This window comes from Gordionus sp. m RMFG-2023, chromosome 1, assembly GCF_954871325.1.
Source record: "Gordionus sp. m RMFG-2023 chromosome 1, tfGorSpeb1-WG-v2, whole genome shotgun sequence".
Classification (NCBI taxonomy): domain Eukaryota; kingdom Metazoa; phylum Nematomorpha; class Gordioida; order Chordodea; family Parachordodidae; genus Gordionus; species Gordionus sp. m RMFG-2023.
This window is the reverse complement of record NC_088775.1, coordinates 20,204,968-20,314,567: the sequence shown is the minus strand read 5'-3', so window position 1 is coordinate 20,314,567 and position 109,600 is coordinate 20,204,968. Positions and strand designations below refer to the sequence as shown.

General features: G+C 26.7%; 2 protein-coding genes across 7 annotated transcripts; both read left to right on the top strand.

The window, feature by feature from the left end:
* Positions 1-10,045: 10,045 nt before the first annotated feature.
* Positions 10,046-40,542, top strand: LOC135931453 (uncharacterized). 3 transcript variants are annotated; one of them, XM_065468578.1, is made up of 12 exons: positions 10,046-10,092; positions 10,202-10,398; positions 10,442-10,556; positions 10,836-10,915; positions 12,219-12,330; positions 23,443-23,499; positions 23,542-24,091; positions 24,181-24,246; positions 24,337-24,482; positions 36,937-37,031; positions 39,015-39,589; positions 39,806-40,542. In XM_065468578.1, the coding sequence occupies exons 2-12, from the start codon at positions 10,237-10,239 to the stop codon at positions 40,185-40,187; spliced, it is 2,340 nt and encodes a 779-aa protein (XP_065324650.1). In that variant the 5' UTR covers positions 10,046-10,092; positions 10,202-10,236; the 3' UTR covers positions 40,188-40,542. The 3 variants fall into 3 exon arrangements, with proteins under 3 accessions (XP_065324650.1, XP_065324648.1, XP_065324649.1); XM_065468576.1 differs by having other exon boundaries at positions 10,647-10,915; XM_065468577.1 differs by lacking the exon at positions 23,443-23,499 and having other exon boundaries at positions 10,647-10,915.
* A 7,545-nt stretch (positions 40,543-48,087) lies between these two features.
* On the top strand, positions 48,088-68,262 carry LOC135931425 (small ribosomal subunit protein uS7m-like). Of its 4 annotated transcripts, XM_065468516.1 has the most exons (7): positions 48,088-48,145; positions 55,278-55,466; positions 55,514-55,577; positions 55,620-55,805; positions 61,301-61,438; positions 61,958-61,992; positions 67,779-68,262. In XM_065468516.1, the coding sequence occupies exons 1-7, from the start codon at positions 48,123-48,125 to the stop codon at positions 67,789-67,791; spliced, it is 648 nt and encodes a 215-aa protein (XP_065324588.1). In that variant the 5' UTR covers positions 48,088-48,122; the 3' UTR covers positions 67,792-68,262. The 4 variants fall into 4 exon arrangements, with proteins under 4 accessions (XP_065324588.1, XP_065324587.1, XP_065324585.1 ...); XM_065468515.1 differs by lacking the exon at positions 61,958-61,992; XM_065468513.1 differs by lacking the exon at positions 67,779-68,262 and having other exon boundaries at positions 61,958-62,178.
* The last annotated feature ends 41,338 nt before the right edge of the window (positions 68,263-109,600 follow it).

The following is a 109,600-nucleotide window of genomic DNA, read 5'->3' as shown; positions in this document are numbered from 1 at the left end:
ATTATATATACATATATATAGAACAAATTTTTATATTAAAAACACTTTTGAATAAATTGTAGTTTTACAATATCTAAATAATAATTAATAAATCTCATTCGTTTATTGATTCTAAAAATGGGTTTTATACATTATAATAAAATGATACTAAAGAAACGAGCTAATGAATCTAATACAGTGGCGTAGCTACGGGGGTGTTTTCGGGTTTAGACCCCTCCCTGAGAAATTTTTAGATTATACGTTCAAAAGACTTAAAAGTGATTTTATATGAATTATATTTTTCTGGTTTTGATGTTTGTGGAAGGATATTATATTACTATTGAAATTATTCTGAATAGTATTATTATAAAGTCATTGAGAATAATCTAATAAATTATAATAACATATTATTGATGCATTTAAAAATATATTTATTATATATTATCGAAGATATGGTTATGATTTGTAAGATAAACCCGGCCGAAGTCCCGTTAAAGGGGGTCTGGGGGGCGAAGCTCCCCAGATTTTATATGTATGGACCCCCTCTAAGGAAAATTCCTAGCTACGCCACTAATCTAATTATTTTTTATATAGCCCCAATTTAGAAAGTCATATCAAATTGGAAAAGTGTGAAATAAATTCTATCATTCTTTTTTAAAGGTGAATAAAAAAATTTATTCTTATCTTATTTTGATCATCGACGGAAACTTGACCATTTTACATTTATGAATATTAAAAAAATATGCGAGAAAACATATAAAAATTGACAAAGTGTTTTTAACCTCGTCTAGACTCTTATCGACTTATAAGCTCATGAGAGCCTTTGATGGAATTTGTTAATAAACTTATTTCACTGAATGCAATTATGACAATAAAAGAAATAAAAGAAAGGACTTAAATCAACTATTACTATTTAAATTTAAATCAAATTTATTACTATATATTTTTTATCTAAAAACATTATATATATAAATATAAAAAGTTAATTGAACATATTAAATAATCAACTTAAATAGTTAATATATAAAATAAATAATATTCAAATTTAAATCAATCAACATTCCCCCTCTTCTACAAATAACGAAGCTTCTTCTCAGCAGTCATCGAGAGCTTGTTGTCCTAGAAGTTTTTCCTGTTTCGATTGTACTCGGTTTTATCTTGGTTAGCGCATAAGTCTCAAATGTTTTCGTAGGCTTGATTCTATCACGTAGGTTTGATAAAATCGTTTATTAGAGTTGCGTGAGTTTGTACGTTTATTGTAGGCTTGAATCAATCGCGTAGGTTTGATAAAATCGTTGAACGTTATCGTTGGTTTGATATCCTTATCGTATGTTGTTCACATTTCTCAAAATTGTTATTATCATTAATCCAGTTGAATATTGGAATTTGGAATAAATCGGAATATGTAATTTGGAATAGTTGATCAAATATATGAATAATATGCACAAATAAAATTTTGAATTTCGGAACAATATGTAATAAGGAATGATAATTTATGGAATAAGGAAAAAAATTTTAATCCAGAATAAGGAATGATAAATTATTATATTATTTTTAGGTGTTAAGTTAATCATAGCGTTTTATACTTTTAGCGTTTTATGCGTTTTATATTTTTAGCGTTTTATATTTTTTGCGTTTTACATTTTTTAGCGTTTCCATATTTAATTAGTAGCGTTTTAATACTTAATTTATTTTTATTTATTTTCAATCTCCGAGGTTAAAATATGCAAATATTATGCACATTTCCCTCTCTTAAAAAAAATTTAAATTTCACACAATATTTTTCTAAAATAATGATGTTTAATTTTTACATAACCTTTTGTCTTCAAAAGCTTTATTTCAAAAACATTTTTATCATATTAAGTATTACTTATAAGGGTTATTTAAATCAATCCCTTTTAATTCATATGTTTTAATTACACTTTAATATCATTGGTCTCACAAAATAGAATTCATAACCTATCGTTCAACTTCCATATCAGTTCTTCCTAGGTTGTCACATTAGGTTAGGTGCTGGTTATCATATTCCAGTCCAACATCCAGAGCCGGGACACCATGAAGAAAGAAGCTTTTTGCATGAAAGAACGTGCTAACATCTCCATAGATTAGGCATTGGTCATATCAATAAATTAGGCAGTCACAATAAATAAGGTAGTCATAATAGATAGTCATCTCAGGTTACGCAGTCTCCATAGGTTAGATAGTCATCTCAGTAGATTAGGTAGTCACAATAGATAAGGTAGTCACAATAGATAAGGTAGTCATAATAGGTAGTCATCTCCATAGGTTAAGCAGTCTCCATAGGTTAGATAGTTATCACAATAGGTAGTCATATAAATAGAGTCATCTCAATGGATTAAGCAATCGTCACAATAGGTAGTCATATAAATAGAGTCATCTCAATGGATTAAGCAATCGTCACAATAGGTAGTCATATCAATAAATAAGGTAGTCATCAATTTCAAATTTAATTTAATTTATACTTTTTTATTTTAATTTTAGGCAAATTTTCTATATTTTATTCTTTTTTTTTTTTACAAAAACATAACAGGGCGCCATAAAAGAAACAAGAAGTTAACAAGTTATATTTATTCTAAATAAAATTTTTTTACCTTTTATAATTTTGTAAATTTGGATAAAATTTTGACTATCGAAAAGAAAAGTCAAAAAAATTTTATTTGTCCTTATATCATCTCCAATATCGAACGACGAATTTGATAAGTAATTCGTTTACTTTTTATTTTTACTAAAGAATTCAAGGTAAGGATATTTTTTAATTTTTTTTTAAAACTTTTATCATTTAACTTTAATTTAAAACGAAAAACGTACCACCGTAACCGGGGCACCATAAAAGAAATAAAAGAAAGGACTTAAATCAACTATTACTATTTAAATTTAAATCAAATTTATTACTATATATTTTTTATCTAAAAACATTATATATATAAATATAAAAAGTTAATTGAACATATTAAATAATCAACTTAAATAGTTAATATATAAAATAAATAATATTCAAATTTAAATCAATCAACAGACAAGAATATAGATGTTGTTGATACGAGATTTTGCTAATAAACTTATTTCACTGGAGGCCCAATTCAATTATGGCAAGAATATAGATGTTGTTGATATGAGATTGTGGGAACAATTTATGTGACATGGATTTATCTAATCGCGAAATGGATATTAGGTCACAATATCCGGAGGGTTTAGATAACGTCATTTATTTAGAATTTATACTCAATCTTGCACTTGTAACAGATAAAGAAATGATAGGAAATTTAGACTCAAACGTTGCTAAAATATCGAAACAATATTCTGGTTGTGATAAAGGGCATAATAAAAGTAATAATAATGATTCTAGCAAGAAATATAATAATAATGACAATTTAACACCTAGGCATTACAAATAAGTTTTGAGCAAAGGAAAAATATATAATAAAAAGGGGGGGGGGAGTTTACATTATGATTGAATACATTATTGGAATGTTAGCTATCCTGCTTCTAAGAAGGTTTTAAGTGCAACAAGCTAGATCATTATACTATATGTTATAAAATCAGATCTTTTAACAATTCGTTAGTTACCTTGAGAATAAACAACCAGGCTAAACTGGTAGCGAAAGTCAATGGTGTAAATGTTGATTTAGATATAGGTGCTCAGGTATCGTTAATTAGGAAAGATATTTGAAGGAAAATAGAACAAATAGATATAAAACCGACCTATCCATCTACAGCTTATGGAAATCATCCACAGGATATAAAAAAAGACTAAGGTTCATGTAATCGGAGCAAGGTCAATATTACCAATGATAAAAGTCTTCTTTATTTGGATTACCTTAGATATTAGCTTTCAGGCCGCTCCAAGTTTCGATTATATTTGCAGAAAATAACATCGAATGAGTATTAAGAGGTATTTATTAGTTGTTAAACGGCTCGATTTGAGCCGATTCTTAAAAACGGCTAACTCAACATTATAGCCAGGAAAATATTGCCTAAGCGTCAAGATTTCGCCAATAGATGTTCAATCCTATGTGCCATCTATGAGCAAAATTTTTAAGTTGCATATTTTTTTTCTGGATAAAATATTGAGTTAGCCATATTTCACAAATTGAGCCGTTTAACAATACTAGTATTTATGATAAACCTGAATGTATTCGAGATTCTGTAAGGAAGTTTCATTTGGAGTATTATAATTTATTTATAAAAATATATGTCAATTCAATAGTACTTATTTTTCCAGGTGATGATTATATAACTCTGCACTGGACACAGTATGAAACAGTTTTTATCAAATAAAAAAAATTAAGGATACTAAGTCTACAATTTTTACCTTTATTAAGATAAATAAATTAAAATTACTCACATAAAAAATTATATTTGATATATTATATTATTTAGTAATTTTATGGATCTATTATTAATAATTATAATACATTTCACTTTTGTCTTAAGAATTATCTTTGGCTTATATTCCATTTCTTAAAAAACATTTTTAGTTCACTTTATATATATATAAATGCTTTTTTCAAAAATGTATAAATTATGATGAATACTTTTATAAAAAAATATCAACTTTTACATTCTTTATTTTAAATTATTGTTTAAGATATATGCATCCATTTTTGAGGGTCAGGGAGTGGGGGGGGGACTAAGGGGGATATTTTTTATTAGCTTAAAATGATATTCACAAAAAATGATAAATTTCTGAAGGGAGGGGGGGAATTTCCCCTTGCCCCCCCCCTCTCCCCGCCCTAGCTACGCTTATGAATTTAGTTAGTTATATTTTTAAATTAATAAAATCAAAATAAATATCATTTTGTTTTCCTATTTTTATTTAACTTTACAACTTCATCACTATTATTTATATTTTATTGATAATATATTTATATTTAAATTTATATGAATATAATATTTATTTAAACATTTCCATTTAGACCTCGATCTCACATGATAGTTATACCTGACAATGGATTTAAATTTCCAAACAGTATATATTAATCTACTGCACTCTATATGATCTCTAAAGGTAATACTAGCACCTAAATCACTATAGAAAAGCACTCTACAGGTTTATTTTAATAAAAATAATAATAATTTCTTTATCCTTTCCTTTTCACTTCCTTTTTTCTTTTTTTATCTACCTTTTACTGTTCCTTTTCTCCCCTTTTCTTTACCTTTCATATAGGGTTATTAAGATGCTGAACAAAAATGACCCCATTAAGATTTTAGGCAAAATAATATTGATGATAAAATAAGGTAAACACAAGAATTATATTTATTTTTTTGACTAATAATTCAAGATATGTATACTATAATAATAAAGAATATTTTATACAAAATAAATAATGAATATATTGTAGCAAAATATATAATTATTTTCCATTCTTTTCTTTCTTCAGTAAAAAAAGGAATATTTTATAGATAATATACAAATCAATTTTAAATAAGCATTTATTTATGTTACTATTATTTGTATTTTATTGATAATATATTTAAAAAAGGAATATTTTATAGATAATATACAAATCAATTTTAAATAAGCATTTATTTATGTTACTATTATTTATATTTTATTGATAATAATTTAATTTTATATGAACATAATGTTTATTTAAACATATCCATCATTAAGACCTCGATCTTACACGTTTGTTATATTAGCCAATAGGTTTAAATTTCCAAACAGTGGATATTAACCCACACCATTGGATATGCTTTCTAAAGGGGATCAATAGCACTCTCTTATTATAGAAAATCACTTATTTACTCCTCTACAGGTTTTATTTCAATAATAATAAGTTATATTTATTTTTTTTCTTTTACCTTCCATTATTCCTTTTCTCCTTCTTTTCTTTACCTTTCAATTTTTATAGGGTAATTAAAATGCTGATATGGGTTGATTTTTAAAAATGACCCTATTATTATTTTAGACAAATTATATTATATGTCTCGAGATTTGTCAGAATAGAGGTCCAAACATTTCTGCCACCTACGAGCAAAATCATCAGTCTTATATATTATTTTGGCTAAAATCTTAATTGGGTAGTTTTTAAAAATCGACCCAAATGATACTTTTTAACAATCCCCCCCCCCTTCCCCCTACCGTTTCTTTTCATTATTGCCCCTTTCTTTTCCTTAACCTTTTGCTATCCCCTTTTCTTTCTTTCTCCTTTTTTCTTTCCTTTTCCCTTTCCTCTTCCTGCTACTACTTTACAGATTTTTTTTTTCTTTTCTATTTTCTTTTTCTTCTCATTTTCCTTACCCTTACTTTTTTTCCATTAGCTTTTACTTTCCCTTTACATTTTTATTCCTCCTTTCCCCTATTCTTTTCCTTTCTATCCTTTCCCCCTTTTCTTTTCTTTTCATTTTCCTTTCACTTTTCTTTTTTTAAATATTATTACTTTCACTTTAACCTTTTCACTATTTTTTATTTCACTTTCCATTATCTCGTTTCCTTTTATTTTTTTCACCCAAATTTCCTTTTTTCCCCTCTCCCCTCTTTTTCTTTCCCTTTTTCATTTCATATTTTTCCTTTCCTTAACTTTTAGCTTTCCCCTTAACTTTTTTGTCCCCTTTTCATTCCTTTTCCCCTTTTCCTCTCCCTGCTCCTTTCCAGATTTTCTTTTCTTTCTCCTTTCCCATTTTCCTTTCCCTTTCTTTTTTCCTTTATCATTATCTTTCCCTTTACATTTTTTTCCCTCCTTTACTTTTCCTTGCTCTTTCTTTTTCTTACCCTTTTTCTTTTCTTTCATTTCCCCCTTTTCTTTTAATTTTTCTTACACTTTTCCTTTTTTATCTATTTTTTCTTTCATTATATCCTTTTTTCTATTTTTTATTTTACTCTATATTATCCCGCTCCTTTTTTTCTCGCCCCATTTACTATTCCCCTTCCCCCCCCTCCCTTTAGCTTTTCTTTTTCCTTTTTCTTTCTTTCCTCATTTTTTTCCTTTCCCCTTTTTCTCTCCCTGCTCCTTTCCAGATTTTCTTTCCTTTCTCCTTTCCCATTTTTTTTCCTTCTCATTTACCTTTACCTTTCCCTTTCTTTTTTCCTTTATCATTTTCTTTCCTTTTACATTTTTTACCCTCCTTTCCCTTTTTCTTATCCTTTCTCTTTCTTTTTCTTACCATTTTCTTTCCTTTCCCCCTTTTCTTTTCATTTTTCTTTCACTTTTCCTTTTTTATCTATTTTTCTTTCACTTTCATTATCCCGTTTCCTTTCCTTTTTTTCTCACCTTATTTACTTCCCCCCCCCCGTTTTTCTTTTCCTTTTCCTTAACATTTAGCTTTTCTCCTTTCTTTCTTTCTTTCTTTCTCCCATTTTCTTTCCTTTCCCACTTTTCTCTCCCTGCTCCTTTCCAGATTTTTTTTTTCCTTTCCCATTTTTTTTTCCTTTCCCATTTTATTTTCCTTTCCTTCTCATTTCCTTTTCTTATATTCCTTTATCTTTTTTTCCCTTTGCATTTTTTTTCCACTTTTCCCTTTTCTTTTCCTTGCTCTTTCTTTTCGTATCTCCTTTCCCCTTTCTTTTCCCCCTTTTTCTTTTCTTTTCTTTTCTTTTCTTTACTTTTTTTATTTTTCTTTTCCTTATCATTTCACTTTCCTCTTTTCTTTTCTTTCCTTTCCCCCTTTTCTTTTTTATTTTTCTATCCCCTTTTTTAACCTTTTTCTTTTCCTTACCCTTTTTATTTCCCTCTCCCCACTTCCATTTTTTTTTATTCCGTATTTCTTTTTCTTTCTCCTTTCCTTTCTTTCCCATTTAATTTATCTTCTTATCTTCCCCTTTCTCTTTATTTTATTTCATATCATATCATATCATATCATATCATATCATATCATATCATATCATATCATATCATATCATATCATATCATATCATATCATATCATATCATATCATATCATATCATATCATATCATATCATATCATTTCATATCATATCATTTCATTTCATTTCATTTTATTTTCATTTCATTTCATTTCATTTCATTTCATTTCATTTCATTTCATTTCATTTCATTTCATTTCATTTCATTTCATATCATTTCACTTCATTTCATTTTCTTTTCATTTTCTTTTCCTTTCATTTTCATTTCATTTTCTTTCCATTTCATTTTCATTTCATTTTCATTTCATTTTCATTTCATTTCATTTTCATTTCATTTCATTTTCATTTCATTTTCATTTCATTTTCATTTCATTTTCATTTCATTTCATTTCATTTCATTTCATTTCATTTTCATTTCATTTCATTTTCATTTCATTTCATTTTCATTTCATTTCATTTTCATTTCATTTTCATTTCATTTTCATTTCATTTTCATTTCATTCCCCTCTTCCCTTTTAAATTTCCTTTTTCTTTTTTCTCTTTACTTTCCTTTTAATTTCCTTCTTTTCTTTTTATTTTCCCTTTATTAATCTTTTACCCCCCCCCCCCTTTATTTCCCTTTCTTTACTCTTTTCCCTTTGCCTTCCTTTCTTTTTTTTCCTTTCTTTTGTTTACCTTTTTATTTCTTTTCCCTTGTCTTTCACCCCCTTTTTCTCTTTCCCCTTTCATACCCTTTTCGCATACTCATTCTCCCCATTTTCCAATCCCTTTTCTTAATTTTTTCCCTTTCCCTTTCCTATTTCCTTCATCTTTATTTTTTTTCTTTCCCTTTTACAATTTTTCACTTCTTCTTCTTTCTTTTTTTATTTTCCCTTTCTTCCTTCCATCTCGGCATTAGATTTTTCATTTTTAGAAAAAGTTTAGGCGATCTTGAAAATTAGAAGCCTGTAGCAGTTTAGATTTTTTTATAAGGGCTAAGGGGTCAGTGAGTTTGGCTTCCGTACAAATTGCTTGAATGTTGACGTATTATTCTTCAGCCCGGGTAAGAATACATCTGTATTTCTTCGTCGAAAATGTTGCAATTAATAAAAAAATAAATACTCGTCAAATATATGCGTTTTAGTTGCTACGGAATTTGGGAAATTCTAGTTTGAACATTCCAGAATTTTATTTTCTTTTATTGCCATGATCATCTTTTAGGTATGTTAAGAATAAGATAATTTGAAATAGAAATTTTTTGAATTTTGTTTTTGTTATAAATGAGATTTATATTATATATTATCAATGTTATAAATGTCATACATAGAAATCAATCATATTAATATATATATCAGGTGATTGCCAGTCAATAAAGCCATCCATATTTGTGTATGCTTATTTAAGACTAATTAGTATAGTTTTATACCTATATTACTGATTCCACAAATAAAATAGAAGGAATATATAGTGACCGTCGTAGGCGCCAAATAAATTTTGTTTGATATTAATAACAATGATTCTATTAATAAAATTATTAACAGGAATATATTAGCCATGCTGAAATTAGGGGTAATTTGGAAAAATAAATGTACTCGTCTATTTATATAAAATTCTATTTTTAAAATCAATAAACGAAGCTTATTTATTACTTATTATTTAGATATTGTAAAACTACATTTCATTTAAAAAGTGCTTTTCATTATAAAAATTTGTTCCATATATATAGAAAATTTTTCATAATATTAAGTTACAATATTAACATTTGAATTAATTTAACACAAAGAGTTAATGTAGATTAATAAAAATAACAGTAAAATTTTTTAAGTAAAATGAAATATAAATATAACCTTAGGGTATAAAATATTTGAAACAAAGTATTTAAATTGCTAAAATATATGAATGTAGTAACAAAAAAATTAAGTTTTAGTCTACAAAATAAAAAATGAAAATCAATATACACTATTATCATAAAAAATATTGTCCATAATGTTGCTAATATAAGGTACCGAGTTAGACTTTATATATCACATCTAATTTATAAAAACTACATTAAAATTGTGAATTAGAAATCATGGTTCTGCTTTTATAATATTCTTATCAAAATATATATAGCTATATTATGAGAATTAGTTATTTCCCTTTCTTGTTTAGAAAATATATATATTAAAAATCTAATTTTTAAATTTAAATTAAATTTTGGTATTGCGCAATATATTTTTTAAAATAATCCCTACCAATAATTTTAAATTTCAACTACGACCTAAATATTATAAGAAATGACAAAATTTAAAATTGCTTTTTTAGAGGTATATTGCATTTTCAATATAATCATTTTTAAAATTGACAATAAAGTAATGCGATATTTTGTATTCCAAAGCTATAGTCTTGCATTATCTGTTAAATATTATTAAACAGTTTATAGATATATAAAACGAGAAAATTCTATAAAAATGAATGAAAATAGGACAAATATAACAATTAATTTTAATAACAATGATCTGATGAATATGAAAAGAATTGAAGTCAATAATCATATGATCCCCAAATTGAATTCCAATTATAAACCCACCACATCACCATTTACAGAACAAAAATCTTTATCAAAAACTATGGTATTTTATTTAAGTATTGACTTTTTATTAATAAATTTAAAAGACACCCAGAATATGTGATTATACAAATATATGCAGTTTACAACAGATTTCTCCCAATCCTTTAACAATTGTTGCACGAGTTTTAAGTTTCCCTTCAAATAAATCACTGCAAAATAGTAAATTTAGATGCACCTGAATTGTATGAATTATGTTTTTATTACTAAGAAATATATATTATAAGTAATATTTTAATTATAAAATATTAGATATTATTGTCAATAAGATGGCATCTATAACTACCAAGGAAGATAAAAATCTAACCACTTACATTGCACTTCCTAAAAACTTAATAACAAATCCATTAAGTCTTTCTTTACCTGCTATCACATTAAATAGTTATCAAAATAATATAACACACCAAGAAATATTTAAAAAAAAAACAACCTTTTCAAAAGTAACTCCAATTTTGCCCAAAACAATTGTATCTCAAAAAATGACATCATCTATACACCAAATGCCAATATCCTCTACAACAGTAAACATTGCTAAATACATTAATAAAAAAATAGTGAATTGAATTTATAAGTTTACATTACTAAATTATATTTATGTTAAGATGAACACTAATTTTAAAATTTTCTTTGACTTACTCAATGCATAATTAAATACTTTACTAAGTAGCTTGTAGTCTGTCAATAAGTTTTATAAGCTCCCTAACATAAACAAAAGCATGAGGATTCTCTTCTACTGAAACATGGTCCCAAAACATATTAATTGGAACCCTTCATGGGCCAATCCAACTAAACTCAGCTATGACTGGGACAAATATTTTCTTGGATATTAGATTTAGATGTATTTTAAAATTTATTTGAATTGAATTCAGACTTTAAAATTTTTTTAAAATTTATTTGAATTGAATTCAGACTTTAAAATTTTTTTAAAATTATTTTGTTTTTCTAATTTATCATAGATGTGAACCCTTTGATAAAAAAGTGTTTGGGTTCAGGAATAAAATTTAAAGAGGGGGTTTGAGACTGGGTTTAGGGTTTAGATAACACAAAAAAAATATTGACTCAAAATAAAACAATTTTTTTCCATTTATTTACTTTTTATACTCTAAATAAATATATATACAAAATTTACAAGTAAAAAATATTTTTTATAAATATTTTATTCGCATATCATGTCATCTTCTAAAATATCATGATTTCAAGGCAAATCTGACAATATATCTAAGAAGAAAGTCTACCTTTTACACTGATCTAAAATAAAATCTTTATAATACATCATAAATTATTGTACTTGTGTTGCTGGTATTAGTGTTACAGCTTATTTTGAGAGAATTTTTAAAAACGGCTGACTCAATACTTTATTAGGAAATATATTATGCAAGCCTTAAGATTTTGCTTATGGGTGGCATAACAGTTTGAACATCTATTAACGAAATCTCGAGGTATAGACAATATTTTTCTGGCTACAATATTGAGTTATCCGTTTTTAAAAATCGGCTTAAATCCAGCCATTTAACAACACTAGTCACACCCAATCAAGCCCGATAAAAATTTTGAGAAGGCTTGACACCTATAATTTAAAATTTATTTATACTCACGCCATGCCCCATTCTATCACGCTTAATTTCTAGGCCTTTAGTTAACTGTTTTTCTCAATACTCAAGCCTGTCAATAAATACATAAGCTAAATGAATCTAGCTTATTCATCTAAACATGTTGTTTAGAATCTATAAAGCAGAAATGGATTTAAAGCTATCTGGGGCTCCCATGAAGATTTTTTTAAAATGTTTTTACAATTTAATAATGTGTTATATTGATATATTTTAGATGAGTGCATATAATAAAAATATTCACAATGCAAATTTTCTCCTACGACTGAACACAGACACCAATATGGTTAATGCAATAAAGATGCCACCAAATATCTCACACATGAAAGGTCCATATATTTTATTTAAATATAATAAAGATTTTAATAAAATGGTTGTAATAATAAAATTTCATTTCATTAAATTTTTTGTATATATTTCAATTATAAATATTGATTTGCAAATGACAAAATTATTTTAAAATCGTTAAAGGTCAAATATTTTTTAGCTGGGTTCCCAAGAAGGTATTATTATATTTTGGTGTTTTTAATATGCATTGTTTGGCTGTGGAATGAAAATTATTAATCTATAAAGATTTTATTTAATTTTATAGTTTAATAATTTTAAAAGTTTCTGATGGAAATAAAAATACCTTTGCCATACTAGCCTTTTTCTTCTGACCTGGGATATCACCCCCACCCCAAAGCCCCAAGAAGGTAGTTCTCCTTGAACTATATTCAAATCCAATCTACTTAGCATGGAATCCTCTTATGCTCTCTCTTTTATCACCTTATTTTAATACCCCTATTTTTTCTATTTATTGTTGTGCTTTTTCATAACATAATTTCTTTGATTCATATGATCAATATAACTGGATCCATTTGAGCTAGAGCTTTAAGACATTAATAATGACTAAGTTGGACTCTTTATAACCATCATATAAAGTTCATTCGTTTTCAAGTATGGTGGTTAAAAGTTTACCTGGGAAAAAATCTTCAGGAAAAAAATTTCCCTAAAAATAACTCCCCCCCCCCCACTCAGGAAAATAAATCCCTTGAATTAAAATTTTCACAGAAAATTCCCCATTTTTTTTATATCTTAAAAAAATATATTTTTTTTAGAAAATTGATAAAAAAAAATTCCCATAAATATATCCACGAAAAAAATTATTCAAATAATTTAATTGAAAAATTTTAAGAATCCCATAAATATATCCCCGAAAAAAATTATTCAAATAATTTAATTGAAAAATTTTAAGAAAATTAACAATATAAAAAAAAATTCTGGAAAATATATCCTTGAAAAAGATTTCTCAAATAAAATTGGTAACCAAAATTACAAACAATTAAATGTAATTAATAGTAAACTTGCTAATTTTTAAAATAAAATATTATCAATTATCCCTAAACCATATAGTGTGTAACATTATACATTATCCAGAACCTAGTTTTGGTAAAAATAAACAAAGATCGAGATTTCAAGTTATTAAAATAAAATAAATAATTTTGGTTTGCCTTTAAACATTTTCCCCAACTTAGATATTTATGGGAAAGAATTTTTAAAGGATTATCATGACTGTAAGAAATTTTATAAAAAATTACCTTCATATCATTTTTTTTCCTTTTTAAAAAAATATTTATTTACAATTTTTAGAACTCAGTTTTTTTAAAAAAAATTATGTTAATAATAATTTTCAAGTAGTTTTAAGAAATATATTAGAAAATATAATATCAAAAAATAGTTGGCAACACGAACATTTTTCAATCAGCTGAAAAATAATAAAGATTCGTTTTACATGAATTTTCTCCTCATATTATTGATTCCCGTTTATAAATAGTTATCCTTATAATTTTTCATCTGAGTATTGTAAAAATAACCTATTATTTCATTTTCATCATTATCACCAGAGATGTGAACTCGACAAAAAAAAGGGTACAGGAATAAAATTTAGGATCCAGGGTTTGGGTCCAGGTTCAAGGAACATAAAAAATGACTCAAAATAAGACTTTTTTTCATTCATTTATTATTATACTTCATAATATACATTAAAAATTTAAAAATGAAATAATTTATATTTTAAATGTTTTATTCAATCGCATAATCATAATATCTTCTAAAATATCATCCTTAAGATTTCCACGTAAATTAGACAATATATATTTCAAAGATGAAAATCCACATTTCACATTTACCTAAAATAGATAGCTATCTTTATAATATATAAATTATTGTACTTGTGTCACCGGTACAGCCATGATGATTAGACAAGATATATGATTCGATATATTGAAGAATTTTCTTCCATTTATATCCTTATTTATTTTCTTAAATTCTGAGAGTTTTTTTTAAAGATGTAATAGGCATTTTTTGTTCTTCCTTATCTGATGATAATTTGATTTTTTTCCCTATCTAAAAGTAAAATTTCAATTATCAATGTGCTATCATTATCATTTTTATCACTATAACCAGTAGGTATAGTCGTAGCCTCCAATATGTTGTAAATAATGGAGTTTTGCATATGTCATAAATCCTAAAGATCGTCTTTAGCTATTTGTTTTGCTCATTACTCAATAAAGCTTCATATCGAGGGTCTAGATATTTAGAAGCATATAAAACACTATTTTGCAAATCTCAAATTTTCATGTTTTCTAATATTTTTTATGAAAAGGACTAGTAAATCTTAAATCCAATTGGCATCTAATCCATATCCATAAAAATCAGATAAACATTATTGTGATCTTAATATTGTTATTTTTAAAGGAATTAATACACTAATAAGGTACTTTATTTGGCACCAATCATCTTTCGACAAAACGAATTTACATGCTACTATAATAAAATCAGTAAAGAAATCTTTCAAACTTAATAATCGTTCTGGCATGATACAAACTGAGGACCAACGTGTTGTACAATCTAATATTGCCATTGACCCTTTCATTGATTTTAATATTCTTGTAATTGTGGGAGTTCTTAAATATTTTGCAACATCCCTTGCTTTATCAATGATAGTTTTAAAGTGAATATTTTTAAGGCAATCAATAATAGCCAATTCTGGAGTATGGGCTGCACATCTGATGCAATATATATTTGTGGATAAATCTTTTATTATTTCTTGTAAATTATTTTCATTTATGTCTTCATAATTATCATCATCATCGTCTATATCATCCATCTCTTCCAGTGAGCTTTCATTTAATAATTTAATTGATTTTATAAGATTAGCACCATTATCCTTAGTAATAGGAATATTAAATTTATTTAATGTTTCTAATATTATTTTTTTTATATATTCAGAAGTTGCACTCTCTTTAATCTCCTTCATAGCTAAATTTCTTAATTATTATTCCCTTTTATATACTGTATATTTATTCCTAGAATATTTCTCCCAAATCTTTTGGCAGAATCAATTCTTAATAAAATTAATTTATTGTTTCTTTTATTATTTTTGCTTTTATTTTTTACGATTCATTAACCACTACGTCTTTAATTTTCAAACGGTTAATTGATATTCCAATTGCCTTATTAATAGGATCAATAATTTTTTTAACCACAATCCTCAATAATATTGAAAGGTCTTCCATTTATAACTAACTCAACCAAAGCATTCATTAAATTCTCCTCAGACATTACAATATGAATGCTTTTTTAAAGCATTTTCAATATTATTTTCATCCTTCTTTACTATACTGACAGTAGACCTTGTAACTGTCTTCTTCCAAAAATTTGGTTTTTCCTCAAAAATTATAGAATGATGTCTTCTTAAATGTTTTTCGAGGTTAGTATTGTGTAAACCTTTTGTAGCTATGTGGCAGGTTTTGCACTCAGAATCCCCTTTAGTTGCATTATAATACTCTAACAAAATATCTTTTATTATCATACTAAAAAATAAATAAACAAAATTATTAAAAGTAGTTCAAACTGTATAAACATTTATTTATAGAAAATTATTTTATAAATTTAATTTTTGTAATTTAAAATTTTGTGTAGGCTATGTCCTAAATTAAAAAAAAATTACTCAAAAGTTTTGTGAGATGCACAACTTTCGTGAGTTTTGAGAGATACGAAATATGTCCCGAATCATACATTTATTTTCAATTTAAAATATATAAAATGTTTGATGTGAATGATTTACTAATTCTTATTTTATATTTGAAGATACGACTAAATGTAGAAAATGCATAGATTTTTAAAAGGCTGGTATATATCATATTTATATTATATATATTACAAATTTCGTCAGATGTACATTCTTATAAATTTGGAGTCTATAGACACCACTATAGTTAAACATAAAACTATCAGTATGAAGCATCGCCTCTATATAACACTCATGATGAATATTTTTTTATATAAATAATCAGAATATATTTAAAGATATTTGACAGCTGGTATGAGCTTTAGAAAAATAGCATTATATGCAAAGATTGGCAAAACATCAGTAAACATTATTGTCACATCAACATGTAGGTTAATGGGTAGGTCTTCAATCCAAGCATCTCTGTTTACCAACAGTTGAACAGATGCTTGAAATATCAGCAGATTACTTCAGGAAATCAAGTTTTCCTATAATGGATGCTATATTGTTCGAAAACATGTAAAAATAAAACAACCTACAAATAGTGGATCCACATTTTTTAATTATAAAAAATTTAATTCCATTGTGATTCAAGGTGTTTCAAAAGACAAATCTAGGTAATTATATATTTACTAAATTTTAATTTTTTTCTAGATTCATGTTAATTGAGGTTGGTTTTCCTGGATTTATCTCAGGTAAAAGCATCTTTACAAAGAGCTTATTTTATGAAGGAATGATCAATAAAATCATCAAGATACCCAATCCAAGTTTTTTTACCTTCAACAGGTAAATTATCACCATAAGTAATTGTGGGAGGTGATGCATATCCTTTAATGAATTTTATAGTGAAACCATCCATATAAAACAAATTTAAATGATCAAATTTTAATAAAAAATTTTCTACAGCAAGAGTATCAGTAGAGAGATGTCTTGGCATTATGAGTGCCAAATTTAGACACTTATATAAATTCTTAGAAACTGATATTACTAATACTATACAAATAGTTAAGGCTGACTGCCCATTACACAATCTTATTATTGATATTAAAGGCAATCATTGAACATCAATAAATTATGAAGAATAGCCAACTCCAAATACCCAATCTCAGTTCCAGCGATAAGAAACATTTAACTTATATTAATTTTGTATTATTAAGCCATATATGTAAAATTTTTATATACATCTATTTTTTAATTACCACTACCACCTTATTAACTAATTCCCATCTTAATTTTATTTTAATTTTTTATAATGTCATTTCATTTATTATTTCCTATGAATGTTTTATTATTTATGATAAATTTATCAAAGTTATAACATTTATTTATAAATATTCAATAAAAAATGCAAAAAAAGTGTTGTTTTGATTATATAGTATAAGTGAGTGATTTGTTAATTTAAGGAAGAAGACTGCTAAAATGACTTAATTCAAATAAAATTACAAACTTATAAAAATTAAAATTTTTATTATAAATTTATTATGAAAATATACAAAATATGTATAAAAAATTATGTATATGGTGTATGGAGCTATAATTTCAGAAAATTTCATCTTGAAATCAAATGCTTGTTTGCTTGTCTTGGAATTGTATTTGCTCTGGAGGGATTTGAAAAATCCCATGAGATGATGCTTATCATCATCATGAGAAATTTTTGAAACTAAATCTATTTCAAAAATAAATAATTATTTTATATAAAAGATATACCTCCATCTTTTCAGCTTAATATATTTTAGATTTAGATGTTTCTTAATTTTTTCTTTTTGAGGTAGAAGGTATTAAATTAATAATATATATATAATAAATATTTAACTTCTAAAATTTCATTCTCAGAAATATCTATTTCTATAGATTAACAGGATTTACAATATCATTTAACAGATTCTCTGTGTTTGGCTCAGTATCCTAAAATATAGATTTATATGGTTCTAATCTCATGTTATAATACTTGTGGTGATATTTGTATATTAATAGCATCCTTAGATTGTTTCAAAATGAAACTTGCTTCAGAATGCTTACATATATCTCTCACATTTTCTTTTAGCCAGTAATAGTCTTCAACAAATTTCAGGTGTTTACTGTTTATCATAGCAGCACCTGAACCTAAAATATAAAATAATATTTATATATACTATTAATATAAAACCTGATTTCTAAGAAATTGCATAGTATTTGTTGAATTTGGAAATGCAACAAACTTTTCTTTATTTGTTTATAATTCTAACCAATCTCTTCTTATTTGACTTTACTAGCTGCTGTATCTCTATATTTTTTTGTGATCTAATATTTTCCATGAGTTGATATTCATTTGCCATTTTTATTCATGCAAATTACAAAAGTTTAATGATAAAAAGATTAAAGTTTTACGAATCTTAAAAGTTTTAAGAATCACGTAATTGGGGCTGTTAATCGAGATTGACTTTTTAAATTTTGTTTAACTTATATTGTTTTTATTTTAAACATGTTAGCCTTTAACTATGTATTTACTTAGACGAAATACATAGTTAAAGCTAACATAAAATAAAAACAATTTAAGTTAAACAAAATTTAAAAAGTCAATTCTAAAACTAAAAATAAATATAAAATAAGGATATATGTATTATAAAAAAACAATTTAAACGAAATACATAGTTAAAGGCTAACATGTTTAAAATAAAAACAATTTAAGTTAAACAAAATTTAAAAAGTCAATCTCGATTAACAGGGGCGAAATAGAAGCCAATATATTAATTTTCCATTAAAAATGGCTTCAATTTGATTCGCGCAAATTGCGCGATTTAATTTTTTGATATTTAGGACATAGCCTTAAAAGTATAGATGATTAATTTTTTGATTTGTTGATTAGAATATAATTAATAACTTATAATAAAAAGATATACAGTGTTGTGATGATTTAATGAAACATATTGACGATTAAATTCAAACCCATTCATATAAAATTATAATATTTGCAATTAAAATAAGAATAGGAATAATAAAAGAAATTTCAATAATGCTTTGTCTATATTTAACAATAGGAATAATAAAAGAAATTTCAATAATGCTTTGTCTATATTTTAATTATTTTTGCAAATATTATAATTTTATATGAATGGGTTTGAATTTAATCGTCAATATGTTTCATTAAATCATCACAACACTTTAATTGCTAAACACTTCCAATTTTGATTAATTTAAATTTACTGCTCAAAAAATCTTAGCCTTGATATTGTTTATAAAATAATATTGTTTAATTTATACTACAAAATAATCCCTTAATAAAATTATTATAAAACAAGTAAACAAAGTATTTCTATTATATAGCATATTAATAAATTAGCCTTTAATATTAAAATATTATTACTTGCACACAAAATAATTCCCAATATTTCACTTTCAAATCAAAATAATCAAAGTATTTCAATTATTAGAGCACATTAATAAATTATCATTTAAATTAATATATTATAAATTGCACTACAAAATAATTCACTTTCAAAATATTCAACGTATTTCTATACCATAGCCTATTAATGAATTTACACAATAAAATATTATTACCTACGCTAGAAAATAATTTACGATATCAATCTCTAAATAAAATGGAAGTCCAGGAAGAAAGTGAAAGAAAAACGCGAAGATAAAATAAATGATTTCAAGAAAAAAAGTTAATAAAATAGAAATTTTTTTTATATTTATTAAAAAAATTTTTTTATGACACCTAGAATCCTTGAACCCTTCACTTTTAAAAAGGGTCCGGGTTCGGGTACACCCAAGATACTAGGGTTCTGGAAGGTTTCGGGTCTGGGTTCACATCCCAGGTTATCACTCCATCTTATTTTGTTGTAATATTTTTTTTTCAAAATGTCAAAAATCTATTTGAATACTTTATATGCTATAGCTGCTAAATTATATAAAGGTTGCCACCAGATTTATCGAGTTTCTTATTTTAAAATTTATTTAATCGCTCAGAATTAAAACTTAAATACTAAAAATGAGCCTCAGCCATTGAGAATAAATACTCGGCTGTGTCCTAGGTAGACTAAATACTGAATAGCCAAAAAAAACAAAAGTGTAAAAAAACGAGAATAAAATACGAAAAATAACAATTAAGTTTCCAAATTAAGCCACCCAGGACACAGTCTCAACTCTCAGAAAATTATTCAATGCTCGAAATTATTTTTCAATGCTCAGATATAAAATTGAATTGCTAAAAAATCGGATTCAGTTTAAATGATAAATCACTCAAAAAATATATGAAACAATAAATATTTTTTTCTTAGTACTATTGATTTTAAGAAAATAGTCACTATTTGCAATTATTGATTCCGCGCTTTCTCCCTGATATTCACATCCCTTTAATAAATTCGCGATATATGATTCGCAAAATAGTTTTCGCGATTTGTGTTTCTTCTTTGCTATAAAAATGTCCGCTATTATTATTCACGATAAAAGTTCGCTGTTATATATTCGCTCTAAAGGGTCTTGGTAACGGGTTTGCTTTGAAAAATTATCGATATGGTCTTCGCTGAATAGCATTTGCAAATATGGATTCGTGACAAAAGTTTCTTTATAAAATCAATTCGCTTTAATAAACTTTTGCGAAAATATGTTTTATGATAAAAGTCGTTGTCTTAATGGTTTGTTAAATTTAAAACTATTGAAGTTTGAAAAAAATCTTGAGAAATTTTTTGAGCAAAAAAATTTTTTTTTTTTAAAAAAAGTGATATTTTTATGCATATGCAAAATATTTAATTATTTATAATATAACTTTTATAAAATATATTTGGAATTTTTAGGTAAAATTTGATAATCAAAGGATCATAAAATACAAAAACGATGTTTATATATTTACTTATTTTCTTAAAATTAAAAATAATATTTATAACAATTATCATTTTTTAACTTTCATTTTCACTGAAATCATAATATAACATTTATATTTATAATATTTATTCGTACTAATTTGCTAAATTTGAAAAAAAATAATAGTACATCTTCTTTGAAGATAATTTTTGAGAAAGTCAAAAAAAATACATATTATAAAATAATTAACCTTTTATTTCGCTAAGCCTTTTTTAAAAAATTAGTTTTATATTTTATCTATAGTTTTACTTTCCATGAATTTTACTAAATAACGTATAATAATCACAATTTGTATATTAAATATCGGCCCCGATTTGGGCTCTTAAAAAATATTAGATCGCCCGATAATTTTTTAAAATTTAACCGACCTATATATTTTTATTTTTATACACATTTTTTTTTATTTTTGATATTCATTTTCTCGAAATAAATCTTCATAACTCCCATAAAAAGTCTCTTATAAAATAAAAATGTTAAATGTTTTATACATTTTTTAACGATAAAAGTAGTTAAAGTATATTAATAAACTAATATTAAAAAAATTGCCCAAAATTTTATGTATATTTATTTTTCATATATTCCATTGTTTTTATTAAGAAAGAACTTATTATATTAAAATTTAAATTTGATTAATTACGTGATATGTGATTTCAGTGTTAAGCCCTCTAGTGTTGACAAGCAGAGCTATGCTAAGTTTTCCTCATAATCCATTAAACTGGATATTTAATTTATGGGGAAGAAAAAATAGGGAGCCCTCCAAACGGGCTAGTCACATTTGTACGCGTATATTCCTAGGACAATTACTTAAGCTTTTGTTGGCTGATTAAAAAAGAGACTGGGCAAAAGAACACAGCCCACACCTAAAAATTGAATAAAATTTTTAAAATTATTTTAAGACGAAGGGTGGTGGCGAGTTGAATTTAATTTTAAATCACTATAAGACTATGTTAATGAGTAAATATTGTTGGACTGATATACTAATCCAGCCACGCGACGATAACTGGGGATTTCATAGTTGATTCGGAGAGTATTAAGGTGGTGTAGAACAAATACCTTGGTGTCATACTCGACAATAAAGGTTGATTCAAAGAAGAGTTGAATATTAGAATACAATGCTAGAACGCTTTCTATAAATTCTTTAAATTACGAAAAACGAGAGAGTCTACGGTTTTCACAAGGCTAAAAAATTTTAATTACAGTTATCCCCATTCTATTATACGGAGGAAAGACATGGGAGATTAACAAGACAGAAAACAGGAAAATGCATACCTTCATAATCAAATGTCTGAGAATCATAAATGGGGTTTAACCCAAGAGTTATATCAGACGCTCTAGAAGGTATCCAGACATACCCCGGTATGTTTTACCCTCAAGAAGAGAAGAATTCACTTTCTCCCCCATATTATCAGAAATTCCAATAGTAATCTTGTATATGACGCGCTGACGTGTGTGTAAATATTGTTGGGCTGGAATACTGACATGTATCATTTGAGGTAGCTTAATCTGACCTTGAGCAGCTTCTTTATTGATTTCTTGTTTTTGTTCAATCGAATGAATTGTTTCATGTTAATGTTTATGTGTGATGTCCTTCATCACTCGATGGAACCACAGCGTTTTGTACTTGCTGTATGTTTTCCCATTAAAAGAATAGGCTATATGGTAAGATTGTCGTTTTATCGAAATTAATAACCAGTCCTATCTTGCGGCTGCATGTTGAGGGTATAAATAAATTGTGCGTATCCTCCTGATTCTTAGTCAAAATAACAATATCATCCGCATACAATCATTTTGTTGGGTGTTGTTGGAACTAAGTTTCAGAAAGTTCGTCGTCGCTAGTGTATCATTCATTACCTTGTTTATCGTAATGTTGAAGAGGATAGGTGAGGGAACTTAAGCCTGTTTGACCACTTTTTTAATTCTGAAATAGGGTGATACCTTGTTATTTAGTTCAAACGAAGCAAATAGATTGCCGTAGTTATGTGTAATGTCCTCTAATAAAATGCCCCATAAGGCATATAATGGTTTATGCCATCGAATGCTCTCCTAAAGTCTATGAAGGTGAAAAAAACGTATTTGTCATTTTGTATTATTATTTTGAGAGCCAAGATTGGTACCAAAATGTTTTTTCCTAGGCGATATGCACAAATATATTTCGAAAAATGACTTTACCTCATTGAAATAAATATTGGATCGGTCAAAAATTGTGGATTGGTGCAGCCCTAATCACAATAATTTGTAATTAAAATTTATGTAAATTGAGTTTTTTTTTATTGAAAATGAACTAGAATTGATTCACATATTCAAATAATTTTTTCTAGTAAACTGGTATAAATTTGATAATTTTAGCTAGATTTTTTTTTAAAAATGACTAGTACCGAATGTAATAAATATAAATTATTTTAATTAACCATTACAGTAGTTTGATAAAATTGAGTTAGTCTAAAAGATTTGAATTAAAAATTAAACTAGTTTATTATTTACATTTAAAATTTTACATACATTAGTTATTTTTAATATAATAATACCAAATTTATATGAACAGACAATGCAAATATAAATATTGGTTCTACACTTTTGACAACGGACCTGAACATATTAGGTATCATACAATTATTTAACATAGTTTATTTTGTTTATTTAGAGAGTATCCCAGTAGCCAAAAGTCTACTACAGTCTAAACCATATGTGTCTATTCTCCCTAATATACAACATACTCGAGCTGAACCAGTTACATCTAACGTAATTTACAACAATGGGTCTGGTGTGATGACGAATAATATAGATAATCCTCATGCTATTATAAGTAACATAGGGTTAGAACTAAATGGACGCTACTATGTTATAAAAACCAATCCTATTAACAGCCAAACGCCCATATTTTTGAGCCCTATAACTTCAACAAACGCTGATTCCAACATAATTAAAAATTCTAGCACCGTTATATTAAGTAACAATGTAAATACTGAGGCCTTTAGATCAAACTTCTCTTTGAACCAATCCTTTGACAAAGAACCCATATTTTATAATTCTCAAGGTTCAAATTACATTAAACTTATCACGAATAGCTCGAATATTTTAACTTCCAATGCAACTCATTTGATGATGCCTCATGAAAATAGTATGTCAAATCTAACTTCTCAATCTTCAGTCTTGTTATCACCTACCGCATTAGCAAATATATCTACTCTAAAGTGAGAATTAATAAAATTTATAACTAATTTCAAATACTATTAATATATGAATAAGAATGTATCATTAAATACATATTTTATTTTATTAGCGATCCAACAAATGCTCTCAGAGGTAAGAAAAGATGCAATTGTACAAAATCACAATGTTTAAAACTGTAAGTTATTCTATTCTATTATAAATTTATATACTCATTAATAGTTTGTTATTTATTCATAATTTATTTTAAAAAATATTTTATCTATAGTTATTGTGAATGTTTTGCTAGCGGGGAGTTTTGCAGCAATTGTAATTGTAATAATTGTAATAACACTCTGGAAAATGAAGACGATCGAAAAAAAGCTATCAAATCTATTTTAGAGAGAAATCCTTTAGCATTTCATCCGAAAATAGGTTGATAATATTTGTTAAATTGCGTATTTTATTTTTAGACATAAAAAATGTTTTGAGATTTAAAATTCTGTTTATTATCTAAAAAAATTTTAATAAAATGCTAAATAGTGCTTTTACTTATTCCACTCATTCAGATTTCATATTAGATTAAAATTTTGTTCTGTTCAAAAAATTTATGTCTCGTTTTAACCACCTTTCTTAAATATTTTTGAATATCGGCACTATGTGACAAAATCGTCTCTTTTAAACAGGGATGCCAACCCTGCAAAATTTTTGCCCTGGTTCGGTTTAAGATAAAAAAAATAGGTGGGTTTGGTTCCGGGTTCAGTCGGATTTAAGAATTTTTTTAATGATAAAAAAAAATTCTATATTTAAATCATAATTAAAAAACTAGAAATAAATTTTTTTATTTTATTTATTTGCAAAATATAGTTAAAAATGCAAAACATAGTCATGTATCAATTTTAAAAATTTTATTTAGACGTATTAGCATAATATCTTCCAAGAGTTGTTCACTCATCATCGATCTATATGGTGAAAGAATAAATTTCAAATGTGAAAAAGATCTTTCAATGTGAAAATATGATAAATTAACTTGAATTGCAGAAACAGCAAATAAGATTCTGGATAAAATATATAATTCAGGGTGCTCCAACTTAGCAAACTCCCCAAAATGCAAAATATTTTTCTTCTTATCTAATCTTATAAAATCGCTAAATCCGATAATTATAGTTCCAATACTTTTCTCTGCAATCGTTGGCCCTCTTTTGAGTATTTTCTTCTGCCTTTCTTTAAGTTGTATCAATTTCTCTAGATCATCTCTTGTTCAATAACTCATCGGAACTAATATCATCAGATACAGCGTTGTTATACTTTTAATCAGATTCCCACTCCATAAATTGACAAGATGCTGTTTCGCACAAATCTTATCATCACCAAGTAATATTTAAGGATTTATACTGTTTATATTTAAACTAGTTAATAATCCGTCAAGAATGACGGGAATGAGGGTTAATTAGTTTGTGTATATGGTACTAAATATACTTTATTAATATATTTTATAAAAATATTAAAATTTAGTCGAAAAAGAAGTAAATTTGTGAATCACACCTCATAAGATATTCCAAATTTCTGATTCATTTATCATCAAATGAAAAAAGTATGATGACCCGTCTTTCTTGAAGGGCAAAATGCAAAATATATAATTAAGAGTACCAGAGCTCCCCTTTATCAACATTGCTGAGTCCGTCAAAAATGACGGGGAATGAGAATTTTCTCCTTACTCTTATGATAGTAGTTACCTGTTATTTGAAAATAATATCCAATTTTTATTCTTTATAACCCCCTCCCACTTTCAGCAGGTCAATCCATTAAAATTAAGTTTAAATGCTGTTTTGAGTCAATATATTTAAAGCTTTTACTTGATACCCATATCAATATTATTTGTTAAAATATTACTGTTCATCTATGAATATTTAAAAATTCCCAAGCAAGGTCCAAGTCCTTAATAATTTTGAGAAAATTTTCCCAACCCCAACCAAAGATCATAATAATTTTGGTAGTTGAGAACTGGAATAAAATATTTTAAAAAATCATATAGAATTTAAAAATACAATCAAAATCAGATTTTATGGGCCTTGGTTTATTTGTATTAGGTCAATATCTGATCCATAGTTAATAAAGAAAGAGTTCCCAAGCGTCCAAGCTGATAATAATTTGAAAATTCCCCAAGCATAGCCCAATATAATTTATAAAAATATTTTCCAAGCCCATCCCGACCCATTATAATTTAAAAAAATTTTTCTCAAACCTGGCCAACCGATAATAGTTTTGAAATTTTCTTCAGCTACCAATAAAAAAATATTTCCCAAGCCCAGCCCGACCCATTATAATTGAAAAACAATTTCTCAAACCTGACCAACCGATAATAATTTGAAATTGTTTTTCCAAGCCTGGAGCTTTCAATAAAAAAAATATTGATATATTTAAATTACTTTATCATAATATAGTTTCATATATAAGAATTATATTGCAAAATTAAATATAGAAGTGGGTTGACTGGAAAGAACGTTTGCCTATCGAACGTTAAGTGGTTCGAATCTCGTTGATGTATAGAAAAAATTTTTTAAAAAAAAAATAATTTAACATTAAATTTATATAGTCTCCTTCGATTTATTTACATTAAGATGATAGGATTAAGATTATACGAAAACGTTCATTTCTTGATTACGGCGATTATATATATTTAGTGCTGTAAACATTTCTAAAAAAATCGAACGCGTTCAACGTTCATTGACAAAAATCGAACGCACCTTCAAGTTCACTTCCAAAAAAAAGGAACGCGTTCACTTTCATGGACCGTTCAAAATTATGATAAATATTTTTAAAAATTTTCTAATATAAATAAATGTCTTATATTTATTAACACAATATTAGCCATGTTAAAAAATAATATAGTTTTATTTTGATAATATAATTATAAAATTCAAAATAATATATCAAATAAAAAAAAAATTTTCTTATTAATTTTTAATAACATTATTTTTCAAAATTTTCATCTGATAGACAAGAACGCTTGGCAGTTAATACGGCATTAGCTATACCAAAAACACGCTCAAGGGTAGATGAGGTGATTGCGGTATTATACTTAATAAATAACTCTTTTAACGTGAGGAATTTATTAAAAACATTTATTGTTTTGTTATTTGCTTCAAAGAATTGAGATAAGTTATCCTCCAATCCATTTCCTCGACAAAAAAAGGATATCTCGAGCATTATCATTTCTAGGGTTTTCAAAGCATTTTTTTCAATAACACTATAAGTTTATTTTTAATAGGTTCGTTCTATGGAAGTTTTATCCATGGCCATTGAAGCTTGAACACTGGATGTATAATTGCAGAAAGAACATATTGATCTTCATATATATGTTCAAATCTTTAAAAAAATAAAATATATGTAATTAATTGAGAGTGATAGGCTTAATACCTTTTATTAGTCTCATTTTATACGGCGTCTATCAATGGTTGACCATATTTGAGGCCACTAATTTTTTTAATTTTAAAATAACTATCGTTATTGTTGGGGTCAAATATCCCAAATGCATTTTTACTTCAAATTTAATGATTTTATTTAGTTATATTATATTATTTAATATAAAATAATAAATATTACAATCAAATGCCGTTTTAAATTGGAACCTGAAGATTTTGACAATATAAAACTTTTTGGACACATTTACATAAGCATTGAATTAGTTCCTTCAATATATGTTACCGTAAAACATTTGTCATATTTGGCCATGGTAATGATAATTCATCTAATTTTGGATTTTCAGAATCAGATGATGAGGATTAAATAATAATATCCATGCTTATGCTAATCTCTTAACTTATAATATAAACAATAATATTCAAATTAATAAACTATGTGTTAAAAAAATTGAAATGTGAAAGGGAAATACGCAGCCGATTAAAAAATATAAATTTTTTAAAAAAATCGGAAATATTAAATTTTTCAAATAAATAATAATAAAAACTATTTTTAAAATTGAACGAACGTTAAATTCGAACGCGTTCGTCATAAAAAAGGAACGCGTTCACGTTCAAAGTTCGTCAAAAATAAAAGGACGCCGTTCATTATTTTTTCAAAAAAACGAATTTCGTTCACGAACGCGTTTGTTTACAACACTATATATCTAATATATATAAAATCTTAGTGTTGTTAAACGAGTCGGCTTAACTACGATTCAAGTCGAGTTTTTAGTCGATTAGTCGACTCATTTTTACGACTCGAGTTCCGAACTTGAGTTTTTATCTTAAGTCATGAACTTGAGTTTTGATCTTGAGTCATGAACTCGAGTTATGAACTTGAGTCGTGAACTAGTCATAAACTTGAGTCGTAAACTCAACAGGTTATCTTAAATTTTATGAAACTCGATTACTTATATTAGTATTGTTAATTGGTTGGTTGTGTAATACCCAGACCTGGCGCTTGGCTCTAAAATTAGACTAAATCTGCTTTGAGCACGAGGCACATGTATCTTAAGTTATTTCTTATTGAACTCAGTTAAATATATAGTTATTTATTACAGATAAATCGATAGATAATTAAAAGACCTATTGAATATGCAACAATTCAAGCGCCACTTTTTGAGTGAAGCTATTTCTACGTAAACGGAAATTTTAATAACATGAATAGAAAAAATAATTCCTAAAATTATATTTTGAAATAAAGAGGTTGCTCGTAGCATAAACTCCTTCCTACAAAAAATTTTTTTATTTATTTATTTTTTCATTGTAATTATAAAATTTAACTCATATGATTTATAAAGATTTAAATAAATAAAATAAAAATAATTTCAAAGCGGAGTTGAAAAAATAAAATAAATAAAACAATGAATTAGATGCAAAAAAAATTTAAAAAATCCCGCACTCCTTAATTAGGTGCCAGATAGGCGATTTGGTTTTTTATTTTATTATAAAATTAATTTCTTTTTTTCTATTTAAAATTTTTTGAAATATTAAATAATTTTTTATAAAAAAATGTATAATATTGCCTACAAATTTTTAAAGGAGATGGAAATGGAAGTTAAATTTAAGGGAAATGTTACTAGAAACCTCTTTATTTCCAAACAGGATTAATTTTAGGAATTGATTTTTTCCATTCATGTTATCAAAATTTCCGTTAAAAAGAATTTAAAAATCTTAAAACTTAATTTGGTAATCTAGCAGATATTTTTCTCTTAACCTTTTGATTACGCATCGATTCCTACAAGCCAATAAAATCCGTCCAGTGGTACACCTGGTATATATCTGCGTTGTTTTTGACATTTTATACAGCTGTTAACTAGTTTTTCTTCATCTTTATCTAATTGTTCCCGCCATATATAATGTCCATGCAATATATGTAAAACTCTTTTTTGAAGTGAGTACGGAATGATTAGTCTGCCATTCCAAAACAACACCATCATCATTTTCTATTTTATCTATTCTTGTTCTAAAAGCTTATAATTCTGGTGCTTGATTTTGTATATTTGTACCATTTATTAATATTTTTACACTTCTTAAGATTGGATCTTTTGCGGTTTCTTCTCTAAGTTTTTTCTAGATAGAATTAATGTGTCATAAGTAAGATTTTATTTTTGCTTGTTATTCTATATTTCTCTATAGGGTTTCGGGATAAAGCAACTGTTTTATTAGCGTCATTCTTGTACATAATATCGTAATCATATACAGATAATTCATAGCCCAAAGTAATAATCTTTGGTTTGTTAATAAACTTAAGTCTCTGTTATTGCCATATATCTTTATTAGAGGCTTGTGGTCCGTTCGCATTATAAACTTACGCCCATATAAATAGTTATGAAATTTTTCTACGCCATTTATTATTTCTTTCTTCTTTGTTTATTGTAGAATAATTCAAGCGTCTTGTAAGGTTCTTGAGGTGTACGCTATTGGAAATTCGTTATATTTTTGCAGGAATACAGCTCCAAATCCTTGGTTAGATGTATCTGTTTTTAATATTAATCTAGGTCTGATTTATAAAACTGTATAGTATTTTGTTCTGAACCTATATCTTGCTCTTTCAAATAATGTCTCATGTGTTATTATGTAATTCGGCTATATTTCCGTGATTTTTTTCTTCTGGGTATATTCCATTTTGATATATTGTGCACTAAATATGTCTTTCATAAAATTTATTTTGCTTGTTTTGACTTTTAATCCCGCATTTTGTGTATCATTTTTTCTTGTGATTATAACATCATCTAAATAAATTGCTCTATCTTTACAATCAGCGAGTAAATCGTCCATATATCGCTGAAATATTATTGTTGCTGTAGCTATACCAAAAGGTAATCATAGCGGTATTATCCATTTAATGTACCATTGTTAATAATTCTTACGAATCTTCGTCAATACTCATTTGCAGATATGCATCTTTTAGATCTAATGTTGTATATTTATTTCCATTAGCGATCTTTGCGATTAATTATTCAAACGTTGGTAGAATGTGATAGTCTTTGTTGTGTTTTGACGAAACCCCATTGGAGTTTCGTGTTATATATATACTTTTTTTTAATATACCACTTTACAATGTTATGAAATTTTCTAACCTAAAAATCTTTTATAATAATACTTCTTTCAAAACCTCCCCCGTGGTTTGTCATATTTTGTCCCCTTTGTCCATCATCATTCTTTACTTTTTTAAATATGATATTGCAGATTATAAAACCATGTTATTGTATTTTATTCACTTGAAACTGGTCCTAGCCAGTTTTAAGGATATAAAATCTTTATAAAAAATACTTCGATGGATTTCTTTTTTGTCAACTAATTTTTAGTAAATAAGAAGAGTAAAATATGTAATCGGGATCATTAATTATGATTTTATTTTGTATTTTGTTTTTTTTTCTGCGAATTGAATTTATACATAATGTTGTTGTTGGATTACGGCTGAAAATTCTCGATTCAACAAATCTCTTATTTTTCTACATAAACTCCAGTTTTGTACGGTGACCAACCGTCAAATCGGGTCCCCCAGTCCCGTTCACCGAAAATCCCGGGCCATTCAATCCAGTCGATCCCTTCCCCTTCACAATGTTGAACAGCCTACGATTGTGGCCCCAACTATTTCAGTCTATGTTACTTTAACATAATCGTAGTTCACCTCGAGTTTTATGTACCAATACCATTGGAGTACTCCAGGTTACATTGATAGATCTATTTTCTTTATTATGTTATTCTCTTCCAAACGTTTCAGTTCAATTTCTACTTTTAAAGGCAATGGTACTCTTCTTGCTGGTAGAGCTATTGGTTTTGTATTTTCTTCTAATTGTAGCTTTACCGGTTCTACATTTTTTATTAATCCAAATTTATTATCAAATAGTAGCAAATTCTTTATATAGTTTTTCAATATTCACGTTTCCATTATCATTAATATTATATTTTTTGCTGATCATATCTTTTACCTTTGTTGATATAGATCAAATTCAGTCCATAGAAATCCAAATAGTGCTGCATCATTTGTTTTTGTCACTAATAACGGAAGCTATAACCTTGTTTAAGCTTAACGGTTGGTCTTCGTCTCTAGTATCTGTGTATCTTAATCGTAGTTCTTTATCTAGTTGCGACATATTTAGTCCAGCGATTAATTGATCACTTTAGTTTTATATTATCTTTAAATTCGCATCTTCGGGCTAGTTCTTTTATATATTTTAAATAATTCAATACGGAATTAATTCTTGATGCCAAAACAGTTCTTTCGTTATTAATAAATTGTTTTGCAATTTTGTATAAATATGCCCATACCACATCATCAATTTTTCTTGGAAATAGTAATTTTTTTATATCAGTTATTTTATATATCCTCAATATGCTATGAATAATATTTTCAAAGTTGCGTCAGTTTGAGGAATATTCTTTACATTCGATATATATTTTATATAATCACATAATTATCAAGAGAACATTCTTCTTTTTGGAATTGATTTGATGTAATTTTTGAAATATCACCCATAATTTCTAAAAAGATATATATTTTTTTTAAAAAAACAAAAAATAGTATTTAACTTGACCGAAGACTTTTTTTTTATTTCGACGCTAATTTTATGTCTCGATTAGTTGGTCAAAACAAACTGGTGTCTTTATTTTAAATTCTTATCTATATATACTATTTTATTATGATTAAATTTAACTTCTATAAGTATTCAATTAAATTGACTTTTTATATAATATTAAATATAAATACGTTATATTATTTTATGACAAATATAATATTCAAATAACGTTAAATAACCTTATATAAAATATAACAGTAATGATTTCATAAAAAACAGATATATAAATTTAATTTTATCTATAATATGCCCTTTTAATATATGGTATAAAAATTAATCTGAACAAAAAATCAAAGACCTGCAGAGGTACTATTTGCACGGCCCGGCCCGGATTATTTTTTTTAAAAAATTTTTCGACCCGGTTCGGGTTTTATATTTTCATCCCCTGCCCAGATTTTTTAAAAATATATTATATTTATTTTTGATTTTTATAGCTAATAATGGCAATTTCAAATATTTGGTTTTAAAATATATAGCCCGGCCCGGGTATATATAAAAAAAATTAAAATACGGCTCGGCCCAAGGGTCTATGCAAAAAATAAATGATCAGCCTATATAAATTATAAAATGATTTTGATAAGTTTACAAAAGCTGCCCTACATCTTTGTTTAACAATTTTTATTTAGATTTTGAGAATTCTTTAAATTAACAATATCCAAATTTAATATTTTTACTTTGTTCACTTTCATTTTCCTCTAATTAATAATCTTTAAGAATAAGTTAAAAATTATAAATAAATGGGATAAATGAAATTGTTTAAAATTTATTAACACTCTAATAGGAGTCTTTGAGAATAAACTAAATTTATTGCACTTTACTTAAGACCGATTTCGATTCTCAGATATTTTACAATTGACTTCGGTTACTAATAAGTTTAATAAAAAACAGTTTTGGAGGGTTTTAATTCTAAAATCAACTCTTAAGGATAGGGGACAGGCGATGTTGAGATCTCATGGGCCAATTTTTCTATTTATTTAGTATAAATAATAATCTTCATTTGAATAGCTTTTGTCGCTTTTTCCTAAGTCATTAGGCCGCCGCTCTATTTTTTTCCACATTGAATTGTCTTAGCGATGTTTAATTTTTTAAAAGTAATAGTAATACTTCTTATATAACCCCGGGTAATTCCATACCAAATCGATAACTTTTCGGCCCGACCTTTTTAATTTCGATAATATTTTGTATGCTGAGAGAATATCATTTGAAAGCATCGAATCCAAAATTTTAGCTTCCTAGTACTCATAGTTCCAGAGATATCAATGGTCAAAAGTGCCAAAAATGACTTTTTTCGAAAAATACGATTTTTTGAAATTGAGATGAGTTAAAAAATAATGATTTTAAAAATATAAGTTATATGACATTTTGTAAAAGGCCTTTTATTAAATATTAAGGATTTTTTTGAAATAACATTGTTGCGGTTTTTATTTACATTATAAATTTTAAACACAAAAATTCCAGGTGTTTCGTTTTCCAAATTTTTTTGAATTTAATATTTTCTTATTCTCTAACCTTATATCTATTCATAAAAAAAATTTAAACTTGGGACAGTCATGGGTTTTTTAGTTATTACGATTTAAAAAATCAAAAAATAAATATTTTTTCAAAAATAGATGGCGCTCCTTTATAAAATAACGTGTTTTGTTATAATTATTATTTTTTAAAACTTTTTTTCACTTTTAAACATAAATAATAAGATTTTCCAGCATTAATATCATGAAATGAGATTATTTAGCTGCGATTATAATCATTTTTTGTAAAAAATTTTAATTTTCGAAAAATTATTTTATAAATTTTAAAGATATAATAGATAAATTAAAATTAATGAAAGATATTACCTATTTTCGGTTTTTCATTAAATTTAGTTTTTTTGACGCCATGAAAGTTTCGTTTTGCGATAAATTATATGTACGCCCAGTAGCCATTGATGGGCTAACTATTGTTAAAATATTATTTTTTGGTATGAAAAGGATATTTTGTGCAGCTGGATAAACAAAAGAATTTGCTGGTCCTTTAGGGTGAAGAAAATTATTTTTTACTTTATCTCTAATTACATTCACTTCTTGTACAAATCCTAACCACCAATCGTTTTCATATGCACATGTTACATATCCTCTAATCTCATCGATTATCAGATCCTCAATCAAATATCTTCACGTGGATATATTGACATTCGTTGCAGTCACCAAAATAACAGGTGGGTAACGGGGGATTGCAAATCATTCTGCCTATAACATCTCTATAAGTTGTTAATGTATCCTCAACATTTTTAGGCAATGTTGCTAATTCACAGCTTAAAATCATAAGTTTAAAATTCTGATGTATGCTACAAACGCATACACTATGTGTTCCGCTAGCCCCTGCTAATAACAATTTTTTGGTCTTAAGCTAGCAAATTTCGAAAATCCAATTGTTAAGTTTGAATTACTCGCCTTAAAATGATTATATAATTCTTTCAAATTATTAAGAACTAACCTTTTTTGAGCGTTCACTCGTTCCCCCTTTTCAATGATAGATATTCAATCTTTTTTTCCTGGTAATATCTACTAACTTTATCAATGCGAAAATTTTTTTTAAACAATATCAACTGTTTTTTGATTGAGATATTTTGCAGGCTTTCGATTTGGAGTTGAAAGACTCCCCTTTTCTTCTAAAATGATTTTGGAATTATGTGTCATATGATATGTAGCGTTGAATGTCGTTTTTATTTTATTTACGCTCCAATTAGGAGGCAGAATGGTCAGCAATTGATATTTTTTATTTTAGATAAATTGGGATATTGTAATTTCATGTTATTGAGTATATCATTATTATCTTTCGTATCCGAATCTGGATTGTTAATTATTATATGTAATCGCTTTTGTTATTTTTGCTGCTTTTTTTTGGATAATTTTTTTCGGTTAGTTTTTTTTTCTTAATAGGAGATATTCCTATTTCATTTAAAGTTATATTGATTTTATCTATTGATGTTGATGCTGTTATTTACATAATCACTATCAGAATTTATATTTTCGACCTTTTCGGCATTTATCACAAATATAATGTTCCGCCTCAATGTAATATTGTGTCATCCACGTCATGACTTTGCGCAGGTTCTTTTTATAATTAAAGTGTTTAATTCTTTAAAAGGATTTACGCATTTATATTTATACATTATAAATAATTTTAGGAAGAAAAATAATTAATATCAAATTATTTGTAAAATAAAAATTAATTAATATTAGGGCAGGTACATGAAAACTAGCTTTTATCTTTCAACAATTAATTATTATATTTTCTTGTATGAGATATCGGAATCTTAACTATCTTTTTAGGTAATTTAATCATTTATTATAAAAACTAATTTCTACAAGTTATCAATATAGCAATAATAAGTAGTGATCTGCATCGAGCCTAATTTTTCAAGCCCGGCCCGGCCCGAAATTTTTTAAAAAAAAGTTTCGCCGGCCCGGCCCGAATTTATTTAAATATAGGAATTAATTTTTATAATTACTCAAAATAAAAGACATATGTTATATGTCGTTTAGTTTCAATAAATAAAATCAAATATTTTTATTTTACATAAAAAATTAAATATAAAATTGATTAATTTATATATATTTAAAAATGTTTCCAAAATCCGACCCGACCCAGCCCAAATTTTTTTCAAAATATTAGCCCGGCCCGAACCCGATTATTTTAAATAGAATTAGGCCCGTCCTGACCGGGCCTAACTTTGCAAATCTCTAATAATAAGTAAGCCTATCAAACGATCTATATATTTTTTCCTGATAGTAATGATGGAAAATCTTATTATTTATTTTTAAAAGTGAAAAAAAGTTTAAAAAAATAATAATTATAACAAAATACGTTATTTTATAAAGGAGCGCCATCTATTTTTGAAAAAAATATTTATTTTTTGATTTTTAAATCGTAATAATTAAAAAACCCATGGCTGTCCCAAGTTTAAATTTTTTTTATGAATAGATATAAGGTTAGAGAATAAGAAAATATTAAATTCAGAAAAATTTGGAAAGCGAAACATCTGGAATTTTTATGTTTAAAATTTATAACGTAAATAAAAATCGCAACAATATTATTTCAAAAAAATCTTTAATATTTAATAAAAGGCCTTTAATAGAGTTACAAAATGACATATAACTTATATTTTTAAAATCATTATTTTTTAACTCATCTCAATTTCAAAAAATCGTATTTTCCGAAAAAGGTCATTTTTGGCACTTTTGACCATTGATATCTCTGGAACTATGAGTAATAGGAAGCTAAAATTTTGGATTCGATGCTTTCAAATGATATTCTCTCAGCATACAAAATTTTATCGAAATTAAAAAGGTCGGGCCGAAAAGTTATCGATTTGGTATGGAATTACCCCTTAATTTTTTTTTTTAAAAAAGGCATGTCCTTTATTTTGATATAAAAGGTAATTGGGTAGTTTATATTATATTTTTTTGTAAATCATTAAGATGACGGCCGACCTAGGCCTCATTTTTCCTACCTTGATTTCTGACATCAAAAATATGATATATGAGCAGAATTATGTAACATATCCTATTTTCAAGAATCCGAAACTGCTTTAACAATAGTGGAATTAATTTTATATATAGAGCAAAATGTTATGTGATAGATTCATTTTTAGAGGGTTAATTTAGTGATTAAATTTATTCAAATTGTTTTAATTGCATATTATCAAATTTTGGAATTAGAACCTGAATTCCATGTTCCAAATTATGGATAAGGGACTAAAATTTCGCTCAAGTTACCAGGATTGAGCACTTTCAATAATTAAGTACCCATATTATTCTTAATTCTAATTATATTATATTTGTTTTCATTTCTAATTAGGGAAAAGCAGGGATGGCGATATTGAAAGGAAACATTGTAAAGGTTGTAATTGTAGAAGATCTGGATGTCTTAAAAATTATTGTGAATGCTATGAAGTATGCATTACATATTTTTTTAATTCACAATCATTCATTTTTAATCCTTAAAAAAAATTGTCATTCCTTTTGATTTATTGAAATTTTATTTACAATAAAGGTAATTATATTATTATAGAAAGTAAAACCTATTCTACCCTATAGCTAGGTTCTGAGACTGAATATCAGTATAGTTGGATAATTACTATATTTTTAGCTAGCCGGCTAAACAAAGTTTTCTATCACTTTGGCTTAAGGTTTTTTCTCAAAAAGTTAACAGCTCAAATGTGAAAGAAACTAATATAAATTAAAACGCCTAAATGTTAATAAATTTCTTCCTTCAGGCGCCTGGATATTGAATCGAATTATCTGACATTTAGCCATTACCCAACTTTTGAGGTCTTCAAATGAAATAAATCTCTAGCCTGACCCAGTAAAAATTTACCCTTTCCCAGGTCCAGCCAAATTTTAGCCTTTCTCAGTTTCAAATTAAGGCTGCTCATCCCGTCTGACCTGGTTTAATTTTTTTTATAATACAAGGCCGAAACTGAAATATGTGTTAAGAACCTAAATAAATAATTATTTATAATATTGGATAGTTGTTAAATTAAAAACACTATGCTAGAATTAGAGGTCTGCATTTAAAAGGGTTTTATTCCGCCCGCCAATACTTCAAACGGACGGGTTTTCTAAAAATTTTCAACATTGGGCTGGTTAAAAAAAATTTAAGTAATGGGCGGGTGGATTTTAATATTTTTCAGGCAAAGTGAGTGGAACAGACTTCAATTTATTAAAAATAACAGTTTTATTTCATAATATTGCAGATTATATATGTTTAATTTAAAATAAATAAATAAAGAGCCGGACCAGCTTTAAACTATTTTAGACGTGCATGAGGGTTAAAGAAAATTTATAGATTAATGGGCGGGTAAATTTTTTAAATAAAATTCCAGTCATCAAATGCCTGGCCCAAATAAAAAAATTTCAAGGCTAAGCATCTAGCCAGGCTTTGCAGATCTCTAATATATAGTATATATGACTTGACCAATAATAGAAATGTTAAGATAGAATTTACTATTATTTTGCATATTTAATTGCGTAATTTTATTAAAAAATGATCTTGTTAATCTGGAATTAAATTTTTTAATATTATTGTTTAAATTTAAATAAATAATCTTTATAATTGTTTAAATTTGCCCTTATTTATATAAATATTAATATTTTGATACAAGAAAATTCTTTTAGACAGTTTATATGAATTTTAATTTCTAGTTTATATAAATTTCACTTTTAATTCTAGATTTATAAAATTATTTTTCAATTATAATGTATTTTAGAATAAAATGGGGAAATATTGAATTATATATGTTAAAGTATTTTTTAATCAATCCAATATAGCTTTAATAATGATGTAATTATAAATTTCACAAAAAAACAGGTTTTATATTAAAATAAACGTATGTTTTATTAAATTAATACCTTTTTCTAGGGGATTTTCTTTCTTATATACAAAATATTTTTAACATTATAACTTGATTTAAATAAAAAAATCTTTGTCAAAATATCCTGTCTTTAACTCTTAAAATACTTTACAATATCATCATATTTTTATTCTCTACTATTATCTATTTTTTTGTTTTATAAAAGAATTATGAATTATGCTAAGCTAATATAGATATGTCATCCTTTAAATTTTTGTCAAAATATCCTGTCTTTGCAAATCTTATACTTTACAAAATAACTAAATTCTTGTGTTTTTCTGCTATTTTCTACTCTTAAAAAATAATCCATATTGACTCTAAATTTTGTTTAGTATTAAGAAACATAATTAATACTATTTTTTTATAAATATGTTGGATTGAGATACCTACAAATTATGATGGGATATAAGATAATTTAAAAAAAATATTTATCATAAACACGATTATGCATAAGCTCCAATTAATTTGAATGTTTTGTATTAAATATATAATTAATATATAAATGTTTATTATGTATAATCAGGCTAAAATAACTTGTTCAAGCATGTGCAAATGCGTTGGCTGTAAAAATTTTGAAGATAGCACTGAACGTAGATCTATAATGTTACCACATTACCTGATCAACAATAAAACTCATTTTCATAATTCTAATATTGTTGGTGGTTCTAACTATCAGATGGATCAATCATATGATAATAATTTGAATAGTAATACTTCAAACTCTTACCATACTATTGGAAACAATAACAGTAAGTGGTTATATTCCAATAACCGAATGACTACTTCGCATCGCAATTTATCATTATTAAATCAGGATTCCTATAATAAAATAATCTCCAACTCCAGTGATGATCTTGGCAAAGGATTTAATTTATTTTCGCCCATGAATAAGATTAAAAACGATTACAAAAAAAATAGCTTAGATAATGTAATCGAAAATGATTCTAAACTCAATATGACAAGTTTATTATTGAATGAAATTGCCACTGGACTGACCTACAATAACGATGTTAAAAATATTAGCTTAAGTGATAAAAATAATGCTGACTTCAAGCAATTAAATTCATATCCACTTTTTACAAATGAATATGAAAAAAGGTATTATTTTGATTTATATTTATAAGATATATTTATTTTTAAAATTATAATTAGTTCACTTAAATAGACAATTTGATACCTTAATATCTAACTTTTTTATCAACCTTTTGTCTCAAATTAATATTAAAATTGTATTTAATTTAACATATTTAAAATGTAGTTTTATTAAAGATGATAATACTGCAACTTTACATAATTGTATTTTAACAAAAACAGTACCCTTTTCTTCCCATCCCGCATAATAACGGATGAGATAATAGAGGCAATAGGCACGTGCATGTTAGCCCAAGCCCATGAGGCCCTCTCAGAGTCTCCTTCCATGAAATACCACTCGTTGGAACGGGTCGTAACCAAAGAATTTGGCCAGTGCTTGCTCCGTATCATTAACGTTCTTAAAAATGCCGCTATCTGCGATAATGAACAAGCAACTTATCACAACCATGAGACTCGATCCGATATACCCTCCAAAAGACGTAAAAGGTTGACCCATCCACTTCGCCCGCCTAAAAACAGAATGAAGGACGACATTTCCTCCGATCATGATTCACAAAGATCCTACACTTTATCTCCACTTAGTTCTCAATCGATTGACACTTGATTAACAATAAATTTTATTAGGGTTAATTTTTAAACGGTTGTTTTTGATAGGATATTGACCACAACCAGCATTAATTGTGAAGACACCTTTTTGACATAATTGATAATTATATTATAATGATATTTTTGAAGAGTAAAAATATCTTTTCTTTTTCTCTAGTCATAATCCTTAGATAAACACCTACAGAAGGAACCATATGGTTAAAAATATAGCAAAACTTCTATTTTGACCAGTATTACGAATTTTTTTAATTGAAATAACTAAAATTTAAACTACGAAAAGCTTAAGAATGGCATTTATAAAAAAAATATAAGAAATTAATATATTTTTCTAAATATCTTGTTGATTTAAAATAGCCTCCAATTACGTTTTAAACAAATTGTACAATATAATATTTAATTTTAATATTTAGACCCATTTAAAGATAAAATTAAATCATGTATATTTATTTATTAATTTTTATTGTTTCTTAGCATTGTTTTTTTTATATAATACCTAAAATTTAATACGTGTATTATCTGAATTGAATATATGACCTTGTAATTTATTCGACATATTACCACCATGAATGTTATCTTTTATATTTGTATAAAAAATTATTTAAATTCATAAAAATTATTTAATTTAATAAAATAGCGTTTTATTTAAAACTCTGGGTAAATTTGTTATTAAAAATGTAATTTTAAAATCAATTAATATATTGTGAATAATAGGCTTTATTTATTCTCCTCAAATAAAATTACTGTTACCTGGAATCTGAACCCTAACGAATATCGGCTTAGGTTCATATAAAAATTACGATACAGGTTCTGTTCGCTAAAAAATAATATCGGTTGGTTTGAACCTTTAAAAACAGGTTAGAACCGTTTTAGAATATGTAAGGACATATATATATTTTTAATTATGCCGAGGGACCTAACAAAAATAGTTAGTGGTGCTTAACAGTCAAAGCTGATTTAATTATCGTTAAAAAGTTGGGATATAAAAATATTCAAACCTGTTTACACACCTTTTTAGAGGTTCGTTTGAGTTTAAATAGAAATTTTTTTAGGATTCTGCTATCATGTAAAACAAAACAGGGTGCGGTGTGGCTTAAGTATCTAAAAGGATCGATATTTCGCGTTTAAAAAAATATCAGATCTGAGCGATATTTTTAAAGAATTGACCTATTTTCATTGTCTTTAGTTATATTATGAGTGCTTATATAATTATTGAATGAGTATATTTTATTATAATAAAAAATTTAAAAAGGAAATTTATATGTAATGTTTAAAAAAATCTGTTTATTTTAAAAGATAGGGAAGCTAAACATGAGAGATTTGCAGAGGTACCATTTGCACAGCCCGGCCAGATTTTAAAAAAAATTTAAGGTTATATTGCCATTTACCCACTGCAGGCCTCTGATATATTATCTGTAGCTAGTAGTGTGGTTAATTAGTTTGTTTTACATTACCACGACCTTGGTTTTTGGTTGAAAAAATGAACCAGAACTAACCCAACCAAATGGGTCGATCTGATAGACCAGATCCACAGACCTCTGCACCAACTTATATTATTTTATTGTGATATTTTGCTCAATCATATTTTTATGCATAGAGGACGAATAATAATAGCAAAGAAATAATCATGTTTAATAATATTAGATTCCTTTTTAAAAAATTGTTATCTTATATTCTAAAAATTAAAAATTACATGACGAGTATTTCAATTTTAATTGCTCTATTAGTGCTGTAAACGTTACTACAAAAAAGAAACGCGACCGTTACTCGTTACGTATAAAAAAGGAAAGCGTTACCATTACTCGTTACCCGTTTAAATAAATAATAATTTGATCTTTATATTTTGATAGATTAAAAACGAAAGAACATAAACCAAATTTCCTAGTCTAATTTCGATTTTTCCACATTTTAAAAATTAATTTTCATATTTATAATTAATATTATATTTAATTTAAAATTAGCAAGTTATTATTGCGATTTTCAAAACAAGGAAGCACTTTACTTCAATGGTATTCAACTTTATTCAGGGTTGGCAAGTGACCGGTAAAATTCAGCCAATTAAAAAATTCTAGAAAGAAACGATATAAATACATGTGATCACAATGTTGCATATTTTTTGGGTCCCTAATATCAAGTGGAGCATATCACTAGTAGTGAATTCTATGAAGTATATGATATAATTCAAGAATTAGCCATTTTACAAGGTGGTGATGATCAAAATATTTTAAGTGATATAATTAATTTCCTAAGCAAAAGCAGCATGTTTAATAGCAAATTATATGGAAAACGGTAATTTCCATAAGAAACAATAAATTCCGACCTCAAGTTAATAGATTAAACTGTGCCACCATGCCCATTAAGAGACTAACGATTCCTAGTTTTACTTATTCTTTAGAAAGATAAGTCGATTTGGGTTAATATTCTTATGAAAATCGAAAAATCTCGACATCAGAAAAATTGATTAAAAAAGTGATAATATTGAATATTAATCAGAACAAGACTGCTACAGAGAGCTAAACGTTAGTTATAGAATGACTATGAATTTAAAAAATTAATATCATAGATTCATTTTATTATTATATTCATAATTAAGCAATGACTTATATATGTCATTGTAATAAAGTTAATATTTAAAAAAACATTTTAATTTGACCTGTCAAATATCGGTCAATTGACCGAAACGTATATGACCAGTCAAATGAACAACCCTGATCAAAACACTATAAAAATAAAATACAATTTCATAATTGTGTTCCCAAAAATTAACTTATATCTAAAAAATTTTATTAAAATTTTTTGACAATCTAAAAAAAATTTACAACAAATTTTTTTTATTATTAACATAAAACCTACTAATTAAATTATCATTCTAAAATAAGTAAGATAGTATTATGTGATACGTGATATATAGCGCCTCTGTCCTCTAGCGTTGAAGGTTCAACAGAGATACGCTAGATTTTCCTCATTTCCATCTAATTGGAATAATTTAATTTGTAATAAAAGTAAAAATATGAGGAGCCCTCTAAACGTTTGTGGGCAAGCCGCACGTACTTGTAGGCACAAAACCTCTATAGGCTTATTAAAATAGAGTGGGGCAAAAAAAGAGCCTATACCCGTGAACTACAGTATAATTTAATTACTTTAAGGGTGGGTGATGGCTGATTTTAAGTTTAATTTCTTTGGTGTAAGTTATAATTACTATCAATATTGAGATATAATGTTCATAAAATCTGTAAATAAATATGATTAAAATAAAAAATATTTGCCTGATTCAACCCATACAATACAGTTCTATCACTTCAAATTTTCCAGCGGAAGAGAAAATTGGTGAGAAATTCAAAAAAACAAAACGAGTTTCAACAATTCAAGATAGTATTAAAAAAAGTTAGAATTCAAAACTAGGAAATGCCCCACAATCAAATAACTATTGGGCGTATATTTATATCTTAGGGCAGGGTTGGTAAGTCGTCAATTAACCGGTCAAATTCAATCAATTGACCGGAGGGGTACTTAACCTGGTATACGATCAAATACTCTAAAAAATATGTTAAAAAAGAGAAAAACGATATTATTACATGTGATCACAAAGTTTTACAAAAATGATTTAAAATTTTAGAAAACATTTGATCAAAAATTCTTAGAGCATTCTTAAAATCTTATTTTAGTGAAACATTATAAACTTCGTTTTTATTAATTTTTCTAAAAATTGGCAAATACAATTTTATTTATTTAAGCCTCTAGCAAATACAATTTTGCTTATTCAAGCCTCTGCAGTCAATATTAAGAATTATAACCTGTCTACGAAAGGTATCATTATAATGTATTGTGCGCACACTTTTAAACATTTAAATAAAGCGAATTAAGGGGAATTGTTAAAATGTCATCTGATTAGTATCAAGCTTGTTAATCGATCCTTTTAAAAAGATAGAATCTCGATTACGATCTTTTGAAAAAAATAGGATCGATCCTTTTCTAATTTAAATTTCTGATCGATGCGAAATTAACTAATATAAAAGTTAATTAAATATGGTATAAATTTATTGTAATTGAATTATATAATATAAATATAACAATTAGAATATATTTATTTATAATTAAAATTAGCCTTTAATAATAAAAAATTTTCTAAAGAGCGCTTGATGGTAAAGGTGTGTTATATTCAATAAATGTTTTTTTAAAATTAACATAATTATTAAAAATATTCACAAAATCATCATTAGAATAAAAAAAATTATTAATGGAAAAAGCATTTTGCGACGAGTTTTTCCCAAAAAAAGTATCAATTTCATCCATGCATACATTTGAAGGATCTGCATGTGGTTGACCCTATATATTTTCTAAATGGGCAATTAACCTTTCTTTTAGCAATAAATTTTGTGGCAGATTAATAAAAGGCCAATTGAGCTTATACTTTGGGTGAATAATTAATGCCAATATATTACTGTCATCTAGTGAAAGAAATCTATATTAAAATGATAATTAATTTATTATTAAATAAGTGTTCATTCATATAAATCAGGTATCTGCAAAAGTTAGCCCTTTCAAATTTTATAGTCAGGCCTGACCAATCATCTGTATAATATTGATTAAATTTAATAATTCTTAATGCCTATGGCCCATTAAAATTTTACCAGATATCAGAGTCTTAGTAGACCAGACCTGCTAAAAATATTTTACTAAATAGATCATGCCAATTTTTTAATAAATTTATGAAAAAATTGGATAAAAATTTAAAAAATTGGATAAAAATTTAAAAAATTGGATAAAAATTTATTACCTTTTATCAATACCTCTAAGAACACACTCTACAAGGGGCTTACAATATTGCAGGCAGCTAAATTTCTTTAATTTTTCTATAAGTATAGTTAGAATTGGAGTTAGATAACTCTGCTCCATGTTATCCTCCCGTTCCAAGATCTTTAATGATGTAGCCAAGGGTTCTACTGAAGTATATTCTTTGACAAAGAAACATTCTTCTTTGCCTAAACATTGTGAAATTTGATCACAAACTTTCTACTTCTGAAAACTTTTTAGAGAGCATCTTGTCCATTAATTTCATTGACTGAAAATAGGAGTTCCATCTGGTCTTATTGGGAGCTATTAGATATTTTCGCAATTTCTGCAATAGAATATTAACCATTTTGGGGGAAATATTTTGTTTGTTAATTAAGGCAAATCATTTAGCAAATGTTGTTCTTGATATTCGCTTATAATTAATATCCTTTTCTGATTTCTCAACGTCTTTGGTTGCAATAAGGTTCAGATTATGGCAACAACAACGTTGATGTTTTGGTAGGCTGATAGTAGGATTATTTGAGTCATCAACAGATAATATGTCATCCAATATTATTAATTCCATATCCTCACTATCTTCTTCATTTCTCCAAACACTCTTGATAAAATAAAAATAAAATTTTAAATAAATTTTTTTGTTAAATATAAATATTTCTTGAATGCCTTTACAAAGTTGGTTCCATTATCGGTCACCATCTTCACCACCTTATTATGAATTTTATAAGTCTTGTGGATATCCATAATTTCCTTAGCCAAAACATCATATGTTTGCTTTCCAATTATACGCCTCAGTGCCAAAGCTGCTGATCTTTTCTTGAGGGTTAATGGGTCCAGCCAATGGACAGTAACTCCAATAAAAGCCCTAAAATAAAATATTATAATATTCACACAAATATAATATATCTTCGATGACCACTTCAACAATCAGCAGTGGTGCATACATAGGAGACTTCAGACAAATCTCTTATAAGATTTGTTGTCATATCTGTAAAGGCAGTAGATATTTTGTTGCCCAGAGTTTGACGACATATAAATTTTGTCGTTGGAGAAAATTTTTTAATCATTTTCTGGAATGAAGGATCATCAACCAGTGAAAGTGGTTGAAAGGTGTCAATAAAAAACTCCATTATAATTTTGTCTGCTGTTTTTTGATGGCATGTAAAGATTACTAAAATTGAATTTGGTTTATCTGGATCTGCAACCAGGGACACTTTGATTTTGTAGAGACTTATTTGTTTGTGTAGAGACTTCATTTAAGTGTGTGGCAATCTCATTTTTGAATTCACTGTGCTTTCTCTTTATAAAATAAAAACATATTATGTAACAGAGTTGGATGAATATAACTTCCCCTGAATCAAATCATATTTTTAAAATTTTAGATGGAAATTTTTTTTAAATATAAGTTAAAAAAAAACAATGTACAGACTGAATGTAAAACCTGTATAAACAAAAAAAATGATAAAGGGTTTAAAACAAATTTTATTATATATGATTAAGTATATTATTTATATGTGGTTAAAAAGGTCATATAGGTTATCTTAAAAATTCAAGTTTACAATATTTTCTACCATTATTAAAAGTTTCCTATGATAGGGGCAAAAGATTTTGAGAATATATTTTCCTATGATATGAATATATTGAGGCCTTTTTGGCATTTAAGAACTTATGAATAAAGGATTCAAAACAAATTTTGTTAAACATATTATATTAAGGTATTATTATTTATAAGTGGTTAAAAGGGTCATATAGGTTATCTTAAAAATTCAAGTTTACAATATTTTCTTCTACCATTATTAAAAGCTGTGAGAAAATATTTTCCCATCATATGAATAATACTGAAGCTTTTTAGGTATTTAAGAACTTATGAATTAATGGTTCAACATAAATTTATATTATTTACATATGGTTAAAAGGGTCATATAGGTTATCTTAAAAATTTAAGTTACAATTGTCTATCATTTAAAGCTGCCCAAGATAATATGGGCAAGAGATTTTGAAAAAATATTTTCCTATGATATGAATAAATGAGGTTTTTTTTAGCATTTAATTATGAATAAAGGGTTACACAAATTTTGTTAAATATATTAAGTTAAGTATATTATTTATATGTGGTTGAAGGGTTTTAAATACTGAAAATTAATTTCAACTCCCATTAAAAATACTTATCTCCCTTTCATATCAATGCTAAGAATAAGCTAATATTAATAATAATAATATTAAAATTCCTGATTATTATAATTAAGATTAACACATCAATAAATATTTTATTAATTATTATAAATAATTTTTTAATAAGCATATTGTTATGATCTTAACATATAATAAAAATTGAATTTTTAAAAGAATTATTTACTTCTAAATGCCTCTTTAGGTTTGAAGTGCTCATCTTTGAAGAAGATATTTTGTTTTTGCATAAAGAGCATTTTGCATAGTTCATTGTATGGTTACTTCCATCCGTTTCACATAAAGTGAAATACTTATGTTATGAAATACTAAAAAATTCTCATTCTCACTTATATCTGCTGTCACATCAATAGAAGATCTTCTAAATCTATAATTGAGGACATTATTAAAACCTAGAATTTATTTATATTATAATAAAATTAATAAATAAACATAACTTATTCGTACAAAAAAATTGGTAAATTGTTGAAATATAAAATCTCGTGGAATGGTGGTTGATAAAATATGATGTAGATAGATATTTTTTTTTAAATAATATTTTAATTTAATTTTCAAAATTTCTATTTTATCTATTGCTTTTTAAATAAATAAAATAATTTTTAAAAGGATCGGGATCGAATATTCAAAAAAATGATATCGATCACGCACGATCCACAATTTAAGGTCAGGATCTTAAATCTGAGAAAATTGACAAATTTAGGATCGGATCGGCGATCTTTTGATTCTTCCTTTAACAACTCTGATTTTGTTGTATCATATAATATAGAAATTGTATACATATTTGATCAATGAAATATTGTATTGACTCAGTTAAACTATGTTGTAACTCAAAGACCTAGTTCCCAGATAAGATTTGTGCTATTTATTATAAATGACAATTTGCCATACCAATGTGTTACCTTGTCACGTAACATATGTCAATTTTTTGATTTAAGTACATTACTTTGATATTTAAATAATGCAAATTATTAAAACAATCAAGTATCATTTTGACTAATAGATTATTTAATTTAAATTCTTTAAGCTTTGTCCTAGTTGTATAGGTAAAAAGCCCGATTTGGGTCGATTTTTAGAGACTCCAATTAAGATTTAAGCCATAATTATTATTATATAAGCCTCGAGATTTGGCAAATAATGTCCAAACCTTTCTGTGGTCTAAATAAAATCTTCAGGTTTTTTGGTTCCTAATCGGGCATTTTAACAACAGTCCTAGCTTGTATTGTTCCATATAGTGGTTTTAGGGATTAAGTAAACTTTTAAGCATATTTTAAAGGTATCAGGTTATTTTGACTTATTACTAAGCTGGCTATTTAGCCTGTAGCTTCAACTAAATAGTCTAAAAAGTAAAAAATAACAATACTTTAAATAAACCAAAATAGTGTGATTAAGTTAATAAGCTTTAGCATAAGCTGTACAGCATTATATCAAAATTAAGTTAAATCAGGACATCTAAATCATTTTCTAACCCTTTTGGTCCAGGCAACTGTTCTGAATAGAATAAAAAAAAATTAAATTGAGCTAGGAGGACATGCCTTTAATTTTTATTTGATGTTAATTTAACTAATTGGGTTCAATCTTTTACTTACTTAATTATATGAAGATCAATTTAAATGTAGTTTGTTTCTTATTTAAACATAAATTTGATATAAGATTTATGAAAATTATTATAAATATGAGCTTTATTTGTGAGACTAGCATAGGTCAAAATTTTTTGACTATCTTTCTGGATAAATGTTTTTTGCTTAGCCTGGCCTGATTTTAAGGTTATAACATTTTTGGACTTATAGGCCTCTGATTTGTATAAAAAGTATGATGAAATATCAATTTTATAAAATGAATTTTTAAACTATTAGAAAGTCTCCTTTATATTTCCCTACCCCTTTCTCCTTAAAAATGTATATAATACATTATTATAAACTTTATTATCAAAGAAGGAATAAAAGTGTAAAACCAAATTATTATAAATGATATGGTCAAATCTCTTTAAAGAAGGAGCCTAAAAATATCTAATAAAATTTTTGGAGAAAAAAACTACCCCAAAGCCCTTCTTTACCAATATCTTGGATATACCTATAATTATTAAGCCTGGGAATACTTAACTGCTAAAATTTATTAAACAATTTTAATGGCCAACTTTAAAAGTTTTTTTCGGAGTAATCATAATATTAAATTTTATAAATATTAATTTTTGTGAATTGCAATGTTGTACAGATCACATTAATATGTTGCCAGATATTTGTTAAGGTAAGATATTAATGTTTTGTCTCTACCCATTCAAATTATAAATCTTGGACCAGTGGCATTGCCAATATTTATACAGGTGGGGGAATACAAACAATTTTTTAGGGGCTATTCTTTTCTTTGATTGACCTTATTAAATTATCTAATTAGAGATATGCAAAAGTAGGCTTGGCCCAAACGAGCTTTGGGCTGGTTTTTTTTAAATAAAAATTGGGTTTGGGCTGTGTCAGGCCTAATATTTTTTAAAAAAAATTCGGGCCGGGTTGAGCCTTGAAATTTTTGTTAAATATATCTAAATTTATCAATTTTATGTTGAATTTTTTGTGTAAAATTAAAATATTTGATTTTATTTATAGAAACTAGATGCCATATAACATATATCTTTTATTTTATAAAAATGAATTTCTATATTTAGATAAATTCGGGCCAGGTCGGGCTGGCAAATTTTTTTTAAAAAATATTTCAAGTTTGGGCCGAGCCGGCAAATCTTTTTTAAAAAAAGTTCGGGCTGGGCCTGAAAAATTAGGCATAATTCTAATTAGGTATTATTTATTTTTTTTAAATATGCAATATCTTTATATCATTTATCTGTTAAAGTTTACTGGACAATTGGAAGCACAATTCTAAAATCTATGCCAATGCTTCATGCTTTTTTAATGTCTATGAGTGCTTTAACCAATATAACAGCCAGTATTAAGGAAAAAATTATTGGCAACACAATTTTGGCTAACCTTACATTTAAAAAGCTCTTGAAAGTAGTGCTGCATCGGGCCTAATTTTTCAAGCCTAGCCTGGCCCAGCCCGAATTTATTTAAATAGAGGAATTAATTTTTATAATTACTCAAAATAAAAGACATATGTTATATGTCGTTTAGTTTCAATAAATAAAATCAAATATTTTATTTTACGTAAAAAATTCAATATAAAATTGATTAATTTAGATATATTTAAAAAAAATTCCAAGGTCCGACCCGACACGGCCTGAAATTTTTTTTTAAAATATTAGACTCGGCCCGGCCCAAACCCGATTATTTTAAAAAAATTAAGCCCGGCCCGAAGCCCGTTCGAGCCGGGTACGGGCCGGGCTTAACTTTGCAGATCTCTAATTGAAAGTATTTATTTATCAATGTAATATTATTATCCTTTTGGTAAATAATATAAAGAAAAAGTTCTTAGAAAATAAGAACAAATTAGCATCATGTCAGAATGGAAAATAAATGAATTAAATATCTGGTCTGCACTAATATTTTTGCCTGACTAGTGCCTATTAATTCCTCAATCAGTTTTGCGAACCTTAAAAAAGAAACTGAATAGTTTATTAATATTATTTGTATTTTAATTTTTTAAATTAGCATCTCGCCAAAAGCCCCAGGTCACATTTAATTAAAATTTTATTTCAAGATATTAAATTACCCAATATTTTTATATATGATAAAATTGAAATCATTTAGAATTGAGCGCATCCTTCAAAAAATGATTCTTGCATTATACATTTATGCGTCCAAACATAATTTCGTAAATTTCAATAATAAATGAATTTATTTTAAAATTAAATTTTGACTCTGGGTGCACGCTAGCTAGTCTAAAGTTGAAAAATTAAAAAGTTACTTTTGAACCTACAAAAATATGAATCGAACCTAATATTCGCACTGTTCATATTCCATTCGTATTTTCGAATCGAACAATTATATTATTCGTATTTTCGATCGAGCAATTATATTATTCGTATTCGTACGTAATGAAAATATTATTCGATTTGATTCGTCGAATATTCCATTCGAAAATTAAATTCTTTAAAAATATTTTCAAAAATGATGAATAAATCTTTAAATATTTCTGTAAAAAGAAATTATAATTTCATCTTGAAAGATTTCTATGCACAAAAGGTATAAATGATTATTTCTTACTAAACATATATGGAATTTTAGGTAAAATTTAATCAAAAATCTCTCTTTAAAAAATCTTCAAGGATTTTTCCAAACTCTGGAAAAATTCGATTTTTTAAATTTAAATATATTTATAGATATGGAAATTAAATAAAAAGATAAAGTATTCCGTAAGGAATAGAGGTGGGCGCGGGCCATGAATCTATGCGTAACCCATCGTGTCACAGTGGGTCATGGCGTGAGTGTGAATAAATTTTAAATTATAATTTAGTTCTTTTTAAAAAATAATAATTTTTGAAAACAAAAAATCTTCCGCATTTTATAAACAACATCCGGTATCATGCCGCTAGTTCTACTTTCTTTTTATGATTAGGTGTTTTGCCACGATATTTTTTACTAAATTTTGTTAAACATTTAGAGAATACAAATAAATAGCATAAATAAATTAACTACTAATACTTTATTATTAATGGTAATTAAATGAATTATAACAAAATAAAAATTTACAACAATTTCTTTCTTCTTGATATTATATCTTTTTGCCGCTATATTTATACTACTAACATTTATTCAAATTTTAATATTTAACTTTATATATAAAAAAACTATTTTCCGTAACTATTCATATTTATATAAACCACCATTTAATACAAATAATAATATTCTAATTATTATAACACCCTTCCTCTTACGTTGGATCCACCCTTCTGCCAATGAACAATTATCTTTCGATTTCGACCTCATCTTGTATCTCCACCAAATCTATTCTTTTTAATCTTTAATTTATTCTAATTTATAACTACAGCTGTCTTTTGCTTGTATTCTTATTTCTAAAAACCGTTCGAGTCCGATTACAGTTTGAATATTGAGTTATCCCATATTTCGCGAAAGCATCTCTTTTGTCTCATCATGTCTACGATAAATATTCCTTATAACGATAACGCTCTTTTGTAACGATACTACCTGTTGTCATGATCCTACTGATACCAATCTCTTGTAACAATAATCATTTCTTGTAATAAAGATCTCTTATACGATAACGATTTCTTGTATCTTAAATGATCCCAAATAAACCGATCTCTAAACGAGCTCGATTTCGGCATGAATTTTCTAATGATGAAAGCCGTTTCTCTTTATGAAGATTTTGGTTAATCAATAACCTAATATTTTGCTAAATATTATCAAATTAATTCACCATTAAACGTATATCTTTAATAAAGATAACGAATTTCTTTTAGCTACATAGATCACTTGTACGTATAACGATCTCTTGTGACTAATTCTATTTAATTATCACGATCTCTTGAAACTAAACAGACTAATTCTATACTTTTTCGAACTACGACCATTTGTATGGATATTGATACCATTGTTTCTTTGCTCTCATTCTTTATCGTGTCGATGGTCATTTCATACATCCCCTTCCCCCTTTATTTAGTATTTCTTTTCAGAGTTATAGACTGAAGGTATAGGCGCATTATAGTACATACGGGTTTCGGCAACAAATGTTGTAGTTGAGAATTTAGAGAATACAAATAAATAGCATAAATAAATTAACTACTAATACTTTATTAAGTAATATTAATGGTAATTAAAATCATAACAAAAATAAAAAAGCAAAATTAAAATTTACAACAATTTCTTTTTTCTTGTTATTACATCTTTTTATCGCTATATTTTTTATACTACTAACATTTATTCAAATTTTAATATTTAACGATATAAAAAAACTCTTTTCCGTAACTATTCAAATTTATATAAACCACTATTTAATACAAATACAAAGAATAATATTTTAATTATTATAACAATTTATATGTTCAAATCAAATTTCTCAAGCTTATTTACATGTGTATGTTGATCTACATTCAAGTTTGTTATTATTATATATATTATTTTACTATGATAATGTAATTCTTCGCATTTAAATCATAAATTTTAATATCTTTGCAACAGTCATTTAAGTTTTTACTTTTTATTAATTTTAACAAATGCTTTATGTTATGCATGAGTAGTGAAGGAGTAGAATTTATAAATATAAAATTTTGCCAACCTTCTGAAGGTGATACAATAATAATCAAAACCTTAAAAAACAGGATAAGATTTCTTTTAAAAGAAAGATTTATTATGCAGCCACTACATAAAGTAGGCTTAATTCTAGATCCGAATTTCAAAAGCCTTAAGTTTTTAATAGAAGAAGAAAAGGAAGAGAGATATATAAAACAACCTTAAAAATGTTAAATGATGTAAAATTAGATCATATGCATAAGCCAATGCCAACTATCATTTATGATTTCCTAATTCATCCTACAATCATAAAAAACCGTATATTCTAATGAAACATTTGAAGAATTTCTAGATGATTCTGATAAAGCATCAACATCTTCCATTGAAAGCTGTGAGGATGATCTTGAAAGATTCATCGCTCATAAAACAAATAACAATGACAATATTTTGAAGTTTTGGAAGCAGGAAAATTCATTTCCTTTTTTTGAGAAAATTAGCGAGTAAAATATTGTCAGCCCCGGCAAGTTCGGCTTCTATTCAAAGATTATTTTCTGTAGCCAATCGCGTATTAGAGGAAAGGCGTACACAATTGAAATAAAAAAACATTGACATTCTTCTTTTTCTAAATAAAAATTTCGATTTATAAATTGTATTTATTTTTTGTTATTAATATGGATTATGGAATTAAAGAAATAAATAGAATTAATTCAAATATGTTTAAAATTATAGCAATAAGTTTTGAAAAATTTAAAAACACCGTGAATTTTCGGGCATGACGGGCGTGAGTTGAAATATTGTCTTTCGTGAGCGGGCGGGTCTAAAATTTTTTAGTGTTGAACGTGAATGGGCATAAATCTTTTTAATGTCACCGTGAGCGGGCGGGCCGTGAAAATAAAATTAGACACGCGCCCACCTCTAGTAAGGAATATGTAAATAATTTAAAATATTTATGAAAAAGTTTTAATATTTATAGTTTCGAATGTCTACAATTAATGTCGAATATTTACGATAAATTTTGAATAATACTAAAAATTTCAAATTATACTAATAATTTCAAATGATTCTATCGAGTAATTGATAAAAAGTTATTCGACGAATAATATTTTTTCCTTATTCATATTCAATTTGATTTTTCGAATCAATAATTTTGTTATTCATATTTTTAAAAATGAATCATTATCGAATGACGAACCGGTTGGAAAATCATATAATGAAACCTTTAATATTCATTTGCTGCTCATGTTTTCTATTTCTTTTGAAATGATTTGCAAAATATAGCGCGATTATTCAAAATAACGAAATTTGTGATATCATTATATTTTTATTTTGTAAAGAAAAGAAGAAACATTATGGCCGTGTCATAGATCGGCTTAATTTGGATATTTATTTATTTTTAGTAGTGTTGTTAAACGGCTCGTTTTGAGCCGATTTTTTAAAACGGCTAACACAATATTTTAGCCAGATAAATATCGACTAAGCCTCGAGATTTCGATAATATATGTCTATACTTTTGTTCCTTCTATGAGCAAAATTTTCAGGCTTGCGTAATATTCTTCTGGATAAAATATTGAGTTAGCCGTTTTTAAAAATCGGCTCAAAACGAGCCGTTTAACAACATTAATTTTTAGTATAGGCAAAGAGAATTTGATCGAGGATACCCTAATTTGGTTTATTTTAAGTATTTGGTGGCTGTTATTTTTCAAATTATATTCCCTATTTTTTGTTTTTTAAAACATTTTTCTATAGCTTCTTTTGGCAATTTAGCCGATACTTAAAATACGGCTAAATATCCGGCTTAAGTATTAAGCCGACTCTAGGACTTAACCTTAAAGCTTATATTAAAATTTTTATAGCAAAATCGAGACAAATTTTGAAATAAAAAATATATAAAACAAAAGAATTTATTTTATTCCCGAGTTATATATAAATGCTCATAATATGCCTACACAATACACATGTTCCTAATTATTTTATTTTAGAAATTTTTCAAGATTACCCCAATTGATATGTTATAGAAATACAGTTTATTCCACCAATTATGCCGAACCAACTACTAGCCTCGATCAAATTAATGATATTATTGAGTCCACAACAGATTTAAATTATAGGCCAATTAAGGCTTTAAAGAACGATTTAATGAGCTTTACTTTCGATGACCCTTTACTTAAGTTTTTATTAAATACAGTTATATTATATCATAATCTTAATAAATTAGTAAATTTACAAATATGGTAATGATGGAAGCTGATAAAAAATTAGCTAAAAATTTGATGGCCAAGGTATACTTATGATTTTACTATAAATATTTGAATTTTCTTTAGGCCTTTCAAGCGATAAAATGGAAACAAATACGTGAATTGTATTTAGCTCAATTAGAAGATAAAAATAAAGATAGTGATTCCGAAGTCATTGAAACCAATCCTCTTAAAATTTTTCATTTAGCGGTAAAAAATGCTGCACCTTTGATGTGGTTAATGAATGTTAAACGAGGGGGAACTACCTACCAAGTTAGAATATTATTTGTTTAAATTTTGCTTCCTTATTTTTTTTATCAGTTTGATAAACGATATTCACCCTTTATATTTAAACCATTAATTAATTTGCATTACATGTGCTATAAAAATCTAGGAAATCAAGATTTTTTATTGACATGAAATAGGAGTCACTTGGATTAAGCAAAAAACTGTTATTAACAACATGCGATTTTTTTCTAATCATAACAACAAATTAACCAAGTGCGTCTTACAATCTCAGGGGGCTCAACTAAAAAAAAAAATTATGGGGGCTTCGCCCCCCATGCCCCCCAATTTGCCTGGCCTTCGGCTATTATTTTAAATTTGCTAACTCCGAACAATTATTCTGAATTTCATATTTTGTCGTTTATTATATTATGGATATAAAATAAACTCGCATATAATTAATTAAACAATATAAGACATTTCTAAAAATAATATTTTTTAATACAAAATCTATTTATTACAATATAAAATATTTTTGATTGCTGATATAAAAAATTTTGCGTCTAAAGAATTACAAGTGATAAAAAAACATATGCCTCAAATAATAATGGTTTTTAAAAACCACATTATATAATATAATTCTTAGCAAATTACATTGACAAAAGGTCATTAAACTAATATAACTCTGTTACCATTTTAGACAATGTTTTATAGAATGGAATAATAAGGAAAAATTTATAGGCCTAGCAAAATCAACAATTATTGAAGAAGAGAATATAAACGACCAATCTAAATCATAAAACTATATTATGGCTAGAGCTTCCACTTAGATGACATGATGGAAGATAGATAAGTAATCGAGAAAATTATTGTGAGATATTAAATTTCCATAAGATTATTATCCATTTTTAATGATATATAAACCATTACACTAACTGAAATATGCAATCATATGCTCTCGGCAGCTGTTAGTAAAAACCTTAACTTACATAGCAACACAAATAACAGATACTGATTAATTTGCAGTCATAGCTATGACACTTACGATGTTAACTCATATAAGAATTTATTATGTTAGATAAATTGAAAACACTAAAAATCTTTAGAAGAAATAATGCAAACATATAGAAGCCTTAAGTTATCTACACAGCAATTATGCCATATTATAAATGAAACATTTCGTAACTATAAAATAAGAACCAGAGTGATATGATGAAAGCAATTAATATGTTATATATTATTGTCGCACCATTTCTAGTTGGTATATTATTATATCTTAAAATAATAGTAGTTTGTAATATTATAAAAAATATATTCGTATTAAAAATTAACTCAAAACTGTTTTTCAAATAAAATATAGCTTTCCTAAAAACACGTAAAAAAGAGAAGAAAAGATAGCTAATTTATTACATCCATTGTGGGGTGAATAATAAGATATTTTAGTGATCTGCATCGGGCCTAAGAAATTAATTTTTATAATTACTCAAATTTCAATATATAAAATCAAATATTTTTATTTTACATAAAAAATTCAATATAAAATTGATAAATTTACATATATTTAAAAAAATTTCCAAGACCCGACCTGGGCCGAATTTTTTTTTAAAATACTAGGCCCGGGCCCGTTTGGGCCGGGTATGGGCCGAACCTAACTTTGCAGATTTTTAAGATATTTAATTTTTAATAATATTTTTAAATAAATAGATGGCGTTATTGAATTAAAAGTAAATTGATACTTATATTTATTATCAAAAGCGTTTATTTGTAAAATTTATTAAAATATTAACTGTAATATATTATAACTGTCAAATACGTCTGTAAAAGTGGCATTTTACCTAATATTTTATAACCAATTATATATAATAGTTGATTAGTGATTTTGAACTCGGTTAATTATAATATTAAATTTGTTAATTGTCAATAAATTGTTATATATATTTAATTAGGGTTATATAATAATTTAAATAATATAAGTCAAATTCAACTGTTAATGCTAAATTAATATTTGGTGAGTGATATTAAAATTCTATTTTTAATACAGAATTTGATTGCAAGCTGACATAGTGAAAATAAATAGTATTTATTTGATAAATATTTAGGTATTCTTATTAATTTTTAAATAATAAAATTAAATCTATATATTACTTAATAGAATTATAAAAGAAATCGTTCAGGGGGCGATCAAATAAATTTATTTTTAGTTCAAGGGATATTAAGGAGTAATATAAAAAATTTTTTTGCTTTATTCAATTTTTCAGGGGGCTCGAGCCCCTGCTCGCCCCTCCCTAGTGACGCCACTGAAATTAACTACTCGGTAATTTAATTGATTTACAAATTCAATCAGAATTCTGGAACGACAAAAATGATCTCTAAACGAATTTTTCTCTCAAAAAAAATGTCATCACGAGAAACTGCAATAATTATAGGGAATCAATATTCTTTCAAATAATAGTTTAAGTCTGAGGAAGGTAGCCAATTTAAAATTTGCCATAGTTTTTTTTAATATCCTTCTTTTTTTCAAATTTTTACATTTAAAATGTATTTATGTCATTTTTAATGATATGCTTAAAACATTATTTTTTCGCATTGTTTTTCAAGATTTTTTCCAAACGGATATTTTATAAATTAATATTTCTAAAAGTATTTAATTTGTTATTGTAATATTTTGTACATATATTACTTCAACACTGATTTATATAATAACTCGTTATTTTTATATATAATGTATCCTATAAAGTGATATTAGTTCAGATTATATTGATAAATCCACTGCCTCAGAAGATAATATTGTGCCTCCTCACATTTACATATCAAAACAAATCAGAAGATAGTCTTATTGTTCAACTATTGATGAACATCGTTCAGATTGCATATGCTCAGTTCAGGCGCATACGTACCCCCCCACCAGCCAAAAAAATGCAGTTGCCGGATATATTTTTCAAATATTATTGTTAATATTTATTCCTATCTCATATTAAATATTTAATTACATTTATTTATCACATTCATCTACTAAGTTATTTTATCAATTAATTTCGATTTCAAGTTTTCCGGCGTGATATTTATTTATTATTTTCAAATTTTTAGTGGCGTAATATTTATACACCATTTTTAAATTTCTAGTTAAATAATAATTATTTCTGAAACTCCTTGTCCAATTGCAAGCTTGTCCAACGAGATAGAGTTTTCGCCATCAAGCAGTAAACAGCTTATATGGAGTTAGAAGAGCCGATTATTTACTATTACCAAAATATCACAATGGTCTGACAGAAATATTTCCTCAGAAGCAAGAAATTATTGGATTCAATGCTTATTCCAAATTTTTTTTCTCATTAGAATGTATTATTTAATTATACAACTATATGTAATACTTTTCAAAAACATGACATAGACATATTAAGAAGATGAGAATAGCGGCGAGCATTTTATTAGAACTCAAGAAAATTAGGGCTAATGTTAATGAAGAATTTCATATTTTATATATTATTGTTGAGTCAAAAGCAGAGCTATACGTGTTTAATATTTGTCTCCTTCGACTTGCAGCAAGGCAAGCTCATCGTTAAAACATTAATATAGGATCAGTAGAAGAGTATTATAAAACAAATGTCCCCTCTCTTAGATACATTTATAACCCAAATAAATGAATGGTTTTTAGTTTTAATTCATCATGCAGCACTTACCAATCTGCAGATATTACTTCTACAAAAGCCTTACCAACCTTTTTCAGATGGTGATAGAAAGAAAAATATTTGTTAGATTTTTATAAAGTATCTTATGATGCCTTATTAGCTAGAGAATATTCTCTTTTTTAAAAAGAATAACAGAGCCCTGCAAAGGTAACATTCGCAGGGCACGGCCCAGATTTATTTTTAAAAATTTTTACGGCCCGGTTCGGATTTTTTTAAAAAAATTTCAGGCCCGCCCCGGCTTTTTTTAAAATAAAATTTTCAGGCCCGGCCCGGATTTTTTTAAAATAAATTATCTTTTTTTGATTTTTATAGCTAATAATAACAATATCAAATATAGGCTGTTTTAAAATATACAACCTGGCCAGGATATTTTTTTAAAAAAATTTTCAGTCCCCGCCCGGGTATATTTAAAAAATTAAAATACGGTCCGGCCCAGGGGCCGGCCCTGCAGGTCTCTGAAAGACATACCAGGAAGTACAACTTCTGAAAGTAGATAGAAAGGTTTGGATCTTTTGAATATTCATAGGCATTTGACGACAAGCAAGATGAGATAATTGAAAAATTAGCTCAATCCCAACGTAGATTGGATTTTACATGTAAATATATAACACACAAAATACAATTAAGAAATTTTTTGTATATTAATTTTTATTTCCAACATTTAAATTTTTTATGTATATAAATTTTAAAGGCTCAAAAAATTCAAATTTATATTTTGGGTCATTTAAGTGGTTCAAATAGTAGTTATATTCACTTTATATTTTATAATTCACATTTATTTTATAGTTTTTCTATACCGCCAGTTATATCCGTTTAATATTTTTTAATTCACATTTATTTTATAGTTTTTTATATGACGGTTTATACATATAATTTTTTTATAATTCACATTAATTTAAAATTGTGTATTAGAAATAGTTATTAGTTCTAATAAATGTATGCTTGATATTTTTAAAAAACAATAATATTTCTTAAAAAGTTTTATTTACCCCCCCCCCCCTCTCCCCCCACCAGACCAAATTCCTGCGTACGCGCCTGGATCAGTTTTAGATGTGGCGTTATGCCTCTCTAAAGTCGAAATTGTTTTAAAACATATAATGAATAATAAATCATAAATATGATATGCACAGTGGAATAGCAGATGTCCCATTTTAATTTTTGTAATATCTTATTAAATATTTTTTTATTTTTAAAAATAAAATTATAACGAAATTTTATGAGATTTTTACTATATATTTTCATTATTTTCAATAAAAAGCAAAATCGAATTTTTGTATAAATTTCTGTGCATGAAAGGGTTAATATACTTATCCCGATTTTTAATAAGTCAAAAACTTTAGTATTTTAAGGGAGATGGGCTTAATTTGGTTACTTAATAGCTAAAGTATTTGAAAGAGGACAAGGACACCCTATTTTGGTTTGTTTTAAGTATTTGGTGGCATTGTTAATTTTCGTTTTTTTCTTTTTTGGCTATTTAGCCGATACGAAATAGCCGGCTATTTAATATTAAGCTGACCTAGTACACTGTCATTATGTTTATATTCCATCATATCTTATTTTTCGAGTTTGAAACCGTAAATTTTGTAACTGGGATAACTCTAACAACCAAACCCCATCTTATGATTTTGAATAACCGAAATCGATTCTAGCAGCTAAATTAGAATTTATATATTATTCAAAATATCGTGTGATATTGTTTAAATTTTTTGGAAATTTGTTTAATTACTCAAGAGTATGGAACCCTTAGAATCGCATCTATCTAAAAACCGAACCACTTTTTCTAAAAATATTCCGAACCGAACTATACACCTCTTTTAGTCCGGTTTCCAAACTAGCTTATTTTATTGATATTAGGTTCCTTGTCCTATAAATCCCAAACATAGTCAATTCAGAGCGTTAAAATGGATTTTGGAGGCAGCAAGAGATAAAGACGGTAAAATTCTTTTTGAAGATAAATTAGCCTGGGAACTAATCGATGCCTCTGAAAATCAAGTTTGATAAATATTTTATGATTCATTCTAGAGTTTGCAAATCTTTAAAAAATTTTTGAAAAAGAAAAAATTTGTGATTTTATCTTTAAAAATTTTCTATGTTCAGAAAATTACTAACAAAAAAAATTTGGAATTTTTAGGTAAAATTTGATCAGAAATCTTTATTTTTTAGAGAACTTTATCAAAATAAAAAGAATTTTGAATTCTGTATTATGCAAAAGAGGTAGTAGATTCAAAATCTAAAAATTATTTTGTTTTAAAGGAAAACCAGAAATGTTGCCAAAAGTTTTATTATTCGATGAGTGATATCTAATTTTTTTTTATTGTGACATTTTATTTTAAGGTTATCCTAAGACAAGGTTGTGCATTTGACCAGTCAAATACGTTTCGGTCAATTGACCGATATTTTACAGGTCAAATACGTTTCGGTCAATTGACCGATATTTTACAGGTCAAATACGGTTAAATGTTTTATTAAAGTCAATATTAACTTTATTTTGAATATAATAATAAAATCAAGGATCCAAACCGAAAAGAATATCGGCTCAGATTCAGGTTGGATAAAAATAACGGTTCAAGGTTCCGAGTTGGTTCGCAAAAAATAAAAATATCGGTTCGGTTCGAACCTCCTTTTGTATTCAATTCGAATTATCTATAGGGAAATTTTTTTATTTATTTCATAATTAAAATAAAAAACACATAGATAAAACCTTCATTTTTATTAATTGCGCATTATAAAATAATATTTAATTTATAAATATAACAAATAAATATCAATGATTATTTTAATATGAACTAGAGGTGGGCGCGGGCCGTGAAATTACGCATGACCCATCTTGTCACGGTGGGTCACGGCGTGAATGTAAATAAATTTTAGATTATAAGGCGTGATTGGGCGTGACGGGCCTTCCCAAAATTTTTCCCGGGCATGATCGGGCGTGAGCATAAATTTCCCGTGAATCACTGATGTTTTAATTTTTAAAATTGTTTTTTTTTAAATATAAACTTGCAATTTATAATTATAATATATATTTTCTAATTTAATTTTCTTGAAAAAGAATAATTTTGAAAACAAAAAATCTTCCTCATTTTATAAACAACATCCGGTATCATTCCGTTAGTTCTATTTTTTTTTATGTTTAGGTGTTTTATCACGAGACTTTTTGCTAAATTTTGCTTAAGCATTTTACAGAAAAGTCAGTTACATTTTATTTGCAAAGATCTTCGATCTTTAAATGCAACAGAAAGTGAAGGATTTTACAAGCTAGGCCAAGAGTTAATAAATGTTGGTGTCACATATGAACAACAAAATATAAAAGATATACTTGTGAGCAGGAAAACTCTCAAGAATACTATAGCTCCAAAGATATACGATGAAATTAAGATTAAAAGCATGATAAATAATAATTACTTGTTCATAACCACTGATTTTGGGACGGATTACTATAAAAATCAAAGTTTTTTTAACCATTACTATTATCAGCAAGGATTTTGTATTAAAAGAATTTGTTTTGACCACAAGGAAAATCAAAAAAATAGGCGTCAAAATTAAAAGTTTAGTCAATTCAATTTTAGAAGAATACACAGAAATAAATGTATAGTTGTGACTGATAACGGAGCAAATCTTATAAATGCATTCAAAGATGACGAAACTCTAGCATGTATATGCCATACTAAATAATATTATGCATCATATTTTTGACAATTGTTTAACTGAAATATCCTTAAATATAAATGGTGTAAAATTATAGTATAATATTTCAAAAAATCTACAGCTAATAGCAAGCTAAACCACACCCTTAAACAAGATGTAATAACGAGATGGAAACTCTATATATATCATGATACAGAGTTTTTTAAAATCATATTCTGAAATACAGGTGTACTTGTTTAGCAGCAAGAATTAAATAGATTAGCCACAATTGATATCAACATCATACTCGAGTTAGATAAATTTCTATCAATATTTAAAAAATGTTCGGATAATCTGAGCGCAGATTCTCGTCCAACAATAAATGAAGTGTCTATGGAAACAAAAATTAGTAAAATTTTGGTAATTTTCTGAACGTGATACAATAATAATCAAAACTTTAAAAAACAGAACAAAATTCTTTTAAAAGAAAGATCTATTATGCAGCCACTACATAAGGTAGGCTTAATTCTAGATCCGAATTTCAAAAGTCTTAAGTTTTTAATAAAAGAAGAAAAGGATGATATATATAAAACAACTTTAAAAATGCTAAATGATATAAAATTAGATGATATGCATAAGTCAATACCAACTATCATTTAAACTTTCCTAATTTATCCTAAACTCATAAAAAACCGTATATTCTAAATGGTCAACTATCATTTATAACTTTTCTAATTCATCCTACATCATAAAAGACCGTATATTCTAAATGAAAAATTTAGAGAATTTCTAGATGATTCTGATGACGCATCAACAATATTTTGAAGTTTTGGAAGCTGGAATATTCATTTCCTTTTTTGAGAAGATTAGCGAGCAATATTTTGTCAGCCCCCGCAAGTTCGGCTTCTAGTGAAAGGTTATTTTCTGTAACCAATCTCTTATGAGGAAAGGCATACACAATTGAAATAAAAAGATGAGCATTCTTCTTTTTCTCAATAAAAATTTCGATATATTTATTTTTTGTAATTAATATGGATTATGAAATTAATAAAATAAATTCAAAAAATGTAAAATAATAGCAATAGTTTTGTAAAATTTAAAAACACTGTGAATTTTCGGGCGTGAATTAAAATATTGCCTTTTGTGAGCGGGCGGGTCGGGTTGAAATTTTTTTAGTGGTTAGCGTGAATGGGCGTGAATTATTTTATTGTAACCGTGAGCGGGCAGGTCATGAATAAAAAATTAGGCCCGCGCCCACTTCTAAGAACAATAACTTAAAAATTTTTTATTAAGCCGCACAATTAATATTTTTTCAAAATTCGTCTCACTTAAATTACATCTATAAGGAGATAATATAAATTTAATTGTTGAAAAACATCTTTCCACACAAACTTGGGTAGCCAGCACTGCCAGTATGATATCAGATTTGATGTATCATTTATAATACTATATCAAAATAATTTATATATAGGAATTAATTTTTATCTAGGCATTATAATTTATAAGCTTAAAATATTTAAAAAAATTTGTAAAATGGCAATAATACTAAAGTTTATAAAAATTATGACTGACACTTATCAATCAAATGTGATTGATAATAATCTTAAAATTTTTGCAATCTTACACATTATTTTATAAGCATATGATTGTGAGACTCGCACCGGTTCAGAGGCATTTTAGAGGTTCGGCTAGAAATTTTTTAGCGGTTCAGGTTCGGTTTAAATTTGATAAAAAATACCGGGTTTTCGCTGTTTATTGGTCCGGTTCAGGTTCGGTTTGGATCCCTGAATAAAATGAATCTATAATATTAATTTTTTAAATTTATTATCATTCAATAACTAACGTTTAGCTCTCTGTAGCAGAATCTTGTTCTGATTCATATTCATATCAATTTCTTTAATATTTTTTAATCAATTTCCCTGATGTCGAGATCTTTCGATTTCTATTTTCATAAGAATATTAACCCAAATCGATTCATTTCTTTCTAAAGAAGAAGTAGAACTAGGAATTGTTAGTTTCTTAATGGACATGGTGGGCAAAGTTTAATCTATTAACTTGAGATCGGAATTGATTGTTTCTTATGGAAATTACTGTTTTCCATATAATTTGCTATTAAACATACTGCTTTTGCTTCTGAAATTAATTATATCACTTAAAATATTTGGGTCATCACCACCTTGTAAAATGGCTAATTCTTGGATTATATCATATACTTCATTGAATTCACTACTAGGGCATTCCATGTCAAATCGATCAAAAAAGGCACTTTTTCAGCCGACCCCTTTTAAAATTGTTAAAAATTTCTGGAATTATTTAGATAGGTAAAAAAATGAGAAAGCCGTTTATTTTAGCTCTCTAGCACACCTGGTTCTTGAGATATAGGGGCTCAAAAGTACAAAAAAGAGCCACTTTGGAATCTGTAAAATTTTTAAAATGCTTATATCTCAAAAACTATTTATAGTAAAAAAAATTATAATATATCATTTTGTAGGTAAAGAAATTCTCTAATGGGCTAACAAAGAATAATAAATATTGGCGCCATTATAGACTTTTAACATCCGGTTTACCTAAATTGCTTTACCTGTATTTTTAAGCAAAATAGTGAGTTTGTTTTCGAATTTTTTTTTTTACTTTTTATTTACACACTTTTTATAAATATATATGCGATGTCAAAACCTTGGCGACGCTATCGACTTTTCCATAATATTCATTTTTACCAAAACTTGAAGAAAAAATTAGATTGAAAAATATTATTCTTAAGGAAAATTAAAATATTGATACGTTTATAAGAATTGTGATAAAAATTTTCCATTTCTGCCCTCCCCCTCCCTCCCACTATCATTAAAATGTTTTACATTTTTAAGATCTCTACTATGCTACTATAGCGAGCGCATGACTTATTAGCTCGATAATAAATAACAGCTGCAGTAAAAATATTAAGCATATATTCGATTATATTTTACAAAATAAATTGTTTAAAACGATCTCTCTTTCTGAGAAATAATTTTAACCTGTCCGTTCAGATTAATTTTACCGTCTGTCTACCATTAACAATCTGGATTTGGAGAGAGCAAAAACATGTATTGTAGATCAATTAAAATTTTATTCTATATCACAGAAAGACGTACCAAATATTAAAATGTTGCAACCCATTTAATCTACGGAGACATGCTTATTATCGCGAGAATCTAAGAAAGAATCTACCCTGGATGACCCAAAAAAATTTACCATTCAATTTAGATATGTTAATATGCACTTCATCACGACAAAAATTATCAAACATTCCTTATACTTCAAATGACAATGTAGATATTGATTCTCCCCTTCATATAATTAATCAAGAGGCTATTGATAACATTAATATATCCCTACAATCAAATGGGGAATCTCTCATTAAAAGAAAACGCTTATGTGAAAAGAAATATTCGAAGAAAAAAATATCAAGAGTAAAAAAAAGTTTTAACGACTGAAATTATACCATTATCTTTCTTCATCAAATGATGAAAAATTCGGTGAAATTGTTGATACCTTAAAAATTAAAAAAATAATATGAAAGATATTTATTATTGGAAATTTGTTACATTATTAAGTGTCTAATGAACATATTCCCACTCTGCTCCTCAGTTAATTAATATATTTAATAGAAAATCAAAATTTTTTAATATAAAAAGTGAAAATATTTGGTTATTGATAAGTTAGCAGCAAAATTTTAACCATAATCCGTAATTTCATAAAGCGCCATCTATTTTTTTATCAATTTTTGGAGTCGATAGCGTCGCCAAGGTTTTGACATCGTATATATATTTATAAAAGGTGTCTAAATAAAAAACAATAAAAAAAATTCGAAAACAAACTCACTATTTTGCTTAAAAATACAGGTAAAGCAATTTAGGCAAACCGGATGTTAAAAGCCTATAATGGCGCCAATATTTATTATTCTTTGTTAGCCCATTAGAGAATTTCTTTACCTACAAAATGATATATTATAATATTTTTTACTATAAATAGTTTTTGAGATATAAGCATTTTAAAAATTTTAAAAATTCCAAAGTAGCTCTTTTCTGTACCTTTGAGCCCCTATATCTCGAGAACCAGGTGTGCTAGCGAGCTAAAATGAACGGCTTTCTCACTCTTTTACCTATCTAAATAATTCCAGAAATTTTTAACACTTTTAAAAGGGGTCGGCCGAATCGTGATCGATTTGACGTGGAATGGCCCGAGATGCTCCTCTTGATATTTGGGACCTAAAAATAAGCATATATCGTTTTTTTTAAACATATTTTTAATTTTTTTTCTTTGGATTTTTTTAGAGTATTTGACCAGGTCAAATACTCTCCGGTCAATTGACTGAATTTGACCGGTCAACTGACTGACCGACTTGCCAACCCTTGTTTTGATTAATAGAATTTTTAATAAATAAATTGAAATTAAAAAAAAACATGTTTTTTTCAACTAATTTTTATATAATTGTAAGGAAGATAAAAAATAATTTTAAAAATTTACCTCCTGAGATTGTAAAGGCCAGTGACGCTCCTGATCGTTATATTTAATGTTATTGTCCCAATATGTTCCATCAATATAAAACTTTTTTTTACAGCTTAGCCCATAATTTTATAATCTGAAATTCGTCCTAGTTTAGTTTATTCACGAGCCTCAATTCCCATATTTTTATTGCTATTTATTTATCTATTTTACAAACATGATTTAGGGCAGTGTCATAAAAAAGAAAAGAGATTTACACGCTTTGTGCGAAACTAATAAAGCTTATGCTCATTTTCGTTGGGGCAAATGACAACATACAATGCATTTTCGTTGTTTAAATTTATTATACCAATACATTTTATAATTTTATGATATTACATAGATGATCAAAATTATAATGTAAATCTTTTCAATTCTCGACAATTACTTTATAATTAAATGTATATAATTTATTAATTACTTTAAATTCCTGGTTAACAGCGCTTATCAACACAACCTTTTACTCTTTATATATCAGAGACCTTAGGGCCGATTTTAATTTTTTTAAAAAATCCGGGCCAAGTCAAGCCTGAAAATATAAAACCCGTGCCGGGCCAAAAAAATTTTTTTTAATTCCAGGCCGAGCCGTGCAAATAGGACTTCTGCAGGTCTCTGATATATATTATCATTTGACATAAAAATTGTATTTTTAACTAAATTAAAAAAATAAATGGCTAATTAACAGCATATTTTTTATTAATAAACAAATCTGTGCTGGTACGAACTATTATATATTTTCTCGTGAGTTTGTTATTCATGCTAAAAATAAAATAATAAAACTGTCGATGTATATTATTATAACACATTTAAATTTCACAAAAAAAATTATTCGTATTTGATTTTAGTAATATCACTATTCGTACGAATTATTAGTAAATATTCGCTTTACAATTAGAAAAATAAATATTATTATTTTTTGTATGTATAATTCTTTAAATATGTTTCCAGCCATTATAATAAACTAAAAATGATAAAATCTGATTTGTAAGTTTTTGAGGAAAATTGACATTAAGATTTTTTTTATCGTGTGAGCTTGTTTCTGTACTCTTTATGATTATATTATATTATGAAAATGGATTTATTTATTTGATTTTTTTTTATTAAAAAAAAGAAAGATATGTTGCTATTGTAATTAGTGATTGCATCGGGCCTAATTTTTCAAGCCCTGCCCGGCCTGAACCCGATTTTTTTTTTAAAAGAATTTATTAATTTAAATATAGAAATTAATTTTTATAATTACTCAAAATGAAAGATATATGTTATATGGCGTCTAGTTTCAATAAATAAAATCTAATTTTTTTTACATTTAAAATCAACATACAATTGATAAATTTCGATATATTAAAAAAAATATCTAAGGCCCGACCCGACCCTGCCTGATTTTTTTTAAAAAATATTAGGCCCGATCCAGCCCGAACCGATTTTTTAAAAAAAAATGGCCCAAAGCCCGTATTGGCTTGGCCTACTTTTGCAGATCTCTAATTGTAATATTATTTTTGTTACAATTTATTACTGATTTTCACGCCCAAAATTTTAAGCAAAAAATATTTTTGAAGTTTAAAAAGATTTTTTAACATATTTTGATTTGATAATAATTTTAAATCTTCTTAGTAAATAAATCTTTTTTGAGGAATTCTTTGTTATAAATAAACAATAATATTTTTATTAAACATTTTTGTGTTATTTTATTTGTCTTTAAGGATAATATTTTAATGTGACAATTGTCATATTCATTATATTTTAACATTTTTTGAAATTTTTTGATACAAAAGGGTAAAAATATAATTTATATTGTAAAGACATTAAATTAGAAATTCTAGAAGATGTTCCTTGGGAAAATTTTTATAATCGGTACGGGCCGAGCCTAACTTTGCAGATTTCTAAGATATTTTATTTTTATAATATTTTTAAATAAATAGATGGCGTTATTGAATTGAAAGTAAATTGATACTTATATTTATTATCAAAAGCGTTTATTTATAAAATTTATTAAATTATTAACTGTAATATATTATATAACTGTCAAATACGTCTGTAAAAGTGGCATTTTACCTAATATTTTATAACCAATTATATATAATAGAGGATTATAAACTATATATTCTTACTTTTTATAAAAAATCTCTTATACTTATTTGAACCTTAAAAATATTTTGAGGAAGTGGCATGGTAATTAAATTTAAAAATGAATAAAATAGTTGATTAGTGATTTTGAACTCGGTTAATTACAATATTAAATTTGTTAATTGTCAATTAATAAATTATTATATATATTTAATTAGGGTTATATAATAATTTAAATAATATAAGTCAAATAAGCTTCAACTGTTAATGCTAAATTAATATTTAGTGAGTGATATTGAAATTCTATTTTTAATACAGAATTTGATTGCAAGCTGACTTAGTGAAAATAAATAGTATTCATTTAATAAATATTTAGGTATTCTTATTAATTTTTAAATAATAAAATTAAATCTATATATTATTTAATAGAATTATAAAAGAAATCGTTCAATAATGTAGCTTATTATAATTATAATAAAATTGTTTGTTAAAAACTCGATATGAAATTGAATAATAGAAAAGGATATATTATTATCATATGAAATAAAAGAAAAAGAATTACAAGAATTATTAATTGACTTATATTTCTATTACTACTAAAAATTGTAAGAATTATTAATAGACTTATATTTATATTACTACTAACAATACACTACAAGAATGGTGCAGTCAATAAAAAGTCTAACCTATATTACAAAGATTGGTACGACTTATTTAAAGAATTTAATAACACACAACCAAGGAACATCATCACAAGAAAGATTCCTATTATTAACATCAATAGGACTTATAAAATATTGGTAAATTTATGTGCATCAGATAGTCCAGGAAATTAAGAGGTATTAGAAACACATAATATTTAATCAAATTTTTTCATCCTACTCCTAATATAATTCAGAGACCTGTAGAGGTACCATTTGTACGGCCCAGCCCGGATTTTTTTTCCAAAAATTTTTTACGGCCCGGCCCGACCAGAATATTTAAAAAAAATTTTGGAACACGGCCCTGCCTAGATTTAAAAAAAAAATTTTTTTAGGCCCGGTGTAGGATTGTGAAATCAATACCCATTGTAGTTTCAATACCGTATTGATATTATCATTGTAGATTCAATACCGTAGTGATATTTTGGTATTGTAGAATCAATACCGTATTGATTTTTAGGAGATGTTTTCATCGCTTCAAATATATTGGGGGCCATTAAAATTTTAAAATATTTATTATTATATATTTATTCATCGCTTCAAATATATTGGGGGGCCATTAAAATTTTAAAATAAATATTATTATATATTTATTCATCGCTTCAAGTATATTGGCGGCCATTAAAATTATAAAATATTTTTTAATATATATATTCTTCATCGCTTCAAATATAATGGCGGCCATTAAAATTATAAAATATTTTTTATTATATATATTTTTCATCTCTTCAAAAATATTGGCGGTCATTTTCGATTTGTAAAAATTTATTTAAAATAGATTTAAATGATTATATAAATTTTCTATTCTCTTATATAATTTTTTAAAAGAGTTTATTTATTTTACAATTCTTAATATCCTATATAAATTTTATTTGTTTAATATATACAAGTTTTCTTCATACATCATATTATTGAAATCTCAAGACTTAAAATTAATAGACAAAAGTAAGCTAATCACAAACAAAAAGGGTTTCTATTACGTCAAAGGATCTCAATCACTCACTCTGATTAATCATTTCCTCTTGGCTTCTTAAAATCGTCATTTTATTTATTAGATGTATATATAATTATTGCAGAAAATTTTAAATAAATAAAATGTATACAAATTTTCTTCATACATTGTATTATTGGAATCTCAAGCCTTAACATTTTAATAGACAAAAGTAAGCAAATCACAAACAAATAAGGTTTTCTATTATGTCAAAGCTCTCAATCACTATCTATCACTCTGATTAATCATTTCCTCTTGGCCTCTTAAAATCGTCATTTTATTTATTAGATGTATATATAATTATATTTTTAGCTGATTAAAATTTAACACTTATATTTATGGAATACAAAATATTTATACAGATATAAAATTAGGTTTAAAATCAAATCTTAATGTTTAAATGATTCTTTTAAACTGAAACAACTATTTTTGTTTGTATATATATATATATATTTTATTGCAATAATATTAAAACTGGCTGATTTCTTAATACTATTTAAATAAAAAGGATATACATAATTTTATTTCAAAAAAACAAGAAAAATATTATAAAAGGAAAATATATCCCAAAAAAGGAAACATAATTATCACAAAAAATTGAGGAGTGTATATTACACTATAATACGATTAAAATGATCTGAAGATGCATTTATCAAATATATATTAAAATTTTTTATACAGTCCATTTTTGATAGTGCAGAATATGTAATATATTTCATTTCCATTTTTACAATAAATAATAATTGGCATCTGGAAAAACGTAGCAGATGTTACGATATCTAATTCATATGCCCACGATCCAAGTTGATGTTTTTTTGTATCAACCAAATGTTTTATTATGTTTTTCCCCATCAGTAAAAATATCATTATTTTCCAACAGCATCATATAAGAGATTATAGATCCCCTTATAATTGCATGGTGATCCTCGCTACCTACGATCTCCTTGCTCAAGCAGCGATTCGGACATTTTTCCACCCTTTCTATCCGCACGTCGTGAGTTCCAGATCAGGACCTGTAGCCCGACTTCATAAGGGATTTTATCCTTTTGCCTTTTTGGATAATCCCTTTTTTGTCTATCTTGGGCAACAAGTATATTTTCTTTTGCCCTTTTCCATACGACTGATAGGCTCATTATTCTTTCTAATAATTCACTCTCTTCAAAGTCATTCTCAATATTATTATTGATTTCCTTAACAATATCTGGCTCAATTTTCGAATTTCTGATGGCAGCTTTGCGTTCCGACCATACATCATATAAAATGGGGTGAATCCTGTAGATTTGCGGACACTGGTTTGCATTGCAAAAAATACCTCCGGAAGAACCCTAGGCCATAGTGTTTGATCATCACTCAAAACCTTTAACATTAAGTTTTGAATAGTACGATTATTCCTTTCTGTCAACCCATTAGCTTGAGGATGATATGCACTGCAAATGCGTTGCTCCGTCTCTGTCATTTTATGTAATCTCGTGGCCATTTCATTCACAAACTCTCTTGATCATTGATTTGTATCTATATTGTATAAAATCAAAAGTTTATAAATTATCATAAATGCACATTTTTTAACCGATATATATTTATATAATTTGATTTACAGTTGCGCAGCCATGGCGGCAAATCAGACCATAAATAAATTTACAAGTCTCTTCAGCTGTCTTTGATTTCATAGGTTCTGCCTCAACCCATTTTGTGAAATAATCAGAGGCAACTGCAATACATGTGTAGCCTTCTTCTGAAGTGGGCAGGCTGCAAAGATCAATTCCTATGAGCCCATGGAAGAAGTGGTACATATATTGGATTCAAAGTAGAAGAAATTTTTAAAAATCTTGTATTGGCCTTCTGACATTTATCACATGATTTTCTAAAATCAATAGTGTCTTGAAATAATTTTGGCCACCAATATCTATAAACACAAAAAACAAATTAACACCAGTTTAAGTTGAGTTTTATTAATGCCTAGGTGGGCACCAATAGCTTTAGATTCTAGGGATATATCTGATCCTTGGTATAATAGATGTTACCCTTTGTTTTTCTGCTTCATCCATTATTACTAAAGCTAATAAATAAATAGAAATTATTATTTTGTGATCACATTTACCTTCTTATTCTTTATTCTTTATTTTTCTATAAAGAATATCTTCTTTAACAATAAAATTGTTTTCCGTACATCTAAAATTACTTTTTTCACCTGGATCATTTTTAAGGAGTAAAGGATATTTTCCTGTTACTAGATATTCTTTTATTGTTTGATATTTATCTGTTATTGCTTGATAAAATTTATAATTATAAATCTAAATGTACCAATTTGATTCATTAAAAATTTTGTGAGCAGTAGAATATTTTCCTGTTATAAGTATTAGCAATAAAGGATATTTTTGATATTTATCTGTTCCTGCTTGATATAAAATTATAAATTTAAATGTGCCAATTTGATCATTAAAAAATTGTGATATTTTAAAGCAGTAAAGGAAGGATATTTTCTGTCGCTAAATATTGGCAGCAAATGATATTTTTCTGTTACTTATATTCTCTTATTGTTTGATATTTAATTGTTATTGCTTGATATTATAAATATAAATTAAATGTACCAATTTGATTCATTAAAAATTAGGTGTTATTTTAAAGCAAGTATTGGCAGCAATTGATATAAATATAATTATAAATTTAAATGTACCGATTTGATTCATTAAAAATTTTGTGATATTTTAAAGCAATAAAGAAAAATATTTTCCTGTTATAAGTATTAGCAATAAAGAATATTTTTGACATTTATCTGTACTTATTGATATAAAATTATAAATATAAATTTAAGTGTACCATCATTAAAAAATTTGTGATATTTTAAAGCAGTAAAGGAAAGATATTTTCTGTCACTAAGTATTAGCAGCAAATGATATTTTTATGTTAATCATATTCTCCTATTTTGATATTTAAAATTTAAGGTTTTTTTCTTAAAAGTTGAGGTTCGGTCATAAATTATCAATACGGTATTGATTTTACAATATTGTAGAATCAATACCGTATTGAATTTAGATGGTATTGTTTTTACAATACTACACCGGCTCGGAATTTTTAAAAATTATATTCGACCTGGTATATTCAAAAAATTCATTATTTCATATTTTATCATATTTTTCGGCGAATATTTTATCATTTAATAAGCATATTAGCTAATGTTGTTAAACGGCTCGTTTTGAGCCGATTTTTAAAACCTCGAAATTTCGATACTATATGTCTAGACCTTTGCTCCTTCTATGAGCAAAATTTTCAGGCTTGCATAATATTTTTCTGGATAAAAAATTTAGTTAGCCGTTTTTAAAAATCGGCTCAAAACGAGCCGTTTAACATATTTTATTTTTTTTAAATCTAAACAGATATTTAGTATATTACAAATACTATATAAAAAAAATAAAAATGATATTTTTAATAAAAAATATAATATATTATATAATAATGTATTTAATCCTTTGCGTATTTATTCCATGGCAGGAAAATTATAATTTTATTATGTAATAGATACTATGAGTGTTAGCTAGTGTTAACTTTCACCAAACATTATATTAATTATAACTATATATAATCATTATAACCATATCTACGGGCTTAGGGCCGGGCCTGCAGGTCTCTGATATAATTGTAGAAAGATATAATTTTTATCAATATAATCAAAAAAATGAGGAAAAATCAATAGACTATATATAAAATATTTGAAAATTAGCAACGATTTGTGAATTTGGAAAATATTTAAATGCTGCATTAAGAGATAAATTTATATTAGGAATAAAAAATCCTAAAATTTTACAATTACCCGAAGATGATATAGACATAAATAACGCTATATAAATAACTACTGCAGTAAAAATAGCTTTATTACAAAATGATGAAACTAAAATCGATCAGTTGCAGAAAAACATAATGATAAATATAAATTAAAAAAGTTAATAATTATAATGATAAACAAACAAAATCATATAATAATTGTAATACGAGCTACAAAAGACCAAATCCCTGACACTCCCACGGCGGAAACGAATCCCGGAAAAAAAATCCCGGAAAATAAATCCCCGGAAAAAAAATCCCGGAAAATAAATCCCCGGAAAAAAAATCCCCGGAAATTAATTCCCCGGGAAAAAATCCCCAGGAAAATAATTCCCCGGAAAATAATTCCCAGGTAAATAATTCTCCGGAAAAAAAATCCCAGGTAAATAATTCTCCGGAAAAAAAATCCCCGGAATAAAATCCCCCTGGAAAATAATTCCCCGGAAAAAAATTCCCCACTATATATTGAATTGCTACATTGCTAAACTGCTTTGCTAAAAAGCAATCAATCATAATCAATTATAAATCAATCAAAAATTTATTACGTATATTTTTTTAATGATAATTTTTTAAACTTTTTTAAAAATATATTTAAATCATTTTTTTATTATAAATGAAGAATACTGATTAAATGATATAGTATATAATTTTATTTTTATTTAATATTATTAGTAAGAAATTTATTTTTCTAGCTTATTAAAACAAATATACATTTTATTCAATTTTAAAAATTAACAAATATATATCCGTAAGAGGGCGTTATATTAATATGTATCATTTTAGGAAACGGAATGATGATTGGATAGCACTTTTTTTTATATTTGGGTATATATACATATGAAAAACCTAAAAATTAAAAAAAAATTTTAGGTTTCTTTAATGTTTAATTTATGAGTAGGTTTAGAATAGTTAAACAATGGAAATTTTTTAAAGTAAATATTGCTGGCGTTATTTATCAAAATCTCTTCATTTTTGTTTTATACGTGTATATTTACGTGCTAAGCATTATCCTAAAAAATATTTTGAAAATAATTTTTTGGGATTATGTTTTATATGTATTTATAGATATATAAAACAAAAATGAACAATTTTCAAATTATATTACTAGTAAATTTGAATCTAGGAAAATAATTCCCCGGAAAAAAAATCCCGTGACCCAGATCTGCTCTGCAGTATTTAATTAAATAGAAATGTTTTTTAAAGTCAAATTTCTTCGAGGATTTGAGATTTTAAATAATAAAACGAAAGTTAAATAAATCTAGTTCACCTTTACACACTTTCATCAACTTTTAGGTATTTATTGAAAAATTATTTTTACACAAATTTTAATCATTTTTTTAGAAATATGATAAAAGGCTTTTCACAGTTTACTGACTCTTAAATAGCGCCCACTTTTGTTTTTACAAGGATAAACTATTAAATAATATAATTTTATAAATTTTGTGGCGAAATAGGAAATTAGCAATTCAATCTGATACCCTCTATTTGATAAAAATTATTTTACTGAAGTATTTACCTACTTTAAGAATTTAACTGACTGAATACAAAATCACTATAAAACTTGCAAAATTATATTTTTTACTGCCCAATTTTAATTAAATACTGCCAAAAGTAATGAAAATGCTGACCACTTTAATCAAAATACATCCAGAGGTGATTATCAGCAGTGAGTATTATATTTTTCTAATCTAGCAATTATTATTTTGCTTATGAATTTTTTTCAAAAGTTACAGAAAAGAAATAATTATAATTTTATTAAATGATATATAGAATAATAAATTATATTATTCAAAAGAAACAATTCTAGAACGTATATGTTCTCCAATTGAAGAGAGAAAATTGGGCAAGTCCCTTCTCTCTTCTAAATAATCAATGCATAAATTTTTTAAAATAGTTTGTTTCGTTGCATAAATACGATTTTTTTTGGGAGTGTATGTCCCAATATTCCATTGGCCGATTTTTCCCATATCAACCGCTATTTCCATCCTTATTTTTTCGAGTAGTTCCCATATCTTCGGTTTTTTGTTGCCTACAATATGCTTAAATCGGATATTCCATCCTTCACATACATTGTTTGTTCGATTTTCCCCAGCAATCGTAACATTGAACACATTCCATGTTTCTGGTGGGAACAATGGTTCTACTTGCCTTTGAGAGTTTTTCCCATGTCTCAATTCTCCATTCACATAATTTTTATCAAAATAAAACAATAATTCTTTGTTTTCATCCGATACAATGGTTTTTAAATACTCCATACCTCGTTTGACATCGTGTATAGGTAAGAATGCTAATCCATCGATCATAGCTGCAAATAAGCATAACACTGGATCATTCCGATATGATGATTCTAACCCCAATTCCTGAATCTTTCTATGAGTTGATTGAGTTAGATGATAAAAACATCCTTGGATGTTGATATCTCTACCTAAAAGTTGAAAAAATATAGATTATTATGTCTTTATCAATTTTTATTAATTACACTGTGTGACAAGAAAAATGGGAGAAAAAATAAATAAAAACAAGTTTTGGTGCAGAATTTGACATTGAGTTAGAATTCGTTTTCTAAGTTTTCCCTTCACGTCAAGTTTTAAAAATATTATCGTATAAAGGCAACTTTTCGAAATCTCAAAAATGATAAAATTTAGGTCTTTATACGGATATATTTTAAAAAGTATCAAATGAAAATCCCTGAAAATTGGTGATAGTGTTAGACTTATATTTCCTTATAAATTTATTAATTTTTATAATTTTTTATCGATTGCTTTTTGAGAAAAATGGTAAAGAATTTCGTTTTGGGGGTCTTTAGTTTTCAATTTAAATTCCCGGCAAGAATCGTATAAATATGTTGGCGGACTACTGCTGGACTATCTTTTTTGAAAATAAATCATCAACTTCATATTCGCGGAAATATATTTAGATTTACCATTAAATGTTTTTAAATTCGATAAATTTTAAGTTATTGTTTAATTTGTTTTAAATTCAATAAGTTTATTGTATATTACAAGTTAAATCCTATATAATAATGAAGGAGGGGGTGAGACAACAGACCGATAAAAGGTTTATTAAAAGTAAAATATGAGATAGGTTAGCTTAGCATATTTAAATATGAGAAATGTAACTATTTCATTTAAAATAAATTGTTTGGGAATCGTACCTTGTGCAGTGTAGCGAAGAGAACGAGAGCCACAATAAATATATTAAATGTAAGCTATATTAAAAAAGAATCTAGAAAAATAATTCCTCGGAAAAAAAATCTCCGTTTATAAGATAATTAAAATTACAAAATTAATAAATTAGGAGAAAAAAATAAAATATTTAAAAATTTTGATAAAATTAATTCTGAAGAATTATTTTCTAAGAATTTACTGTCTTAAAACATGTTTATTTTATTTTCTCCCAAAAAATCAAGTCAAAATTTGTCACACAGTGTTACTAGAAATGGGTTCGTTCATCCTACACTCATAAAAAAATCGTTTAAAATATTCTTAAAAACAACAGAAAAGGGAAATTAGAATTAAAAAAAATTTCAAGTTCCACGGTCCAAAATACATTTTAAAATCAAAGTCCTAGCATATCTCGATAGTATATAGATGTAATTAAATCGTAAAAAGAAACCTAGAGTATTTTCCAGCCTTTTCAAAATCCATATAAATTGTTATCGGATCTATGACTAAATTCCGTTCTTGGGCTTTTTCGAGTAAAATCTTAAAAATTTCTTCATATGTTGTATACGTTTTTCTTTGTAACAAGAAATATGCCGCTGTTATAAACAGTGTTTTAAAGGGTATTCTAATTACATATAGCTGCAAAAATAAATGAGGAGCCAATTTAAAATTCCCGTCTATATACCAAGTTTTCGTTTCGGCTAGCATTTTAAGCATATAATCGGTGGCAAATATAATTATCCGTTCATTAGAATCTCCGCCATTATCATGCAAAAGAAATCTCTCATTTGTGGGAGATCCGGTTGTAGCCCACTCCTCTAATATTAAAAGATATTTCCAATTAAAAGTTATTTATAGATAAATATGATTTAACCTGAAATGCTTAATTCTTCCAATGTGGCCGGAATAGGAGGAAACCTTTTTATTTTGCGATTTCTAAGTGTCCTCTTGATACTCTCTTCATTCGGAAGTCTTTTTCTGGATTCGGGAGACAATTTAGACATTTCTTCTGCATATATTTGGCAAGTATTTTGATTTGTTTCAAAGGCTTTTCTTTTCATCGTGCTTATAGCATTTTCAATTTGATATTCATGTGGATTTATAGGATGAATATGAGGCGTATTTTCCAATGTATAGTCATTTTCATTGTAATATTTCAAAATAACTGGGCATTTTTCAGCATTATATAATTTACATTTATATCTTTTAAAATTTTTCGTAGTTTTATGATAATTGTAGGAATATCCCTCATGAAAAATTTTAGCATGCTTATTTAACGGAAGAATAAACATAAAAAATTTATTAAAATTATCAAAAATATTTAAAATAGTAAAAGAAAATTTTATAAAAAGTAATAAAAAAAACTAAATGAAAATCGTTTGTTTCAAAATTACAAAGAATATATCACCCAAATATATAAATTTATTTATTTTTGAGCATAAATTTCTTATGTAATAACATTTCCGGAGTTGGAAACTTTTAAATAAAAAAGTTTCTATTTTAAGATTATAGTCCCTCATGTGTTTTCTTTAATGAATTAAATATATTAAAAATTATAATATTTATAAAAATAAACAAATATTATTTTGAATAAATAGTATATTTTTTTGTAATGTTCTACTTGAGATAGTCTTTGAATTAAATAAGCTTTTGTAATCAGTGATTAATATTAATACTTTTTTTGAAAATTTATAATCAGATACAATTTTTAAAAATTAAACATAAAAATTTCCATTATGTTATTTTTGTTCGGGATTCAAACTGATATTAGCATACGGAACAGAATAGTGTCATAATATTATTTTAATGTTATATATATTTTAACAGTGGCGTGTTAGAAATAACCACTCCCTCTGCATGGTAAATATAATGTGGTTTAATTACCTGTTTAATATCTATTCAAGTCTAGATGAAAAATAGATAAAGGAAATAACCTTTCTCTTTCTCAGTAAAAATTTGCTTTCACATTTTTCTTTTCAATTCTAAATTACCTCTTTCATAATTTTCATATATTTCTACGGGAATTTTTTTCCGGATAATTATTTTCCAAGGATTTTTTTCCGGGGAATTATTTTCGGTGATTTTTTTCCGGGGAATTATTTTCCTACCAGTAAATTTGATCAATCGAATATTTAGTAAGAGGTCGGTTTTGAGCTCGGCAATCTGTCAAATCAAATTATTTTCAAAATATTTTTTAGGATAATGCATAGCACGTAAATATACACGTATAAAACAAAAATTAAGAGATTTTGATTTATAACGCCAGCAATTCGGTATTTAGTCATTGGGTGAGCAAGGAGTCGGTTATCCGCCAAATCACGATATTTTAAAAATATTTTTTAGGATTATGTTTTATACGTATTTATAGATATATAAAACGAAAATCAACATTTTTCAAATTATATTACTAGTAAATTTGGTCAATCGAATATTTAGTGAGTGGTCGGTTTTTAGCTCGGCAATCGGTCAAATCAAATTATTTTCAAAATATTTTTTAGGATAATGCTTAGCACGTAAATATACACATATAAAACAAAAATGAAGAGATTTTGATAAATAACGCCAGCAATATTTACTTTAGAAAATTTCCATTGTTTTACTATTCTAAACCTACATAAATTAAACATCAAAGAAACCTAAAAATTTTTGTATATATACCCAAATATAAAAAAAAGTGCTATCCAATCATCATTCCGTTTCCTAAAATGATACATATTAAAACATATAACGCCCTCTTACGGATATATATTTGTTAATTTTTAAAATTGAATAAAATGTATATTTGTTTTAATAAGCTAGAAAAATAAATTTCTTACTAATAATATTAAATAAAAATAAAATTATATACTAAATCATTTAATCAGTATTCTTCATTTTAAAAAAATGATTTAAATATATTTTAAAAAAAGTTTAAAAAATTATCATTAAAAAAATATACGTAATAAATTTTTGATTGATTTATAATTGATTATGATTGATTGCTTTTTAGCAAAGCAGTTTAGCAATGTAGCAATTCAATATATAGTGGGGAAATTTTTTCCGGGGAATTATTTTCCAGGGGGATTTTATTCCGGGGATTTTTTTTCCGGAGAATTATTTACCTGGGAATTATTTTCTGGGGAATTTTTTTCCGGGGAATTATTTTCCGGGTATTTTTTTTCCGGGGAATTATTTTCCTGGGGATTTTTTCCCGGGGAATTAATTTCCGGGGATTTTTTTTCCGGGGATTTATTTTCCGGGAATTTTTTTCCGGGATTTTTTTTCCGGGGAATTATTTTCCGCTTACCGGCGGAAACCATAGAAGGGAAAATTGAAGAATGCCACTTGTTATAAATGCAACATAATTGGGCACATTGCTGACTCTGTAGAAAAGAGATAGTGAATTTATTAATCACATTGCTCGAGCCTGTAGAAAAGAAATAGTAAATCTTATTAATAATACAACAAACGGTCAATATATAGTGTTTTATAATTATGTAATTTAACTTCTACTATTATGCAATTATATTACCTCCATAATACAATATTAAATGTAGGAAAGTTACAATAATATAATATACAAATAACGTAACCTTTAAAATATATAACGTAACCTTTAAAATATATAATATATTTGAATATAACATATCTCCTTTCCCAGCAAGTTGAGAATGTCCACCAATCTTTTTATTTACCAAGTTTAAGTTCATCTTAAATTTCTACTGTTTTATCATCTCCTAACTTTATAATGTCATTTGTTTTTTAGTACGTTTTTTTCTTCTTCCCTTTTCCAGGAGTGTGATGGCGGATTCCCCTGGATTACGGCAATTCCTGGAAGATTTCTTAAATATTTCACTGTTTTATTTTCGCATGTTATTTTATCATCTTTTTTCTCTATTGAGTTTCGCAATAAAGCATCTGCAATTATATTATTAGCGCCATTCTTGAACGTTATATCATATTCATATGCACATAATTTATAAGCCCAACGTAATAATCTTTGGTTTGTTAATGAGCTTAAATCTCTGTTATTACTATATATTTTTAATAAAGGTTTGTGGTCCGTTCGTATTTTAAATTTTCGTCCATACAAATAGGTATGAAATTTTCTACGCCGTTTATTATGGCTTTGGCCTTGTCGATTGTTGAATAATTCTTTTCAGCATCTTGTAGAGTTCTCGAGGTGTAAGCTATTGGGAATTCGTTACCATTATCATATTTTTGCATGAATACAGCTCCAAATCCTCGAGGTCCGGTTTATAAAACTGTACAGTATTTTGTACTGTTACTATTCCTTTTGCTTTTTCAAATAATGCATCATCTTTTTTAGTCCAATTCCATTTAATATTTTTACTAGTTTTATTATGTAATTCGGCTATGATTCCATGTAAGTTTGGTATGAACCGTGTAAAATAGTTTAATATACCTAAAAATGATTTTATGTCATGTCTATCTTTTGGAGTTGGATTTTTATTGCTATTATTTTATTTTTATCTGGGTGTATTCTCTTTTGATCAATTATGTATCCTAAATATGATACTTTTTCTTTCATAAAATTTATTTTGATTGATTTGACATTTAATCCCGCATTTTATAATTTTTTGAGAACTTGTTTTATATTCTCTATATATTCAGTATCATTTTTTCCTGTGATTATAACATCATCTAAATAACCCTTTAATACACAGCCGGTTGAAATTTGTCCCACCTAAAAAAGGACCTTTAATACATGGTGGGACATATTTAACCCGGCTTGATTTTTTTATTTTATTCTATACACATATGGTATAAATTTATCCCATTTAAAAAATTATATTATTTATGTTTATTTAAATATTTTCGCGCGCAAAAAGTTTCGTATTTTATCAATCCCGCCTTTTTATTTTATTTTATGCAAAATATTTTTTATAAAATTTTTAAATCTACTTTAGCAAAATTCTGGTACATTTGATAAATAAAAAATGATAAGAAACATTTATATATTCTATATATTTATCATAAATATCAATATTTTTAAAAATGATCATTTATTTTTTTGGCAGTTACAAAAAATGTATCCGGTCATTTATGTCCCACTGTGCAATAATGCTTATTTTACATTTAAATTTATATTTTAAAAATATTCTATTTTTATAAAATTTTTCAAAAAAATTTTCTTGTCTGATATATGTTCAACCGATTCGGATTCTTCATTTGAAATATACTCAAAGGAAGTCGAGGACAACCTAATTGAATTAAATTGGAGGGCAATTACAATACCCCCACCAAGTTTTATATCAGATTACGGCTCTGGTGATTATGTAAGAGGTCTCTATTTCGATTAAAAATTATCTAAAATCATCTATCTCTAAAGATTCTTGACTTGGGTGTATCATCATCCTTGCAAAGCAATCCAATATCGACTCCTCAAAATTTCATAAAAAATATGTCGCTGATGATACAAGGAAAAAGGGATCGGATCATATTTCTATAAAAATTCTTGCTAGTGATTCGGAATCCCTTGGGAAAATATAATGTTCTAGGACATCCTGGGAATGTTCTATTTGTAAAGTTTCGCTATGTATTAACGCTAAAAGAAATTGATTTTTCTTTTCATAACAAAAATAATGTATATAATACACAGTGGGAAAAATATGTCCCTCCCCCAGTTATAAATTATTTTGTAATTTTTGTATTTTATATTATAAAATTTCAAATATCAAAAAATAACATTTTAAACAATCTCAGTGATTATTTTATTTAAGTTTTTATAGGTGAGCAATAGAGGATTTTTTTAAATATTAAATGTAGCAATAAAGGGATAAACTGCTGTATCTTTACAATCAGCCAGTAAATCGTCCATATATCGTTGAAATATTATTGGTGATCTAGCTATACCAAAAGGTAATCGTAAATAGCTGTAGTATCCATTTGGTGTTACCATTGTTAATAATTCTTGCGATTCTTCGTCAATACTCATTTATTCTTTAAACGTTGGTAGAATGTGATAGTATTTTAGTAGAAATTTATTTAATGTTACTTTGAATTCTCCACATAATCGTAGTTCACCTGAAGTTTACGTACCACTACCATTGGAGTACTCCAGGTTACTCTTGTTGTTGATGGATCTATTTTCTTTATTATATTATTTTCTTCCAAACGTTTCAGTTCATTTTCAATTTCTACATTTAAAGGCAACGGTACTCTTCTAGCTGGCAGTGCAATTGGTTTTGTATTTTCTTCCAATTGTAGTTTTACTGGTTCGACATTTTTTATTAATCCTAATTTATTATCAAACGCCGTAGCAAAATCTTTATATAGTTTGTCATTATTCACGTTATCATTATTATTATATTTATTGTTAATCATATTGATTTTTACATTTGTTGGTAACGATAAATCAAATTCTATAGTTCAATGAAATCCAAATAGTGATGCATCATTTGTTTTTGTAACTAATAACGGAAGCTATTTTATTTTATCACTTTAACATAAGCTTCGCCCATAATTTTTATTCTATTATCTCCATATGTAGTTGGAGCTCTAGCCATTCTAAGTTTTGGCCTCCCAATTTTATTCCATATTGTTGCATTAATAATGGTTACTGCTGAACCTGTATCATATTCCATTTAATTTCATGGTTGTTTATTAATACCGTAATTGTTGGGTGCTGTCCATATTTGTAGATTTTTCTTATTGAGAAATCTGAATCGTCGTCATTATTATTGTAATTTATACCGTAAATTTTTCCTCTAGTTTTACAACACACGGCAAAGTGGTTTGATTTCTTACATTTGTTGCATATTTTTCCGTATGCTGGACAATTTCTAATAGCATGAAAACGATTACAAAAATAGCACGGTTTTCTCATATTATTTTTATTTGTGTGGTAGTTATTATACCCTTGCATTAGTTCTCTTTTTACGTATGTTTTATTATCATTTTGATAGTATCTTCAAATACGCATCTTCGGGCTAGCTCCTTTATATTTTTTAAATAGCTCGTTACTGATTCAGTAGGGCCGCGACTTAATCTAATGAAATCAATTCTAGATGCCAAAACAGTTCTTTCATCTTTATAAAGTTGTTTTGCAATTTTGTATATATCTGCCCATACTACATCATATTTTTCTTGAAAAGAGTAATTTTTTTATATCAGTTTTAATATTTATCCCTCCATAAGCTATAAATAATTTTTTCAAAGTGGTGTCAGTTTGAGGAATATTTTTAACATTCAATATGTATTTTATATAGTCAATGTAGTCGTCAATAGAACATTCATCTTTTTTAAAATCATTTAATATTATTTTATCCATAATTTCTAAACAGATTTAATATTTTTTTTATAAACAAAAAAAAATTTATAATTCTATATATTATTAAACTTGACCGAAGACCGAAAACCCGCGCGACTTTATTATTTACATCGTCGCCATTTTTTGTAATCAAAACAATCGGTTCTTTATTTTAAATTTTATAATTATGTAATTTAACTTCTAATATTATGCAATTATATTGACCTCCATAATATAATATTAAATGTAAGAAAGTTATAATAATATAATATACAAATAACGTAACCTTTAAAATATATAAGATATTAAAATATAACAAATATAATCCAGAATTTTGGGTGAATGTCAAAATACACAACAGCAATTTCAGAATGGAATTAGATATCGGAGCTGGGGTAAGCATAATTAACGAAATAGATTGGAAAAATAATAATTGTCCTGGATTAACAAATTGCATTCTAAAACCTAAGCTATACAGGAACCAATATACCACTGTAGTAAAAGTACAATATAAAGGACGAACATTAGAACTACTCTTATTGTTAATATGACTGATTAATACTAACCTTTAAATTGTTTTTTTTAAGTTTATATAAATAGATTTTTTTATAAATTGTGTAGATTGATTTTTTTTATATAAATTTTGATATATTAATATGAAAATTGTTATAAAAAACCAGATTTTTTTTAGTTTGATAAAAAAATGTAAAATTTTAAAATATATTGTATAAAATTAAATTATTAATTTAAAATAAAATAAACAATCTTTATATTAGAAAACTCGTATCATTACTTCAAATATATTAGAAGACTTTATGGTGGCAGTTCCGCTATATATTCGAGGAAATCGTAAATAAATAAATAAATATGAAACAGATTCCCAATAATAATGTTAATATAAATATTGAATCCAATATACGCAGGCAATGGCGATCTTTTTTTGAGTAGATTCGAAGACATCTTCAAGGACACTCAGATCTCGGACATCGAAAAAGCAGGTTCTTTTACAAGAAGACTAATGAGGTATATATCAAGCTTAAATCGATATGTTCACCTACCGACTTCATCAATCCATCGATATTGATTGAAAAATTCAGGTTATTACACCCGAGGAAATCCACAAGTTCTAACTTATTATTATTTAACACAGCTGTACAAGGTAAAAACGAAAGTTGCATCGATTGTGTAAGTAGATTATGCATTTTAAAAAATGAATGTTTGCTAAGTGATAGTAGAGTTATTGAAAAAGTAAAAATTTCGTCAATCAGCAAAAATATTAGGCAGAAAATTACGTTAAAAGAAAACATTACATTAGAAGAAGTTCTTACTTTAAGAGATGATTTTGAAGAGTTAGAATTGAAAGAAAATATAATTGCTAAAGTTGAAAATATTTCTAAACGAAAAAACAGAAGATGATACAACCGTGAAACATGTAGAAAGGCAAAGAGGCAGGAAAACAGAAGAAAATAAACAATTGGTGAGATATGGAGACCATGATGAACGACAAAATTTACAATCTAATTACGATAACAGACAACAATGGACAACAAGAGGCCATGACTTTCAAAGAAATATTTATCAAGGAAATAGTTATAACCCCAGATATCAAGGAAATAATTACAACCCTAGATATCAGAATTATAACGCGAATTATTACAACAACGTCAGAGCAAACTATCCAGGATCGTACAATAATTCTTCGAGATTTGATAATAGAGCTAGTTATAATAAAAATGACTATAATAATAATAGATTTAATAATGATTATAATTACAGATATAACAGACATTATAACGATTCAAGATGTATTCAAAGATATAACGATAATCATAATATTGGAAATCGAGGAACAAATCAAGTATGCTATTGTAAATATCATAACAACGACAATAATCAATCACGATATACAAATAAAGTAAACACTGTAAATATAGAAGAGATAAAAGAAGATGATAATGACAAACTAGAAAGAAAAGAATATAATTTATACAATTTAGACATAAACAATATGGATACCGATAATAATTACACAGCTAACAATGCTTATAAGGTCACGGTATATTTGAACGACATGTCTATTTTGATGCAGATTGATACCGGCTCGAGGTATAGTATTCTACCGATTCATATCGCGAAAAAAGATTGGAGTAAAAATCTTAAATAAATCAGATATTAAATTAACTGGATATGATGGAAACACAATAAATGTATTAGGAACTACCAAAGTCAAGGCAAAATTCGAGGACAAAAGTCAAATCTTAACTGCTTATGTAGTCCTTAGTGATAAGATTGCACTGTTAGGAAGGACCTGGATAACAGTTTTTGGGAATATACTAGATAAATTTGTGAATATTGTCGAGGATGATTATGATAATACCATACAAGAATTAATCAAGCAATGCAATTTTAAACTTAACAAAAAACCAATGCTACGCAGCTATGTCAAATTACGGTTAAAACACGATGCCACACCGAAAATCATACCGCCAAGGCGTATACCATATTCTAGAGTTGATTTGATAACAAAAGAACTTCAAAAGTGGATAAACGATAAAATTATTGAACCTGTTGAAGATGTTAGATGGGCTAGTCCTCTCACTCCCGTTTATAAGAGCGATGGCTCACTTAGGCTCTGCGCCGACTTCAAAAATACTATCAATCCTGCTTTACAAGATTTCAAGTACCTTATACCACATATAAATGATTTAATCGCTAAATTATCTAAAGGTAAAAAATTTACCAAGATAGATTTTAAAAACGCGTTTCTCCAAATACCCATACATAAGGAATCAAGAGATTTTCTTATGATATCGACACATAAAGGTTATTATAGGTTTACGAGACTACCGTTTGGTTTAAAAACTTCGTCAGCAATATTCCAACAAACTATGGATAACATTTTCGAAGATTTAAAAGATGTTATATTTTACATTGACGACTTGTTAATTACAGGTGATAACGATGAGATACATTTGGAGAACATTAAAAAAGTATTTGAAAAGATCGTCAAGTATGGATTAACCCCCATGTTTATTCCTGAAAGATAAAATACGCTTTTTGGGGCATGATATAGACAAACATGGTATACATCACAACGATGATAAGATAAAAGCTATTTCTAACATGCCGGAACCGAAGACAAAAGATGAATTGACAACTTTTTTGGGGATGGCGAGCTAGTATCGAAAATTTTTATGTAATTTTGCGGACATAGCTGATCCTTTATACAAAATGGTTAATAAAGACAAATGGTTATGGGATAATACACATCAAGAAAGCTTCGACGACCTAAAAATTTTGATAAGTACTCCGCCTACGTTAAATTTTTATAATCCGGATCTACCAATAGGCATTGCAACTGATGCTTCAAAGAAAGGTCTAGGCGCAGTCTTATTTCATATTGAAGGTGATGGTAAAGAGAAACCCATTGCTTTCGCTTCTAGAGCTTTATTGAAATCAGAGTTTAATTACACTAATATAGAGAGGGAAGCTTTATCTGTTATATACGCGGTAAAAAAGTTTCAAGAATATTTAATTGGTACGAGATTTACAATACAGATCACAAGCCACTCGTTTATATATTTACGAAGGGACTTAAGGATAACTCATCCATATCAAAGCGACTTCAAAAATGGAGTTTGGCTATGGGAGCTTATGACTTTACGATAATTCATAGACCCGGGAAACGAAATGTAGTACCGGATTGTTTGTCAAGATTACCCCAAATGAACACAGAAGAAATGATACAAGAGATAGATGATAAAAAATTGATGACAAATTTTGGGATTTACCAATAAATTTTAAAAGAATAGTTAAAGAAACTAGTATTGATATCGAATTAATGGAGGTAATCAACAATATAAAGAATCATGAACAGATAAAGAATAAAATATATAAAAATATGGAAATGGAACTGAGCTTAATTAAAGATTGTCTTTTTAAAGAGAATAGGATCATTATACCAAAAAATATGAGAAAGGAGATATTACAGGAATTATACAAAGGGCATCTTGGTGCTGGGAAAACGAAATTGTTGGCGAGAGATTACGTGTGGTTAGGTCTAAACGCTGAAATAGATCAGGAGGTGAGAAGCTGTGAGACGTGTAATAAATATGCGGACAATCCTCATAATGTACAAAATCCATGGGAAACAGCTGTTAAAGTGTTCGAACGCGTGCACATCGACTTTGCACAGTTTGAAGGTAGCAATTTCTTGGTATGTGTTGACGCATTTAGCAAATTCCCTGTCATTAGAAGAATGAGAGATATAACTACTGAGTCTACAATTAAAGAATTATTAAAAATAATCAGTTTGTTTGGTATACCCGATATGATAGTCAGCGATAATGGTACGAATTTTACAAGTAGCTTGTTCAAAAAATTTTGTAGTGATCATGGAATTGATCACATTTTCACCGCGCCTCACCACCAACAGTCCAATGGTCAGTGTGAGCGAATTCAATGAAAAGGAATATGAAAAGTAATAAGAAAATAGACTTAAATATAGCTTTAGAAAAGTTTTTATTTAATAATCGAAACACACCAAACTCGACAACCAACAAGATACCAAGCGAAGTGATGTTCAACAGAACCATAAGAACCACATGGGATTTAATAAAACCGCAAGAAGATAAAGTGAACGAATTTAATCGCAATTTATCGTCAAATAGAAACATCATGAATGGTGACAAAGTATGGTATAAAACCTTCAAAGGTAATATGTGGGACAAAGGCACGATAAAACGTAAAAATGGAAATTTAACATTTGAAGTTGAAGTTGAAACAGGAGACAAAATTATTAGAAGACATTTAGACCAAATTAAAAAAAGGTCTACGAGTAGCGCACCTCTTGATGAAACGACACATGTGAAAACAAATGCAATACCTATTACTGTAAGTTTTAGAAGAAATGATGATCCAAATGTAGAAGTGCAAGAACAGAGTCTTGTTAGTCAAAGACCTAGCAGGAATATAATGTTGCCCAAAAAATTCGATAATTTTATAATGAAATAAAGACTAAAAATATATATATAATAAAATATTTTTCTTTTTAAAAAAAAAATAAAAACTTTCAATAGCAAAAGTTAATGAATATACTAATGACAATAAAACTATCAAGAAACGTTGACTGCACGATAAGATTCACATGCAAGAAAAACCTGAGTGGAGATGATTTTTTAAAGGGTGGAATGTTAATATGACCGATTAATACTAACCTTTAAATTGTTTTTTTTTATGTTTATATAATTTGATTTTTTTATAAAATGTGTAGATTGATTTTTTTTATATAAATTTTGATATATTAATATGAAAATTGTTATAAAAAACCAGATTTTTTTAGTTTGATAAAAAAATGTAAAATTTTAAAATATATTATATAAAATTAAATTATTAATTTAAAATAAAATAAAATAAACAATCTTTATATTAGAAAACTCGTATCATCACTTCATTTATTTTAGAATACTTTACTTATGATTACAAAAGAATATACAAAAAATCTAATTGGAAGAAACTGGATAAATAAATTTCCCAAAATACCTGAAAGGACCATACAAATAAATAACAATATATAAAATGAATTTCCTCAAATATTTTCCAAAGAATTGGGCTGCTTGAAAGATTTTAAAGCACAAATATATATGAAAAACGAGAAACCAATTTTGTGTAAATCACGTACTGTACCATACGCATTAAAAGATAAAGTTGAAGAAGATTTAGACAGATTGCTAAAAATAGGAGTAATAGAAAAAATTAATCATTCACTTTATGCATCACTCATAGTAATTGTTTAAAAGAAAGATAAAACATTACGAATTTGCTGGGATTTTAAAAGAACTATAAATCAAAATATTAATATTGATTTATACCCAATATCAAGAATCCAAGATTTATTACTCAGTTTGGGAAAAGGAGAAGAATTTTGAATATTGGATCTCTCGGATGCCTATTTTCAAATTAATGGGGGAAGAGTCTCAAAAATATCTTGTAATTAATACTCATAGAGGATTATTTAAATATACAAGACTTATATCGTCTTCTCCAGCAATATTTCAACGAGCCATCGAAAATTTATTAAAAGGTTTTGAAGGATTAGCTTGTTATTTAGATGATATTATAATAACCGGGAAAATTAGAGAGAAGCACGAAACAAATTTAAAAAAGGTATAAAATGTTTGTATAAAAAAGAAATCAAGCTAAAGATAGAAAAATGTTAATTTTTTTAGCAAAATATCGAGTACTTAGGATACAATATTTCAAAAAACGGGATTTAACTACCGAAAAGAATACTGAGGCAGTAAAAAAAAGCACCAGAACCAACAAATTTGGAACAATTACAGTCATTAGGGTCAGGAACATGCTATTCAAAATTTATTTCAAATTTTGCAGGCAAAGTCAAACCATTATACGAATTATTAGAAAAAACAGTTGTTTGGAGATGGACTAATGAATGCAAAGACGCGTATAAGCAAAAAATAAGTAGTACTCCAATATTAAAACATTATGATCCAAAATTACCCATTATATTATCAACAGTTGCGTCAGCTATAGGAATTGGGGCAGTAATATCATATATAGAAGGGGGTAAGGAAAGACCAATTGCATTCGCCTCAAGAACGCTAAATGCAGCGAGATAAATTATAGCCAAATAGAAAGAGAAGCTCTTGCCATCATATTTGGGGTTAAAAAATTCAAAGAATTTATATATGGAAAAAGGTTCACATTACAAACAGACCACAAGCCATTAATGAGTTTATTTCATCCAATCCAAGAAAAGTTATACCAACAACATCTATTGCCAGAATACAAAGATGGGCTTTATTATTAGTAGGTTACCAATATGAAATAGAAATTAAAAGTAGACAACTAGCCAATGCTGATATGCAATCTCGACTACCTATACAGTGAACCACAATATCAAAAGAAGAAGCGTTAAATCAAATACAGGTGGAGAACAAACACCTTTAAATGCAAGTGATTTTGAAAGAAAAACAATGCAAGATGATGTACTCTCTAAAGTATACAGGGGTACAATAGACGGCCCAATAAACTATGATACATGTTTAAAGGGGTATAGCCAAAGGAGAGAGGAAATTACAACAGAGAAAGGTTGTTTATTGTGGAGAACTAAAATTATAATACCACAACAATACCGAAACAAAGTGTTAGACATGATACATCAAAGACATATTGGAATTATAAAAATGAAGATGAGAGCAAGACAATACGCGTGGTGGCCTAATATAAATCAAGATATAGAAGATTCGAAAGATATAGAGAATGCCAGGAACAACACGGCCTCAAAAGACGTCAATTCAAAATTGGCCAAAACCACCAAAAGCATGGCACCAAGTACATATTGATTATGCTGGACCATTTCAAAATCATTATTGGTTGGTAGTGATAGATGCTAGCAGTCGGGCCAGAAATAGTTCCTATGGCTAGCACTGGGTAACAACCGAAAGCACAATAAAAATATTAAGAAATATTTTTGCCAGATTCGGATTTCCTAAGATAATCGCTTCTGATATCGGGCAACAATTCAGCATCAAAGAATTCAATGATTTCTTGTGAAAAAAACGGAATACAATTATTGTATGTAAGTCCATACCATCCTCAGACTAATGGCATGGCCGAACGTTTAGTTCGAACCTTTAAACAGACCATGAATAAAAGAAACGAGGAGGATTTAGAACCCAATCTAGCTATTTTTCTTTACAATTACCGAAATACACCAGAGGTAGAAATTAAACAAAGTCCCGCCGAAATACTACTAAAAATTAAACCTAAAGGATTGTTAGACCAAGGGAACAAAAAGGAGTAGAAGTTAGAATACTACACTCAAAAATTCGAGATAAAAAAATGTGGTCGCGCATTTACAATAATAAAGAAAATAAAATGGGAAAAAGCCATTATAAAAAGCATACTCAGATCACTACGATATTTTTGTTATGATACAACTTACATTATGTATTTAGAGTGGTGTTTTCAATTACATTTACGTTCACTTAAGGCGAAAAGAAGATATATTTAGATTGTAATATTATATTTAGGTTGTTAATTGTATAACGTGATTGGATACAATTGATTTACGATATAAAAAAAACCATCTGAGATTATAATTTGTGATCAGTAATACTTTACTTTACAAAATTTGTTATTTAATAAAAGAATTTATTCCCATATCAATATTCTTTCAATAGGATTCTTAATAAAATTGAATTGATATTTATTTTCTTTCAATATGGTGGAGAATATGGGCACCAGCTTATTGGAAGCTGGTGCGGAGACTGAATTCAACCTATGTGCGCCTGGTATGGGTCTGAAGTTTAAGAGACGTGTTAAAGAGACTGGTTACATCCTTTGCGTGTTAAGTATGGGTCTGAAGATGAAGAGACGGTTGTTTAAAGAATGATTCAATTCAATCGTTATAAAAAAAAATTTCTTTTTACATTATCATAATTGCAAAAGATTTTGTAAGCACCTTTTTGTTTTACAATTAAAACATCCTTAAATTTTTTTTTTTCAACATGTAAATTTAATTTTATTGTTTAATAACAAGGATTAGTATTTAAAGTAATACCATTTCTGGAATGTGGTAATATAATAATTAAATTAAAACCATTATTAGTTATTATTATTATATTATTCCAATTTATTTAGTGTAAGTTACACTTTTCTTATAGATCTAAGACAAGGGTATAAATACCAAAAAAAACTATATGCTATTTTTAGGTTGGCCATCTCTATTAACCATATATAGTTTAATTTATATAATTATAAAAATAAAAATAAACTATCATGGATAACTACTAGCACAATTATAGGGTAAATTATACCCTTCTTATATAATTCTAAGTCAAGGGTATATTTACAAAAAAAAAACTATATTGTTTTGCGAGTTTGACCCCTCCCCACTCCCCTCCTAATTTATTTGATTTGTTTGTATAATAATCATTGTTATTTAACTATTTCTTCCAAATATCTTCTAAATTTTTGATTATATATGTATCATACATACTCGTTATACAAATTTTTAATTCTTGTTATTATATTATTGTCATTACTTATTTTTTTATATTTTTTTTTGTAAGTGGTGCATGTTGTATGATACAACTAGTGTTGTTAAAACGCCGCGAGTCGCGACCCCGAACCAAAGCTCGGGTCGTTTTATTCGACTCCGACTCAATGTTTGGGTCGTTTTTTTCGACTTCGACCCGAGTTCAAGCAGAAAAAAACGACTTCGACCCAAAATATGGGTCGTTTTTTCGACTCCGACCCAAGTCCAAGCCGAAAAAAACGACCTCGACCCAAAATATGGGTCGTTTTTTACGACTCCGACTCAAAATATGGGTTGTATTTTTTGACTCAAACTTGAAATTTGGGTCGTATTTTTCGACTCAAACTTGAAGTTTAGATCGTATTTTTCGACTCCAACTCAAAGTTTGGGTCGTTTTTCTGACTCAGACTCAAACATCGGGTCGTTTTATTCAATCCGACCCAAAATATGGATCTTTTTTTTTAAAGACGACTTAAAGTTAGGGTTGTTTTTTTTCACCCCTAACCCAAAATCTAGATCATTTTTTTCGACCAAAAGTCAAATAACATTTAATATATATTAATATTATAGGCGGGAAAGTTACTTAAAGCTTCTTTAAATTATAATGCTCTGATTAACTATTCATCATAGTTATATTTTAAAATTTTTAAGTGAAGATGTACCATAGAAAAGTGCCATTTGTCATGATGGTTATTTTTGAACTTTTTTAAATGAAATAGATAAAAATATATATTGTAGACATGTTAAATCAAAATTTCAGTGATGATGTACCATAGATAAGTGGTAATTGTCATAATCGCTATTTTTGAACTTTTTTGAGTTTTTTTAAAGCAAATTGCTAAAAATATATATTCTAAACATGTTAAATTAAAAATTCAATGAGGATGTATCATAGATAGGTGACAATTGTCATAATCGCTATTTTTGAACTTTTTCAAATTTTTTTAAAGGAAATAACTAAAAATATATATTCTAAACATGTTAAATTAAAAATTCAATGAGGATGTATCATAGATAGGTGAAAATTGTCATAATCGCTATTTTTGAACTTTTTAAAATTTTTTTAAAGGAAATAGCTAAAAATATATATTCTAAACATGTTAAATTAAAAATTCAGTGAGGATGTATCATAGATAGGTGACAATTGTCACAATCGCTATTTTTGAACTTTTTCAAATTTTTTTAAAGGAAATTTCTAAAAATATATATTCTAAACATGTTAAATTAAAAATTCAATGAGGATGTATCATAGATAGGTGACAATTGTCATAATCGCTATTTTTGAACTTTTTCAAATTTTTTTAAAGGAAATAGCTAAAAATATATATTCTAAACATGTTAAATTAAAAATTCAGTGAGGATGTATCATAGATAGGTGACAATTGTCATAATCGCTATTTTTGAACTTTTTCAAATTTTTTTAAAGGAAATATCTAAAAATATACATTCTAAAAATGTTAAATTAAAAATTCTGTGAGGATGTATCATAGATAGGTGACAATTGTCATAATCGCTATTTTTGAACTTTTTCAAATTTTTTTAAAGGAAATAGCTAAAAATATATATTCTAAACATGTTAAATTAAAAATTCAGTGAGGATGTATCATAGATAGGTGACAATTGTCATAACCGCTATTTTTGAACTTTTTCAAATTTTTTTAAAGGAAATATCTAAAAATATATATTCTAAACCTATTAAATTAAAAATCCAGTAAGGATGTATCATAGATAGGTGACAATTGTCATAATCGCTATTTTTAAACTTTTTCAAATTTTTTTAAAGGAAATAGCTAAAAATATATATTCTAAACATGTTAAATTAAAAATTCAGTTAGGATGTATCATAGATAGGTGACAATTGTCATAATCGCTATTTTTGAACTATTTTTTCGACCAAAAGTCAAATAACATTTAATATATATTAATATTATAGGCGGGAAAGTTACTTAAAGCTTCTTTAAATTATAATGCTCTGATTAACTATTCATCATAGTTATATTTTAAAATTTTTAAGTTAAGATGTACCATAGAAAAGTGCCATTTGTCTTGATGGTTATTTTTGAACTTTTTTAAATGAAATAGATAAAAATATATATTGTAGACATGTTAAATCAAAATTTCAGTGATGATGCACCATAGATCACTGAATTTTTAATTTAACATGTTTAGAATATATATTTTTAGATATTTCCTTTAAAAAAATTTGAAAAAGTTCAAAAATAGCGATTATGACAATTGTCACCTATATATGGTACATCCTCACTGAATTTTAAATTTAACATGTTAAAAATATATATTTTTAGATATTTCCTTTAAAAAAATTTGAAAAAGTTTAAAATCAGCGATTATGACATTTGTCACCTATATATGATACATCCTCACTGAATTTTTAATTTAACATGTTTAGAATTTTTAGATATTTCCTTTATAAAAAATTTAAAAAAGTTCAAAAATAGCGATTATGACAATTGTCACCTATCTATGATACATCCTCACTGAATTTTTAATTTAACATGTTTAGAATATATATTTTTAGCAATTTGCTTTAAAAAAACTCAAAAAAGTTCAAAAATAGCGATTATGACAATTACCACTTATCTATGGTACATCATCACTCAAATTTTGATTTAACATGTCTACAATATATATTTTTATCTATTTCATTTAAAAAAGTTCAAAAATAACCATCATGACAAATGACACTTTTCTATGGTACATCTTCACTTAAAAATTTTAAAATATAACTATGATGAATAGTTAATCAGAGCATTATAATTTAAAGAAGCTTTAAGTAACTTTCCCGCCTATAATATTAATATATACTAAATGTTATTTGACTTTTGGTCGAAAAAAATGATCTAGATATTGGGTTAGGGGTGAAAAAAAGCAACCCTAACTTTAAGTCGTCTTTAAAAAAAACGATCCATATTTTGGTTCGGATTGAATAAAACGACCCGATGTTTGAGTCTGAGTCAGAAAAACGACCCAAACTTTGAGTTGGAGTCAAAAAATACGATCTAAACTTCAAGTTTGAGTCGAAAAATACGACCCAAACTTCAAGTTTGAGTCGAAAAATACGACCCAAATTTCAAGTTTGAGTCGAAAAATACAACCCAAATTTTGAGTCGGAGTCGTAAAAAACGACCCATATTTTGAGTCGAAGTCGTTTTTTTCGGCTTGAACTCGGGTCGAAGTCGTAAAAAACGACCAATACTTTGAGTTGGAGTCGAAAAAAACGACCCAAAATTTGAGTGAGCTCTGTATTAAAGGTTGTTAATTGTATAACGTGATTGGATACAATTGATTTACGATATAAAAAAAACCGTCTGAGATTATAATTTGAGATCAGTAATACTTTACTTTACAAAATTTGTTATTTAATAAAAGAATTTATTCCCATATCAATATTCTTTCAATAGGATTCTTAATAAAATAGAATTAAATTAATTTTCTTTTCAATAGATATGAAATAAGTATATAGGGTAAAACAATATATGTCATACTGATCAAATAAGGAAAAGAAACGGAAATATATTAACTGAAGAATACGAATTAGAAGAGGGAACCGAAGAGATAGTAAACAAAGAGGACATAATAAACAATAATGATGAAATGAATCTAAAGGAGAGGAAGGAAGAAGATACAAGTCAAGATCGTTATCCGAAAAGAGTACGGATGAAACCAAATAGATTGGGGATAAATGATATGTATTGAATTGTTAATTTTGTATTTTATGTAAAATGTTTATTTTCATTATTATATTATCATATGAATTTGAATAATAGAAAAAGGATATATTATTTTGATATGAAATAAAAGAAAATGAATTGCAAGAATTATTAATTGACTTAAATTTCTATTAATACTAACAATCGCAAGAATTATTAATTGACTTATATTTCTATTACTACTAAAAAATTGATTATTAATTGACTTATATTTCTATTAATACTAACAATACGCTACATTTTGTTTGAATTTTATTGAAATAATTTAGAAAAGTGCCAATAATCTTCGTTCTTTAACTTTCTTATTTCTTTTGAGAAATGTGTTGGTACCATTTAGTGAAATAAAAAAACAAATGGCAATTTTCATGCTCATAAACATTGTCCCTTTTATCCTGCTTAAAATTTGATAAAAATATGCAAAGTGATTACTAAAGAGGGTTGTATCTCATGTTAAATTGTAAGCTTTTAAGATATGGATTCAAAATCTTATTCCTTTAATTAATAAATTTTATTTCTATATCTAACAAACTTTAAAAATAACGATTATGACAATTGTCAATTTTCTTATGAAATTTTTATTTGACATTTTTACAATCTATATTTTAACCCATCTGGGTCAAAAAAATACAAAAAGTTATTAAAATAACGATTATGACAATTACCACTTATCTAGGTACATCTTCACTGAATTTTTATTTTAACATGATAGTAATACTTATTTTAGCCTATTTACGTCAAAAAACTTAAATAACGATTATGAAAATTGTCACTTTTCTATGGTACATCTTCATGAAATTTTAATTTACCATGTTTATAATCTATATTTTTACCAATTTTGCGTCAAAAACTTTAAAAATAGCGCATATGACAATTGTCACATTAAAATATCCTTAAAAAGATCATATAAATTAACATAAAAAAGTTTAATATAAATATTTTAAAAAAAATTATTTAGAAAAAAACCACATCTTTTAATAAACTTAAAAAAATGGATAATTTTACAAAAATGTTATAAACTATAAAAGATTTCTCATCAAAGATTGTTTATTTATAATAAAATTTACAAAAGGATTCCTCAAAAAAGATTTATTTACTAAGAAGATTTAAAATTTTTATCAAATCAAAATATGTTCAAAAATCTTTTGGAATAGCAGCATTTCATTTTTTCTATTTAAAAAGCATCAAATATATAATCAGAGTTGTTAAAGTAGCGCGCTAACCTTTTTGGTAGCTATAGCTAATAGCGGCTATTTTATTTGTAATTATTTAATTTTTTAGCACGCTTTAAAAAATATAATGAAGGTAAGTGTAAAATTTTTATGATTTATTATTTAATTTTGAAATTAAAATATAATTTTAAATTTGTAATTTATATTTTCATTTGTATTATAAACCTAAATCACGTGTTAATAATTTAAAATGTCATCGCCTATGGATATCCAACGTTGAAAGTGATTCAGACGATGATATTAATGAAATGAAAGATACCAGGGAAGAAAATGTTCTTAATAGCTATAATACAAATTTCCCATTCCCTAGATTTGAAAATTTTTTAAAATAAATATCGTATCAGGTCAATTCAGCGAAACTTTTATCGCGAATGTCGTTTATCGCGAAGGAATTTTATAGCGAAGGTAATATCGCGAAATCTATTCCGCGAAACATTTATAGCGAAAATCGCGAACTTATTATCGTGAATTTATTTCCACGAAACCTTAACCGTGAATACTTTATAGCGAATACATTCTAGCGAAACTTTGATCGCGAACTCGTTATAGCGAATTTATTTCCGCGAAACCTTAACCGCGAATTTATAGCGAATACATTTTAGCGAAACATTTATCGCGAACTCGTTATAACGAATTTATTTCCGCGAAACTTTAACCGCGAATACATTTTAGCGAAACTTTGATCGCGAATTTATTTCCGCGAAACCTAAACCGCGAAAACTTTAGAGCGAATACATTTTAGCGAAACTTTGATCGCGAACTCGTTATAGCGAAACTTTAATCGCGAACCATTTATAGCGAATTTTCTACCGCGAATGTATTTGCGCGAAATTATTATAGCGAGCGCATGACCGTGAAAATTGCAATTCATTTTAAGTGAAATTGATATATTCAAATATCAATTTACCAACCGAAGTTTCTTAAATCATAAACACGAATGTTAAGAATATTTTATTACGCATTGTTTTTAACAAGCAAGTAACCTCTATCTGATGTGATAGAAAATATATTAGTCTTTCTGGTCTCACTCACTCATGGTAATAAGTATTGAGAGGACATTTTGGGTTAAGTTTTTACCAGAATAAGTTAACCCCCTCCCCCACATAAAATTTCAAAGTGTGCTTTATGTCATTTAAAGTAAATGAAATACGTATTTCCCAATCTAGATAAAAAAAATAAACTGAAAGCTAAGAATTTTTTATTGATTGTCTCAGATTATTTTTAAAATTATATAAGATTTTACTGATAATTAATGCCTCCTAATTACAATTTTTAGATAACGTACATCGATATAACTTTTTGATATAATAATAACTAATTCATTTGAATATTTTGATCTCTCCTTTTTCTTCTTTTCGCATTTTAATAAATAGAAATAACTGCAAAGTTATAATTAATCATAAAAAAATTCAAAATATTCTATTGGATTACATAAATATGTAATATTTATGAAGAATAAATTATGGAAATAAATCATTAGATCTTCAGTTATTTTAGTTTTTATTTTTGCTGATTTCACAAGTCTAACTAAAACAATATAAAAATTACGTAAAATAGTTTTCATCATTTTTTAAAATAATACCAGTTCAATTTAAATCACAGCGTTTTTATGAAAACACCGCTAAACGCTTCTACTCAATTTGTAAGCACTTTTACTCATTTTTTTCTAATAAAATGGAATTAAAAAAAATCAGGATTTTTTGAAAATAAATAGTAAATGTTCCAAATCAAGAAAAAAAAGATATTCCAATATCGGGAAACCAGGGCAAAATGGAGTGTTTATTTATTTACTCTTACATATTTTACCATGACAAGGGTGAAGGGGAAGGGGGGAGTGGTTTGTTAAAAACATTTTCGAAATTTCAATTTTCTCATTTTGTAAATTGCAAAAATTTTTAGGCCCGGCCATATACCTCCCATATTCTAAGAGTGAGGTGGGATTTTTAATGACTAAAAGGATAAAAAGCGGGAAAGCGCGACACCTGAAATCCTTTTATATATAAATATTGGTGAATAATTTTTTTCAAATTATAATTTATAAATTTAAATTTGAATATTAACTATATTTATAAAGTCAAAATATATAAAAATTAGATCCTAATCACATATTTATCGGAAGGAATTTATTTTATTTAAAAGTTTATTATATATGAAAATAAATTTTAACTCTTCGCAATTCATGTCAAAATCCTGCTTTACCATTAATTCGGCCTCTAATAAATCAAATGAGACCGAAGAAGGATTTTTTCGCCTAATCATATTTATTAAACTCATCTCTGAGCCAGCATTTGAATGTAGAATTAAAAATAATTTACATATTTTTTAGGCTTATATTTACATTTTTATTTAATTCTTTCAAAATATTCTAACTTGATCGTATCATTCAAAATCAAAGGTTTAAGCTATTTATATCTATAATTACCATAATAGTTTGATAATTCTGAGTAATTTCTTTATATGCTTCAACGTAGGAATAGACAAGATTTATATATTTTAATATCAGCGCCGTTAAATTTGGCGGCTGAATAGTTCTACGAACTAATTGTAAATTATATCAATATTTCTTGCTTTATTAGTACCAATTGAGTATTTAAACGAGTATATAGTAGCTCGTAAAAGGAAAAAAAACAAAATTTTGGCAAATCTATGATTTAAGCGACTGAAATAATTTATTCCGAAAATTTTATCGATGTTCCGTATTAATTATAATTTAATTCGTTTAATAGACAGTATAAAGAAAAAGTTTATTAGCAAAATAAGAAAAATTGCCTAATTAGGCATTATTGATAGAATGGAAAATAGCTGGTTTGCGCTAATATTTATTAATTCTTCAGTCATTTTTTTCACACACAAAAAGGTAACCGTACTATAAGAGAAATAAAATCTATATCACCCATTAAAGCGTAAAATCAACCAAATTTCTGGAAGCATTTAATCTGGAACTTAAATCAATAATTGAAATTTATTACATTGATTCTTCAATTCGTTTGGTAGATAGTTTTTAACGACAAAATAATATAAAATTGCCACTATTGGCAACATGCGAAAACAAACAAATATTTTTGGGTGAGCTCATACCATATGAAATGCCAGATTAGTACTTACTATTCCATCAATCAGTTTTTCTAGTCAATAAACAATAACTAGTTTTAATAAGAGAAATAGACAATAGCCCACTTTTAAGTACGAACCGGGTTACCATGTCTCCCCCCATCAGCGGGAGACTTTCGCAATACTTTTGGTTTACACGCAGATATCTCTCTCCCGCAAAACTACCGCAATTGGAAATCTCCTGCAAAAATCTACCGCAATTTTTTAATTTCTCCCACAATTTTTTTAAAAAAGTATTTTAACGTTTTTAATATGTAAATAATAATTTTGAGACATTAATTGATTATTTTTATATTTTTAAAATAAATATTAAATATTTATTCGAAAAACATGTCTAGTTTGTAAATTTCTTTCTATCCTGTTTTATTTTTTCCAATAATATAACATTATTTCATTCATATTAGTCAGTACAGGGGAGTATATCAACATCGATTGCAATACAAAAATATTCTCAAAATGAAACTATATTTGCGGAAATCGTATACATCTATTATGTAGTTCAACATTCACAGAGCTCTATATATATCATTTCAATGTGATCTAATAAGGGAAATATTAAAACATTTCCCTCGTCCTTCGCAATTTCAACAAGAATAAGTTCAATAAAACTATTAAAATTTTTTCCTCGGATAGTGAAAAATCCAACAATATAGCTAGCGACTAATGGTAAATATAGCTGTTTCAGGGTTATCAATGATTTGCATGCCAGCTTTCTGCGCTGATATAATTTGGCAAAAACTAAAGTTACCGAATTGAGGCAGCACAAATGAATTAATACCAATTGGCTGTTATGCCATATATACTACATAATTCTTGCAAGAAGGCAATGAATGTACTATCTGTGGATATCGAAATAATTGTGATGAAATGTTTTTAATGAATTAAAAGAGTTGGTGAAGTGGTCTGACTTGGAATGGTGTGAGTTGTTGCGATATATACCTATCAGGTGGTTGTCATTAATACCTGCCATAGATAGAATTTTAAAATTTTACAAACCCTAAAAAAATACTTCTTAAATAAAGATTTTAAAGGCTGTCCTAAAATTTTGAAAAAATTTTTCGAGTATGAAATGGCAGAAGCATATTTGGGATTCGTTTCACATGTAGGAAATCTACTGCATGCAGTTAATATTCAGTTGCAATCAGAATATTCTTTATTAAAAATGATTTACAAAATCATGTAACAGCTCTGTTCATCGCTATAGTTAAAAATTGATAATAAATTTAATGGCGCTATTGCTAAAAATATTATATTAAAATGTTCAAATAATACTCAAATTAATACATTTTTAAATGAAGCAGATATTTTTATTAAGACAATTTTAGAATATTTGCAATCAAAATTTGATTTTAATAACTCTATTTTCAATTGTATAAATATTATGACATTGGAACAGAAACCATCAATTGATGGTTTTATAAATTAATAAATATATCAAAAATACCGAAAGACATTGATGTCTTGTTTGAAGAGATTGTAATTCTCTCTATTTTTTATGATTCGCCAAAACTTCTCCTTACCTCATTCTAATGCCTCATCCGAGCGCATTTTTAGCCTGAGGAGGACTGCCTGGAAAAAGGAGAGAAATCGTATTTAACAACATTAGAGAACGAGCTAATGGTTAAATAATGTATAATATGTCATGCCAGGAATTTTATAATCTCAATAACGACGGTAAACATTTAGTTCTATTATTTAAATCTCAAATAAAATATAATTAAGTTTTAACAATGGCGCCATAAAATTTATTGTCAATTTTTAACTGTATAGATGGACACATCTGCAGCATAATTTTGTGAATCTTTGTTAAGATTCTTCCGATTGCAACTGCACATTCTACATGTGAAATCATTCCTAAATATACCTCTGCCATTCATTATAAGAAATATTTTTTAAAGGTTTATAAAATTTTAAAATTCTATCGATGGCTGGCGGGTATTAGGAACATATCGCAACTAACATTGTGCTGACGTGAATGTTTTACTACAAGATAAGTACAATTGCCGCAACTGTAGTTGCATCTGTTTTATATCTTATTTTGAAGTACCTTATAAACGTGATACGATACGTGATAATTAAGCGTCCATCCCTATAATGTTATACACACACGGTAGATTTCCAATTGCGGTCGGGACATTCGCATAAAATATATTTTTAATTGTAAAATTAAAATCGTTTTTTTATATTTAAAAAAGATCGTTGGTTTTTTTTATAAATTAATATATTTTAATAAATCAAGATGTTATTGTATTTTGAAAAATAGTTACCGACTTTGTATTTATATAAACTAATTATAAAAAATAATAGGCGATAATTAAGTCAATTCAAAATACCGGCCAAAGGCCGCCCGCAAAAAATTTTTTTTTAGCAATTTTTATATTTCTACCGCAATTTTCATGTTTCTCCCGCATAATACCAAATTTCTCCCGCAATTTGAAAATTTAGACCTGGCAACTCTGAGTATGAACCAAAAGTTATTAGAATTTCAAAAATTTGAATCAAATTTAGATTGAACAAAGAATCTAAAGAAAGCAATTATAATAAAAAAATTAAATGAAATATCTTAAAAAAATATTACTAACATTATTTATAAAATCAACTTTTTTCCTATTTCAAAATATGAGGATTTAGATAAAAGGCTAACTCGATATTTTAGCCAAAAGAAAATTAAGCTTGGAAACTTTGCCGACAGATGACATAACTTGCTGCAACTTTGGAAAATGTTATATCAAAATGAGATGGATTGGTTATGGTAAAATTTAAAACAATTAGGATAGCTAATTATTTTCATCAAGCTGAATAGGTTGAGCTATTTTAATAAAAAAATATTAGATTATTTTTAATGCCGTAAAAAAAATAAAAATAATTTAAAAAATATAACCAAAAAAATGATGTATTTTAATTTTATTTTTATTATTCATGACATGACATGAAGCCACCCAAGCTCAGTTACATTGTTATCAAATCAAATGAGAATATAGTATATTAAAAAAAAGTTGACCAAATGCCAATATTTAAATAATTAATAACCTTAAGGAATTTTAGAGCTATAATATAACAAAATTAATTCAACCAATTTTTTTCCAAATTTTTATAGCAAGGTCAATATCGTAACTTGAACTGCGAACTCATTAGAGGAACATCATTGAAATTAGAGGGGGGGGGGATAGTTAGTTATGAAATAATTATCATTATTTGAATAAAATTGGAAAGGGATGAATGGTATTTTCTTTTTTTAATTATTTATATTTGGTAGGAGGTTAAAAGTTTCCTTTTAAGTGAATACATTATATATTCTCCACAGTCTTTTTCTTAACCCTTTATTAAACAGCCGGTTGAAATTTGTCCCACATAAAAAAGGACCTTTAATACATGGTGGGACATATTTAACCCGGCTTGATTTTTTATTTTATTTAATACACAGATGGTATAAATTTATCCCATTTAAAAAATTATATTATTTATGTTTATTTAAATATTTTCGCGCGCAAAAAGTTTCGTATTTTATCAATCCCGCCTTTTTATTTTATTTTATGTAAAATATTTTTTATAAAATTTTTAAATCTACTTTAGCAAAATTCTGGTATATTTGATATATAAAAAATGATAAAAAACATTTATATATTCTCATAAATATCAATATTTTATTAAAATGAAGTTTTATATCAGATTACGGTTCTGGTGATTATATAAGTGGTCTCTATTTTGATTAAAAATTATCTAAAATCTTCTATCTCAAAAGAGATTCTTGACTTGGATGTATCATCATCCTTGCAAAGAAATCTAATATCGACTCCTTCAAAATTTTATAAAAAATATGTCGCTGATGATATAAGGAAGAAGAGATCGGATCACATTTCTATAAAAATTCTTGCTAGTGATTCGGAATCCCTTGGGAAAATATATTAGGACATCTTGGGAATGTTCTAGGACATCCTGGGAATGTTCTGTTTGAAAAGTTTCGCTTTATATTAACGCTAAAAGAAATTGATTTTTCTTTTTATAACAAAAAATAATGTACATAATACACAGTGGGAAAAATATGTCCCTCCCCCAGTTATAAATTATTTTGTATTTTATATTATAAAATTTCAATAAATATCAAAAAATAACATTTTAAACAATCTCAGTGATTATTTTATTTAAGTTTTTATAGGTGAGCAATAGGGGATTTTTAAATGTTGAAATGTAGCAATAAAGGGTTAAGTTAAAATAGGAAATGGTATAGCAAGTATTATCTTATTTTAATAGATCCCTTTAGGTCATTTTTATATCTAATTTACATATAGAATAAATATCCTTACAAAATAAATTTCATTATAAAAAGTTTTTTAAAAAATGATTTTTTTATTTATTGAATATGTGAAGGAAAAAGTAGAGCATTACCATATCATATCGTCTAAACCAATAGTTTGTTTGTTAAATATATATAACTGAAGTGTTAAATTTAAAAAGAATCACTGATTTGGACAAAGACTGGTTAAAAATAACCATGGAAAAAAAACATCGGACAAAAATACCCCAATATAAAAAAATTTACATGCTTTAATAAATAAAAAAAAATGTAATCCTCGTTTTAAACTTTGCCCTTTAGTGTAATACTTGAGTATTATTTTACAATAATATTTTACTAATAATGTTGCTCATCAAAAGTGATCATACTTATAAGGGAAAACAACTATATGACTCAGTGGCTAGGAATATGAATTTTTAAATAATTTTATAATGCATGACGAAAGGTTATTTTTGAAATATTAATCGTGGGATTGATGTGGAGAAAGACTGCGTCACATAAAGAATTTGTAAATACCCTCATAAAATCTGTATCTTGATGAATTAGTCTGTATGTAGCTAGCTAAATTTTATACCAAAGTAGACCTTCCTATATTTTTGTCACAAAAAAATAATGCAAATATAAAAAATTTGGGACTATTATATAAAAACAAACAAAATTTTTATTATTGTAGATAAGAATTTAAAAATTTAACATTCAATGTTACATTAATAGCGATTCCTTTAAGATAATCTAATCTTGATCGATTTTCAGAAACAATTGTTACTATTCTCGCATGTAGATTTCAATATTTTTTCTCAGAGTAGAGGGTGTTTCACCAGAATTATATTGAGCAATTTTTAACTCTGTTAACCCTTGTTGTTTTTTAAGCCTAGAATATAAATTGTATAGTTTATTAGTAAATCTTTATACTTTTTAAATCATTTTAAAATAATAGATATATAGATAACTTGATATAAATTTCCACATGTTTGGATGGTGACTTGTTAGGAGGGAACTAAAGCATCTATGCCACCCTTCAACCGCGTTGTTGGTTTTCGCTTCCCCGTTCAGAGTTGATTGGTAAAAATTCCATAGTTCAATATTAAACAAAGCACGTAGTCTGCCTCTTCCAAACGTTTTACCAATGTAAGCTTTTTCAAAAGTTTCAATTAGAGGCTGAAGTAACAATTGATTATTAGAATAAAATTCGGAGTTTATTAGTAATTCAAATGTTTCAACTACATTTAATGGTGGACAAATGACAAGCAAACCATCATTCTAAGTTGTATATTAAATTCCACATCTGTTTTATATTTCTGCGATATTTCTGGATATTTTTGAATATTTCGCCAAAAGGATTGACTAAAATGGAAATAGCAACATTTGTGTTGCGAACTGGGAAACACTTCATTGAAAGCTTTTACACTGGCCATTTCAATCCGTCTTAATTTTTTTTGGAGTTGATATTAAGTTGTCACCTATAATAGTAAATATTCTTTTATATGTTTCATAATCCTTTCTATTGGTCAATATATATATGAGAGGTAAAACATTATTATTTTTAATCCCATGAATTGTATAAATTTGCGTAAATAAAGGTGGCAACGATTTAAATGTACCATCAGAAAACCAATGTTGCATGAAGCTAAGAAGTCCAAATTTTTTCTTGTTCCAAATATGATAACACGGTCAGGAACCTAGCACACATGATAAATTAAGCAATTATAATAAAGTGTTTCTTATCGGGCAGCTTATCGCAATAAAAATGAAAGATTTAGTTATATTTGTTCAAAAAATTTATAGAAAATCTTACCGGACCATCATCATGAAGTATGAAATCCTCATACTTATCTGTAATTGAATATTCATGCGGGATTACCAGCTCAATAAGGCTGCTAGGATTCGGAGGTGCAAAACTGTTTGAACTCCGCGTTCGTTGAATTATACGTTTCATAAGATTCGGTGATGTTAGTGCCATTGATATGGAATCACTTAATTAAGATACGTGTTTCGCCACAATAAAGTTTGGAGTTTCCATAGTATTATTCAAAGCTTCATTCTTAATTGAATTGATTATTTTCTTGGTTTCCATTTCGATTGGATTTTCTGGATGATTGTGTATTTCTTTATTAACTTTTATCTTACCATTTTTTTTTGTAAGTCGTACGGGACATACATATATCTTGATAAATGCATCCATAATAATTAGTATCTATGATTATTTTATCCAGGCGGAACAAATAATTTTTAAAGGTTAAGATCTTCTTATTTTTGCTTGATAACATATTTTATAAAACTCCGAAATAAAGAGGAAAGAATGGCGAAAATATATAATTTATAACCAAAGGAATGGCACCAGCCAGACGAGAAAATTTTTTTTTTTAAATTTCGGCAATACTTTTTTTTTAATAGTTATAATTTATCAAATATGTTATTAATTATTTGTTAATTTTTAGTTTAGCTATTTTTTTATTATATTTTAAAATTGTAAGCTTCAATAAGAACCCATATCAAAATATTATATTTAAATTAATTGAGATTAATGTCGAGATATTATACTAAAAATTTTATCACGCTCCCCCCCCCCTTTAAATAAACAGAAAAGATAAAAAG

What these genes read in the sequence shown, in the direction of transcription:
- LOC135931453 (XM_065468576.1), top strand. Translation starts at nt 10,237, where the DNA reads ATGAATGAAAATAGGACAAATATAACAATTAATTTTAATAACAATGAT. An exon ending in GCAAATATATCTACTCTAAA is followed by an intron (nt 24,092 to 24,180) that starts GTGAGAATTAAT and finishes TTATTTTATTAG; the next exon opens with CGATCCAACAAATGCTCTCA. An exon ending in ATTATTGTGAATGCTATGAA is followed by an intron (nt 37,032 to 39,014) that starts GTATGCATTACA and finishes ATGTATAATCAG; the next exon opens with GCTAAAATAACTTGTTCAAG.
- LOC135931425 (XM_065468513.1), top strand. Translation starts at nt 48,123, where the DNA reads ATGCAAATTATTAAAACAATCAA. An exon ending in TTCGATGACCCTTTACTTAA is followed by an intron (nt 55,467 to 55,513) that starts GTTTTTATTAAA and finishes TTAATAAATTAG; the next exon opens with TAAATTTACAAATATGGTAA. An exon ending in CTAAAAATTTGATGGCCAAG is followed by an intron (nt 55,578 to 55,619) that starts GTATACTTATGA and finishes AATTTTCTTTAG; the next exon opens with GCCTTTCAAGCGATAAAATG.